Source organism: Ailuropoda melanoleuca, chromosome 4, assembly GCF_002007445.2.
Source record: "Ailuropoda melanoleuca isolate Jingjing chromosome 4, ASM200744v2, whole genome shotgun sequence".
Classification (NCBI taxonomy): domain Eukaryota; kingdom Metazoa; phylum Chordata; class Mammalia; order Carnivora; family Ursidae; genus Ailuropoda; species Ailuropoda melanoleuca.
Genome location: NC_048221.1, coordinates 54,079,952 through 54,215,610, shown reverse-complemented (window position 1 = coordinate 54,215,610; position 135,659 = coordinate 54,079,952). Strand labels below are relative to the sequence as shown.

General features: G+C 54.2%; 1 protein-coding gene across 5 annotated transcripts; it reads left to right on the top strand.

Moving 5' to 3' along the window:
* Positions 1-18,846: 18,846 nt before the first annotated feature.
* FBLN2 (fibulin 2) lies at positions 18,847-79,286 on the top strand. 5 transcript variants are annotated; one of them, XM_034658843.1, is made up of 17 exons: positions 18,847-20,203; positions 48,521-48,632; positions 50,058-50,187; positions 52,358-52,538; positions 55,085-55,294; positions 55,908-56,024; positions 56,654-56,755; positions 58,827-58,967; positions 63,117-63,251; positions 65,342-65,479; positions 67,253-67,396; positions 67,524-67,652; positions 68,515-68,640; positions 70,741-70,857; positions 71,344-71,472; positions 76,091-76,214; positions 78,374-79,286. In XM_034658843.1, exons 1-17 carry the CDS (start codon positions 18,907-18,909, stop codon positions 78,729-78,731), a joined length of 3,690 nt encoding a protein of 1,229 aa, XP_034514734.1. In that variant the 5' UTR covers positions 18,847-18,906; the 3' UTR covers positions 78,732-79,286. The 5 variants fall into 5 exon arrangements, with proteins under 5 accessions (XP_034514734.1, XP_034514731.1, XP_034514735.1 ...); XM_034658840.1 differs by having other exon boundaries at positions 18,848-20,203; positions 55,911-56,024; XM_034658844.1 differs by lacking the exon at positions 55,085-55,294 and having other exon boundaries at positions 18,848-20,203.
* The last annotated feature ends 56,373 nt before the right edge of the window (positions 79,287-135,659 follow it).

Genomic DNA, 135,659 nt, shown 5'->3' with positions numbered 1-135,659 from the left:
TGCCCTAGCGCTCCTACTCCCATCACCCCTTGTTTTCTTGAACCGAATGGCTGACCTTTCACCCTGAAGAGTGAGAGAGACTCGTGTAATGGAGTGCTGGCCACGGAAAGGATGTGGTGACGTCAGTTGCCTGTCCCTGAAATGCCCTGCTGTGACCCCAAGGCAGGACATGCCTGGGCCAGGTACGCCCCCTGGAATGGCTGTGGCTTCCTGTGCGTGGGGTGGGAGCAGTGACCCCCTCCTTGGCTCCAGACCTCAGGGGTCTCACAGGGACGGTAGCGCCTCAGCATAGGGCACGGTAGCCCACCCACGCCCCGGGTTCCGTCCTGCACGATGATTTCCCCTGCGCTGGGCTGCAGATGGGGCCTGTCCGCTGTGGGTGGGTGGTTTCTCCTTCATGTGGGCTTCACTTGAGGCCACTCAGGAGAAGCAGGGGGCTTCACTGCATCGTCGGGGAGACTAGGCCCCGCTGGCCCCAGAGAAAGCTGCAGTGAGGGTCTCTGCTGCCGCCAAGCCTGCCTCACACCCCATCTTTATTTTGTCTCTGCTTTTCTCTGCGAGCTCTGCGATTTTCTCAAAATGACTTCAGTGTGCCTGCCCTAAGCTTGGAGGCCTCCTGGCTCAGAGTCTCTCCCCGCAGAGACGGTCCGTATGTTCTTTTAGGTCCAGTTCAGAATCCTGGGGTAGTGCTCTGATTGGCCCAGCCTGGGGGAAACATCCCCAGTCCAATGGGCTGTGGCAGGGGTGGGGGTTGTGATAGTGGCTTGGGCCCTGGGGGCTGTCTCCAGCCGGTCCCTGAGAATGGGCTCTGCGTGAAGCAGACTGGCAGGCGGTGGCTGCAGCAGGGACAGAGTATACAAACTCCAGACGCCAACATTCTTGGGCACAACATGGCTGCTACTCTCACTTTCATCACAAGCGTCAGGATTATTTTGATCACAGGTGAGAGGAAGTGTAACTTCAGCAAAAAAGGCATGGAACGAAAAAGTACAGGGTGCAGTTTCAGGCTTGGCTGTATCCAGGGGCTCTAGAGATGCCCCTGGGACTGTTCTGGGCTCACTCCTTTGAGCTCAGAAGCTTCAGTGTGGGCCCACGTGGCAGTCACTGTGGATGGGGGATGGCCATCCCGCGGTCCATGGTGCCCGAGAGCGGGTGGCTCCCCAGAGGAAGACTGGGGTTCTTGCGCCAGGAGAAGGAGGAGGAGATCCCCACAGCATCACTGGGTTGCCCTATACCTGCCTGCAGTTTCTTCCCCCGTTCCTGTGTCACATGGTGGACGCATCCCAAAGGGAATGTGAGGATGTTCCGGGATGAGTAACAGCGGCTGTTCACCATCTGGGGTAGTTCATAGTTAGATGGGGAGTTGAGAGAAGGGGTGGGGGTTGTGGGGTCTGGACCTCCGCAACCACACTTACCCCAAGTGGCGAGGATGCGGGCAGTCTCACTCTCTGAGGGTTTGGTCGAACCCTCTAGTTTTTATATCCTTCTTGTCTGTGAGCCCTGTGCGGATTCGAGGACTCCGTGTACAGAGGGCAGTGAGGTCAAGAGAGGCAGCTGTGACCTCTGAGGAAAGGTTTCTCAGAGGAGGGGATATTGTGCTGGGCATTTAGGGATGAATAGGAGTGTGCTAAGGGGAAGAAAGATGTGCCTGGCACAGGGAATCAAAGAATGGGCGGAGTTGAAGAGCTGTGAAAGATTTAGAGTAGCTGGGGACATTAATTTTTTAAAATATTGAACATGTATTGAGTGCCTGTTTTTTGCCAGGCACGATTCTAGGGTCTCTACATTATCTCCTTGAGTCCCCCAGGGTGTTGCTGGGAGGCTGCTTTGATTGGACCCATGTGCAGATGGAACATGCCTTCTCAGAGGGTCACGTGATGGAGTGGCCCAGCAGCCTGGGGAGTTCACAGCTTGGTCCTGCTTGCTGTCTGTCTCTGCTTTGGCGGGGGTGGCTCGTGGCCTGGGGGGGGCCCCCCGACGGTGATGCCACAGCCGGGGCCAGACCCCGCCACTTGCTGTACACTGGCTCCCCCACTGGCAGCCCCAAGAAATTCCTAAATTTCAGGGCCTTGCAAATAAATAGGGGCACTGGCACAGCAAAGGCCCAAGGGAGTGGCCGAGTTTCCCTGGCTGGCACCTCCTTCCATGTGCCTCTGTGGCCAAGGGAGCCCAGGACTGCTGCGGGCCAGCCCTGCCGGCTCGTCTCCTTCATCTCTACCTCCTGTCTGTCCCTGTCTTGTCTGTCTGTCCGCTTGGCTTTTGGCCTCTGCTTCTCCCTATCTGCTTTTCTGCCTCATCTCTTCCTGCCTGTCCCTTTCCACTCCACCCTCGCTGCTTGTGGAGCCGTGAGGCTAAGAGGTGACCCGTGAGAAGAGGCTCCTGGGCACCTGTGGGCGTGGGGCTCCCAGCGTGGGTAGTGACTCAACACCAGGTGACCTCACGCAAGTTTCTGCCGATCTTGGAGGCCCTTCTGGGATGAGTGTTGGTGACACTTACATTTATAACTCATCCCATGTCCTGTATCAGGCCTTGCTGGGGCCACGCACTCTAATTCATTGATCCACCACCCACCCAAAGCATACTGAGCGCCCGCTGTGGCCCGGACCCTGGGTTAAGGCTGAGCAGGAAGGCAGAGTCTCTGCCTTAGAATCACAGTGCATTTGGGGAGACAAGCAGGCAGACCCATCAGTGTAAGATGTCAGCTCCTAAGTGTGGGGAAGGACCCTGCCAGTCCCGGCCCCTGATGGGCAACCTATCTGGCTAGGCAGGGGATGGGATCTCCGAAATGTGGCTGATGGCAGCTTGAGCCTGTCCAGGGCAGAGTGTGGTGATGTCAGCAAGGCTGTCTACACAGGCTGGAGGAGTGGTGCAGGACTGGATGGGCTCTGTTGGAGCTCTGAGCAAGGTGGGGCCAGGGACGTGGCAGGAAGCAGGAAACCCGTCATGGGGGCATTGAGAAAACGTGGTCAGTGCAGAGGGGAAGGGACACAGGTAGAGAGACGGGAATGGTCAGGGGCCTTAGAGAGCAGTGACCCACTGGGGCTGGAGGAGGGGTGGGACCCACCAGGGGAGGGTGGCCCAGCACGTGTATGTGTGGGGGGTTGTGTATTCTTACACACACAGTTACATGCACATTCACACTTCCTCACACGTAATCGTACCCACTTAAATTTGCACACATATCCACTCCACAGCCTCTCACATATACACGAATGTGTTCACTCTCCCTCACATGAGTGTGTACACAGACGCATTCGTACACCCAAACTCCTGTTCCCATGAGCACTCTCTCAACTTGTGTATACACATCTCTCATGGAAGGGACTCTTGGTCTTTAGGCTTCCCTTGAAAGTACCTCTTCTATCAAAAGAAGGAAAAAAGCAAGAGAATGTCTGCTTGAGCCCAGACATGGGGGAGAGCCAGGTCCGGGACCCTCTCAGCGGACTCCCTGCACCTCCCTGGGGCAGCTCAGTCTCTGCTGGGTTTCTCAGCTCAGATGGAACCCCAGACTCAACTCCAGGGCTGGAGAAGGTGTGATTAGGGGTTGCACCAAGGTTTGGGAGGCTCTGGAGGAGGGGTGGACCCCAGAGTTTATCTTCCACTGGCCTGCCGTAGCACCTAACACCCTACCTCCCTGTTCCTTCGGGAGAGGCATTACATTCCCCCGTGGCCAGTTTATTTTCTGGGAGGGGAGATGGGTGAATCCATTTGCATAGGAGCCTGGCAGGTGGTTCTCTTTACCAGGAGATGGCTTTTCTCAGAGCTTTTAATCACAGAATGTCAAATTTTATTGAATGCTTTTTTCCAGCATCTAGTGAGATGACCCCATCAAATTTCTCTTTTGGTGAATTGCATTGATTTTTAAAAAATATTGAACCATCCTTGCATTCCTGAGATAATGCTGTTTGGGCACAATGTATTATTATCTCCCTAATGTGCTGCTGGATTCAAATTTCTGGTATTTTATTTAGGACTTGGCAGCTAGATTCGTAAGTGAAACTGGCCTATACTGCTTTCTGCTTATAGTATCCATGTCTGCTTTTGGTGTCAGGATTTTCCTCATCTTACGGAATGAGAGGAGACTGCCCCTTTTCTTTTTCTAGGCCCTGGAACATTTTTTTTTTTTAGTAGGATGGAAATTATTGTCAGCTCTGACTGTACTGTCTTGGGCTAGTCTCTGCAGATAATTCTTTATGTCATCCCATAGCACCTTGTGAGAACATGATGCTTCTCATTTAACAATGGGGAAAATGAGGCTCAGAGAGCCGGTCTCTGGTCTGTGGTCAAATAGTGGGAGTCAGCTTAGCCAGGCTGTGAATGTAGGCCAGTGTGACTCTAGGGCCATGCTTCCAAACTATTCAGCATGGCCAAGAATTGTTTGAGATGCTAGCCTATAGGAGAGCCTTTGGCTTTATTCTAAGATTTTCCAGGGGATCTGGGAAGAACCCTGATTGAGCATCAAGAGAACTTTCCTAGCTCTACCTGCCCATCACCTACCTATGTACCCACCTACCATGCACGCATCCATTTGTCCACTGACCCATTGCCTGCCTAGTCATTGAGCTGTCCCTCAGCCATTCATTCCTACACTGATATACCCACCCATTAACCACCTTCCCATCCATCCATCTTCCACCTCATCACCCATCTATCCACCCATCTGCCCGTCCATCAGACATTTGTCCACATGTAGGTTACTCATTCATTCACTGACCCACTTTCCCATCCATCTGTCCTCTGTCTGCCATCTATCACCCACCCATTTATCAATGATTTGTTCACCATCTGTGTATTCCCCCATCCATCTCTTCATCAACTCTCCATCTATATACCAGTTCACTTATTCATTCACTAATCTGCCATCTCATCCATCCATCTTCCACTTGCTGTCTGCTCATCAACCACCAGTCCATCCATCCATCCATCCACTTGGCCATCCACCTGCCCTTGGAACTTAGCCTTAAAGTAGGGGCTGGGATTTGGGTCTTCAGAGATTCAGAAGGGAGGGCACTCTGGTTTGGGATTGCAATATGAGCAAAGATGAGGAGTCTTCCAGTGTATCAGGAATCGGGTGAATGGAAGGCAGCAGAGGGAAATGGGTTTGGGAAGATAGGTGGGGGCTAGATGGTGATGGACTTTGAATGCCACTCTTAGGAGTTTTCACTATGTCCCTGGGCCAGGGATCTTCAACCAGGGGTGTGTGAGTGAGCTTCAGGGAGTTGTGGGACCCCTAAAATGATACCCAACAGGTTTTGGTGTATGCCCATATCTCTGTCAAGGCTCTCAATCGCAAGTGACAGAAAATCGGGTCCAATTTAGCTTAACACACCGTAGGTTCGTGTCAGTGCAGAATTCAGTTTTTCAGTTCGGCATGGCTGGCTGCAGGTGCCCAAGCAGCTATCACTGTGTTTCTGTTTTTTCCACCTCTTGGACTTTTCTTGTTTTTGAGTTGGCCCCAGCCTCAGACGGTCTCCACCTGAGAACAAGATGGCTTCAAGCATCCTTGGCACGAAATCATTTCGTGTCTAATACAGTGGGAAAGAGAGAGGCCATTTGCCCCAAGTCTCACCTGAATTGGTTTTCTTGAGTTCACGTTAGCCCGGTGTCCAAGTCTGAATTTGGCATTGTTATGACAGGAATAGGAAACACTGATGGTGGGCGGCAGTGGGGTGGTGTGGACCCCAGAATGAAGCCCCCAGGCTGCTCTTAGAAGGTGGGTATAATGAGATGGTCAGAAACCACCCCTTGTCCACTGCCGGGCTTTACTCGCATTTTCCCTTTTCTGGTGGAGGGGGGTGTCTTACCCATAGCTTTTCTTCCATTCAGGATTTTGAGCAGGGGGAGGGGAGATCAGCCAGAAAGCCTCCTGCGGGTGGGGCCAGGGCAGGCTGGATGGAAGATGCTGGGCTCTCTCACAGATAGAGGGAGAGGTCAAGGGTGTGACGTCGCCCATCCGCCCTTCCATCTGGGGCAGGGTGGAGGGCGCTGGACGCCAGGTGGGGAGAGCAGTGAGCTCAGCGTGGCTGTGGGCAGGCCCATTTCTCATCGCTCCTCCCTGGGAGTGTTTCCTCTTTCCAAAGTTGTGACTTATGGGGAAGGAAAATAGCAGCTCCCTCCCAGTGCCAAAAGCAACATTTTCTTTTCTCAAAGGTTGATTATAAGTCACGGACATTCATCTTTGTAATTTTTCACCTGCTTTTGCTGGTAATGAGATTAGTGATTATATATACAGGGTCAACTCTCGCCCAGGCTTTAAGGAGCTTTTTATTCATTTCATTTTTTTTTTCTTTTTAGGGAGGAGAGGGCAGGGAGGGGAAAATACCATGGCTGTTCAACTTGAAGGATGAATTTTCAGTGTTTTCATGAGCTCACCCCTTTGGCGGTCCCCAGGCGCCAGTGAGCCTGTGAGGACGCAAGGCTCCCAGCCCCTCTCTATGTCCCTCCTGGGTCCCCGATGGTCTTCAGCACTTTGCACCCGGGGTTGGCTCAGAGACCCGGTGTCCCCCTGCACTCTGGACCCAGCCCCTCCCCACTCCCTGGGGGTCGCAGGCCACCCACCTGTGCCTTCAGCCCTGCCTGGCTCTCCCAGCGCAAGGACCCAGCCCCCACCTCCCCAACACGCCCCTGGCCCTGTAACCCTTCTTCTCATGGCCAGCCTTGTCTTCTTGCAAACCATGCCAGTGATTATAAAGACTTTAGCCTATAAGGAAATGAAGGGAAATAAGACTCTAAAGACAGAAGCCAAACGCGGTCACTTTCTTTCGGTAATTTGTGACTATTTTTCACATCCCTCCCCTCCTTCCCATTTCTTCTGCCAACACCCTCTCTCATTCTGGTTTTCTTTTCCTGGGTGACTATAATTGGCTCTTTTTTCTTTTCTTTTAAAAAATCTCTTTTATTGTGAAAAAGCACCCGTAAAAGAAAGTATATAAAAATCAGTGTACCCTCGAGTGACCACTACTTGGGGGAATCAAGAGGACAGCGTCCACAGCCAGGAGCTCCCGTGGTCCTTCCTGTGTCCCTCCCCCCACCAGGTACCCATCACCAGACTTCTAGACTTCTATGGTGGCCATTCCAGCTTGGCTTTTTAGTTCTGTCTTCTACGTTTGTGTTCCCTATAGGATGTTGTTTTGGTTTTACCTGGTTTCGGAGTTTATGGACTGGAATCTTCCTTGGATTCCTTGAAAAGGATGTCTGTAGTTCCTTTCTTTTTTCTCTTCTTTTTCTTTTTGGAGAGGGGGTGGGGGATAGAGTGTGAATGGGGGGAGGGGCAACAGGAGAGGAAGACAGAATCTCAAGCAGGCAACATGGGTCCCGATCCCAAGACCCTGAGATTGTGACCTGAGCCAAAATCAAGAGTCGGATGCTCAACCGACTGAGCCACCCAGATGCCCCGTCTTGAATTCCCAGTGTGCTGGACCTGATCGTGGCCCCCACCATCCTGTTGGAACAATGTCTCCTAAATGTATTGGATGTTTTGCTGAGTTCTCTGGGGCACTGCACATGGGGGACTGATGGACCTCCTCTTTGGAACTTCTTTCTTTCCCTTCCTCCATCTTTTCTCCTCTTGCTGCTTGCCTCACCATATGCTCTCTTTTTTGTTCTCTGCATAGCAGCCACATATGTGTCAAGCTGGTTCCNGGTAGAAATCACTGGTAAAGATATATTTAATAGTTTTCAGAGAACTAATTTCACATTGATAAAATCCAGTTGTATGATTTTTTTTTTAAGATTTTATTTATTTATTTGACAGAGAGAGACACAGCGAGAGAGGGAACACAAGCAAGGGGAGTGTGAGAGGGAGAAGCAAGCTTCCCATGGAGCAGGGAGCCCGATGTGGGGCTCCATCCCAGGACCCTGGGATCATGACCTGAGCTGAAGGCAGACGCTTAACGGCTGAGCCACCCAGGTGCCCCGCACTCCCCAGATCTTTGCATGGCCACCACATTTTTGCCAGGCAAGTCTCAGCTAAAATGTCATCTCTAACATGTGGTTGCTCTGACCACTCCTTTTTTTTTTTTAAAGATTTATTTGCATACAAGCCTATCCCATTCCCCCACCCCCCTCCCCTCTGAAGCCCTCAGTTTGTTTCTCAGAGTCCATAGTCTGTCATGCTTCATTCCCCCTTCTGATTACCCCCCCTTTCTTTATCCCTTTCTTCTCCTACCGATCTTCCTAGTTCATAAGTTCCATAGATGAGAGAAACCATGTGATAATTGTCTTTCTCTGCTTGACTTATTTCACTTAGCATTATCTCCTCCAGTGCCGTCCATGTTGCAGCAAATGTTGAGAATTCGTTCTTTCTGATAGCTGAGTAATATTCCATTGTATATATGGACCACAGCTTCTTAATCCAGTCATCTGTTGAAGGGCATCTCGGCTCCTTCCACGATTTAGCTATTGTGGACAGAGCTGCTATGAACTTTACATCAAGGACTGGGGATGTACTGTATGGTGACTAACATAATATAATAAAAAATATTATTATTAAAAAAAGATTTATTGATTTATTTTATTTTTTTTAAAGATTTTATTTATTTATTTGACAGAGATAGAGACAGCCAGCGAGAGAGGAAACACAAGCAGGGGGAGTGGGAGAGGAAGAAGCAGGCTCCCAGCGGAGGAGCCTGATGTGGGGCTCGATCCCAGAACGCCGGGATCATGCCCTGAGCCGAAGGCAGACGCTTAACGACTAAGCCACCCAGGTGCCCCTATTGATTTATTTTAGAGAAAGAGAGCGAGCAAGAGTAGGGGTGAGGGAAGGAGAGAGAATCTCAAACAGACTTGCACTGATCAGGGAGCCTGATGCAGGGCTAGATCCCAGGACCCCGAGATCATGTCCTGAGCCGAAACCAAGAGTCGGACACTTAACTGACAGCACCACGGAGGTACCCCTGCTCTGACCACTCTTGCCAAAGGAGTGCTCCAGTCCCGTTCTTCACAATGCCCGTATTATCTTCTTATTCATCTGTTCCCTGTCTCTTCCCTCTGCCAGTGTTGGCCCCATTTGGGTGGGACCTTGTTGGTTTTGTTCACTGCCACATCCCAGTACCTATGGTAGGAGGTGGCAGCTAGCAGGTGTGTGGTGAATGTCTACAAGCTAAAGGACTCTGGCTATACTCCCTTAGCTAGACAGACCTGGGTTCAAATCCCCGTGCCACCTTTTACTGATAAGACCTCGGGCATATCATTTACTCTATTTGGGTCTGAGTTTCCCTATCCGTAGAGCATGGTTAATAAAATAAATCTCCTGGAAAGCCTGGGTCTGGTGTTTGGTGTTGTGCTGGCACTGAGGAAGTCATAGTTGAACATGAGCCTAACCAGCAGCTAAACTCCCTGCTGACATTTTGTGCCAAGAACAAGTTTATTTTTCCCAATGAACTAGATGACTTCCTCTGATCAGACAAGGAGCACTGGGTCATCCTCTAATTTCCCTTCTGGCTTTGGCTGCCAGGAAGCTTACTACTAAGGGAGGTGTCCGGGGCAGCCCTTGTTTCCTGTGGGGCCTTCAGTGCAGTTCCTTCTTTCCTCTCCTCTCTCTGCTCTTCCATGATTCACTTCTGGCTCCACAGTGCATGTGTTTCTACTTTTTATTGTAGTAAAATACACATAACAGAAAATTGACCATCTTGGCCATTTTTAAGTGTGCAGTTTGGTGGCATGAGGTCCATTCGTGCTGTTGTGCGACCCTCGCCACCATCCGTCTCCAGGACTTTTTCATCTTCCCAAACTGAAACTCTGTCCTCATCAAACACAAACCTCCCCATTCCCCTCCCCCGGCCCCCCGCAGCCACCATCCTGCTTTCTGTCTCCGTGAACTCAATGACTCCAGGGACCTCACAGAAGTGGGATCTACGATATTTGACCTTTGGTGCCTGCCTCATTTGACTTAGTACAATGTCCGCAGTGTTCCTCCACGCAGGAGCCTGTGTCAGAACTTCCTTCCTTTTTAAGGCTGAATAATAGTCCATTGTAGGTATAGACCACGTTTTGTTTGTCTCTTCATCTGCTGATGGACCCCTGGGTTGCTTCTGCCTTTGGCTCTTGTGAATAATGCTACCATGAGCATGGGTGTGCGAATACCATTTTTAGTACGTACTTTCTCCCTTTTTGAGACCGGGATGATCTCAGACTGAATTAGAAATTAAAGGTAGGTTTGGGGACACTTTCTAGAACTATACTGTTTTATCTGCTTCTGCCTGTGTATGTGTGTGTCGGGTGTGTGTGCATGTGTGTAAGAGATACCGTGGCCACTGCTGGTGCCCCAACTGGTGCCCCTCATCCCCCAGATGCTCCAGGAGTTGACTGCTAATGGTTCCCACTTGCATCCTTCTGCAGATGCTGGCCCTTAGCCAACAGGCATTGCCTCCCACTACATGCCTGGGAAGTAATCCTTCCCTCTTCACCCCACTGTGGTCCTTGGCCAGTGACTGACTGAGGTCCCTAAGTGGGACAAATCCTGGGGTGCCAGTCACATTGCAGGTCTCCCTAGAAATCAGGCTAGTGCTGGGCTCTCGCCAATACCCCATTTTTGCCCAGTTGTGTCCCCCAGTAAGTCACGTGTATGAGAACCCATGTCAGGCTCTGCCTCTGGGGGTCACCGTCTAAGATGGTGTAACTCCCATATTCCCTCCTGTGTTGTGTATCTTGTGTGACTGTGGGATGTGGCTGGAATCCGATAGGATTGATACACTGTGGCCTACTAGGCCACCCGGGTAGTAGCAGGAACCTTGCAAGGGGGCAAAATTTCCACTGTCTGCCACTTAGAGAAGAGATGGGTCCTAACCCAGGAGACCAGGGAGCAGGAACTCCCACCTCCTCTGGGCTTCCCTCCTTTGGACATGGATAAGAGAGACCCAAGGCCCAAGGGGGTCCGAGGGGACAGTGAACCAGGGAAGCCACTGATGCCAGTGGGGAAATGAGCATGGAATTGCTACGGCCCAGAGGAGCCCTGCTGTCAGGCCCTACCTTCTGGTTTTCCTGGAGAAGTTGGGGGTCTAGCTTCAGTGCAGAGTGTTCAGATTTTAAATAACACTAAATCAATCATAAATTAATGACACCGAGATGTTAGAATACAGCAACTAATTTCAAGAGTACACGTGGGCCCCCAGATGTGCCCTGTGAGCAGTCAGCTGGTTTGTGACCACCCTCTGGTGGGACTTGGGGGCAGGGGGCAGCTGTTTGGGGCGGGCTTCTGGGAAGAGCAGGGCCAGGTGGCCCTGATGACTCACGTGTTTGTAACTGGTGTGTCTACAAGTGCCTTGTATGTTTATTTCCCCTCTGTCATCCCCGCTGCTTCAAAGTCCCAGTGTTCTGATATAGCTGCCTCTTGTTTAAAAGAGAGATCCCCTACAAATATTTAAAAGCGTTGGAGCCATACCAGCACCAACCTGAGCTTTTCTTCTTGTCTGGGGTTGCCCAGTAAAAATGTGGGATGCTCAGTTAAATTGGAATTTCAGATACACGATGAATAAGTACGTCCCCAGTATTGTGCAGGACATACTTAGGCTAAACATTTGCACATTGCTTATCTGAAGTCCGCCACAGCTGCATGTCTTGTATTTTTATTTGCTAGCTTTGGCAAGCCTGTTCTGTCAGGGTCGGAAGGATCAGAGGACTGGGGAGGGGAAGCATTTCCTTATCTTGTAATTTGATGTTATGTGAAACGAGACCCCACTTTTGATAACAGCACTGGCAATGAATCAGTGTCTCCCAGGGCCAAGTGGGGCGTGCAGCGGGGCCTTGCCAGCCAGGGAGTTCTCAGATGGCTCTGCTGTGGATGGGAGTTGTGGGGGTGGTGCCAACTTACTGCAGAGATATGTTGTTTGAGTTTTGGGGCAGCAGTCCTGAGGGCAGCAGAGAGAGGAGCTTGCAGCCAGAGTGAGGGAGGGTAGTTGAGGTTCGAGCAGCACCCCAAGGCCCCTCTGATTCTGCTACTCCAGAGACCTCCCTCCCTGACGCTGCCCATGCCCCTGGGGCGGGGGCAGGGAGGACAGTAGGCATGCCTCCACACAGCGCGCTCAGCCACCTGTCTCGGGGGATGCTTCCTGGGAAGAGACCCTTCGTGAGTGCGCACCCACCCACACCCATGAGAACCTGACCCCAGGCTACCACAGAGTCCCCGCTGCCCCCTACCCACAGCAGGTGTCCCAGCAACAAAGACCGAAGCTACTAGCAGCCTGGACCATGACCTCAACCGGCCCGCTGGTCCTGCCTGGAGCCTGCTCCGGGGTCTCCAGTCCTGGGAGTCAAAGACTCAGCCCACCGAGCTGGACACACTCCCAGATGTGAGTGTCGGTGGCTCCCTGGCCTTCAGTCCCACCTCCACACTGATGGTGGCCATTCATTGTGGGGAGTGGCAGACTGAAACCCAGAAGACCAGAAAGGACACCAGACACCCGTCACCTAGATTTCACGGTTGTGAACGTTTGGACATTTTGCTTTGACTGCTATCCGTGCTGAAATATGTTAGAGCATTGTAGAGGCACGATGGCTAAATAAAGGATTAATAACGGATGAGAAAAGTATTCACCTTTGAAACATGCTGGCGTTTGCCAGCCGTCACACCTCACAGAACGATCGGCTGGTCCTCAGTGCGTCCTTGGAACCCCTCTGTGAGCTGAGATGGCTTTCTCATCGGGTTTGTTCACACCTGGGGCCGATCAGGAACCCCCCACGAGTTGGGCTGCTCTCTCTCAGGTCCGTGTGGATCTGGAGCAGTGTCTCCTTGCCTGCTTTTCCCATGTGCTGAAGTGTTGGGGGACGTTTGTCCTGGGGAGTGTCCCGCCTCCGGATGGTCTGTGTTTCACTGCTTAGATCCCTGTGGTTCTGGTTGTCTCTTACTACCTGACCAACCCCCCGGACCCCTGGCAACTGAGAGCAACAACTGATGTACTTTGCTCAGGAATTTAGGCAGGCCTTGGCTCCTTCTTTCAGCCTCAGTTGGGGACATCAGTGGTGTTCATCTGGCCTCCGGGCAGATGGGGGCCTCCAGAATGGACTCACACTCCCAGGGCTGTGACCAGGAGGGACGGATGCTGGGCTCTTGTGGTCTCACCGGCAGGGTGGTCACGCGTCTTCCCTGGTGGCTCTGTGCCTCAGAGACCCAGGTGGAAGTCGCCAGGCCTCATAAAGAGGGATCAGTGTCCCCACTGCCACACTCCCCTGCGGGAGCAGTTGAAGTTCTGAGTCTCACGGGTCACACAGGTCCCCAGGCCCAGCTCTCAACCAATTGCAGCGAAGGGGGGATGAGCTTTGTGGATTGGCTGGGTGTGGTCGTGTGGCCATGCCCCACTGTGGAGCTGGGTGCAGGAAGGACCCCCCCCACCTGAATCCTCCCTCAGGCTGGTGGGGTTCCTGCTTATAGAGGGGCCCAGTTAGGACATGGGATTCTTTCTGTTTTTTCAGCTAGACCTCAGGCACTAAGAGTCAAGTTAATTATACTCCTCAACTAATAACACACTATTATCTTGGTCTCCATAGGGTCCTGCTTTTATTTCATTGGTCGGTTTATTCCCATTATCTTTGCCCCCCACGCCATTCCAGTTTCCCACTGTGGCAGATGTCCAGCTCTGCTCAGTGCATTTCTGTTTGCCCATGTTTTGCAAATGGTGTCTTTTACTTTGGGCGTGGGTATTTTTACTCCATATGAACGGTGTTGGGCTAGCTTGTTCTCTTTCTTACCTGTTCCACTTCGTGTTCTATTTTCAAGGTCCGTCCTTGGTGCTCTGTGTACCCCAAATCATTGACCTAGCTTTCTGTGGGGTGCTCACAGGGATGCGTCTGGCAGGGTCCCAGCAGGAAACGGGGTGGCGGGGCTCTCAGGTTTACCAGAGGAGTGGTTAATGGAGAGTTGTAGAACAGAGGTGTGGGCAGGGTTGAGGGAGCTCTAGGGGCTGGGGCCGTGCTTGGAGTTGTGGCGGTGGGTGGGGAGCCCTTAGTGCCCCCTGAACCCAGCAGGGTCACCCAGCTGGAGTCGTGGCCTTTGGCGGAGGGGGCAGCCACCACCAAACCCTGCCCTGGAGGGAAGGGGGGTGGCAGATGGGGAATAGACACCCCACCCTCTGATCTGTAAGTGGCTGCCATTGAGGGGTGCAGGAGCCTCCGGGATGCGGGCTGGAGAGGTCAGCCTCCAGGTGCAGAGCAGGGTGTGCAGAGCAGGGTGGAGAAGGGCGGGGAGTGGATCTAGGGACAGGGAGCAGCATCGTGGCCTGCACCTGCTGGGTCCCCACCTACCACCACACGAATACCTGGTGACCACCGTGGGCATGTGGACCTCCGCAGATTTCTTTGGATAGCTCAGTGGACAGGAGGACGTGGCCTGTGTGCACTGCACACGCTTGTGGACCTAACTGCATAGATGGCCCTCTCCAGGGTGTCTGCTCCTGTGGTCACTTGGGACAGCTGGCCTTGTCATAATCACAGTTACGTTATTATGAACGTGCATACGTTCACCAGCTTTCCCAGTGGGATGGGTGTAGAGCAGAGGCCAAGCGGGTTCGGCTCTGCCTCTCCCTGGTCCCTGCTAAGTTCCCACCTTGGGAGTGTGTGACCCAGCCTGCAGGCACCGGGCAGCCTGGCTGGAGGCTATTTGTTTGTGACCACAGTCTGGCTGCTGGGGCTCCCCCCTGCAGGGAGGTCAGCCTCCTTTTCTCAGCCCCTCCCCTTGTGGCTCCTCTTTTTAGATTGGAAGGGGGGGGATGTCTGCAGAAGCCAGACATGAAGGGGGCCACATGCTGTCGGGGCCGTGGGAAAACAGCCGCTGGAGTCTCCAGGAGGGACATGTTTGGATCTGAGAAAAGCAATGTAGAGATTGTGCCCTCCTACTTCTCACTTGTGTGTTTCTAGGCCCGCTTGCTTATCTCCAAGGACAGGGAGCTCACCCCTTCCCCCTAGCAGCCTGGTCTAATGCTTGACCTGGAGAAAGCTTTTCCCCTGTGTAGCTGAGCTCTACCCCCCTCCACCCTTCATACACACACAGCTGTGGATCCTGACCTACCCAGAGCAGCTGTGGAGATGTTCTGGAGCTTTCCGTGGCTGCTCTTCTCCAGGTGAGCCACCCTAAAGGAGGCTCAAGACCCTCCCCACTGGGCCACCTCCTCCGAACACGTCTCCGTGGATCCCACCCCTCTCACAGGTGGGCACACAGCCTTCAGACAGCACCAGGAGACTCTGAGCAGCATGTGGGCGCCCTGGGCTTCCATTCTTCCAGCTGGAGACCATAGTGGGAATGAGGATGAGGTTTCCAGTTTAGGGGTGAGCCTGGGGAGACCCTGAATTCAAGGACACCCAAGCATGTGTAAGTCAGTGATGAGGCCACATAGGCTTTGTGGGGAGCAGGAGCCCATACCCCCCGTGACATCTCAGGGTGGCTAGGGCTCAGTGGTTTTTTAAGAGGAGTCAGAAATTTCTTTTCTTTCCTTTTCTTTTTTTTCTTTAGAAACCTAAATTTTCATGTGAACATTTCCAATTTGTAAATGCTGGTTAACTAATTTATTTATTTATTTTAATTTTTTTTAAAGATTTTATTTATTTATTTGACAGAGAGAGAGACAGCCAGCGAGAGAGGGAACACAAGCAGGGGGAGTGGGAGAGGAAGAAGCAGGCTCCCAGCGGAGGAGCCTGATGTGGGGCTCAATCCCAGAAAGCTGGGATCACGCCCTGAGCCGAAGGCAGACGCTTAACGACTGTGCCACCCAGGCGCCCCTGGTTAACTAATTTAAAACTAAAACCCACTGGGAGGGACAAACGAAACGCTGAGTTGGCTGACTAGCACCCCAGAACCTGTGGGCCCCCTGCTGTGACCTGAGGTGTGGTGGAGCCTTGCCATTGCCTACCGATGCAGGCAGGGGAGTTCGCTCAGGATTGCCCTACAAATGAGGAGTACACAAAGCCAGGGCCTGATGTCCTTTACGGTTCCCCCGGGTCTGGGGTGGGGGTGACGGGCAAACCCAAGATCTAGAATCACCTAGGTGTGGGCAGAATGTGACGCTTGGGGTGAGGGTCCAGGGCCAGGGCACCCAGGGGGCCGAGAGGAACGAGGGGACCAACTCGTGGGAGAATGTGAGATGGGGCGGAGTGTGGCAGGGCTGGCTGGGAACAAAGTTCCTCTGGGAGAAGCTCTTGGAGAAGGCTGCCGGCCTGTGGCGAGAATATTTGCCTCTTGGGGATGCATTGTTCCTGTGAGCAACATGGAGGTGGGAGGAGGGTTTGGGTCTTGATTTGTAAAGGTTTCCTTTCTTAAATGACGCTATTGAGAGTGGATTCAGGGGCCACTTTTGGGCCTTTGTGCCCCACCATCTCCAGGTAGAGGGTCATCGACCCGGTCAGGGGAGATCACAGGCCCCAGTTTTCCCTACAGACGATTCCTAGTTGCACTTTATAGAGCCCCCTCCCCCACCCACCCACCTCCTGAGATGGCTTCTCGGCTTGGGGGTGGGGGTGGGTTTTCCTCTGTGTCTTTGCCAAATTCATTTGGACTTTCCTCGGGCTTCTTAAATTTGTCGTGGCCTGAACTGGGCTGTACATCCCCCTGTAGGCCCTCCTTCGGCAGCCTTCCCGGCCTCAGGAAGCCAGAGCTCCATCCTTCCAGGTCCTTGGGCCAAAACCTCGGCTCTACCATACTCCTCTCCTGTCACACCCCATCCAGTCCATCAGCAAATCCTGTCAATTCTACCTTCCAAATAATTTCCCTTTCCATCCCTTGCCACCCTGGCCCTCCCCCTGGTCTCCCTGCTCCTGCCTAGCTCCCCTGTTCTGAACATAGCAGCCAGGTGAATCCCTTTAAGTAGAGAGTTCCATCAGATGGTCCCAGACTCCACAGCTTCCAGCAGCGCTTGCCAGAGCCAGAAGCCCTGCTTGATCTGACTGCTGTTACCACACTTGTCCTTGCTCTTTTGCTCAACTATGGTGGCCCTCTGCTGTTCCTCATCTCCCTTCTGCTGGCCCTGCCTCAGGCCCTTTGCACTTGCTGTTCGGTTGGCTGACATATAGATATGCCTTTACCTCCAGCTATTCACATGGCAGTCTCCTTTGGTTCCCTCAGGTCTCAGATGAAATGGCACTTCCTTCAAGAAGCCTTGTTTGACCACCCTGGCTAAAATAGGCTTTCCCACAGCCCCAGTCACTTCCTGATCCACTTCCTTGCTTTCTGTCATTTATTTCTCCATTGTATTTATTACTGCCGGGCATTCAGTAATCTGCGCTGCTGTGGATTTATTACCTGCCTCCCTACATCAGAGCCTCTGCGTTGGCAGAATGGCCATGGAGCCGTCTTATTTGCTGACAACCCCCCAGTTCTAGAGGAGCCCAGCACATAGGACCTGTTCAGTCAGTTCTGGTTGACTGGCTGGCAGAGGCTGACCTCCTTGTCCCGCTGTGCTGGATGCTGAGTCACTGTCGCTGCCCCCCTCGCTCAGGTCCTTGCACTCCACTCTAGTCCTGTCCGCCCGCCCTGCCCTGGGCATCACTGGGGGTGGGGGGTNGGGTGGATCCACTCCCTGCTCCCTCTCTTCTCTTGTCAGAAACTTCTCAGAAGTTACTGTTATGTTTGTTTGAATGTTGAAATGTTTGAAATTATTATATTTATAGGTTTGAAATGACAAGCACTTAAAATACTAGAAATGCCACTTTATTGTTTTTTCCCCCCTTTTTATAGAAAGCCAGACAATTTTAGCAAAGTGACTGCAAACAATAGCTGAGCCTTGCTGCGGTGTGGGTGGAGAAGGAGCCCATGTCTGGGAGTGAGGGCAGGGTCAGGGCGGTTCCCACTGGGATCGTGGACCTTTCCTTGCTGGAGCAGGGAAGCCACCACAGAGCTTGGGGCCACGGTGTGTGGGGATCAGCTGCTCTCAGGTCACATGGGCTTTGCAGAGGAAGGGCTGAGTGGGGTTGTGGAGGGCAGGGAGGGCATATCCCAGGGCAGATGGGAGGTGAGGCTGGGGCTGGGGTGGGGCCAAGGAAACGAAGAGAAGGGGCAGAGAGTGGAGAGCTGTTCCTGGGGAAGAGTGGCCAGGACTTGGGGGGTGAGGGTGTTAAAGACAGCAGGTATCTAGAATAATTCTGGGAATGGTGGTAACATTTGCAGAGGCAGCCGAGGACATTGGCAGGAGCCTCCCCTGTGGCTAAACTTGTAGTCCAAGGGAGTCTTCGGGGTGGGCGGTGTTCCCGAGCCTTGCAGTCTGGGGGCTAGAGTGGGGGGCTTGGCTGGCTGTGTCACAGCCCGGGAGGGGGCTTGTTCCTGCCCAGCATCTACCTGACCATATCCTCTGACTGGCAGCCGGGCCTCTTGATAGATGGCTGGGGATCGAGTTGGACTTTGGCGGGGAGAGAAGTCATTTGGACGGTCGTGTGTGTGTGTGTGTGTGTGTGTGTGTGTGTGTGACCACCTGTGGTGTCCTGGCACGTGGATGAGGCTGTAGATGAGACAGTGTGTGTAACTGTGTGTGAGCGACCGTGGTGCCTGTCACCAAGGGTGTGAGAGACTAGATGTGTGCCCTGAATGAGAGAGTGCAGGGGTGTGTGTGGGGTGCTGTGGGGCTGTGGACAGGAGGCTCCCACTCAGAGGACATGTGGCAGAAGGCAGGCAAGGGTGGGGGGTGGTCTGTGGCCCTGAGTTGGGGCCCCGTTAACGACTCTGTACGCCGACACCCGTGGCGCATGCATGACGCTGGAGGCTCCCGTCTGTGTGCCGGGGAGCATGCGCGGGTGCTGTAGTCCCGGGTGCGCACGTGGGAGGGAAGGAGGCGCGGTCCAGCCGTGTGCGTGTGCTGGCGGCTGTCCAGGTGTGCGCCCCCCCCCCCCCCCCCCCCCCCGTGGCGCTGACAGGTGTTCTTTCCCATTCCCCCAGGGCCTCGCAGCAGCGGAGGCGGCTCATCTCCAGGCAGCACCTGGGCCGGCTGCGGGACCATGGCGTGGCTCCGGGAGCCTGCGGGAGCCTGGCTGGCCCTGACCCTGACCCTGGCCCTGGGCCCGAGCCCCGGCACGGCCGCCCCGAGGCAGGACTGCACGGGTGTCGAGTGCCCGCCGCTGGAGAACTGCATCGAGGAGGCGCTGGAGCCGGGTGCCTGCTGCGCCACGTGCGTGCAGCAGGGCTGTGCGTGCGAGGGCTACCAGTACTACGACTGCCTGCAAGGCGGCTTTGTGCGCGGCCGCGTGCCCGCCGGCCAGTCCTACTTCGTAGACTTCGGCAGCACCGAGTGCTCCTGCCCGCCGGGCGGCGGCAAGATCAGCTGCCAGTTCATGCTGTGCCCGGAGCTGCCCCCCAACTGCATCGAGGCCGTGATGGCGGCCGACAGCTGCCCGCAGTGTGGCCAGGTGGGCTGCGTCCACACCGGGCGCAAGTACGCCGCCGGCCACACTGTCCACCTGCCGCCCTGCCGGGCCTGCCACTGTCCTGACACTGGGGGCGAGCTCATCTGCTACCAGCTCCCCGGTTGCCGTGGAGATGCCGAAGCCATGCCCGCGGCTGCCACCGGGAACTTCTCGGATGTGGAGGAGGGTGACCCCGAGCGACACTACGAAGACCCCTACAGCTATGACCAGGAGGTGGCTGAGGCAGAAGCTGCAGCGGCCCTGGCGGGGGAGCTCCAGGCGGGCGCTGGGGGCCCGGCTGCTCTGGGAGGCGGCAGTCAGCCTTCCTCCGCCCTCCAGGCCACGCTCTGGCCGGCTGCCCTCCCTAGGCCCACGGCGGCTGCTGCCCTGGGTCCCCCGGCCCCGGTGCAAGCCAAAGCCAGGAGAGTGACAGAGGGCAGCCAGGGTGAAGGGCAGGAGGAGACAGAGGAATTGACCATCAAGGAGCAGCCAGCAGCAGGCGGCCCCAGGGGGCTGGATGGACCACCCACTCCAGGCCCAACGGGGCCTGGTCTCCCTGCCCAAGAGGACAAGGCAGAGGTGAGGGCAGCACCTGAAGAGAACTTAATCCCAGAAGCCCAGCCCACCTCCCACAGTGCTGAACAGGAGGGAGCCGGGACTGTTCTGGGGCCAAGCGCGCACAGTGTCCCCCTGTCACAGACCACACCGAGCTCTCCTAGGGATCCGACAAAACCCAGCACCCACACCATCCTGACCACATCTCCCCAGGAGGCAGCCTGGGTCCCACCCACCCAGGAAGTGCCCAAGCAGCCACCCATTATGCCCCGTTCTCGGCCAGAGGAAGACAGAGACCCCAACTCTGTTCATTCTGTCCCCAGAGGTGACCCCGAAGGTAAGACCCTATTCTAGTTCCTCCAGGGGCACTCAGCCCAGGGAAGGGCAGCCTCAAGGCCCTGTCGGGGCCCCCAGCTCTCTGCACAGGTGCCTAGGGCTGGGGAAGCTAGGTTTGTGGGGCCAGGCTAGGGCTGGTCAGCCCAGCCCCCACACTACAGGGCAGGCAGCTCTGAGATGGCTTTCTCCACCACTGCACTCCTGGGGGCAGAGCGGGTGGGTAGGGGTGAGGTCCCTATTGCGGTAGGTGCTGGGCTACTGGTGGGGCTGTGGTTGAGGGCCTCTTAGGCATACCTTCTCAGGGTTGGGGTTCCCCGAGGAGGGTTCCAGCTCAAGTTCACGTTGGGCCCAGTGGGGTTCACAGGTGCCCTGGCAGGAAGTGGAAGGTTTCGCAGACCTCGTCCAGCTCCCATCCCCCCTGCCAATAGTCTCTGGGTGTGGCTGTGTTCTTGGTCTCTGAGGTCACAGCAGAAGACACATGGTCTCTCATGGGGCCTCCTTGTAAGAGCCCAGGACCAGGGCTGCCTCCCCTGCCAGCCAGGGGTCCTGTTAACACACATGTCATTCTCCTCCCTGTTCTGTGCGGCGGGCGCCCTGCCGGGGCTCCAACCTACTCAGAGTAGAAGTCAAAGCTCTCTCCAGGGCCGCAGGCTCTGCCCCAGTTGGCCCCATGACCTCCCGGACCGGCTCTTCATCACCCTTGTCTTAGTCTGTTCTGGCTGCTGTTACAAAAATGCCATAGACTGGGGGGCTTACACCCCAAGCATTTATTTCTCACAGTTCTGGAGGCTGGGCAGGCCGAGATCAAGGGGCCGGCAGACTTAATGTCTGGTGAGAGCCCTCTTCCTGGTTTGCCGATGGCCATCTGCTCATGGTGTTCTTGCATGACAGATGAGGGTGCATCTCATCTGAGAGACAGAAGGAGCAAGTTTTCTTGCATCTCTTCTTAGAAGGGCACTAATCCCATCATGAGGGATCCATCCTCATGGCCTAATTACATCTCCAAAGGTTCATCTCCACATACCATCCCTATTTAAAGATTTTATTTATTTATTTGAGAGAGAGAGCACGAGTGGGGCGGGGGTGGGGGCAGAGGGAGAAGCAGGCTCCCCATTGAGTAGGGAGCCTGAGGTAGGGCTCCATCCTAGGACCCCAGGATCATGACCTGAGCTGAAGTCAGATGCTTAACTGACCCTCCCCACCATTAGGGTTTTAACATATGAAGTTGGGAGTGGGGCATAAACACTCAGTTCCTGTTAACCTTCTCCCTCACCCACTTGGCTTAGCACAGGCTTCCTAGCCCTTTTCAGGTACCTTCCAGCCCCAGGGCCTTTGCACTTGCCACCCCCTCTTGAAATACTTTCCCAGGTGTCCATGTGCCTCATTCCTTCCCTCTATTAAGCTCTCTTTTCCAGGTCACGTCCCCAGAGAGGCCTTCTCTGACCACCCAGTTAAAAGGACTCCACCTTCCTCTTACCCTGCTTTAATTTGTCCTAGCAATATCTGACATTTTAGCACATAGTTAACTCGTTTAATGTTGTCACCCCTAGTAGAATGTTAGTGCCATGAGTGGAAGGGCCACATCTGTCATTTTCTCTGCTATGCCTAAGGGCCTTCAGCAGGGCCTGGCAACACAATTGGTGTTCTGTGAGTATCGGGTAAACAAATGAGTGAATCAGTGGGGGCTTTCTGGCCACCCTGCACCATCCTTTCTCATCCTGGCTTCCCTTCCATCCTATGAACACCTTACACTGACATAGCCCCTCTCTTCCATCCATTTGCTCACACTGTTCCCTACCAGCTCAGGCAGCACCTCCCCCAGGAAGCCTTCCCTGAAACTTTACGCCTTGTCTGATCCCCTCCCAACACCCCTCCCCGGCTCCCTGCCTCACCTCTGAGGGTACCCTAGGCAGTTGTCTGGCTGTGTAGAGATCCCTCCCCAGAGCTGAGAGTCTGTGTCTTGTTCAATCTCATACATGAACCTTCTCTATAAACCTTTGTTAGGCATTAACTGTGAATAGGCCCTGGTGGGCCCTGGGGAGGCAGAAATGGACCACTATGGCCCACATCCACAGACTGGGGGCTGTGGGGGAGGGATGCCTGGGTGGTGTGTGGGAAGGTTTCTTGGAGGAAGGGGCATGAGGGGGCTCTGGGATTTCTGCAGCATTCCCATATACCCATCCTGCTGCCCACTGCTGTGTGGCCTTGGGCAGGTCTTTTAACTGGCCTGGGCCCTGTTTTCCCATCTGTCAAGTACTGTAGCCCATGTTGGGCACAGACTGTGTGCAAAGCTTGTGCACAAGTAGTGAGGGGGTGAAATTGCAGGCTCCTTCTGCCCTGGTGGGAGGATCAGTGCCCCCCCCCCAGCCCAGATGGCTCTCCTTCCAGCCTCATTATGGTGAGTGGGGCATAGAACTCAGTGAGTGAGTACCTCCTAGGTGCCAGCCCCATTTCCGTGACCTGATCCTTCCATAAGCTGGGGAGGTGGGCTCCTTTAAAACTGGCCACATCAAGGTCAGAGAGATGTGGCTCATGGCTCCAGGACACACAGTGGGAGTCGGTGGCCTGGAACCAGGGCAGTGGGCTTCGTGGGGCTCCTCCTTATCCAGCCCTGAGCCTGCAGGATGTGGGGAGCATGCGTGGGGTGGGATGGGGGCTGTAATGAAGTACATGTGTGCCCAGGGAGCGCTTGCAGGCCTGGCCATGGAGCATGGTGCATGCAGCGTGTTTGGGTTGCAGCCTCCAAGGGTTCCAAAATAGACACAGCTCCCGCCCCCTACCCCCACCCCTCACCCCAGAGGCCTCTCTGTGGTTCTGGGCCTTTGGAATCTTAGAGAATTACTTTGTTCTCAGGAGCCCTAGTTTTTGTTTTTTTTTCCCTCTGTCCTGTGCTTTCTCAAATGGATTTTGGGGTGCGGCCTTTGATGAGGGCTGCTTGGCGGCAGGGGCCGCTGATGAGGTGTCCCCTATCCCATCCAAGGGCTGTCCTGGCAGAGGGCCCAGCGCAGGCAGAGCCCAGAGATAATTACCAGGGCACGGACAGGCAGCTGCATTTTTTGGTGTGCAAGGAAAGGAAGGTGTGGGAAGCTGGGAGCGGGGAGGGGGGGAGCTTGCCCTAGCCAGATAAACAAGGACTAGCCTGCCACTGACTGCCCCCAGCCGTCTTTCCTCCTCTCCTCACCCCATGTCCACCCGTCCCCCATCAGCTCACGAGCTCTGCTCCACTGCCCGCATAACTCAGGCAAGTGGCTCACTGTTTTGGGCCTCCTTTTCTCCGTCCATAAGCTGCAGGGAGGTCCCTGCTTCGTGGGGATGTCTTGAAGTTGAAAGGAGCTGATTCCTGTCCAGGGCTGGGCATGGAGCTTAGCACTTGCTGAGTAATTAAAAATGTTAGCCACTGGTTGTCACCCTCCACTCTTCATTCTGCCTATTTATTTCCTCAACAGATGTTTGTGGCCCACCCTCTCTGTGCTGGGGGCTGTGCCTGTGAACAAGGCCAGCACAGCCATCCCCGTTCAATGGATAAGTGCACACACAGATTTATTCATGGCCATAACTGAGTACACGCAGCTCGGGAAGGGTGGGTGGTGGGACGCCTGATGGGTGGGGGTCAGGGGCCCGATGGAGCATCTTTTGGGAAGTGGGGACCTTGTGGGGGGAGGGCTGGGGCATCCCAAGTGACAGAGGGGCCCTCAGTGTGGAGGAGCTGGGGACGTAGCTTTGCCCTGCTCGCCAGTGGGGCCGGCTGAGAGACGGGCCACAGAGCCGGAAATGACCCCCAGCCATGTTGCCATGGCAGCCCTGGGGCCTGGAGAAGGAGGTTTCCAGCCATTGCCCCAGGCCCGGCTGGGGTGGGGGTCCTGTCTTTGAGCCGGAGCTGTGCCAGGGATCCTGGCTGCCTCTGAGCATGTCCAGATGTGGCCTAATGGAAGCCACATGCCTGGCTCCCTGGGCTGGGGAAAAGGGGTCCGATGTCTGTTGTCACTCAGGGCGCTTTGGAGCATGCCTTCCCCTTCTGCCGCTGGGCTGGTATGATGGAGGGAGCCGGGGGACTTCTGGGCCCCAAGGGAGGGCGTCCTGGGGCAGGGTGGCCCTTAAGATTTCGGAGTTTCTCCCTTCTGGGAAAGGATCCAGCAAGACGTCTGTGGGCCCCCAGACCACGTGGCAGGAAAGGAGCCCCCTTCCTAGGGAGCCTCGTGTAACCAGATTCTGCAGGGCAGGGGTCTTTGGATGCTTTGACATTCTGGTTAACAGAGAAACTCTAAAATTCCAGTAACTATTAATTGCAGATGTTGTCGTGCTTGAGTCTTACGCCGGCACCATTATAAGTACTCTGTGATAATTAACCCCATTAGTCCGCATAGTTTACAGCAGAGGAATCAGGCCCCTGGTCCAAGGACACATGTGTGCAGGGAATGATGGATCCAGATTTCCCTCGTATTTCTTCGTGTCTTCATCCCTGTCATTTCTGAGTGCCTGGTGTGTGCGTGGCTGTGACAGATACTGAACGTGCAGTGTAGAGCAAAGCCCAGCACAGTCCCTGCCCTTGGGGGGCTCACGGTTTAGTGGGGGAGACAGCCCAGTAGTCACATAGGTGTGACGTTCTGAGCCATGACCAGGGCAGAGGAAGGAGGCAGATATGCTCTCTAAGCCTGTCTCGGGGATCTGACTTCTCCTGGGGATTAGGAAGGCTTCCTGGGGGAAGTGATGTTTGAGCATGAGGGCTTGTTGACTGGGTGGTAGGTGGCAAGCAGAGAGGGGACAGTGCTCCAGGCAGAGGACACAGCACATGCAAAGGCCCTGCAGCTGAAAGGAGGGAATTAGATTGCAAGGAGGCTGTGTGGTTGGTATGAGGCTGGGGAAAGTGTGGGGACTACCATGGTGTTGATCCTCAAGGTGAAGATTTGGGTCTTTGTCCCAAAAGCAATGGGGAGCCACTGAAGTTGTAAGGCAAGAGGTGGTATGGTCTAATTTGGGCAGGAGAGCACTACCTCTGGGTGCTGGGAGAAGAGCAGAGGACTAGCAGTGGGTCTTCCCAACATCTGTGGGTTTCCAGCTGCACCCCCAAGGCCCCCCCCCAGGCCACCCAGAATCTCCAGGCCGTGGCTACAGGGGCACAGGAGAGAGGGACTTGCCCAGACTCTCCCTGTTCCCCAGAGGATCCTTGCAGACCCTGCCCTCTCTTCTCCAGTCTTGGCCTGTGGGAGATTGTATGGGGCCTAAGGGAACCAGGCTGGGCTTCTGGACACCTGAGCTCATGTCCCATGCAACAGAATCACCTCCTGCTAGAGCTCCAGGCTCCCGGAGCAGGCAGGGGATGGAGTTGGCCTGTCGAGGCTGTGGCAGGAGAGCTTACAGGAGGGCCCGGCCAGCCTTTTCTCTCCTCATCCCAAACCACAGAGCCTTGAAATAGGGTCTGACTCTGCTTAGGGCTGTGTGGGGCCTGCTGAGAGCAATAGGACAGGCAAACTGGGGGCCTGGGCTCTTCACATCTGCAGTAAGACCCCGGTCTGAAGCCCTCCACTCACTCGTTTGATCTGGGGCCGGCGACATCACCCTTCTGAGCCCCCATTTCCTTGTTGACAAAATGTCATGGTTGCTAGTGCCCAAGGCTGTAGTGAGGACCAACATGTCAGGAGCGAGGACCCAGACCAGTGTTGCTCGCACCTGTGCCTGCTGTCCTGTTAATACGGCACACGCTCCTCTCCTCGGTCCACCTGTTAGCTTCTTTCTGCAAAGCATCTTTGTAAGCAGTAGAATTTTGTTGTGAATATTTTGAAATTAGAAGATTTCACATAAATTTCAGCTCTCAGGCTTTCCTGGAAAATTGGCAGTTGTGGGCACACCTGGCCCGTGTGCCATAGGCTGGCCATTGGGGTCACTGAGAGGAGGCTCCCTGCCCTTCAGACTGGGTTTACATCTGCACTTCACTGAGCCGGCTGTCCTCGGTTTCACCAGTGGCCTGGCCCTGGTTGCCAGCTGGGCTGGGTCCTGTGCTGGGGTATCTGTCAGCGCATGGAGTTTCACCCTGTGGTCTCTGTGGTCATCCTAATTTATGGAAGAGAAACTGGCATCCTGTGAGCAGAGGGGGCTTTTCTGGAGGTCACAGGAGAGCTGGGCAGGGGGCTGCAGGCTCCCAGTGGAGGGGTGGGCTCATGGCGGCTCCCACGAAGGACTTGGAGGCACGAGTGGGTCTGAATGGCCTTAGCTGGGCCTCCCTGTGTTTGCCTGCCCCAGACCATACAGCACTTGGAGGAAATGGGGCAGGGGCCAGGGCTAGGCCTGTGGTGGGTTTCTTTATGTTAATTTTTAAAACTATGTCTTCTTTTCTTTTCTTTTCTTTTCTTTTCTTTTCTTTTCATTTCTTTCAGAATAGCTTCATTGAGATATCGTCATGTACCATAAAGCCCCCCCTTTAAAGTGTATAATTCAGTAGTTTTTATCAGAGTTGTACAGACATCATTGGGTTCCAATTTTAGAAAATTTTCATCTCTTCCAAAAGAAACCCCACGCCCAGTAGCAGCCACAACCCCTTTCCTCTTTCTCCCAGCCCCTAGCAACCATAAAGCTCCTTGCTGTCTCTGTGGATTTGCATATCCTGGACATTCCTGGACGTGGAGTCACCAATATGTGGTCTTCAGGGACTGTCTTCTGTCACTTTGCATAATGCTTTCAAGGTTCAGCCATATTGCAGTGTGCGTCACTACTTTGTTCCTTTTTATGACCAAATAACATTCCATGGTGTGGATGTGCTGGGTTTTTTACCCATTCATCCATGACGGACGTTGTTTTTCCACCTTTTAGCCATTATGAGTACTGCTGGTATTGATATTCGTGTACATACTTTTGTGTGGACAGATGTTTCTGTTTCTCTGGGTAACATACCCAGTGGTCGAATTGCTGGGTCGTATGGTGACTGTATGTTTAATCATCAGAGGAATTGCCAGACTGTTTTCCACAGCAGCTGCACCATTTTGCACTCCCACCAAGAGTGTACGAGGGTTCCGACTTTTCCACGTCCTCACCAACACTTGTTACTGTCTTTTTTTTTTCTTTCCGGGGGTGGGAGGGGCAGACGGAGGGGGATGGAGAAATCGTCAGCAGGCTCCACGCTTCCAGCTCCAGCGCAGAGCACGACGCCGGGCTTGATCTCACGACCCTGAGATCATGACCTGAGCCGAAATCAAGGCAGACGCTTAACAGACTGAGCCACCCAGGCGCCCCTTACTGTCGTGTCTTTTTGAGTATAGCCATCCTAGCGGCTGTGAGGTGGTATCTGACTGCGGCTTTGATTTGCGTTTTTCTGGTGACATGATGTTGATCATCTTTTCATGAGCTTACTTTAGAAAATTCTAGAAAACACAGAACACACAAGCACACATTCCGTTAGCCATTAAAGTGATGACATCATCACAATGTCATGTTGTCTCTGGAAGACTCTGCCATATACTCGTGGGAGGAAAGGCATGAAGAAGGCTACTGACGTCGTCGTGTTGTTATGAAAATAATGCTGATCTCACGGATGCCTGGAAAGTCCTCAGGGACCCCCCGGGGCCTAGGACCACACTTGAGAATCAGTGGTCAACCCACAAATACTAGCATATTATGCACACCGTTCTGCCCTGTGCTTTTTCTCTCTGACAGCATATCTTGGGATTCTTCCCTGTCTTCACACTGAGAGTTCCCTTACCAGCCAGTGTGTCACAGTCCATGTGTTCTGGCCTTACTTTCTGGTCCCTACTGACAGATGTTCAGGTTGTTTCTAGGCTTTTGCAGTTAAAAAGCAGCGCTCTAGTGAGTATCTTCATGCTGTCTCCTGGTGTGGCATGCTGGGTCAATGTGCATGTGCATTTCTCTACATTTTTTGTGAATTTACTATTGAAGCATAATCAATAGAACCTATCAGAAGCATATAACTCAGAAATACCTTTTCACAAATGGAACACGCCATGTGACAGGCACCCAGACCATGAAACGTCAGGAGACAAGCCAGGTCACCCCCTCAGCGCCTGTCCTGGGGAGCCACTGTCCTGACTTCTAACAGCAGACGTTAGTTTTCTGCTCCCAGACTTTTCTAAATGGAACCAAAGAGTCTGTTCTCTTTCGCGTCTGGCTTCTATTGCTCAGCACATAATTTCTGAGGTTGGCCGTGTTACGTGTGCGGTAGTTGGTCCTTTTGACTGCTGAGAGGTGCACCATCATATGCAGGGACCCCAGTTTGGTGGTTCATTCTCCCGTCCAGGGGTGCTGCGGTTGTTTAAGTCTGGGACCATCAGGAAACGTATTTCTGTGCACCTGCTTGAACTAGTCTTCTGAGGATCACTGGCACTCGTTTTTTTGGGGAGGTGCGGGCTCCCGTGTGCTCGAGCATATTTGTCACCTCGGTAGATGTCAGCTGGGCCTCCTTTGAAAGCTGTGCCAGGGTTTTGCTCACACCAGTAATACAGGAGAACGCATTTTCCCCATTTATTTATTCGACAAGTATTTATTGCATTGCTGTAGGTGCTGGGGACACAGCACCGTAATCAGAATGGACAGAATTCGTATCTGTCATGGAGCTTCTGTGCTGGCGGGCTTGGGGAGCGCACGATCAGTCCCATGCATATGCAAAATCTGTGTGAGATGGCACTAGGCGCTAAGAAGAAAACGAATCGGGGTGCTGCCCAATGTTCTCAGTGCGGCCAACCGGGGAGGTGGAAGATGGTGTCTTGGGGTGGTTTTAGTTCACACGTGTGTTTTGCTCTCCCCATCCCCCGCCTCGGCCAGGGGGTCCTCAGAAAGTCTGGCCATGCTCCCACCAACAGCGCATGGGGCTGCCACCTGGTCTTTCTGGAACTCTGGCCAAACCCATGCCAGTCCTTGTGCTGGGGACACACCTTGGTGATGGTACGAATGATCTGTTGCCATGGTAATGTGAGCAGCAAGCCACCCCACAGTGAACTTTTTCATAGCTCCCAAGTCCATGGGGCAGCCGGACTCTGCTGCCCTGGACCAGGAGTGGCTGATGGCAGCTGGGCTCATGCTTGTGAGTGTCTGTGGTGGGCTGGCAGCTCCGCTGGGCCTGGCAGGTGTGGGGCGGTGTCCGCCGCGATGGTTTGTCTCTGCTCTCTGCTCTCTGACCCCTTCAAGCTGGTTAGCCCTGGCTTGTTCTCACCCCAGAAACAGGGCTCTAGGAGAAAGACGAGAAGCACACAGGGTTCTTGGGCATAGGTTCAGAACTAGTAGAACTCTTTCTGTTGCCCCATTTTGTGGCCAGCCGGTCAGGAGACCAGCCCAGTTTCAGGGGCTTCTCTTCCTGGGAGTTGCTGTGAAGTCACATTGCGAAGGGTGTGCATAGAGGAAGGGAGGAGAATTGGGGCTGAGTGTACCCCAGGCCCTGGGCTGGGTGCTCCATGGACCTCATTTCACTTAGGCCCCAAAAGACTTTACAGTGAGTCCCTTCCCACCACGGGGGAAACGCTTGCCTGGCCCGTGGTCTGGCAGCAAATAAGTGGTGGGCCCAGGTCTGAACCCGGGTCCGTTGATGCTTAAGGCATGTCTGGATTTCCTGCTTGCCTCTTTTGGTAGGCCTGGTACAGAGCTCCCAGGTTTGAGCTGGCTGTGCCCGTTGCTAGCTATGTAACCTTAGGCAAATTGCCTTATTTCCTGGGCCTCAGTTTTCTTGTCTATAAAATGGGCTTTCTGAGGGCTCCCTTCTATAGCTATGTTCTCAGTTGGAAGAAGGCTGGTGTTGGGCACCAGAGCTGGGGTCTGTCTCCTAGCAGGACTCTACTCACAGCTGGTGTCCTGGATGCTGATTCCAGGCCTGGGGTCTCTGTTGGGAGGGCAACAGCTTTTCCATTCTGGGCTGCTTCCTATTTATACGCTGAACCCAAGACAACAGATGCAGTTGTCCTGAGGCTGAACCAAGCCCTTTGGCCTCCTGTACCCTGAGCCTTCCAGAATCCTGGGTGCCTCGGTGAACTGGAGCTGAGAGGTCTGAGCTCAGGGCTCTCCTGAGAGTGGTGTCAGCAATCGTCTGCCTGCCAACACCTCCTCCAAGCCCGGCCAGGAGTTTGTGTGGCCTCTGTGTCCTTTGTCCTGCAGCATCTGGGGCCTTGAGGGGGAGGCCTTTGTAGACCGAGGTCAGCATTGTGTGGGCTGGGGTTCTGTGGGGCCCTCCGTGTCCACTCCAGGGTCTCCATACAGGGAAAATAAGCTCGGGGCCGGTCGCACTGGGGATGAGCCAGCTTGGTCCTCAGAGGGTGAATCCTTGGGTGTGAATCCTGCCCCTGCCGCTAAGGATGCATGACCTCAGGCGGTTGACTCACTGAGCCTCAGTGTCTGCATCTGTAAGATGGGAGAGTGATCTTACCACCCCAGGATTACTGAGAGGAGTCGAAGAAGGAGTGTCAGCCAGCGCAGAGCGGCTGCTTGGGACTGAGTTCCTGTCCTTCCCGTGTCAGAGGGCCACTGCACTCTGGGGGCTGGGGCTATGGACTTGGGTTTGTGCTTCAGTGAACAGATGTGTGTCTTTTCTGGTGGCCAGGAGTTGTCCCCGCTGGTGAAAAAGCAGAGGGGCCAGGCCTGTGGGGTTGGGTGGGGGGTATTCACTTCCTGTGCCCCACCCCGGCACTGTCACTCTTGGCTGCCTCCAGAAGTGCAGTGCAGTGGTCCTCCCTGGCTCTTCCCTCCCCACTCTACACTTCTGTTCCAGCACCTGCCAATTGAGTCAGCAGATGCCTGGTCCTGAGGTCTTTTCTTCAGTGGCACCGCCTGACTGGGTGGCTGACCTCCCAGAAATGGGGAGGGGGCACCCTCCCTGGGTCTGCATGGGGTCTCCTCCTTCACCCTCACAGGGCTGGCCTGCTTGGGGGAGAGGTCATTACAGGGCAGATGCTGTGCTGGTCACTGGACGTGTATCGGTATGTTACACCTTGTGACACCCCCATTGCTAGAGGTGAGATAACTGAGGCAGAGGGAGGGTAAGCAGATTGTCCAGGGTCACTGAGGGTGATGAAGCAAACAGACATTTGTCGACCACTGACTCTCGGCCCTTTGTCCTGACCACCTCCCTGGGTTTGCGCAATTGCCTGGCACAAGTATGTAGTTCCCACTGCCAGCAGATGGGGGCTCCAGCCCTGCCCCATGTCACAGACCCACAAGGGGCACCTAGGGCCCAGGGTGGGGTCAGCAGGCCCAAAGCTTTGCATGTGCCCTCAGGCACAGAGTTTGGGGTTCTGGGGTTTTCTGGGATCCATGTGGGGGAGGGTGGAGGTGGCTGAAGAGTAGAATCTGGCTGCGGGAAGCCGCCTGCCTGGGCACAGAGAGCTCCCAGCACCTGAGAGGGGATCGGGATGGGCGGGGAGAGAGTGAGAGGAGCTGGCCTGTTTCGCTTACAGCTCTCACCCTCTCATCTGCTCCACTCACTCACGACATACTTATGCGCCAAACGCACTCCGAACCAGGGAGCCAGCGGGAACCAGAAGGGAGAACACTCCCCCACCCCCAGCCTGCAGTGGGTGTACCTGGTGCAATGAGCAGACCTTTGGAATGCACAGGATGGGGAAGCAAAGCCAGATGCTGGAGGTGGGATCGCTGGAGGATAAGAACCGCCAGTGAGGACCCATGGGGGCTATCTGGGCCTTGGGACTAGGAAGGCACCTGGAATGCTGGGGCAGCTGCTCCCCAGCTCCAGTGGTTGCCCTGGGGCAGGGGAGGCCCAGCGTTGCCTATAACTTCGGGTTTTCTAAAAGAAACCAGGGATCTGGAATTTTCTATGAAAGCTCCCAATTTGTAAATGTTGGCAACTAATTCAAATATATTAAAGCACCAGTAAAGTATGCAGTGAGTGCCAGTTTGTTGCCACTATTTAGTCTCCCTACCCCTTCCCACCCGTAATTACACAGCTAGGACACAGAGGCCCAGAGATGGGTGAGGGGCTGGCCAAGGACTCCATGAGCTCAGAGGATGGGCCCCAGAGTCCTGACTCCCAGCGCAGCATGCTTTCCTCCCAGACCTCCCTGGCCAGTGGAGTCAAAACACAGGGAACAGGTGGTACATGTGAAGGGTGACTGAAGAGAGTGTCGTGAAGAGGCCACATGCACAGGTGAGGGCGGGGTTGGGGACTAGCAGGGGACGCTGCCGCGCCTGGGACGGCAGCCGAGGAAGCTGTCACTCCAGGGCCTGAACGGGAGCCTGGCAAGAGCTGAGGTTCTGAAGGCGCTATGGTCTTCGGTTGAGGTGGCCATGCCTGCTTGGGGATCCGTGCTGCAGCCCCTCCAGGTCAGCCTCTGTCAGTGAAGAGCAGGGTGGGACGCGGCCCTGGGACAGATGGGGACAGGAGCAGGATTCGTGGATGATGGCCACGTCGATGTGGTTGGGGAGGGATCAGGATCTCTCCAGGATGCCACACCTTCCGGGCTTGGTTTGGGGGGTGCACTTCCTGCGATGGGTGACCCCAAGTCTGTGGGCGAGGGCTACTCATAGTCTCTTTCTGGAGGTGTTGGTGCCCGTTGCTGATACGCAGGTAGAGACACAGCCTTGACACTGGGAATGCAAGTCTGGAGTGCTGGGCGGAGGTCTGGGACAGAGGTGGAAACCCCATCAGAGGACAGCTGGGTTTCTGTTTCTTCCCCATCGAGTTTGCCCCACTCAGCAGGTGGGCAGCAGGAGGGTGGGTGGGTAAGTGCCCAAGGAAGGCCTCGTGATTCCTTATCTGTCACCACATGACCCCTGAAGCGTGAATGCAGGACCAGACGAGCCAAGGGACTTGCCTGAGGTTGCTTGGCCGGTGGAAGGACAGCAGGGTTCTGGCCAGTGTGGAGTGGCGGTGTCAGCCCACCTCTCCTGGGCTTCCCGGGGTGGGGCTCATTGCTCCACTGAATATTGGGTCACTCTGCAGGCTGCAGAGGACACAGAATGGAGGTACTTGGGGGTGGGGGAGAGATCTGGTAAAGGCCTAGGTGGGGTCGGGGCCTGGTGGGGCTGTAGTCCCATGTCACTTAAGAGAAATGCAAAGTTGCTGGGTGTAAAGTCACTGGGAATTTGGTTCTGGAGGGGCCCAGCCTGGCCCCGTGGTATCCGCCTTGGGAATGCTGGCTGGGAGCCTCAGGTCATGGACTCGCGGCCCCTCCATCTCATCTGGCGACCCATCCCCAGGCACCCACTGCCTTTTCCCCCAGCTGGACCTCTGTGTCAGCACGGCCACCTGGGGCTTTGCTGGAAACCTTGCTGGTACCCTGCTTCCTGTTTGCCTCGAAGAGGAGGAAAAAAACTCATCCTGTTTTTTATGTGATATTTTAATTTCCGTAATTCTGTAACCAAATCCCTATTTATTAAGGTAAATATAAATGTTTATATTTCTTTTATAGAAAAAACTGGCCTGGGGAGACCAAAGCTGCCTTATAGTTAAACATCTTCTCTTACTAAACTGTACGTACGTACGATAGACTGGTAATTAAATTCAACTATCCAGAATGACCAGTGAAGTAGAATTAAGTCATTGATAAGATTCATGTATAAAACAAAATGCTATCCCGAAAACCGGAATTCCATCGAACTCCTCTTTGAGCAAGAGTACGTTGTCGTAGGGTAGCAGCAAGTTTCCTTAACTCATAATGAAGGAGATACAATTCACAGGATTTTTTTGAGGAGGAACAGAGCACGTCCCAAGTGTCTTGATGAGGTTCTGGAAGTCCGTGCATTTGGTTTGAGGTTTGCAAGATGCTGGAAGGCTGTGCTGGGGTAGGGGCTGGGAGACGCCTCCTTCAGGAGCACAGGGAGGGAGTGTGGGCTCTGGCCCCGGGATCTGGTGCCGCCATGAGCTTCAGCAGGCGGGGGACATGACCGGTAGCCTGGGGTGAGCCTGAGCGGAGGGAGGGACAGCTCTGCTTTTAGATGAAGGCCACCAGTCGGTGAGGGACCCTAATGGGCATGTGCCCTTGGTCACATGCACTGTTTTAGAAAGCTGTTGGCTGTGTTCTAATTCTGGAGCGATCTTCCAGTGATTGGTTCATTCTTAGAATGTGAGCTGCCCACTCTTGTGTCCCAGCTTTTGGATCTTTGTCTTGTCCTTGTTCTGGGAAGCTGATTTTCTCAGAAAATGGGGCTGGTTGCGTTCAGCTTTTCAGAGTTTGCCTTGGGTTCTGAATGTCTGGTGACTCTTTCTAGGGTGGCTTCCTCTAAATGATGCCAGTTCCTCACACTCCCTTCGAACAGAACTAAGCTTGTCAAGAGTTTTTGCCCTGTTCTCGATCAGGGCAGCCTGTTTTGTGCAAACTCCTTTTCTCTTTTTGCATGGAGTCAACTTCTCATCAGCTGGAAAATTCTTAGCAGAAGTGGCCAGTTAAAATGCAGACGACAGGCACAAATCCCACCACTGGCTCCCTGGAAAGCCATGGAGGGTAGGGCCCTCCTATTGCTCAGGTCATCCTACTGCTCGCCTACTACCCCCCAAAGCTCCCGAAAGACCATGCTGCAGCCATGTGCCTGGGGCCTCACAGCCCGTTCATGTCGACAAAGCCCACCACAGAGTCCCCATATCTGTGGCTCCACCAGCCACAACACCCCAACCTCCCAGGATTCTTCTTGGAACCCAGCCCACACCAGGCAGCTGGGATGGACCCTTAGTGGGGCTGCTGAAAGGGGAGGGGGCTCCGGGAAGAAGTCTTAGCCCCATAATTGTTCAGGTCTTGTTCTTTTTTCTCATTTGAGATGCAGTATGTGTGTGCACGCGTGTGTGTGTACGTGAGATGGAACCATTTCAGTCTCAACACTACGTATACAGTGCAACTCTAAACAATAAAGACATTCTCTCGTATTACGATAGACTGTGATCCTACACTTAAAGCAGTTACTAAGTCCCTAATGCCATCCGATTCTCAGATCATATTCTTAATTCTCCTCCTGTCCCCAAAATGCATTGCCGAGCTCGTTTTGTAAAGTCCTATTTAATCAAGACCGATTAGACGTTATTTGGTTTATATGTAGTTGTTATATCTTCTGAGTTTTCTTCTCTCTCATTTGTACTAACATATGCTATAGATAACGTTAAAATCTTGATTAGTATAGCAGTACTCCCTTTACAACTTTTTATTTTTATATATTTATTTATTATACTCTCTATGAAGTATAATTTATATGAAGCACACAGATCTTAACAGAACGGCTCAGTGGATTTTCACGTATGAAGACACTTAGGCAGCTCCACCCCAATCAAGATATAAAACACTTCAAGCATTCCAGAATTTTCCTGGTGCCCCTTTTCAACCATTTCTACTCTCCTTCCCCCATGGAAACCATGGTGCTGACTTTCGTCACCATCTTGCCTATCCTTCAATTTATTTTGTATAATGGGAACAATGTGGTATTTTGCATTTGACTTCTTTAGCTCAAAAAATGTGTTTTGAGATGCTCCCATGTTGTCGCATATAGTTGTTGCAATAGTTCATTTAATCATTCCCATTGTGGGAATAAATCATGGTTTATTTATCTGTTCTAGCATGGGTGGACATTTGGGCTGTTTTCAGTTTTTGGCTGTGATGAATATAGTTGCTGTGAACATTCTCGTCGGGAGTCTTTTGGATGACGTGGGCATTCGTGTTGGATATATACGCAGGCGTGGAATATGACACGGCCGTTTTTCCGAAGTGTGTTACCAGCTTGCATCCCCACCAGCAGTGAGTGAGAGTTCCAGTTGCTCCACATCTTTGCCAACACTGGACATTGTCATTCCTTTTCATCTGAGCCAATCTGGTGGATATGTAGCAGTATCTTGTTCTGGTTTTAATTTGCATTTTCTCATAACTTATGACGTTGAGCACATTTTCATATTACTGTTGGACATTGTGTTGTCATTTGCTCATTTTTAAATTGCCTTTCTTTGTCTAACTGATTCGTAGGGGTTCTTTATGTATTCTGATTGCGTGTCTTTTGTTGGATCACTCATCACCTTGTTTTGTTGCATAACTTTTCTTTCCACTTCAAAAAAATTATTTATTTATTTATTTATTTATTTGAGAGAGAGAGAGAGCAAGTGCAAGTGGGGGGAGGGGCAGGGGAGGGAGGGAGAAAGAGGGGAAAAGAATCTCAAACAGATGGCGCTGAGCACAGAGCCACCCAGGCGCCCCATCTTTACACTTTCTTAGTGATGGTGTGTGATGAGTACATTGCATGCTGTCTTCTGAGGAATACAAATTCCTAATTTTAACGAAATGCAATATATTGATCTTCACTTTTATGTTAGTGTATTTTGTATCCTTTTACAGAAATCTTCATCTACCCCAGAGTCATGAAGATATTTTCCTATGTTATGTTCTAGACATTTTAATTTGTTTCACCTTTCATATTTGATCGTATTTAGATTTGTTTCTTTAGGTGGTATGAGTAGGAATCAGAATTCATTCTTTTTTTCAATGCATGTTCAGCTCACCCAGCACCAGTGTTGAAAAGGCCATCTTTCCCCCCAGTGCCTCGTTGGCTTTGTCAGGAATCAAGGGGCTTCTCTGCCCGTGGGGAGAATGGGAAAGGAGCCTGAAGAGTGGGGTGCCCTCTTCCCCTGGAGTAGCTGCTGCAGAGAGACTTGAACTCTGGCCTGCCTCCCTCCTTCCTCACCCTCTCCTTCGCTTGCTTGGGTGCTCTGCTCAGGAGCCTGCACTCTGGAGTGCGCAGCCGCCGTAGGCTTCTGCGGCTGCCCCGCGTGTGGTCTGGGGCCAGTGCCGCCTCCTCTCCAGGCTGCCACCTTCTCGTCTCTAAAATGGGGATGCGCAGAGGAGCCTCTTTCTGGAGCTGGAGGGGAGATGCTGTGGGTGCAAGCTGGACCCCACAGGTGGCTCGGCCAGGGCAGAGAGCCAGCCTCCAGCCTGTCAGCAAGAGCAGCTCCGCGCCTCTGACTTGGGCAGGGGCGGGCAGGCAGTAAACACCATCACACAAGGTGATGGGAGGTGCTGGAAAGGGCAACAGAGGCTGTTTGTCACCACTGTGTCTGTGATCCTGGTGCAGGAAGATAGAGCTCAGGAGCCCGTCTTGTTTGTCTGCTTTACGGTCCCTGTAAGAGGACTCCAGGCGCTCCCGGGGCCTGCAGGTCCCTCCTCCCCGCCCCCAAGAACACCAGGCTGCCAGGCGCAGAGAGCAGCGGGCGCTGGGCTGTTTGCTCAGGCCTCTCAAACATCCTGTCCAAACAGGGTGCCGGTGGAGAAGGCCAGCTCATCACCGTCCTGCCAGGTGCACGTGCTTTTTCTGCAGCATTTCCAAAGCCACCATTCTTTAGGACTTTAATGTCTGGGAGAGGGGACTGTCCAGAGGGGTCGTGACCTCTGAGCACCCATTGTTCTGTGATCAAAGGTGGTCATAATCTCCAGAATCTAAGAATCTTTTTATGGCGGAATGTCTCTTGAACGGGCAATACCTGCATGAGATAAGAAACCATAAAAATACAAAAGGGGCAAACAGGGAGATGTCCATGTGCTTCCTCCTTCCCACGGTCAGGTCCTGCCCTGAGCCTCCTGGCTGTCCTTCTAGAAATAATCCATCTATGTCCATATAGCCCTTTAAAATGATAAAGGGTGACTTATTGTATATACTTTCCAGCATTGACCCTTACGTTCTTAGTTTTCTCTCTCCTTTTTTTTTAAGTAGGCTCCATGCCCAGTGTGGGGCATGAACTCGCGACCCTGGGATCAAGAGTCAGTCTCATGCTCTACCGATTGAGCCAGCCAGGCACCCCATCCTTAATTCTTCATAGTACGTTCAGAAATCATGCCTTATAAGTGCACAAACACCTACCTAATTCTTTTTAAAATCTGCATAAGAGTGGACAGATATGACCTCAGTTATTTAATCACTGTCCTATTGGTGAGATTTTGGTTGTGTCTGACCTTTGCTCTCACAAATTCAGCTGTAGCAAGCATCCCTGCCGTGCATGTTTGTGTCCATGGGGGAGGGGAATCTGTCAGCAGGTTAGATTTCTGGATGGAGGAAGTGCTGTGTCACATTTTTTTTTTTTTTTTACTGTGCAACGCATCATTTTCTTTTTATTGCAGTAAGATACACATAACATAACGTTGGCCACTTTAACTAGTTTTAGGTCCGTGAGATGTAGTATATTCACATTGTACGAGTACGTCACCCATCTCCAGAAAATTTTTTTTTAAATATTTTATTCATTGATTTGTGGGAGAGAGTGAGAGAGCACAAGCAGGGGGAGCAGCAGAGGGAGAGGGAGAAGCAGACTCCCCACTGAGCAGGGAGAAAGATGCCATGCAGGGCTGGATCCTAAGACTCTGGGATCATGACCTGAGCTGAAGGTAGATGCTTAACCGACTGAGCCCCCCAGGCGCCCCATCTCCAGAACTTTTTCATCTTCCTAAACTGAAATCCTGTGCCCATCCAATACTGACTCTCCATCCCCCTCCCCCAGCCTCTGGTAACCTCTAGGCTACTTTCTGTCTCTCTGAATTTGCCTCTTCTGGGTACCCTATATAAGGAGAATCATGTCTTTGTCCTTTTGTGCCTGGTATAAAGTCACTCTCTGGGTCACAGTTGAAAATACTCTTAGTCTTTAGTCTGAGTCTTAGAATTTTCTAATCATAATAACTTTTGCAGTAATGTTACTGTTATGAAGTGTTTGTGACTATCAGCACAAATGAGACTTACATGGCAATTAAAGGAGTGTTTAAAGGGGGCACCCATTGGAGGTACCGGCAGTGGAGACAGAGGCTGTGGCCGCCTGCCCTGACCCCCACAGTTCCCACCATCCTGACTTCTGTGCACGGGAGTTCCTTCCTTTTCTTTAGAGCTGTACGGTCGTGTTGCCTTTTTCCCTGTCTTGGAACTTCTTATGAAAGGCAGTCTGCAGCATTCCTCTGTGACTTGCTTCTTCCCCCCAAGATCCTGTCTGATTCATCCGTGTTGTTGTGTGTGGTTGAAATGAATCTGTGCACATCGTGTGGTCCTGCCATGGCTTATTCACCCTTTCTTTTGTCGAGGGGTGCTTGGGTTGCTTGCAGTGTGGGGCTTCTGTTTGTGGGTCTCCGGGTGGAGACCACAGGCACCTGTTTCTCCTGGGCGACTACCTGAAAATGAGATCACTGCATCACCGGCTCTGGGTATCTTCCACTCCATAGACGAAGTTAACGGTTTCCCAAAGTGCGTCTGTTCTCCCTTTGCTACTCAGGGATGTTGGAGGCGAGTTTCCTGCCAGAGTCTGTGAAGCAGATGGTTGGCAGTGCGTTCAGAAACCAGGATGATGTGGTGCTGGCCCATGTCTCTGGAGGTCAGGGAGAGGGCCACGGCTGCCGCTGTCACAGGAGATGCCCCTCCCCTTCTGTCCACAGGGCTTGCAAATCACCAGCAGATGACGGACACCACACACCCTCTTGGCCAGAGCTCAGGCAGTGTGACAGCGTGGCCAGAAATGGGGGAGTCCGCGAAAGCCCAGAGGAAAGCAGAAAAGGCAGGGGAGGGATTGCTGAAAGCCCTTCCAGCTTCCTCTGCGAAAGGGGTTATTGTTCTATCCATCCGTTTATTGGGCTGTTCCTTTGTTCTTTAATTAATTGATTGGTGAGTAGTCGTCAGACACCTGTGTGCCAGGGCCAGGGAGGTACTGGTTACTGAGCGCCTGTTGTTTGCAAGGCACTGAATCTTCTCAGCTCCCCGGAACTTTGTGAAGTGTGGCAGGGAAAGGTTATTTGCCCATTTAACAGGCAAGGAAGTGGAGGCTCAGAGGATGAGTGACTTGCCCATGTCCCCTAGCCCGCGCTTCCAGCAGTGGTACAGATGTGCCTGGCTCACCCCCGCCCCCTGCTAGAGCCCTTAGCAGAGAGGCAGCCTGGGCCAGGTGGACGGGCCGTGCTTGTGTTCTTCTCCCTCATTTTCCTAAGCTTGTGCGCTGGGCTGTGTATCTGAAGCTCTATTTACACATCTGGAAAATCGAGATAATCATCCAACTTCGTGTTGTTGATGTAAGCTTTCCAGAAGATGGTAGACACTGAGGGCCTGGGATACTTGATTCAGCCCTGGGCCCTGGGAGCCCTGAGAGGACTCAGACCATTTCTTGGCTCCTGAGACCCTCTCAGTCTGGTGGTTGAGACAAGCATGTCACCTGACAGTGACATTACAGTGAAAGTATGTACCAAGTGCTGATGTGAATGAAGCCAGAGGAGGGGGCCACCGGTCCCCCCGGGTTGGAGGTGGGTACCAGTGGGAGCTCAGCAGATGGAGAGGCTGAGTCACATGTGGATTGGCTGGTTAGGGATGGTTAGTTGCACAAGCAGAGAAGGGCGTTCCCAACATGGACCAGCATGTGCAAAGACAGAGTGGCAAGGAGAAGCATGTGGGGCCAGGGTAGAGCATAGGAGCTGGACGTGACTCTGGGCTGTGATTGCCCCACCAGGGAGGGGTGCGTCATCCTGTAGGACAGTGGCCTTCCAGTAGGGGTCTGTGGACCACAGGTTTCCTGAGCTGATTGGGACTGGGGAAGGCCAGGGAAGTAGGGTGGTGTGATGAGGGTTGGCATAGAGGTTAGTTTAGATATAGCAGTCAGGGAGCTTCTCTCTGAGGAGGTGAGAGCCCTGAAGGAGAAGGGACAGCCATGTAGACAGTGGGCATGGGGCAGGGCACAGGAAAAAGGCAGAGGATTCCAGGCAGAAGGTAGAGTACGTGCAAAGGACCTGGGGCAGGGGTGAGCCTAGGGGGTTCAAGGAGTGGAGAGAATGAGTGAGAAAGAGGGTCAGAGAACAGAGGTGAGGGTGAGGCAGTCAACAGGTCTTTGTAAAGAAAGGGGGGCTGTTGGGGCCTGTAGGCCAAGGAGAGACACAGTCTGATTTATATTTGGGACTCATTCTGACACCCTCTGGAAGATGACTTGGAGGAGGACCCCTGTGGGAACAGGGATCATGTCGGACCAAGAGGTGGTGGTGGAGTGAGGGGCCAGGTGGGTAGACTGGGATGCACTTTGGAGGTGGCCCGCTGGGTGATGGACAGAGGTGGGGAAGGAGGAATTGGCGTAGCAGGGTCCTGAGGTTGCTGGCGGCCCTTCAGTGACGCAGTGGAGACCTGGGGAGAGGTGGTGTGAGGTGGTTCAGTTGCTGAACAGCTTCTGGTGGTGGGAGCACCAGGGAGCAGCGGCGGTGGTTCCTTCGCCGGCTGTGCGCGTGGGCACGGGGCTATGGCTGGACACAGGTGTGTGGGAGGGGTCAAGGAGAAGCAGGCGCTTGACGCTCAGAGCTGGGTGAGATCAGCCAGGGCCTGTGTGGAGGTGGAGAAGGGAAGAATCCTAGGACTGGACATCTGAATGGTGGTGCCTGGAACTTACAGAGAACCAGAGAGAAAGAGGCTGGGGACCTCAGAGGGGGCAGTCAAGGAAGGAGACCTGGAGGAGAGGGCCTCTGGGCTGAGCCTTGAAGCACTGGCGTGGAGAAGGAGGGTGTGTCTTCTGGTCTAGGACATGGGGGTACATGTCTTGTGGGGTTTGGCCTGGCCCTGCCTCCCATGTCTTGGACAGTACCAAGCAGTGCCAGGCTTGGCCCCTGTACTAATTCCCCCTCCTGCTCCAAGTGGGTGGCCCTCCCAGCATATGGGTTCACAGCCTCTGAGTTCCTTTGTCTGAAACAGAGGGAAGCCAGGGTGGGAAAGGCCAGGGGAGAATGGTGGGAAGTCTGCCAAACACAGGCTGAAACCTGGCTTCTGATCAAGGAGGGGGCAGGAGGAGAACACCATTCAGTCCATAGGGAAGCAGAACCCCTCTCAGGCTGGTGATGGTTAGATTCTCAGACAGGGCCTTCAGGATCAGCTATATCAAGTCACCCATGCCACGGATGTGGGGAAGTTGAGGCCTGGAGGGGGGAAGAGAAGAGGGGAAACTGAGGCTTGGGACTTCTAACTCACCACCTGATCTGTAAAGTAGGGAGACAAGGGTACTCACTCATCATAACTTTAAGGATGAAAGTGCTTGGAGCCGAGCCTGGCACTAGCCCACACTTCATTCCAGCTGTTACAGTTATTTTGACAGGGCACCCATCTCAAGTCACCTGGCTAAGACCCAGGGATCCACTGCAATCTCCTGATCTCAGTAAGGCAATCTTGGAGAAGTCTTAGTAAGAGTTCAGTCCAGTAAAAGAAAGATGTGAACTTGAGCTATGCACAGAAGGGACAAGCTGCCTGGGTGGAGTGAGTTCCCCATCACCAGAAGTATTCAAGTGAGGCATGACTCCCATGTGCCCAGAGAGTAATGAGAAAGGATTAAGCATGGAATGGTGGCATCACTTTCAGTGGCCACAGAGACTCCAGTGCCTTTGTAGAGAAAGAAACAGACAAGTGACGAAGTAAGCTCATAAATAAACAAGATTTCACACAGTGATAAATGCTAAGAGGAGCCTTAAAAATGAGTGATGTGATGAGAGTAACTGGGGCTGGTTGGATATGCTGTCTTTTGCCATACAGGGATTTTATATTTTTATTGTATTAAGGTTTTCCTTTTTAGTTGTGGATTTTGTTTCTGTTTTCCTCCAGCTTTATTGAGATATAAGCGACATATAACATTGTATAAATATAAGTATACAGAGTGATGATTTGATCTACATATGTATGGTGAGGCGATGACTACAGTGGTGTTAGATAATACGTCACCACACAAAGTTGCCATTTTTTGTTGTTGTTTGTGGTGAGAACATGTGACGATCTGTTCTCATAGCAACATTCAAGTACACAGTACAGTAACTAGTCGCCGTCCTGTGCAGTAGATCACCAGAAATTATTCACCTTATAACTGCATGGAAGCTTGTACCCTTTGCCCAGCAACTCCACATCTCCCCAGAGGCTCCCCCCAACTGATTCCCTGGCAGCCCCCAAATGACTCTGTTTCTTTGAGTTTGACTTTTTTTTTTATTCCATGTATAAGTGAGATCATACAGTATTTGTCTTTCTCTGGCTGACTTAGTTCACTTAGTATAATATCCGCAAGTTTTATCCATGTTCCTGAAAATGGCAAGATCTCCTTTTTTATGGCTGAATAATATTCCACACATATATACATACATGTACATATAGACCTATATGTACATATACACACATACCTGTACATACATATACATACACACACATGTATCTGCACGTGTATACCACGTTTTCTTTACCCTCTCATCCATCAGTGGACACTTAGGACTTAGGTTGCTTCCATTTCTTGGCTATTGCAAACAATGCTGCAGCAAACATGGGAGTGCAGATATCTTTTTGAGCTGTGCTTTAATATCCTTCGGATGTATACCCAGAAGTGGAATTGCTGGACCATATGGTAGTTCTGTTTTTAAATTTTCGAGGATCTTCCATACTGTTTTCCAGAGTGGCTGCACCAATTTACATCTCCACCAACAGTGGACAGGGTTCCATTTCTCCACATCCTCACCAATACTTGTTATCTCTTGTCTTTTGAGTATCAGCCTCCCTAACAGGTGTGAGGTGACATCTCACTGAAGTTTTACTTTGCATATCTCTGGTGATGAGTGATGTTGAACATCTTTTCACATACCTGTTGGCTATTTATATGTCCTTGAAAAAATGTCTATTTTGGTCCTTTGCCCATTTTTATTTTATTTTTTTAAAGATTTTATTTATTTATTTGAGAGAGAGAGACAGCCAGCGAGAGAGGGAACACAAGCAGGGGGAGTGGGAGAGGAAGAAGCAGGCTCCTAGCGGAGAAGTCTGATGTGGGGCTCAATCCCAGAACGCTGGGATCACGCCCTAAGCCGAAGGCAGACGCTTAATGACTGTGCCACCCAGGTGCCCCCCTTTGCCCATTTTTAAATAAAATTAATTTTTTTTTTTTTGCTATTGAGTTGTATGAGTTCCTTATATATTTTGGGTATTAACCCCTTATCAGATACATGGTTTGCTGATATTTTCTCCCATTCTGCAGGTTCCCTTTTCATTTTGTTGATGGTTTCTTCTGCTGTACAGAAGCTTTTTGGTTTGATGTAGTTCCACTTGTTGATTTTTGCTTTTGTTGCTTGTGTTTTAGTGTCTACCAAAAACTCACTGCCGAGACTGATGTTGAGGATCTTTTCCCCTGGGTTTTCTTTCTAGGAGTTGTACAGTTTCAGGCCTTACATCCAAGTTTTTAGTCCATTTTGAGTTGTTTTTGTATGTGTTCTGAGGTAAGGGCCCAATTTCATTCTTTTGTGGATTTTACTTTTGAAAACAGCTCTCTTTATCCTAAAATTATTTTCTTAGGTTTTCTTCTAATACTGCCTTTAGATTTGGAATTTACTTTTGTGTGCGGTGTGAGGTAGGTCCCAACGTCATATATTCAATCCTTTCCACACTGAGTTTGAATGTTGCCTTTATCATATACATATCACATATCAATGTTGCCCATATGCACATAGTTCTCTCTCTGAATTTTATTGTTTCATTGATCTCCTTGTCTCTTTAGTTATTAGAACTTTAAACTATGCACTTTTTCCTTTCAGAATTTTTCTTCAGTATTCTTAGACATTTTCAATTTTGGATGAATTTTAGAATCAGCTTGACAAATTTCATGACAAATTACGTTGGGACTTTATATTGCATTGAAGTTGTAGATTAAATGGAGGAGAATTGATGTCTTCAAGGAATCTTCCCATCCAGATACATGGGATATATTTCTAATAAAATATACTGTTATATCTATTAGACAATTATTTTTTTCCTTCATGTGGATTTAGCATGTTTATGATAAATTTATTTCTAGGTTTGTTTCTGTTTTGAATGACATTTTTTTCCTCTTACTCTTTCTATTTAATTGTTACTCTTGTATAGGAAAGCACTAAATTGAGTAACTTGATTTTGGTTTTGACCACTTATTTTGGCCTATTATTATTATTATTATTCCTTAGTATTCACTTTAATACTGTGTTAGTTTTTGTTCCTTTGGATTTTCTAGAAAGATGAAACCACAATATCTGCAAAGAATGACCATCATCTCTTTGTTTCTAATATTTCTGCCTCTTTTTTTCTTGCCTTATTGCATCTGCTAGTATCTCTAGGACAACACTAAACAGAGTGTCAGTAGGCATTTTTGTCACATTTCTGACTTCAGTGAGACAGGTGTCTAGTGTTTCACCACTGAGTGTGATATTTGCTACTTGCTTCTGGTAGATAATTCTTTTCATTCCTCCTGGTACAGACCTCAGGTTGTTAGTGAAACTTATTTTCCCTCTTTTACAGAAGGGGACTTGAAACTTAGAAAAGTTCAATAACTTGAAATGTCCACTCAGCAGATGAAGCTGATGATTCTTAGTGCACTCCTTTCCTGGAAACTTGCAGGCTGCTGACATCCATTGGTGCATTTGTTCCTCAGCTCTGCTAGGTTATGTGAACTGCTGAAGGATATTTAGAGGTCTTTGTAGGTTTCAGCAGTTATGCAGCTTAAGGTCCTCATAGTAGATAAGGACACTGATTCCTTAGAGAGAAAAAATGGCTATACAGGGTAGCACTAAGATGTGGACCCAGGCTCAAAGTTATTCCATTACACCCTGCTGTCCCCCCAAAGTGGATATAGGTATTCTAGATGAACTTTACCTTTGTTTTGGTTTAAAATTTTTTATTGAAGGATAATAGCATACAATGTTATATTAGTTTCAGGTATACAGGATATCAATTCAACAATACTATACATCGTTCTGTGCTCACCACAATAAATGTAACCACCATATAATGTTATTACAACATTATTGACTTATTCCCTAAGCTGTAGTTTTCATCTGTATTTATTTCATAACTAGAAGTTTGTATCTTGTAATCCTCTTTATTATTTCACCCATCCCCCCACCATTTCCCTTCTGGCAACCTTCAGCTTTTCTCTGTGTTTAAGAATCTGTTTTCTTTGGGGTTTTGTATTTGCTTATTTATTTTTTACATTCCACACGTAAATGAAATCATATGGTATTTGTTTTTCTCTGTCTGACTTATTCCATTTAGCATAATACCCTCTAGCTCCATCCATGTTGTTGCAGATGGCAAGATCTCATTCTTTTTTAGGGCTGAGTAATATTCCATAGTATATATGTGCCACATCTTCTTCATCCATTCATCTATGGATGGACATTTCGGTTTCTTCCATATCTCAGCTGTTATAAATAATGCTGCAATCAACAGAGGGGTGCAGTTATCTTTTCAAATTAGTGTTTTGTTTTCTTTGGGTAAATACCCAGTAGTGAAATTACTGGATCATGGTGTATTTCTATTTTCAATTTTTTGAGGAATCTCCATACTGTTTTCCACAGTGGCTGCACCAGTTTGCATTCCCACCAGCATACACAAGGGTTCCCTTTTCTCCACATCCTCACCAATGTTCGTTTTTCCTTGTGTTTTTTGTAGTAGCCATTCTGACAGGTGTGAGGTGATATCTCATTGTGGATTTGATTTGCATTTGCCTGATAATGAATGCTTTTGAGGACCTTTTTATGTGTCTGTCGGTCTAGACGTGTTTTATCTTTGCATGTCATTTATTTTTAGACCCAGAAGCAAATGTTTGGGTTAATTATACTCATCTTCTGGCACCTTACACATTATCGTCTCTGTAAGACTCTGTCTTATTTTATTTATGTATTTATTCCCTTATATGCCTTTTCCCCATTGCCAATCTCTGCCCCACCAGAGGCAACTGCTCTCTTCTGTTTAATTTGCATGTGTGTGTGTTTTTAATTTATGTGCAAAATGTGCATTGTAATTTTGTATGAAGTGTTTTTAATTTGTGTAACAGGTCTCACCTGGTTTCTTCCTTTCCCCCCCAGTGCTTTGTTGTGCCACTCCGTGTTGCTGTGTGTATGTGTGCCTAGCTACATGTTGTTGTGTGTGCCTCTAGTCTATTATTTCTGACAGCTGTGGAGTCCTCCATGGAGGACAGCCCCACATTCTATTCAGCCACTCCTCCACTGGTGAACATTCACTTCCATAATGACGCCAAAGTGTCACGTCCTTGTAGTGGTTGCATTACAGGTCTGGGTGAGGACTTCCTGGAATGCACAGCCAGGAGGAGAACAACTGGGTCCGGGACAATGTGTATACTTAATTGTGTCAGTGGTACCTTACCTCCTTCCAGACTGGCTGTGCTGCTGACTGCTTCTACCCCCAGGGCATGAGGGCTCCAACCTGTGCTTGGCATGTATCACTGTTTCTGATTTTTCCAGTTTAATAGCTATTTTACTTTGGGGTTGTTTTTTTACGTTAGTTTTCAGGAGATTATGACATTTTCTCAACGGCAATTCTTTGCTGGTTCTAGGGATTCCAAAAATGTCTCCGAACCTGTCAGCAGTCTTCTATTTGTCCATGGGGTTCTTAGTTATAGAGAATTTTAATTTTGAGGTGGGCAGATTGATCTGCTTTTTAAGCTCAGGTCTGGGCCTTTCAGTTTTAAGACATTCCCCTACCCCTGCCTCCTTCTGCTCTCCCAGCCACGAATATTTTCTCCACTAACTTTCCTAGATGAGATTTTTTTTAGAGAGAGAGAGGGAGAGAGTGTGCGGTGCACGCGTGCACCAGTGAGGGGGGGGGCAAAAGGAGAGGATGAGAGAGAATCTCGAGCAGACTCCCTGCTGAGCTGGATCTTGTGAGCCTGAGATCATGACCTGAGTCAAAATTAAGAGTTGGGCTCAGCCCACTGAGCCAACCAGGCGCCCCTCCTCGATGAGTTTTAAACTTTCCTCACCGCTGCTATTGCTTCTTATGCCTCGTCCTGTCTTGGTGTCTTAGGTCCGGTTCCTTAGGGGCAGAGCCTGAGGGGCGCCTGGGTGGCTCAGTCAGTTAGGCGGCTGCCTTGGGCTAAAGGTCATGATCTTGGGGTCCTGGGATCGAGCTCTGTGTTGGGCTCCCTGTTCAGGGGGGAGTCTGTTTCTCCTTCTCCCCCCTCAAAAAGTAAACAAATAAAATCTCAAAAAAAAAAAAGCAGAGCCTGACTTGAGGGTTTTGTGCATGTGGTGGTTCATTTGGAGAACTGCCTGGGGTGGGGGCAGGGAAGGAGTTAGCCAATGCCCTGGATCCCACTGGGAGTTCTGGAATGTATGTGGCCCCACACACTGTCCCCTCTGAGGCAGGGCTGGGTTTTTGTGCCCCCACTAGTCACTGGTTGGCCATAGTTCTGCCGGCCTGCTCCCCCATGGGTGGACTTAACCTTGCAGGCAGCTTGCCGTCGTACTTGGGTCACCCTGCACAGCAGCGGGGGAGGGGTGGGTGGTGAGTGAGTCCCCTGCCTGAGAATGGGGGTCTGAACAGCACCAGCCACATTTACTAAACTGGCTGCCTCTGCACACCTTAGAGCCAGGTGCCCCCGCTAGTGCAGTGACTCTGCCTGTGTTGCTGCCCACAGTGTCCACGAAGGATCTGATCGAGACGTGCTGTGCGGCCGGACAGCAGTGGGCCATCGACAATGACGAGTGCCTGGAAATCCCCGAGAGTGGCACTGAGGGTGACACCTGCAGGTAGGGTGTGCACCCTGGAGCGGGCACAGCTGCCCGTTCGCCTTTTCCGGATCCCTGCTTGCTTTGGCCCCGGGGGCCCCGGCTGTGCAAGCGGGGCGCACGCGCCCCCTGTGTCCACAGGCACGTTGTGGCTGCTGTGAGCGCGCCGGCCAGGCTCCCTCCAGGTGCGGCGAGCCCAAGATTGGCTGCAGGAACAAAGTAACCACATACATTTGTAGCTGGGCTGAGGAGCAGAGTTCAGAGAGGGTACGGTTTGGAGCCAGGGTTAGAGGACCGCTGTCACCTGGGAACAAGGAGGTGCCGCACTCACTGTGAACCGTGGCTGGGGCTAGGCAGTGCGCAGCCCATGCGAGATTTTCCTCCCTGGCTTTGAACTGGGAGTCTTCAGCCCTCTTTTCTTACCCGACTCTGCTACCCGGGGGGTCTCCAGAAGCCTGGCCTCCCGCTGTCCTCTACTGTGTTGATTGTTTTTTCCGACTCTAGCGTTCTCTGCAAAGGACTCATTTGTGCCTTTGCCCCAACTGTGCTGGGCCCAGAAGACGTCTTGGTCAGCCATTCCCCTCTTTTTCCCAGGGATGTCTTCTTTTCCAGCCTACTTATTTTTCTAGATAAAGAGGACAAGGTTCAGAGAGGTGATATGATTCACCCAAAGCCGCACTGCTCCCTGGGAGCATGGCCAGAATTAGAGTCCCCGTTTCCTAAAGTCTAGCCCCCCCGTGCATTTTTAGAGACATTTAAATTCTAACCTTGTCCCTTTCCCTTCCCTTTTATCATCGTACCAGTTTGGGGGCTGCTTAAGAGTTAGAACATACATCGTTCAGGGGTTTTGAGCTTAGTGGCCCTGAGGTATGCTTGTATCCCTCTTGTGACGGGAAACTCACTACTTCATAGATAGGCAGTTCCATCACTGAATAGCCCCCGCTGGGACATGCCCTTTCTCAAGTGAGACTGAACCCAGCTTCCCGGTGACCCCCCTCTTTGTGTGCTGGCGGCCCAGGGCAGCCTTACAGATATTGGGTGGCTCAGCCCAGGAGCCTGGAGGCTGCTCTCTTCCAGGCCACGCTGCCCTGCGCTTCCTGGGGTTGAGTCTCCCTATCCTTCTCAGCCCCGTGGGGACCACGGAATGCTGACCCCCTCCTACACTGGTCAGGGATAGACAACGTGGAGTCCAGTGGGCCCCAGGCCTGAGTGGTCTTGGTCAAGCTCAGACACCGGACCCACGTTCTTTTGTGGGGGATGCGCTGGCTTTGCCGAGGCCCCCACCACCAGCACGGTCCTTGCTTGCAGTGGGCCTCTGGCAGGGGCTTCCCTCTCTGAGCCTCCGTTTCCTCGTCTGGGCAATGGGTCTGGCCGTCCCTCCCGGAGGGGTCACGGAGAGGATGGGGGCCGGTGCTCGGGTGGGGCTGAGGCACACCTGTGTTGCAGGACAGCCCAGAAGCACTGCTGTGTGTCCTACTTGAAGGAGAAGAGCTGCATGGCTGGCGTCCTGGGGGCCAAGGAGGGCGAGGCCTGTGGGGCTGAGGACAACGACACCTGTGGCGTCTCCTTGTACAAGGCAAGCCCGACCTGTGGCATCCATAGGCTGGCCCAAGGTCTTCATGGGCTGGGGGGTTAGGCTCCCCGCGGGACTCCTCCATAGATTTGGCGGGCTCTTCATCTGCAGAGAAACCACCACCAGCTCTTCCAGTGGCCAGTTCATCCAGAACTGTTTGTTGAACACCAGCCTGTCCTGGGCCGCGTTAGGCACTAAGGATGCAAAGGTGAACAGCACATGTAAAGGCCTGCCCTCACAGGGCTTTCTGTTTCTGCTTTTTCTTTTTGTATCCAGCTTATGTCCCTTCACATCACGTCCTCAAGGTCACCCACGTTGTAGCGTGGCTAAAGAACCATCCATCGTGTAGCTATAACACGTTTCACTGATGGCTCTTGGGTCACTTCTGCCTCCTGCCTCCTGTGAATAATGCTGCTGTGAACGTGGGGCTAAGAAGAGCCTCTCTCGAGGACAGACAGTATTTCACTTCCACTGTATTGGCTTGAACTTTGTCCAGTGGCCAGACCAAGCTTCTAGGGGGCTGGAGAATGCAGCCTTTCTTCTGGAGAGGCCATGTGCCTGCTGAAAATCGGGAGGAAGTGAAAACAGGTCTTGCAGATGGACAGCTGGCTGTGTGCAGCAGAGGACAAGGGCGAGTTAAGAGAGTAGAACAGCTTCAGGAGAAACTATGGGGGATGTTTGGGGGAGATTAGGAGAGAGAAGAGGAAGCAGTTGAGGAAGCCAGTGTCACAGGCCTGGGTGCCTGTGACAGGGACCGCTGGAGAAGGGTGCCATTTGGGAGAAGATTTGGACTTTGATTTTTGTCATGTTGGGGTCAGTGTTTCCTAAAAACTGGTGTTAGGGAGAGGACTTTGGTGACAGGCAAGTTTAGCGTTCCACGTGTGTCTGTATGTTTGACCATGGACCAGCCCTCTTTTCTGAGCCTCAGCTTCTCTGTCTATAAAATGGGGATAATAACGCATGCCTCGTGGGATGGCTGTGAGAATCAGAGATGATGGAAACTCAGTATTTATTAAGTACATGGTGGGTCTTCACTAAGTGGCAGTGCCCACCATTGGGAAGTGCAGGTCCGGGGTGTCTGCGAGCTATTGCCATGGGACACGCCAGCCCAAAGCCTCGTGGCTTCCGACTCACTTAACTCATGAGTTAGGGTGGTTTTGCTGACCTAGGCTGTGCTCGGCTGGCGCTAGGTAGTCTAGGATGGTCACAGCAATGCCGACTTTTCTCTGCTCCGTGTGGTCCCTCAACCTCCAGCAGCCTAGGCCTGGGCTTATTTGGCGGGCGGCTGGGTTCCAACACAGAGAGTAGAAGTGTGCCAGGCCTTTGAGGCCTCCACTCAAAACTAGCACACTCTCACTTCTCTCTCATCCTCCTGGCCAAAGCCAGGCATGAGGCCCAATCCAGAAGCTGGGAAGGAGGAACTGAGCAAAATGGTAGAACAGCGAAGAGTGAAAAATAGGGGCTGTTGTAGCAATCAATTTACCACGGTAGTTGAAACAAATGAAATATTTTGGTTTTAGAGGTAGGCAGTCTGAAACGGGGCGGATCTATGTGATATGTTCAGGTACCCAGGCTTCTGTTTCTCTGCTCAGTCGTTGTTAGCTTGTATCTTCCATCTTCATGGTTACCTCATGACCCTGGATAGCTGCTAGGGTTCCAGCTATCACATTGCTTCCGAAAAGGAGGAAGGAGAAGAGCAAAAGGGATACACTTCCAAGTTGAGTCAGCCCCAGTTTAAAAGCTCTCCTGAAAACATCACCCATTGATGTCACTCCTGTCTCTAATTTCTGTCTTTTAGGTGGCCTGAGTAGAATTGGGTTCTGCTAGTAAATATTGATGTGGGGGTGCTGGTTAATGGATGTGTCTGGGGTTAGTTTATAGTTCTTTTCACGGTGGCCATTTATTAATCATTGCGAAAAAACTTGCATCAGCCCTACTTTGAGCCAGACTTGGGAAGTGGAGGCCGATGATGCCTCTGCCCTGGGATAGCACATACAAGGTGGGAGAAACGAGACAAAGATGAATTCATTCCCAGTTACCAGCCCCTCCCTGAGCCTGGCCCCAGGCTGCATCCTGGGGGTCCTGAGTGAGTCCCTCAGGCTCATAGTCCATGGGGAAGGCAGATGGGCTCGGAGGGCCGGGCCGTGAGCAGTGATGGTGTGTTTCTCTCCAGCAATGCTGTGACTGCTGTGGCCTGGGACTCCGTGTGCAGGCTGAGGGCCACTCGTGCGAGTCCAACCCCAACCTGGGCTACCCCTGCAACCACGTCATGCTCTCCTGCTGTGAGGGCGAAGACCCCCTCATTGTGCCCGAGGTCCGCCGGCCTCCGGAGCCCGAAGCCATACCACGGAGAGGTGAGTGGGGAGCAGAGACTGCTGTTGGGGCTTCCAACCAAGGCTGGGTGCCCTCTTGCTTTTTGTGGGAACCCAGGGTCCACTGTCACCTGTGGCGGAGGTACGAGCTCTGCTCTGGGTAGAGTTCTGTGGCCTCCAACGGTGACCTCTGCCCTATTGTTTCTGAGATGGTGATCCCATCTGGCTATGTATGTACCATCCACTCTCCCCACCGAGCCACCAACTCCCTGCTGCCTTTCCACTCTCCACTCACCCACCCTCCCATGTCCACCTGCACCTCCACACATCTTCCTCCCCATTCACTCTTCTACCGTCCACCCATCCATCCATCTCATCACCCCTGGCACATCCTCCTGACCCTGGTCCATTTCTCCACCCAGTCATCCTACTACACTGTCCATTCCCCTGTCCCCTCATCTGGCCACTCACACATCTGCCCTCCATCCATGTATCTACCCAGCCACCCACTCACCCACCCATCCACTTACCCAGCCACTTACGCTTCTGCCCGCCCATCCATCCATCCATCCTTCCATCCTTTATCTGTCCATCTGCTGATGTATTCACCCACCCACCCAGCATTTATCCATTCATTCATTTACCTTCCTTCATTCATCTGCCCTCCATCCCTGTCAGCTCTGCTGTTCCGTGTCTTCAGGGTACAGGATAGAACTAGCATAAAGTATGCATTCAGCCTCTTTAGGACAGCACCGTCTTTCTCCCTGAATTCTCAGTGTTTGGCCCCGAAGAGTCACTAGCAAACAACTGAATGAACAACGCGTTTGTCCGGCCGTCTCCCCTCCATCACCTGAGCCCTCTGAGGGCTAATCAGGCCTGTGCCCTCTTCCTCTGTGCCCACGCCCAGAGCCTGCCCCCAGGCAGCCGCTGGCTATGTGCATGGGAGCTCTGGTGCCAGGGCGAGCCTGGAGCCTGAGTAGTCTTAGAGCTTCTGGCCCTCAGTGTCCCTGGGGTCTCCTCCTTCCTCTGACTTCCATGTGCTGTGGTCACTGTTCCAGCTGCCGTGTCCAGCCTCTGTCATCCTAGCCAAGGATGTCTCCTGGACTCATGACCGTTAGCCTTCTTTGTGCCTGTGGGCCAGCAGGAGCCTGATGAGGGTGTCCCAGGTGAGCCCACAGCGACTCCGCTAAGAGGGACTGGCTGGCCTTACCAGACTAACGTGGACACAGATCCATGTCCAGTCCAAGGAACTACCACTTGCTGGGGTTGGCTGTAGGGCCCTGGTGGAGCAGTGCTGTGAAGGTCCGGTTAGTACCAGAAGGGTTTGCTTCAAGGTGAAATTTGGGAGGAAGTTTGGCTTAAGGAGTCACAGGGTGGGGACAGGGCCGGGAGGGGCCAGAGCCAGAGGCGCACGTTCCTTTCCTCCAGCAGGGAACTGCTGGATACCCTGGGGCTCGGGAGCCACAGATGGTAGGGTCAAACTGACCTGGGTTCCCGTCCTGCTCAGGTGACCCTTGGACAAATCACTTTGCTCCTCTGAGCCTCAGTTTCCCCTCTGCCAGGAGCATCGTATGAAGAGCATGCTGGTGAGGGTGGGTTGAGCATGAACCCTAGAAATGCTGCCCGGCCTGCAGCACGCTCGGCAGAGCCCTGGGCGCAGGCCTGTCTGCTGCCTACCTGCAGTAAAGGTCTCCGGGCTGGACCCCCAGCTGCCACGGCCCCGCCTGCACGCACCAGGCCAGGGCTGACTGGGCTGGAGCACAGAGTAAACACCGTCAATGTGAAACGTGTTTCTCAGATGTGACCTCATGCAGTTGCTCTCTTGGGACGCTCGGCTGCCTGGGGCCAGTGAGCAAGGCTGAAGTCCCATGCTGACTAGAAACATTGAGGGCTGCGGTCCCCCCCTTCCCCATTCCATTACTGGTCTATAAAGAGCTCCAAGGCAGCTCAGCCCCAGGAGTCTTCTCTACCACTCCCACCTGCTCCCCACTGCAGCCCCGGGGGGCTGGAGAGACCCAGTGCTGCCGAAGGGGACATGGCTGTGGAAGGCCCAAGTGAGAGTTCAGATCCCCATCTGACAGAACATATGTTTGGGGTCCTTTCTGTTGCTAGGGGTGGTCCTCCCAGATGTCGCCGAGATCAGGGGTCTGGATCCAGTTCAACACTTTGGCCAAAGCTTCCTGGAGACTGTTATGGGCCTGGTCCTGTCATATTGCAGGGCAAAGACTTGGACCTAGCTCTGATGGGTTCATTCTTATTGCTGGAGGTCTGTTTATTCATCTGTCCATCCATCTGTCCATCCGCCTATTCATCCATCCATCCACCCGCTCACATACCCACCTTCCTATCTATCCATCCATCATTCATCCACCCCTCCATTCACCATCTATCATCCACCCCTCCATTCACCATCTATCAATCATCCATCCATCCATCTATGCATCCATGCTTTGTCCGTTTGAGCTATCTTAGCTGGGCACACAGGAGAGTCTCAGGTGGACCTGCACTGATTTCCCAGGGGTCTATAGCATCAGCCGCCTGCTGGGGCCAACCTGTGTCCCATCACGAGCACTGACCGCCCCCCCCAGTTGCAGAGGCAGAGTTGGCGAGCCGGGAGGCCCTGTCCCTGGGCACGGAGACTGAGCTGCCCAACAGCCTGCCCGGCGACGACCAGGATGAGTGCCTGCTCCTCCCAGGGGAGCTGTGCCAGCATCTCTGCATCAACACGGTGGGGTCCTACCACTGTGCCTGCTTTCCTGGCTTCTCACTGCAGGACGACGGCCGCACCTGCCGCCCAGGTGAGGGCCCAGACGGCTGGGGCACGGGCTGATCTTGCCTGTGGAGCGTGGTGTTCCCGTGATGGGCACAGTGGGCTCCTGCCCCTCCTGTCACCCTGCACGTTGGAACCCGTGGGAACTGGTGGCCCCTAGCAGTGGGATTTGTAAGGCCCGGCGGACAGGCTGAAACCATCTGCTCCAACTGAAGGTCCATTTGCGTCGGCAGCCCCAGCGCCCCACTCTAGATCCCAGTGCAGGGCCAGGACCCAGGCTACAGACACTCCCACCGACCCAGCTCAAGCTGTGTCCCCAGCACTGGGCCTGAGGTGGTCAGGCTGCCTCAGTCCCTGGTCTGGGGGCCTTTCTGCCTGTCGGCTGTCCCAGGATAGATAGTTTTAGTCTAGAAACTCACTCCCCTCCTTCCTATCCTCCTCTGCCCCAGATAGCTGTGAGATCGATCTTGCCTGGGGTACGTTGCTTTCTGAGCCTCAGTTTCCTCTCCTGTGAAATGGGTAGGAGAGGATTAAATGAGGCAGTCTCTGTCAAATGCCTGGCATGGTGCCCAGGGTGTGAGAAGAGCGTGAGGCCTGGCTGAAGGCATGAGCTGTTCCCTTTCTGTCTGCTCTGCCCACAGCAGACGGTGACCCCCCACAGCCAGAGGCTGCAGAGGATTCTGCACTGAAACCAGATTCCTCTCAAGTGGCCTCCAACACCATCATGCTGCCAGTGCCACAGCCCAACACCTGCAAAGGTAACCTGGGCCGTGGAGTGGGTCTGGGCCTCCTGCAGGAGGGAGCTCCCCGGTGCTGGGCATGCACAAGATAGCCTCCTTCCAAAGGGGTGCTTCTGCTTTGGGGATTTGGCTGGTCTTGCCTGCCTGAGGTCAGGAGTTGACAGTGTAGCTGAGGATGTGAGGCTGTGTGTGGGGGGAGCCTAGGGCCGGGGGTGACCCCCAGCAAGTCTATTAACGACTTTTCCTCTCAGGTCCTATAATATGGAAAGAATAGAATCCTTGCTTGAGAAACTGTCCTGGAGACTGTTTGCAGTCCTCTGTGGAAAGTTCTCTGTGTTCTTCCTCTCTCCCCCTCTTTCTTGTTCCTTCTTTCTCCGTATCCTTTCTCTCCCTCCTTCCCTGTCTTCTCTGTCCCCTCCTCTCTGCCAGCACTGTGACTCCTGGGAGGGGTTTGGTATCTGAGCAGTGGTGGCGATGGGAGGTCCCGAACATCGTCCCCGACACCAACCGGTGTCTGAGCTGATTTACCAGGGGACCTTGTGGAAAGGACTGGGGCTGGGGTTCCTTGGCTCCCAGGCCCTCTGCCTGTAGGCTGGAGCTGGGGGCGACAAGCCTGCTGGTCTCTAATCTCGGTGGTTTTTCCCCAGACAACGGGCCCTGTAAGCAGGTGTGCAGCGTCATTGGGGACACAGCCATGTGCTCCTGCTTTCCTGGCTATGCCATCATGGCGGATGGTGTGTCCTGTGAAGGTGAGTACCCGGGGGCTGGTCTCCTACTTGTGCAAACCTGAGCTGGCCTGTGGCGGGGCCCCAGAGTGGAGATGGGGCGCACAGAATGGGGTGGAGGTGTTCTGGATGTGAAACGCACTGTGTTAGTAAGGGAGTGGGTCTGCCTGCTCTGACCGGAGCCCCAGATGGAGGAGCTGAAACAGCTCTTCCCTCACCTGTCACCATGCACAGGTATGTGCGTGCTGTCCAGGTGTGCCCACAGGTGTGTGCGTGCCATCCAAGTGTGCCCACAGGTGTGTGCATGCCATCCAGGTGTGCCCACAGGTGTGTGCGTGCCATCCAGGTGTGCCCACAGGTGTGTGCATGCCGTCCAGGTGTGCCCACAGGCTGGCCAGCACTTCAGGCCACTTCCACCTTGTTGTTCTACCATTCTCTAGAGCAGCACTTCTCAAACTTCAGCATGCCGCAGTCACCTAGAGGCCTGGTGACAGCACGGATCCTGAGATCTTGACCCTGTAGGGCTGGGGTGGGGCCCGAGAATTTGTGTTTCTTTCAAGGTCCTTGGACCACACTCCGACTAGCCCTGTCTGCTTGGCTGAGATTAGTTTGTGACCCTTGTCCTTGTTCCAGCCAGGTGCCGAGAAAGAGAGAGAGGGGAGTACATGCCCTGTTGTGGTAAGGCAGGACGTGGGAGTGACGCTTTCCCCCCCCCGTCTCTGAGGGGAGCAGGGCTGGGGGCTAGAGGCCCCAGGTGGGTGGTATGTGCTTGGTTCTGTTACTGAAACCAAAGAAGGGGCAGTGGATGTTGGTAACTCTGCCATTCATGAAGGGGCCAAAAGGGTCAAAGAGGGACCCAAAGTGAGTCCCGCTAGGATTGGTCTTGTCTTGGTGGGACTTCAGGGGACCAGGACCTCCCACTGTGAAATGGGGGCATTGGGTCCAGCACCTGCTGGGGTGCCGCCCACAGTGAATGACACCTCGAGAGCAACCCGAGAGACCTCGAGACGACACCGCCTCATGTCTGGAGGCAGGACAAGCATGGAGTGTGGAGAAGGCTAGGCAGTGCTTTAGTTCAGGGTCAGGGTCAGGTTCAGGAGATGTGACTTCAGTGGGTGTCTATCGGTAAAAGGGTTAAGTCTATCTGAGAAAAACCTGACATCCAGCCACTTGGCTGAGACTGTGTTCTGATGTGGATGAAAACCATTCACATGCCCAGAGAGGGCAGGAGGCTGGCCCAGGGCACACAGCATGGCAGTGACTGGCAGACCTTTCTCCCAGGTGGTGGGAACAGATCTCAGGGACCGTCTGGGTTTCCCTCCCCATCCCTCAGTGTCCTAAAAACATGAGGAATGCACCTCTCCTCGGTTGGGACTCCTTTGGTCCCCGTCAGGTGTCTCTCCAGGCCTCTGCGGGACCCCTGCCAGGAAAGGCTGTGGGGTCCAGGCCAGAGGTTGCTGATGGCGTTCTGAGGGGGTAGCCTGCCATGCAGGGAGATCTGGCTGGGCTCCACCCTGTTTAAAATAATCAAGTGAGCGTTACCAACCATGAAAACGCAATATTTTTTTAAAAAATGACCAGATTTCAGGTTTCTCTTCAAACTTCTGCCCACAGGGGGTTCACAGTCCTGGTCTCCCCATAGAGCACAGGGCCCAGAGTGCCCCAACGAGTCCCCCTGTCCCCTGACCCCTTTTCCTATATATGTTGCCAGTTTGGTCTGCTAGGCACTTAAGTGCCAAACCCCTGCTGTTGTGTGGCTCCTTGGCTGCCCGTGGAGGTGGAATGTCTCCAGAGCTGGGGGTTGGGGAGACAGCCTCTGGTCCCACCCTGCTGTGTGCCTGGGGGCAGGCCGCCTATCCTCTTTGAGCCTCACCTTGCAGTCTGTCCTCACTGGGGTTCTGGCTCTGACAGCTTTTTGATCATACAAACTCAGACTTGGGCCCCAAGCCCAGAGGTACAACTGATGTGCTAGGAGGCCTTGGGTGGGTCCCTGCCCCTCTCTAGGTCTCAGTTTCCCTCTCTGTCACGAAACGCTCCACGACAGGCCACACCCCTCTAATGGCCCTTCTGTTTTTCCTCCTGCGGCCGTCACTAGACCAAGACGAGTGCCTGCTGGGCACTCATGATTGTACCCTGCGACAGTTCTGTGTGAACACCTTGGGATCCTTCTACTGTGTCAGCCACACGGTGCTCTGTGCCGAGGGCTTTATTCTCAACATGCACAGGAAGTGCGTGGGTAAGCGAGAGCCCCTGCCTGCGCCACCGTCAACGGCTCTCTGCTCTGCTCCATGCCACGCCGCCACGCCGTGGCCACATGCTAAAGGGCCTGCCCTTTGCATATGAGCTCTCAGCACCCCTGCTCCGTGTCATGCCCTACGTGTCCTGGTGTCCTGTCCTGCTGCTTCACCGACGTCACCGGGAGGCTGCTTTCCCCAGGGACCTGTGTGCCCGAAGAGTTAGAAAACAGATTGGTGTGTGACATGGCTGGGTGGTTGAAATGAGGAGGCCCCATGTGCAGGCAACAGGATAGAGTCCGTGGGGTCTGGAGGCGGGGAGGACTGGGTTTGAAGAGGGACCCCCTAGGAGCTCTGTGGCCTTGGACAAATGTCTTCCCTGCTTCAAGCCTCGGTTTCATGACCTGTAAAAAAGGAGGCATTGACCCTCCCGTGGACATTATATGACGTGTATGGCATAGCGCAGAACCTGGGGCACAGCGAGCCTGTGATGTCAGCTGCTCACATGACCTTTAGGTGCCGACAGAATCTCTTCCAGAGGTGAATGGATGGAATTGGGCTTGGGCACACCCAGCATTGCGCCCCGACTCAGCGTTCATTTGCTGTGTGACACTGAGCAGTGGAGCTCCCTCTCTGAGCCTGTTTCCTTGCCTCTAATCTTGGGGCCAGAGGACTGGGCAAGGGCTGCTACCCAGCGGTACCCAGCTCCTGGCCTGAGTGTGGATGGGGCTGGTGATGATGGTCCTTCCTGCCTGCCTCTTGGTGCACCTGTGGGCCAGGAGCTGGGACTTCAGGTGTGCCCCGGGGGCAGTGAGGAGGGCAGAGCTGAGGCTCTTCCATGGCTCAGGGGTCTGATGTTTTCATGGAGGAAACATGATGGTCCTCAACAGAGGAAGAGACCCAAAGTAGCAGGGACTCAGGGCACACGGCTGGAAATGCTCCAGCAGAGACATAAACAAGGGGGGGAGGTCATTCCCACTGGTGGCATCTGGACACACTCCCCGTAGAAGGTGGCATTTGCACTGGTCTTTGAGGGTGGATGGGACTTGGAATTCGGGAAAGGCATGCAAGGCGGAAGGAACAGCTTGAACAAAAGCACAGAGGTAGGAACAGTGCAGAGTGCATCCAGGGCATGTGATCAGAGCCCCGTCTGTCTTCTTTGTGCTTGCGGACCATGTCCAGCCCGGACATGTTCTCTTCCTCACCCTCTGCCGCTGGGCACATGGGCCCACGGCGCTGGGCTGAGGGGCGGCTACAGACATGTTTGCCCCTGGCCTCCAGCTGTTGGCACAACATGCGCCCTCCTGAACCCGCTTGTCAGTGGCTGGGTAGCTCTTCTTGTCTGGGTTGTGTCTGCGTGTGGATGTCTGGGAAGGCAGATCCTGCCCGGGCCTGCAAGCATCCCTCCCAGGATGCCCTGGCTGTGGCTGGGGTGCGGGCTCCCCCGGTGGCCTGGACAGAAGATCTCGTACTAGAAGGGGTCACCAGGCAGCCAGAAAACAGGTTCTGGGATTAAATCAGCAAAGGTATATTTCATTCAGCAAAATTTATGAGCTCCCATTCTCTTTCTTTTATGTCTCCCTCCTTGTTCATTCTGCACTGACGCCCCGGTGTCCCGCCTCCTTCCTCCTGCTCCACTGACATGCTCATTTTATCATCTGTTAGTTCATGTTCTCCCCATCACTTCTTCATGCACAGACGAGTACTGACGTCTTCTGTGGTTCATCTCCTAGCTCCAGGCACAACTGCAAACCCTGGCTGGTGCAACGGGCGACTTGCACTTGGGTGAAGAGTGTGCCCTCTGTGGCCAGACTGCCTAGGTTCAAATCCTGGCTCTGCTGCTTTCTAGTTGCAAGACCTTAGATGAGTCCTTTAGCTTCTCAGCCTCAGTTTCCCCATCTGTGAAATGACATAGTAGTCTCGCCCGCCTTAGTCACCGTGGAGATTGAGTTAGTCCTTGTAAAGAATAGTATTTGATGACATTGTTATGATTCAACAAATGGGTTACACTGAGGCAGCCTGCATCGGTAGTGAGTTTCCTGTCACTGAAGGCATGTAAGCTGAAGTGGGATAGGGTGGAGCCAAGTCCAGAAGACTTCTAATGGACCTGTGACTTCTGCAGTTTGTCTTTTGTGCCCTGCCCTTTGAGGACCATCTTGGCCCCTGGGGAAAGTGTTCCAGGTGAGCTATTCTGCTAGATGATGGGAAGGAAGCAGCCCCGGGTTCTGCGGCCCATCCCGCAGCAGGGTGGAAAGGGCACCACTCTGGGCTGGGTGCTCTGGGTTCCCTTGCTGCTGCCATGTGCAGGCTGTGTGACTCGGGGGCGGCCATGTCACTTCATCCTTGAAACAGCGTTGGTAAACCACCAGGCCCCTAGCAAACCTCGGGTAGTGTCGGCTGCTGTTATTTATGACCGTGGTTCCTACCAGGCTGTTGGGGCTGTGGAGCTGGGGCCTCTTCCTGGGGTCATGGGAACATCTCTCCCTGTCATTCCATGCTGGGAATCAGAAGTCTGACCTTGCGCAGCCAAGCCTTCCCAGGAAACTGCTGGTCCGAAACTCTCCGTTTCTCAGCGCCCCATTCCACCCCCACCCCGAGTCAGGGTCAGCCTGGCCTGCATGCCGTTTGGTCACCTGTGAGTTTGGGAGGGTGTCTTTCCCCACAGCCCTGCACCCCACCTCTCCACCTGGTCTGCATCATCCTCATAGACGGAGCTCCCAGGTCACCACCCCGAGAAGCGACTCCGACAGTCTGGGGCTCCGAGACTGCAGCTTTTCTCCCCAGCATCTCTACCTTCCCTGTCCTGTCCCCACGCCAGGTGGCCAGTTCTTTGAGGGTGGGCGCTGTGGCCAACACCCCACTTGGCCAGTTGGCCTGGCACAGAATAGCGCTGGTTAATGTGTGTGCAAGGGATGAAACGCATCAGTGAAGGATTGCGGCGGCTCCTGCCAGGTGGAGCGTGGAGGCAGCTGGCATGGGCGGTCATCCGCTCATCCTTAGTCCCATGCCTGGGGCAGGTTCTGGGGAATTCTCAGGTTCTCCCACCCTGGCTTCTCTCACCTTTGCGGGTTTCTCCCTTCCCAGGTGCTCATCCCAAGTCGGTTCTTGGCCTCTTTACTCTGTGCCCTGTCCCCAAGGGGACCTCAGCCCGTGACCACTCCAGTTAGTGTCTCCATTCAGACCCATTCCATGAACTCACATGCGTGTCCGGCTGTCTCTTGACACTCAAACTCACCATGTCCATGGGGTTCCCAGCCTTCTCTGCCAGCCTGGTCCTCACCGCCGTCCCCACCCCAGGCTGGGAACCCCGCTTGTCCAACTGCTCAGCCAGGAAGCTCTGCACGCTTCTTGGCTCCTCTTTCTCGCTCACCTCCGGCTCACCCATCAGGGGATCCTGTTGGCTCTACCGTCACAGCATTTCCAGAACTGGCTTGCTTCTCCTCGCCTCCACGGGTGGTGGTCCCAGCTCCGTCATCCATCTCCTGTTCTAACAGCCTCCATGCTCACCCCTAGAGTATTCACACCCAGCCAGGGGACCCTGTTACAGATGAGTCAGACCCTTCTGTCCTCTGCCGGAACCCTCTGTGGCTCCCACCTCCCTCTGCATCTGCACTCTCTTTGCTACTCTCCCCTGCAGCCACAGCCCCTCCTGGCTGGTTCTGAGTCTGCCTGGCTGGCTCCCTCCTGAGGGCCCTGGCATCCACTGTCCCCTCTGCCTGGGATATCTGCTTGCCTCATTCTGTCAGCCTTTCATATGCTTGCTCAAATGTCCTCCTGTCTGAGGATCCCCCCGGACCTCCCTGCTGACCTCTGGATTCCGCATTCCCTTCACCGTGCTCTGGCTTTTCCACGGCACTCATGACCACCACCCTTCCTACTTGATGCTTGTTTATTTATCTGTTGGGCCTCCGGCAGGGATTTGTCTGTCTTGTTCACTGTCGGATGTACTCTGGTTCCAAGAACAATGCTTGTTGGCACAGCAGATGCTTGATAAATCTTTGTTGAATGAATGGCTGCATAGACAGGTGGACATCAACTGCGTGTGGCTCTCTGGGTGGTGAGCACCTTGAGTCCTTGAGGGCAGGGCTGGCTCTGCCAGCTGAGGTCCTGGCACGACCCGGCAGCCCTTGACGGTTCCGCTCTCCCTGCAGACATCAACGAGTGTGTGACGGACCTGCACTCGTGCAGCCGGGGCGAGCACTGCGTGAACACAGTGGGTTCCTTCCGCTGCTACAAGGCTCTCACCTGTGAGCCGGGCTACGCCCTCAAGGATGGCGAGTGCGAAGGTGAGGAGGGCTGGCTTGAGGCCCCGCCCCTGATGTGCCCCGCCTCTTGTCCCGCCCCCTGCCCTGCCCTCCCTACCTCCTATCCCACCCTGACCTATCAGGTCTGGCCCCCACCCCGCCCCTTGGCCCTCCCCTTGGCCCGCCCCTGGCCTGACCAGAGCCTTCCCCCTCTGGCAAGCTCCAAGCCCTTGGGTTTCTTGTCTGTGGAAAGAGCCCACAGATGATGGTGTTTGGGGCAGAGCGGAGCCTCTGAGGCTGGTGGGGGGAGGCCGGAGTGTGCTTCTGGCTTTGCTACCTTTGCTGGCATCTGGGTGTCAAGTTATGCCCTCACCATGCCTCAGTTCCCCGCTTGTACACTGGGGTGGATCTCCACAGAAGAATCACTTGTGTGCCTTTCGCTGGAAAATTCTAGCCTCTTGAGAAGAGGGAGAATTTCATGGAACCATTTCAACAGATACTTCCTGGCTGCTTTTATGTGGCCGGCAGGGTTCTGGATGGCAGGGTGTGGGCTGGGTGCGGGGGCCCTTGTCCCCAACCTCCTGATGAGGGAGACAGGGGCCACCCAAGCAAACGGGAAGGGCAGGAGTGGCTGTGAGCTGGGTGTTACTTTAGGTGGGGCTCCAAAGAGGCCCCCTGTGGAGGTGACGTCCCAGGAATCTAGACCTGCAGGATGGGAAGCTCTGGGAGAGGGTCTCCAGGCAGAGGGAACTGCAAGTGTGAGGGCTTGAAGGAGGGGAGAGACCTTGGTGGGGTCAGAGAACAGAGAGTGTCAGGGGTATGCACAGGCTGGGAGTGCAAGGAGGGGGCCGGGGTTGGTAGGCCCCTTCAGGGAGGAGGTTTGGGGTCTTCACATTTTTAACTAAAAACGTCCAGAAGAATGTCACCGAAGAGGTAAGACCTACAGAAGTGCTGGACTGTTGCGAAACTGGAGGAGAAGTGGCCCGGAGGTTGGGTGTGAGCTCAGGGAGGGGGATTAGCAAGCCCCACACTGGGCCCTGAGCCAGGGGTGGAGTGAGCTGGGAGGAGAGGTGAGCCCCGTTCCCCTGGCACACCCGTGTGCACACACAGATCCAGGGCCAGCCCCCCTCTGAGGACCCTGACACCTGGGGAGGGGCACCACCTTCCTGGATGTGTCCCATGCCCCCTGCCCCTCTGTCATCTTGGGGTGCTGGCCACCGCCTCCTTAGACCAGAGCGGCTGCAGAGGGGCTGCCTCCTCAGGCATGGTCTCTGGACGGGGCCCACACCTGGTCCACATTTGGGTGCCTGTAACCCAGCACCGGGCCTCCCAGACACCGGGCTGCTATGGAACAGTGGTGGAAGCCTTGGCAGTCAGACAGGGGCGGGATGGAGGGAAGGACAGGTGGAAGGATTGCAGACAGACAGACACATACGCCTCGGTCGGGCAGTCAGCGACACTGAGTGAGTCTCTGCCATGCCGCTGACTCTCTGTGCATCGCCTGTCTGCGTCCTGTCTCGGTTTCCTCGTCTGTCAGAAAGGCCGGGTGTGCCTGCTGCAGGAAGCCTGAGAGAGGGCTCAGTGCCAGCACTTTGTAAACTGTGGGTGCTGCACAGAGGTCAGGGGCCCTCAGGGACTTGCTCCGTGCCACAGAGCAGGTGGGGGACAACGGTGCCATCCGGGTCTGGCAGCTCCACCCTCAGTGACACCTCCCGAGAAGGTTGGACGCATGCCCCTGGGGATTTGGGCCCTCGTCCTTATTTCTGCCTTCTCTGGGAGCACAGACCTTGGAGCGGATCCCAGCTCAGTGTGCCCGAGCCGTCAGCCATGTTCGTGCCTCCGTTCCCCCTGTTGAAGATGGTGTTTGTCGTGGCCCCTACTTCCTGGGGTTACTGGGAGCCTTAGGTAAAGAGATCCATGTCAGGGTGCCGGGGACAGTGCCTGGTACCACAGAGGGGCTCAGGCACTGTGGTGACAGCATCATTACTCCTGGCCTGGGTCACAGCAGCGATGTTGCTCTGCTGCCCTCCCGTGATGGAGAAGACCTTTGCAAACATCAAGGTCACGATGGGGGCGTGTGGGCAGGGGCCTGCCAGCCCACCAGCCCCTGACACCCTGTCTCTGTGTGGCAGACGTGGACGAGTGTGAGCTGGGCACGCACAACTGCCAGGCGAGCTCCACGTGCCAGAACACCAAGGGCTCCTTCTACTGCCAGGCACGCCAGCGCTGCATGGAGGGCTTCCTGCAGGACCCCGAGGGCAACTGCGTGGGTGAGCAGGGTCTGCGGGGGCTTTGGCCATAGGCAGGGGGGCTTGCGGAGTGCTCACTGGGGCCTGGCCCCAGGAGGCTCTTGCAAAACAGAACTCTTGAAATCCTGAGGTACTTGACTGTGGCTGAGTTCCTGCTCTTACGGCCTCAGTTTACCCATCTGTGGGATGGAACTGCATGGATATGTTTCAGACTTTTTTAACTGAGCTAGCAGTAAGGAATATTTTTATATCTTGACCTGGTACGTACACACACACACACACACACACACACACACACACAGAGCTGGAACAGAGATTCCACAGAACATTACCATACTACAAGTGGTACTCACCAAAATTTCTATTTGCAAAGAATGTTAGTGAGACATATGGGGTTGATCTCATGACGCACTCATGGGTCAAGACCTACAGTTTGGCAGATGGTGGCCTAGTTGTCTGAGATCTCACACTCTCCCCAGCCCTCTTCACCTCCTTCTGCAACGCAGCTGGCCTGCAGCCTCACCTTCCCCAGGTGTGCTGGCCCAGAGGTGGGGCGCCAGAGACCCTGCGGGACTGACGGCGTCTGCAGCAGGCATGGTCAAGGCTGCGCTCAACCCTGTGTGTGGGGAGCAGGGGGGTAAAAGATGCACAAGGAGAGGTGGAAAGGCAGGCAGGTGTGCAAGGCCAGCCGCTGGGTGTGGACAGAAACCGGGGCTATGTTAGAGTGCAGCTTTTGTCACACACCGTTCCCGCACAAGGACAGCTAGTGCGACAGGCATCTCCATCTTTCAGGGAAGACACTTAGGGACAAGAGGGGTGTTGGCTTTGTCTGAGGCCTTTCTCAAGGCTCTGTGGGGTCCCTCCAGCCATACTCCGGGAGCTGGAGCTGTTTCTGGGGCACCCTCTTAACAGCTCGTCACTGTGTGATCTTGGCACTGTCCCAGAGACCCCACAGGGCTGTGGGCACGAGAGGGTCCCTGTAATCTGCCCTGGGATACCCAGCCAGGGTCAGGGCACTGTGAGGAGGGTCTGCCCGACTGCCCACAATTCCTCAGTGATTCATTCATTGACAGCGTTTTCAGAGCACCTACTAGGTGCCTGGTTCTAGATGTCAGGGAGTTATAGCACTTTAATGAGACGTTTTGGAGAAGGAGGGACTAAATGAGCAAACATATTTATAGAAGTGGTGGTTATTCAAGTGTGCTTTGATAAATAATAAAACAAGTAGGGGGTAAAATCTTAAAGGGGGGGTTCATCTACCTAGAATGTTTGGGGGCCTCCCTGAGGAGGTGATATTGGGGCAGGGACCTGAGCAAGAGAGGGAGCCAGCCATGCAAATATCAGAGGGCAGTGTGTGTGGGAGAAGGGGGGGCAGCATGTGCCAAGGCCCTGTGGTGGGCTGGGGGCATCTTGAGATGATGTGAGGCTGGGGCAAAGTGTGAGGGAGAGATGGAGGCCAAGATTGGCAGGTTGGCGGGAAGAGCCAGAGCAGGGGCGTGACCTGGTGTACTTAGCCTAGAGCTCAGCTTTGAGTTCTAGGGGAGCCACCGCCTTCAGCCGCCTCATCATGGCAGCTGTGAGAGGAGTGTGGCAAGAGCTCAGCGGTGCTTAGGTTCTTGGAGGAGAAGGCCCCAGGGTCTTAGGACACAGAAGCGGGACAATCTGATCGCACAGCCCTGTCCAAGGCTGGTCTGGATCCCCAGACTGCCACCTTCCAGTGCGACCCCGGACTCAGAAGCCAGGATGTGGGGAGGGGCCGTTCCAGGCTCCCCATCACCTGTGTCCCTTCTCCAGACATCAATGAGTGCACGTCGCTGGCCGAGCCGTGTCAGGCAGGCTTTACCTGCATCAACACCGTGGGCTCCTACACGTGCCAGAGGAACCCACTGCTCTGTGGGCGCGGCTACCACGCCAACCAGGATGGGACCAAGTGTGTGGGTAAGGCCAACCACCTCCCTGCCCACCTTCCACCCAGCCTGGGGCTTCCCGGGGTCCTCGGCCCGTGGGAGGCCCTGGCCGAGGGAGAGCCTGAGCCTCAGGGTGCCCTGCTCGCCTCCCCTGGCAGATGTGAATGAGTGTGAGACGGGTGTGCACCAGTGCGGCGAGGGACAGGTGTGCCACAACCTCCCCGGCTCCTACCGCTGTGACTGCAAAGCTGGCTTCCAGCGGGACGCCTTCGGCCGGGCCTGTGTCGGTAGGTGGGCGCTGCTGGCCGGGAACCCCTCTGTGGTGTCCACCTGCCCCTGGCCCTGCCCCAGGCCAGCCCTCAAGCCGCCTCGTCCCTCCTTCTGGCCTTGAGCTCCGCCTTGCTCTGCCGGCATCAGTCTCGCTGCCAGCTGCCGTCCTGTCCGGCTGTGCCTCTTTGCTCTGGTCTCCTCAGCTTCTCTCGGCATGCTCCTGTCACCCTTCTTTCTTGCCTCTTGCTGTGTCTGTCCATCCCTCTGTCTCTGCTTCCAGCCTCCTTCCAACATTCTTTTTTTTCTTTTTTGATTTTTTTTTTTATTATATTATGTTAGTCACCATACAGTAACATCCCCGGATTCCGATGTAAAGTTTGATGCTTCATTAGTTGCGTATAACACCCAGTGCACCATGCAATATGTGCCCTCCTTTACCCATCACCAGTCTATCCCATTCCCCCACCCCCTCCCCTCTGAAGTCTTCAGTTTGTTTCTCATAGTCCATAGTCTCTCATGTTTCATTCCCCCTTCTGATTACCCCCCTTTTCTTTATCCCTTTCTTCCCCTACCGATCATCCTAGTTCTTATGTTCCATAGATGAGAGAAATCATATGATAATTGTCTTTCTCTGCTTGACTTATTTCACTTAGCATTATCTCCTCCTTCCAACATTCTTGCTGCCTTTCTCCTTGGCCCCTGGTCTTGTTGCCTCTCCCGTTCCCTGTCCAGGTTCCTCCCTGTCTCTCCTTCTGGGTCTCTGTGTCCCTGTCCTCACCCAGCCCCTTCTTCTACCTGTGGGTGGAGGGGGAGCTGGCTCCCAGGCGCCTTCTGCCCTCCCTACGGGCCACCCACCCTCTGCCTGCCACCCGCCCGCAGACGTGAATGAGTGCTGGACCTCACCGGGCCGTCTGTGCCAGCACACGTGTGAGAACACGCTGGGCTCCTACCGCTGCTCCTGTGCCACCGGCTTCCTGCTGGCTGCGGATGGCAAGCGCTGTGAAGGTACCGCTGACCCCGACCTCTGACCCCACACAGATGTAACCCCCATGTAAAAAGCCCAAAGCCCTGTCAGACCCTAGCTTCATACCTTCACCGGCCCCATCCCTACCTCACACCAATTCTCGACCTCTCCATCTGTGCAAACCCTCCCTGGCCTCAGCTGCTCCGGCTGTTTCCTGCCAGGAGCCCTCCCAGAGAGCCCAGGGTCCAGCCACCATACCAGAGGGGCTGGGTTTCTGCATTGTCTGCACCCGCAGGCAGGAGCTCCTTTCAGGCAGGGATGGCAGCCCAGCCTCGGCCCCTTAGTAGGTTCTGATCCTGGTCGTGATTGCTCAGCCTGGGGGTCTGGGCAAGGAACAGAAGTGAGTGAAACCTGAGATCAGGCTCATGGCCAGCTGGAGAGCCCAGTGGCCATCAAGAGGGGGGTGGCAGCCACACAGCACCTGGAGATGGTGCCGTCTAGCAGTGCCGGTCCAGGGTGACCCGATCTTCTTGGTTTTCTAGGTGCTAGAAATGCAGCTATCTATGTAAAATCTGCTGTGTTTTACATGATACAATAGATTTAAACTTCTAAAAAACACACTGTGGGTTAACCCAAGCATATGAATGGGCTAAACCCTGTCCAAGGGTCAGGGGGTTGATGAGGGAAGGGGATGTGGGTCTCCAGCCCCTCCCAGCCTGGAGGTGCTTTCCTTCCTTCCCTCTTGGGGAGGGGAGTCTGCGGAGACCCCTGAGCGGGCCCTCCCATGGGACAGCACCCGCCCAGGGGCAAGGCAGTGTGAGCAGGCCTGGCTGCCTCGGAGGGCAATTTGGATGGCACCCCAGAGCAGACCTCGTCACATTCATTCCCTCATCTGAGCCCTCCTCCAGGCCAGGCTGGGTGCAGTGAGCTGCGGCTCAGGCCTGGCATCCCAGGCATCACTGTGCGGCATAGCTCATTCACTCGCTTCTGGGCCGTTCCGCCTTCGCCGCCACCATCCCTGCTTCAGGCGGCTGCTCTACGCCATCTGTGGCTGGATGTCAGAGACCCAGAGATGAAACCAGTGTGGCTAGTAGAGGAGGGGGTGGCTCATTTTGTGTGAACGCTGTGTGTGTTGAGAGGTTCTGAGGACCTGCACGTGGGTCAGACAGACGGTGGCCCGCCCGGCCCTGCGTGGCTGACTTCCTCTGTTCCTCTCCCCTGGCCCCCTCTGCTCTGACCACACCGGCCTCCCTGCTGTCCCTCGAGGGAGCGAGGCACACTCTCACCACAGGGCCTTTGCTCTTGCTGTGCCTTCTGCCTGGAACACTTCCCCCGGATGCCCACATGATGCCAGAGCCGCAGCCTCCCAGACACATTCCCCGTCCCTTTCTCTGCTCTTTTCTCACAGCACTTGCACCTGGGACGTACTAGTTATCTGACTCATTCAGTTAGCCCCTCCCCCTACTTTCCCAACACACACGAGAATGGCAGCTCCACGAAGTGGAGATTTTGTCTGTCTTGTTCATGACCAAGTCCCCAAATTCAGCACAGGCTCGGCACATTGTAACAGCTTGGCATTTCTTGGTTGGATGAGGGAAAGCCAAGTCCCTGCCCTCAAGGAGCTCAGAGTCCAGTGGACGTGCCATCTGAGCCATGAGTTGACCTTTCACTCACTCACTCCCACACCGTTTGGCTCATGCCCACACGTGTAGCTCTTGCCCCTCTCCCCCAGCCCCATGCAGAGCCAGGCCTGGGGATCAGGGCAGGCAGGTGAGGCCCCAGAGCTTGAGGGGGTCCTTGTTAGCACCTGGATGATGCCTCCCAGAGCCATCTCTCCCAGCTCTTACAGACTCTCAATAGAGCAGCGTCTAGCTCCCCACGGGGGAGATCTGAGCCGGATCTGTGGCTGCCTCCTCCGGGCAGTAGGCCGAGAGCCCACCAGCGAGCTCCAGCCCTGCGCCTGCCCCAGCTGCATGCCCCAGGTGGGCTCCTTGCCCTTTTCCGGGCCTCTCATTTCCCACTGGCCCTTAAGAGAGGCTGGAATGAGTGGTTTCCCAAGATAAGGCTCTAGGTAAGCTGGGACCTCGGCCCTCGCCGGGCTGGGAGGACTTCGCCCTGACCGCAGGCCGGTCTCGCTGCAGATGTGAACGAGTGTGAGGCCCAGCGCTGCAGCCAGGAGTGCACCAACATCTACGGCTCCTACCAGTGCTACTGTCGCCAAGGCTACCAGCTGGCCGAGGACGGGCACACCTGCACAGGTACCTCTCCTCTGCCCAGGGGCCCCCTTCCCGAAAGGCACCTCTTCCCCGTGTGCCAGGCTCCCAGAGACTCCCTGCTGGGCTGGGGACGCAAAGCCTTCAGCGTCAAATTAGAGCTGGATTCCCAGCCCTGCAGTCTCCTTGGCCATGTGACCTTAGGCTCCTCCTCTGTAAAGTGGAGGTGATGGTCCTGGCCTCAGTGGGGTGAAGGATGAGGTTACATACCTTGTTCAGCTCGTGTCTGTTATCTCATTGGCCCTGCACTGAGAGTACTAATGATGGAGCAGCCCCAGAGAATGAGCACTGGAATGGGAGTCCTATTTTGCAGTGCGGCCATTGGCAACTCTCTTCCCCTCTCTGAACCCTGTTGTCTTCCTCGGCAAAATGGGCCCCTAGCCTCCAGGGCTGTGGCAGGGCAGGATGACTGTCCACGCTGGGCCCTGCAGGTATAAGGGGTTCACAAGGGGCCGAACCTCTCTCTGACAGACATTGACGAGTGCGCTCAGGGTGCCGGCATCCTCTGTACCTTCCGCTGCGTCAACGTGCCAGGGAGCTACCAGTGTGCTTGCCCGGAGCGGGGCTACACTGTGACGGCCAATGGGAGGTCCTGCAAGGGTAAGCAACGGGGTCCCTGCCCCGCCGGAGTCTTGGGCAGGCTCTGAGCAGCTTGCTGTGTGGTTGGAGCTCTGACACGTAGTACATAAGCATGGAATGGCCGATGCCACTGGTGGCCGTATTAACCGAGGTCTATGCCTGGGTTGAGGAAGGAGACAGTCTTTCTGCTGTTTGACTCAGCTTGAGCTAATCTTCCAGGCTTAGGCTCAGCTATGAACGCTCTCCCAGGAGGGGGACAGGGATCCTGAGGGGTGGTCCTAAAAGACAGGAGACCTGTCCAGTGGGGAACCTGAGGAGCAGCCTTGGGTCCCGGCGTCTGTCCCGAAGCATCTGCACCTGCCAGCCTTGTGTGCAGTAATTGTCCCAGATGGAGCTGTGTAGAGCTGGGTAGGGCTGCACGGGGTTCCCCTCACTAAGGATGTACAAACCCGCTGGGCAGTCACCTGATTTTGCAGTTTGCAACTACTTCCCTGGATGGGGACCAGGTTCTATGACATCTAATTTTCCTTTTATGTTGGGGGAGTCACGATCCTAAGTTCAGTTCCATTGGGACTTACTAAGGCCACCAAATTCTAGCCCTGGCAAGCCACCCGAGCAAGGTGGAGAGACCTGGAATCCACTTGGGTGGGACACAGGAACATTCCCCCCACCCCGCCCGAGAAGTGACCACTCAGGGCTTCACAGCCCAGCCCGCCTGCCCTCCTCCTGGCCTGTGTGGCCGACTCTTCCCCAGATGGTGGGGCTAAGAGTCCAGAGATCCCTGGGTTGCAGCTTTGGTCCACCAAGGCAGGCCCTGGTATTCCCACAGTCCCAGGGGTCAGAGTCGGTGCCGAGCAGGGTGCAGAGTTAGACCAGCGTCGTTCAGCCTAGTGGTTGCTACCTGTAAGTGGGTCCTGAGATCATTTTGGTAGATCCCAGCTGGCTGGGTTTTGGGTTTTTGTTTTTTGTGTTTTACTTAGTGAAGAACAAAATATAGGATCAGGTGGGGTGCAGGGGACACAGAGTGGATCAGGGTGTGCCGTGCCTATCCAGATTGTTCCCGTCAGTATGTGTATACTTAATCCAGTGCAAAAGCATTCCTTACCACAGGTTGATGCAAAGAAAAAATAAATGAAAAGACTCCGAGTGAGAGCAGGTAAATCACGGTCTTGGAGGCCCGGTAGGCTTACAGAAGCTGACCCAGGCCTCACTGGCCACAAAGCCCTCTCTATGCTTTTTAGTTTAAAAAAGAGTAAGTATGGGCTCCATCAAAGGTAAGGATTTTTCCCGCCATCAACTGGGCTGTGTGGGACACATGCTTTATGTTCCTAGAATAGGATTTCATTTTGGAGAACAAGGCTCTGTTCCACCTGATGGAAGAACACAAGTGGGGTCCCTTCTCTGAGGCCCAGTCAGACCCTGCAGTGACTTTGCACTTGACGATGCTTCAGGTTGAAAATGTGTTTGAGTCTGGGATGGTCTCTCCCTGGCTCACATCCGCTGGGGTCTGTGGGCTGCCGGGCCAGCTGACAGTGTCTCTGCTGCTACCAGAGAGGGCTCCCTGGGCCCAGGGGCCATGGCTGCTCTGCACCGGCCGCTGGTGCCTCTGGCCCCCAGCACCGATCTCTGGCTCTGGGCCCCTGCAGCAGCTTCTGCTTGCCCCCATCTCTGGTCACTACATCCTCCTCCCAGGGGTGGCTGCCCTTCTGCCCCCTCACCACCCCCCGACAAGGCCCAGGTCCCCTCTCTCCAGTTCCTGCTGCAGCCCCCACCAGGAGGTCAGGCGAGAGGGAGGCCCCACTGTACATGTGATGCCTTTGCTTCCCCTCCACACTCTCTTGCTGGAAAAGTCTCTGTGCTGGCACAGAGTGGACAAGGACAGAGCACAGGAGGAAAGTTCTGCCTGGTCGTGTCCACTTCCTGGGTCACCCGAGGTACCCAGGTTTGCAGCCGCTGACCTTCAGAGCTAAGCGGCGGCCCTTTTTATACTCTGTGGTCCTGTTCTGACTCAGGCCAACCACAGAGGTCTCATGGCTCCAATGGGAGGATGGGAGGACAGCCGTGGGAGAACAGAGTGTGCTGATTAATATGTCATAGTAAATCCTTCTTCAGTGGTTTAAAAAAAAAATGGGACAGAAAAATGTGAAGGAGCTGAGACTCGGTAGCGTTTCCTAGCATACACACGCCATGCAGGCAGGGCCATGACCCTCGTTCACCAGCACGCAGGGCAGCACCCAGCACGTCGAAAGGGCTTATTGAACGTTCAACCCCTCACCTGAACTGAGCAGCAAGTTCTGCTGATACTTGATGCATCTTTTTCCAGTCTCTCGTTATGCCAATATAAATACACATATGTATATATACAATATAATGTGAGTTAAGATCACGCTGAAAATAACCTTGAGTTTGCCTTTGTTTTGTTTTGTATGTATGTAAAGCCCTTATCAGCAGTCCACGCACAAAGGGATAGCTTTTAGCAATGCTGTTAGTCTTAGCGCTGACTTTGTCACCCATTCCCGCCCATCTGAGTTGTGGCTGGCGCTTGGCTGTCTCAGCCGAGGCTGCAGTGACACCCCTGAGGATATGGCCTTGTCCAGCTCTCCCTTTGGCTTGATCTAAGAGAGGCTCCAGGGTTGAGGACCCCGCAGACATGAGGGGCGAGGAACCTGGGGCCATAGGGACGTCCTGTGACAGCTTCCCGTGAGCATGGTGAGGCCAGGCTGCAGGGGTGCTGACCCTTGGACCTCCTCCCTCCTACTTCTGGGCATCTCCATCAGCACTGGGCCAGCAGACAGCAAGAAGCAGCTCCCTCCCTGTTCCCGCCACACCCCTGCCCAGGGTCAGGGGCAGGACTTCCTGCTCACCAGTGTGGGCAGCCCGAGTGTCGAGCGTCGCTGGGGCCAGAGGGGGAAGAGCGGGAGGCCCTCCCTTCTGTGGATTCAGTTAACGAACCATTGCGCCAACAACCACGCCCATCCTGGCCCCACTGGCTCCTGCCCTGTTTTCTCCCACTCGCCTCTGTGCCACCCTGGGAAATCGGGGTCATGACCCAGTTTGCAGAGGAGGAAAGGGAGGGAGGCTCGGAGAGGTGAATGAATGTCAGCTGTCGCCACAGAGGGTGGTGGCCAACAGCCTGGAGTCGGCGTGTGAGGATGGGAAGTGACATCGTTCCTGCCTCATGGGGTTGTGAGGACAAATGAGTTAATGAGTGCAGAGGGCCCCGAGCATCGGACGGACATCAGGCGGTGGACTCGGGATGCAGTTGGCTGCCGTTACAACTGGCCTGTCATTCCTGTCACGCTGCTATTGTAAGGAGTCCGTGTGGCATCACGACTGGATCCCTGGCTCCCAGCCCCAGCTGCCTGCTGACTGCTGTGTGACCTTGAGCGAGCCCGTGCACCTCTCTGAGCCTCAGTTCCCTGCTGTGTCCGGGGAGGCCCCTGACCCTCACCTTACAGGCCTGGCATGAGGATTGAGTGAGGAGAGAAATCCCTTACCTGGGTCAGTGTAGAGGACTGGAGCGAGAAACGAGAAGCCTCCCAGGGAGGCTCCTGCTAGGCTCTGCCCCCCTCACCCCAGCGACAGCCTCCAGGGCCTCTGGAGGCTGCCCTCCCTCAGCTGAGCAGCTAGTCTTCACGGAAGGGGTCTCTGGAACCCATTTATTTGATCTTGTCTTGCAGGTTGCCTGAGCACGCACATGCACACGTTTGCTGCTCTGAGCTCTTGTCAGATATTTATCTATATGTCTGTGTGTATGTGTGTGTGTCTGTGAGTCTGTGTGAGTATGCTTGAGCATACGGGCATGCTTAACCACAGGCCTGTCTGTGCGAGTGTGCACAGGAAGCGTGAGCATGTCCGTGCAGCTTGGGGGGGGCATCCGTAGCAGTGCATCTTAGAGTCTGTATTTACGAGTGACGGGTCTGACACGTCCATCCAGCAGTATGTGTGAAGCACCTGTTCTGTGCCAGGCACTCTGCTAGGTGCTGGGGACACCATGGGACCCCCGCCCTTCTGGAGCTCACACCAAGGAAGGGGAGGTTGGACGCAGAACAGACGTACAAAGTAGCGTGTGCTTCCAAGCGGGACAGGCAGTAGAAGGAGAATAAAATGGGAGGGACCACTGTAGGGCGGTCAGGGAGGGTGTCTTGCAGGGGGTGACCCTGAGCCGAGACCCAGAAGGTGAGAGGGAGCCAGCCATGGGAAGCTGTGGGGAAAGCGTTTCAGTAGCAGAAACAGCATGTGCAAAGTCCCTGAGGTGGGATAGGCATCAAGGCATTGGAGCAGCCCAGAGATATCCAATAGGCTGCAGCCCAAGTGGAAGGAGAGAAGCTCAGAGAAGGGCCAGAGGGGCACTGCGGTGTGCATGATGGGGCTCGGTTTTTATTCTGGGAGCATGGGAAGCCCTCAGGGGAGACAGATGATTTATTTTAAAGCAAGGTCCCTGGCTGCTAGATGTGGACGGACACGGTGGGTGAGTGTGGCGTGTAGGGTGGTGCGGGAGCTATGTGCTTGCAGTTGAGATGAGCTGCCCTGAGACCCAGGCCTCCAGCATGGGCTGCGGTGGTTTGGATGAATGCCCCTGCGGGGTCCCTGTCATCACCCTGGGGGTGATGTCATCACCCTCTTCTCCTCCTCCTAGACCTGGATGAGTGTGCACTGGGCACCCACAACTGCTCTGAGACCGAGACCTGCCATAACATCCGGGGCGGCTTCCGCTGCCTGCGCTTCGACTGTCCTCCAAACTACGTCCGGGTCTCCGAAACGTGAGTGCCCCTGCCTGGCCTTGGGCCAGGGACCTCTGCACCCTTCTCGGGCTGCCCGCCTTCACCTCTCCTGCTCCTCACAGGTCCTGACAGCTGGGTCTGTGGTCGAACCCACCACACAGGGTAGAAATAAAAACACCTTGCAGAAAGCTCAGAGCAGAGAACAAAGGGAAGACAAGTCAGAGAAAATCTTAATCCCCCTCTCACCCCCCCCACACAATATCCTTGTTAGCGGTTGTTGTGTAACACATTACCCCAACACGTAGCACCTTTCCATGACAAACAGTTATTATCTCATGTGGTTTGGAGGGTCAGGAAGCCAGGAGCAGCTTGGCTGGGTTGTTCTGGCTCCTCTAAGTCTCCTGAAGCCGTGTCATCTGAAGGCTCAAGTGGGGCTGCACGACCCTGCCTCCCACTCACGTAGCTCTGGGCAGCAGCTCTTGCCATGGGGGCCTCTCTGTGAGGCTGCTTATGATGTGGCTTCCCTCGGCACGGGTCATCAGGAGAGCAGGTGACAGTCCTTTGTAACCTAACCTAATGTTAAAAGTGACATACTGCACTACTGGCCACACAGTCCAGCATTGCAAGAGGTGAGGGGTACCCCGAGGATACTTTGACTGCACAAAGTGGGGCCACCAGGAGGTGGGACACCCGACCCCATCTTACAGGCCAGTGACCACACTTCTTACTGATAACCTCTTGGCATTTTGCCACATGTCCTGTCCTTTCTTTACTAAACATACATGTTCATAAAGCACTCTTGTGTTTCCTATAAGTCAGTTGTCTCCCACTTTATTTTACTGTGTAAGGTATTTTCCAGACTCACGTTTTTATAATTGCAAATGCAACACGTGCTTACAAAAATATTTCGACAACAGAAGTGGGTCAAGTGAGAGCTCTTGTCCGTGCCCCCAGCCGGCTCTGAGGGCTGTGGAGGGCGCCCACCTTCCCTCTTCTGACGCTAGCACGGAGTGCCCGTGACGCTGCTGTCACACACACGTGCTCGGCTGGGCCCGGCTTGCTGCTGCTATCTCATGGCTGCCCCGCGGCCCTTTGCCGTGTTTCACCGGCACATACACCCTAACATCCATGTGCATGCATGTCGGGACATTTAGGGAAGTGTGTCTGGGTGACCTGGACAGGGAACCTCCCCTCTCTGGGTCTTAGCTGCCTGGTCTGGAACCTGGGGGCGAGAGCAGCAGGTGTGAGTACGAGAGGAGTAAAGGGGTGCACGGGCTTGGCACGGTGCATGGCGTGGGGTAAGTGCCGCGTCATTGCCACTTGTTGCTGGTGGCATGGCTGCCGGCGTGGCATCTGTGTGACTGTGTGCTGTGGTCCACCAGGGGGGAACTCTGCTCAGAGGGTCCTCTGGAGCTGCTGAGCCCTGGCGCCTGAGCAGCGTGCATTCACAAGCGGTGAGCTTGTGGAGAGTGATTTAATGACGGACGGGTGACGGGGGCTCCACAAGCCAAGAAGAGACAGGTTGGTGCTGTGCTCAGAAATCAAGGCCTTAGGCCCCCTGTGGGGTTTGGTGGAGCTTCCCTCCTCATGGTCATTGTCATGTGGCATGGCCGAGTCTCGAGGCTTCCTAGAGAGTGGTGACTTGGAGCTCCAGGTGGGCCAACAGCCCTGGTACTAGGAGAGGCTTCCCCAGGGAAAGGGCAGGCCAGCCTGAGTCCGAAGAGGAGACCGCTCCAAAGAGAGTCAGTTACGGAAGAAAAGGAATTTGGAAAATGATGAAAACAATCAAAACACCGTGCCCAGGGCATCTGCGCAAATGGGGAGTGTGCAAGTAAAAACAAAGCGGAGGAAGGCAGGTCAGAATGAAGGGAGGAAGGAAGAAGAGTGGGAGCAACGTATGGCTAAGGGCCGCTAATGCACCGAGCCAGGCCCCGTGTGAAGCCCTGCGTGTTCATTAGCCCACCCCACCCAACCAGCCAGACCACAGGCTATTATCCCACCGTAGAGGTGAGGAAACAGACCCAGAGAGGTAAGGCGACTTAGCAGAAGCTGCTAAGGGTGGAGCTGGCAACGGAACTGGGCCAGCCGGCTCTGAGCCTGCCACTGAGGCCTGCGCCACGTCCAGGATGGGGGGGACATCACGGGTGGGAGTGCCCCGGGCCCGCTGACCGCTTCCCCCTCCCCCCGTCATCCCACAGGAAGTGTGAGCGCACCACGTGCCACGACTTCATGGAGTGCCAGAACTCGCCGGCGCGCATCACATACTACCAGCTCAACTTCCAGACGGGCCTCCTGGTGCCGGCGCACATCTTCCGCATCAGCCCGGTGCCCGTGTTCGCGGGCGACACCATCTCCCTGACCATCACCAAGGGCAACGAGGAGGGCTACTTCGGCACGCGGCCGCTCAATGCCTACACGGGCGTGGTCTACCTGCAGCGCTTGGTGCGCGAACCCCGGGACTTCGCCCTGGACGTGGAGATGAAGCTCTGGCGACAGGGCTCCGTCACCACCTTCCTGGCCAAGATGCACATCTTCTTTACCACCTTCGCGCTGTGAGGCGCACGCGCCCGTCCGAGCACCCTGTGGGGGTCGCGGAACCCCGGGATCCTTCCGCGGTGTCCCCGCGCCAACCTGTGCCACCTGCCAGCGCACGCCTTTCTGCGTGTGGGGAGAACGCTGCATGTGTGGGGCCGGGTGATGGTGGCGGTTTTTACTCTAACTCTGTAAATTAACTTAATTTTGCTGACCCGATTCCTCCTGGATTCCTGGGCCTCTCCTGTGCCCTGCCCCACGGGAGGGAGCCCGGCAACCGGAAGTGTGCCTAAACTTTGAGGGCAGTTCAAGGTCAGGGTAGGTGCTCCGTGGGTGGAGTCAGAGGGCCGAAGACTGCAAACACAGCGACCATGTTGGGGTGTTTGGACCTAACTAGTGACCTGTCCCCAAAGCTGATAGTCCATTTCATATTCCACTGTGATTAGTTCTTTTCTTTTTTTTTTAAATCATTTTAAGTGTTTTTATTTCATTATAAAAGTAGTATGCACACATTGCAAAAATATATATTCAAATAGTACCAAAGGGTTATAAAGTAAAAAAACGAGACAAGAAAACAGCCCTTACTTTGTAAAGTGTTTGTGTTTGACGAGGGTATCTGCATGTCTCAGGCAGGGCTCCTTGGCCTGAACAACATCCGTTTGCTGATCAAGACCGTCCTTGATGTCCTAGTCAAGGAATTAGCTCTGACCCAAGGCTCTCCCCTTGGGGGTGAAGGCATCGCGGTGCAAACATGTGCTAACTCTGAGCGCCTTTCCTCATATTTTATCACCACACTCCCCGAAGGTGGACCCGGCTGGTTTGTCACTCTGGGTTTCATCCAGAGACTCCAGTACTGGTCCTGGTCACTGGGGCCCGAAAACAGGCCAGACAGAGGACTCAGGACCCCGACGGATGAGAGAATTTATCTTCCCTTCCCCCATGTAGGTTTCTGGGGCTTTGAGGCTGCAGCAGACGAGGAGGGCTGAGAAGGGAAGGGACAGGCCCAAGGGCGCACGGGCGCCCGGGCCCCAGGCTGAGTCCCCCCCACGTGCATGCTGCCACTCCCCTTGGCTCTTTTTCTGAGCCGGTGGGTTTCCGATGCAGGCAGCGTGTGACCCTGGGAGTCCTGAACTGAACATGGTGGGCGGCAGCCGCCACTGAGAAGCCAGACTGGACAGTCTCACAGCGCTGCACACCTGGAGGGGGGAGGACCTGTGTCAGGACACAGCAGTGTGTGTGTACGTGCACGTGTGCCACCAGCTCTGGCGGGTGGTGGTCGGTCATGGAGAGTGGCGGCCCGCGGGGGACGGTGGTGAACCGGGAGCCCGTGCCCTGGGAAGAGGAGGAGGCAGGACCCAGCCACAGCCATGCCGCCTCCTGGGAACCTGCGCCCGCAGGGCGGGAGGTTCTCATTCTTCCAGACAAGCTCCCAGACTACATTTTGATGTAAAATCTTCCAATTTAAGATGTGGCGATTATTTAGGACTTTTTAGCAGCGGGAACGAGCCAGGCCCGGAACTTGCTGCTGTAAGCCTGGCAGCCCTACTGTCTCGTGGCCTTTTCTCCCCACCCCGCTCCTCCCTGGCACTGTCCCCAAGGCCCTGTAGCAGGAGCCAGGATTTCCTTCCCGCTGCCTTGGGTATCTCTCTTCCTTCTAGTTCTCTGGTTGTCAGGAAAACCGGAGCTAGCAACGATGTCAGGCATCGGCGCTTACCAGGCAGGGACCAGTGGGGACCGGGCCTCCATGCAACAGGCAGGTTAGGGAACCGGGCTGCACCTGGCTGGTGGCGGTTGGCTCTGGCCTACACAGGCATGGCTTCTTCCTCCAGCTCAAGGGTTACTCCTTGTGGGACCTCCAGTGAGTGACATCACCTCCCTGGGTTTCATTTGCCTCATCAGTGGACAGAGGTGCCCACGATTTTTCCCTCATGGGGCTGCTGTGCCACTGGAACGAGCGACACATCCAGCACCCAGCTTGGTGCCTGCAGGTTCTTGGAAAGTGAGTTTTTCTCACACTTCAAATGTTTTAAGGTTCCATGATTGTAGAGTTCCATGTCTACAAGTTTGGCAAGCCACAGTTTGTGGGAATAGTTCCTATAAGACTGCCCTCACTCCAGACGCTAGACACAAACTTGGGGGTCCCCTTGAACCCCTTCAGGTTCGTTAACTCACCTGAACAACTCAGGGAAGTGCCAAACTTAGGATGACAGTTTTGTTAGGATGAAAGCATACAAACTAAAATCCTATGCATAGGGCGGAAAGGAGGGGTGCACGTCCCCAGGATGTGCCCCTTTCCTGGTGTGACGGGTGTGTCTGTTCACGCAGAGTGTGGCCAACGAGGAAGCCTTCGGTGTCCAGCACTTTGATTCAAGCTTGCTCATACTGCCGGCACGGCTGACCCATGGTGTCCGGTCCCTCCTGCAGCTCCGTGTGGGTACGACATGTCCCAAAGCCCCCAGCCTCAGTCACGTTGTCAGACTGTCCAGCGCCCCACTCCCCATGCATAGCCAGTCTTGTCAGGACCTTCCAGGGGCCTAGAGCTCACCTCCCAGGAGCCGAGGGCAAAGGGCAGCTCTGCCTTCAGGTGAGGTGGACTCAGGCCCCCTGGCCCCAGCCGAGGCTTTCTGACGGTGGAAAGCCTCATGTGCGGGCCTCTGTGTTCAGCCTAACTTCTCCGGATCTGCTGCTGTGCGTACCTTACGATGAACTCGTGCAGAGCTCTTTAGCAGAGACGTGAGCTAATGGTTAGCTGAATCCATCCTTTTTCAGGCCGGCAGTATTGCGTCCTGAGGAGGCTGGACTCAGTGTTGCAGCTTACTCAAGGCCATGGCCATCGGTGTCAGCATGGAGACCTACCCACAATGCCACAGCAGGCAGGTGTCACCTGGAGAGTGAGACTGGGTCCCATGCCATCATTAGCACCTCGTCCAGCCCATTGTCTCTTGTATGACTAAATGTCTCCTGGGGCCGCTCAGGTTTGTACCTTCCATTCAACCATGTCAGTTCCAAAGGCAGGGGAGGACCTGGCTTCCCCCATCTGGTATCATCGAGCTAAGAGACCATATCATTTCTTCCTCCAAGCCTCTCCCGCGATGTTAATGTGAGGCCAGATAAATAGAATAGCGGGTTTCTTTCATTGCATAACCCATTCATTTCTTCACCCTCAGCTACAACTCCTTTTTCTCAATCTGTACTCCATTCTTCCACCTTTGGAAGGGATGTCAGCTTCGGCCACTGTGCCCGTCTACACTGTAGGCACACGTCAGATCAGCTGGCTCCCAACTCCAAGGTCCCGTGACCACCCTCAGGTTCGGTAATTCTCTAGAATGACTCACAGACCTGAAGAAGGTGTCTTACTTATTTTTTAAGGTTTTTTTTTTTTAAAGATTTTATAAATTTGACAGAGAGAGAGGCAGCCAGCGAGAGAGGGAACACAAGCAGGGGGAGTGGGAGAGGAAGAAGCAGGCTCCCAGTGGAGCAGGGAGCCCGATGCAGGGCTCGATCCCAGAACCCTGGGATCACGCCCTGAGCCCAAGGCAGACGCTTAACGACTGCACCACCCAGGCTCCTCTTTACAGTTTTATCATAGCAAAGGATACAAATCAAAATCAGCCAAGGGAGGAGACACGTAGGGCAGAATCCAGGAGAATCTAAATGCGGTTTCCGGTTATGCTCTCACTGTGGAGTCCCGGAGGTTCCTACCTCCTCCCACGCTCGATGTGTGATAATCCCCAGGGAGGCTCACCCAACAGGGAGGCTCACCTGTGCCCCTGGAGTCCAGAGTCTGTATTGGAGCTGGTCGGTGGTTGGGGCGCGCACGGCGCCTGGCCCGAGGTGGCAGCACGATGGCCAACGATTTCACCCGAGCGGCTTGTCCCGGTAGAGGGGTTGCTACAGCAGAGGCAGGGATGCCCACATTTGAAGACTGCGAGGGACCAACGCTTACAAAGACATAGAAGTGCATGGTCACCGTTGAGCTGCGCTGGCTTGCGGAGGGACGGGGAGAACTCTGGGGTAGTGGCTGGGTGAGGCAGAGCCCTTCAGTGGCAGCTTACAGAGGCCCCTGTCTCCGCAGGGGGAGGGCAGGCGCGCCTGGGGGGCAGGCGGGAGTTTGATTGTGGGAGTCACGGAGCTCCAGGGACATTTGCTGCTCAGCCAGGATCAGTCATGGGAAATTAGGGGCCCCAGGGTGAGACACCTGAGACCTCGAAAATAGAGGGGAACATCTGGAGACGCAGAGGAGCCTTGCCACTACCCTGCAGGGCCCTAGGTGCCCCTTGGGAGCTGCTCGCGCCTCCTCCTGGCTGCCAGGCTGATAACTAGGGTTAAAGCATCAATACCTGGCAAGAGGGGTGCTGGGCTTGATAAGGAAGGAAAGAGACTCTCCACCCAAGAACTGCAAAACTGATGTGGCAGGTGATGACGAGAGCCAGGGAACCTCCCCTGAGATGGATTTTGAGGGTGCTGGGCCAACAGAGCCAGAATGAGAGGCCGGATGAGCATGACTTCACTGACTCAGGGGCACTTTTTTGGGGACACAGGGTATAACACCCAGGCAAGGAACCCAGGGGATAGGGCCTACTCACTGCCAAAGTGGCTCGCTGTGGCCTGGACAGAAATACTGGTTGATTCTGAGTCGTCACAGAAGCTGCCAGCTTGGAGTGGGACTGGAGCGGGAAAGCGATCGCAGCAGGTGTAGGTAGTGATGCGGGCAGCCTTGCTGCTTGGGCTCATGGCAAACCCCGGGGAGGGCGGATTCACAGTGCAGGCCCCTAGGATTGTAGAGCAAGGCCATGCCATCCACCGCTTGAGAAATGGCATGTGGCGTGTTCCGAGGCCCTCGCGGGGACCACGCTCCTGACCACGGGCACCATGTGGCCTTGCATCTGCAGCGACCCACTACGAGCTGCGTCCGTCAGACCCGCCCAGTCATCAAGTTGGACGAGTCCATCACAGTCCATAGTGAGATGGAAACAGGTCCAGGATTGAGTCTGGGCAGGACCAGAGGCATGAGTGGGCTTCATGGGCAGGTGGCACACAATCCCGTGTCACCCAGAGCTGTTGTACCAAGCCTGTCCCCTTTGGCCAGGGGGAGGTTTCTCTAGAACCCGCTGGAAGAGGAAGACGGTGCCAGAGCTTGGTTAATGAAGAGTCAGCTCAGGACAGGTGCAGGTTGGAAACAAACGGCACCTGCGTGACAGCCACATCCAGAAGTGACCCTAAAAGGCAGAGGAGACAGAACATCTTCCCCATGGGTGATATGGGCAGTGACCCCATCATCCACTTTGTGTGGAAGGGGAAGTGGCTTGAGGTGGGACTGGGGGGGGTGGTCATTGACGGGCCATCGGCCAGAGGCCAAGAAAAAAAAGAATGGCTGGCTAGAGACAAGGGTTCTGGGTAGAGGCCTGTGGACGGTGAGGTGGAAGGAGTGGGCACGAGTGTGGAGATTCTCGTGGGATGAATTAAGGCCAACGAGCGAGCCTGTACCAGGGAAGGGAAGCAGTACGACTGACCAAGAGGACAAAATGGCTCAAGCGGTGATGTTAGCCAGTCTTCATGACTGGCCACCCCAGATGAGCACTCGAATAGAGGTCACGGTGCCTCTGAACACAATGCGGATGAACACAGAACCCCCACACATCTCTCTTCTTGGGGAGACCAGGGACCACCTGGTAGCAAGGCGACTCCATGGCCCCCTTCCATTCTGGGTAGATGCCTACTGTCTGGAGACTCACAGGGTGTCTGGCCCTCCGCGCACCGTGGGATCTGACCACGGTCCCATTGCACCGAGGAGGAGCCGAGACACTGGGCCATGACCACGGGACCGGTCATGCACATACCACATGACCCAGAGGCAGCCAGCCTCACAGACATGGAAATGGCTTCCTAAAGGCGCAATTGGAGTGCCAGCTGGAGGGAAACATGCTGAAACAACGGGGAGCCCCCATTAGGATGCGGGATGTTAAATCCGAGACCCCATACGAAGCTGTGTCCCAAAGGAAGGATAAGCTGGCCACAGAAGTGGCCTCGCTTGCTATCCCTCCAGTAGCCACTGAGTGGTTTTGTCTTCCTGTCCTGGCAATTCTTGCAAGCTCAGGGTTGGAGGTCCTGGTCCCTAAAGGGAAGCACACTTCTCCCAGGGGAACAGCAAAGGTCCCATTGACCTATATGTGACAGCCGTTGCCCAGGCTCTTTGGTCTCCGCGTGCCTAGGACTCGTAGGTAAGGAGTGGAGCCCCCATACTAAGGGGGTCATTGACCTGGTCAGCAGAGGGGGCAGGGATCTGACACTCTGGGGCAGGGGGGACATGTGAGGAGGCCCGACAACCTCAGGAGTTCTTGCAGGATTGTGCCTGTAACAGCCTCACGCAGCAACCCCAGACTGTGACAGGCATGGCGGGCAAGTGGTCAGGTATCAGGCTAACAGAGATCCGTCAGGATGAAGGTCCGGGTCACACCACCAGGTGAGCCCCCACCACCAGATGAGCACCTGGAAAAAGTGATAGCTAAGGGTGAGGGGACTTTTTTGATGGCAGAGGAGGGAGAGAATGCATGTCAGTGGTCACCTCTGGGTCAACAGCAGTGACAGGAGCTGGTCGTCCTACTCACCTCTGTTGCCTGAGTTTTCCTAACCCACAGACGGGCCCACGAGACCCTCTGGAGAGTCAGGGCGCCTTGAGGATACACCTCACAGACCTCCACTGACCCAGGATCCCAGCTGCCAGGCTTTGATAGCCGTTGCCATGTTGCGAGAGCACACGCTTTCCATGGGCTGCTCCCAGCGAGGGACTGGGCTTAACAGGGATACTGAGGCAGGCCCGTTCCTGGCAGGCACAGTACTCCCCTGACAGCCAGCGACTGTGGACAGAGGACTTCCAAGCGTCCTGCTGAGCTTCCTTAGAGCGATGGCAGCAGGGATGCTTCCACTCCGCGTGCCCTCTCCCCTCCCCCTCGGAATCTTGCCCAGACCCCTCCCCATTTTCTCTCCCAGGCATTTCCCCCAACATAGTCCTGGCACATTTAATCCTGTCTTGGCATCTGCTTTTTTGAAAGAGCTGAATTCACACACACACACACACACACACACACACACACACATACAGATAATGCTGAAGAGGTGATATTTACTCTGGGACCTCATCTCTGTTGCAAACTGATTTGAGCAAATAAGTTCAAGCAACCAGGAGAGAGAGACTAGGTTTACACTGGGGCTTTTGGATTATGTGAGCCTGTGAACTCCTTTCTGTGTAAGCCGGTTCAGGTTGGGGTTTCTCTCACTAGCCACTCCACAGCCAATGTGGAAATTGGGAACGGGAGTGGGGTGTTAGAAAGGGGAACCCCTAAATGTGGCTGGGTGGTGGAGAGAAGGGGCGTCCCCACCATGGCCCAGAATTTGGTACTTCTCATTACCTGGTGGTGACGAAGGCGCTGGTCAGTCCACCTGCCGTACGTACCATCCGAGGTCTTGGGAGCAAAAATAAGGAGGTTGGATAATGCCTCTTTCTGCTGGCCTTGAGATCCCACGACAAAGGAGACAAGCTGAAGTTGATCTTGATCTCATCAGAAAGCATCCAGAGGTACTAATGCGATGGCGTTTATTGTGGCTTCTCTCTGCCCTCTTTCTGCCCTGGACATGGGCAGTGTGGGGTGACTTACCCGTGGGAGCTATACCCACATTTCACGGCCACCGGAGAGCCGACGCTTAGGCTGGGCAACGCTTGGCCCTGCGTGCTTTTGACCAATGTGTGAGCGTGTTTTGGAGTTCGTGATGGGAGGAAGAGGCATACAGAAGCTAGGAGGCCAGACGGGTGGGCTTTGTGGGACGTCTGTGTCTGCCAGCGCAGCACCGACCACTCTGCTTTGAGCGCAGTGCCTTACTTTTTGTTTGGGGCTCCCCGCTGCCACCTTGGAGTCCATCTGTTCTGGGCCTCTGCCCATTAGCGCCCAGGGCAGAGGACGTGTTCCTATTCCTGGGCCTGGCTCCGGGGTGGGTCTCGGGTGCAGTCAGAGGCAATGAGGTACTGTGAGAACTCTGCTGGGAATACTGGGCTCACGTTGAACCTGAGGGACCATCAGGCCTAGAGCCGCTGCCCCCGTGTTGCTGCAGGTGAGAGCTGAGGTGGAAGCCAGCACGGCTAAAGGTGACCAACGTCCCCACGACAGTGCTTGAGCCCCGAGCCCCGCCAAGCCTGTGGTCACAGCGGCCTTTGAATTTTCTGTCGTTACTTTATTTTCTGTGTAAACTAGTTTGGTTGAGTTTTCTGTCAAATGCAACACGACAACCCAACAGTAAATGTGGGGAAGGGTGTGCCAGGGGGAGGGAACAGCACATGCAAAGCTCCCGGGATGGAGATGAAGGCTGATGTGCCTGGAGACTTGGTGAGGAGTGTGGCGTGTGACCAGAGGGTGGACAGGGAAGCCTCGGATAGGACGCTGATCTAATGCTTGCGGCAGTGGGGAGATGCTGGGGCCATGGGGGGCAGTCCCCATGTCCCCATGCCGGGACGGGGACAGGGGCAGTGTTGCACTTTACAAACGTCCCTCTGGCTGCAGTCTGGAGAACGGATTACAGGGGTGAAGGCAGGTCCCTAGAGGGGTTGACACCCTGGGCGTATCAGCACTGTGTTGGATTAGGGCCCTGGATCGGTTTTATCACTCCAGCCACGCGTGCATACACAGTTAGTTCCAAATCTTGCTGCACGCCCCAGCCTGCCCGCTGGTCTGCCTGCTGAGGCTTCCTGATGCCTCTGGGGCCCGGCTTGGTTGACCTCCCTTCTCCAGGCAAAGTCAACTAGAGGCAGGGCCCCCTGCAGTGGCAGGGTCGGGGGTGTCTGTGCCAATGTGCACCATCACAGCACCTGGGCCTCCCTCCTGGGACCCGCGCGGGATGGCCAATGTGTCCATGCACAGAGGGTTGTGCAGGGAGCGCGTGGGGCCGCTGGCCTTTCTGTTGCATTGGTTTTCAGACCTTGGGGCACAGCACTGGCACTCACCCCCACAACTGTCCCTGGGGTCTGGGTCAGCAGCCCCGTCCTGCTCCCCCAGGCCTCTATCCGGACACCTTGTTGTGTATTTCTGTGTTGGGAGGAGCTTGAGAAAATGAGTACCATGACTGGGTGTGTACGTAGGTTTTTTTTTTTTTTAAGATTTTATCTATTTATTTGACGGAGAGAAAGAGAGACCACAAGTAGGCAGAGCAGTAGACAGAGGGAGAGGGAGAAGCAGGCTCCCCACTGAGCAGAGAGCCTGATGTGGGGCTCGATCCCAGGACCCTGGGATCATGACCTGAGCCAAAGACAGATGCTTAACAGACTGGGCCACCCAGGTGCCCTGTACGTAGTTTTTAAATAAGTGTTCTGTTTTAGAATAGTTTTAGATTTGTAGAAAAAGTGCAAAGATAGTGCAGAGAGTCCCTGCACACGCCCACCCACCCAGTTTTCTCTCTCGTTAGCACCTTACACCATTCTACACATTCACCACCGTGACCGAGCCAATACTGATACCCTATTATCCACCAAGGTCCACCGCTCATTCAGATTTCCTTGGTTTTTAATCCGTGTCCTCCTTTGTCCACGGATGCCACCCAGGAAATCCATGACCATTAACCACGGCTCCTCTTGGCCTTGATAGCTTGTCAGACTCTGCTTGTCTGTGGCAACGCTGGCAGTTTGAGGAGTGTCGGTCTCGTGCGTCGTAAGCTGCCTCCACCCCGGGGCTCGTCTGGTGTTTTCCTCATGGTTAGGCTGGGATTGTGGTCTGGGCGGAGGAAGACCCCCGAGATGTCACACCATATCAGGGCTGCATGCTGTCCCTGTGACAAATCACTGTTGGCGTTGACCTTGACCACCTGGCTGAGGTCGTGCCTGTCAGGTTTCTCTGATTGTAAAGTTCCTCCTTTCCGCTCTTCCCGAGTGCCTTCCTTTGCGCTCCTAGTTTTAATTCTTTGACGGTCCCGTGTTCCAGCTGTCATTCAGTTGCTTCATTGCTTTGCACTCGGCACTGTTTTAAACTGTTACCATTGCTGCTAGTGGGTCTGGTCTGTTGCTGCAGAACACTCCGGGCCCCCCCCCAGCATTTACCCCGTGATGATACCCAGGCTGCCCCCGGGTACCAACCCCCAGCCCCTGCCACGGGGCACGTCCACGTCCTCATGCCTTTGGGGCCTGTTTTAGGACTTCTCTGGATATGAAACCAGGAGCACATGGCAGGTTGCGCAGCTTCTGTACCCCTACGTTGGCGACATTTTGTTAGGCTGCCCTCCAAAAAGGCAGCATGTCAGCCTCCTGTAACCTCTGTCCCCATAGATGACCTCACTCTCTGACACAAGCCACTCTGGGGGGTGAGCAGTGCCATTGCCCATGTGCAGGCAGGGGTGTGTGAGCACCCCACTGGGCACCCGAGGCTTGCTTTGTCCGAGTCGCTGAGCTATACCACAAACCAGGGCCCCACCCAGCGAGCGGAGGACCCCTGTGCTCCATCCCTTGGCTGGCACAATATTTGGATAAGTTTTGAGCCAACACTTGACATCAACTTAACGTTTCCCAAGGTAAAGCTGTTCTCCTAAAATATTTTGATTTGGTAGCCCCTGTGGTCCCTTAAAACCTCATGGCTTCTGAAAAACAGACCCTGCCGGGCACTTTTCTCACAGGAAGAGCCGTCCTGCGATGGGCCAGGCAGCCCGGCTGGAGGTAGTAAGTGCCCCATCACAGGAGGTATGCAAGGTGGGCCAGGAAGGCCAGGACATGGGATGGAGGCCTCGAAGTTCTGTCTTGTCCAGATTCCATGGTTTTGTTAGGCGCCTGTTCTCCCCTTCCACAGCTCTGCGGCCTGTGGGAGGGAGGCAGCTCCTTCCTTATTTTTTGGCGGAGTTCTGGCAGATCTGTGGGGCAATGGTGCCCCCTTGTGGCTGCAGCTGCAGCCCCAGCCCAAACTCTGCCCACCACCAATGGAGAGGGATGCATTTGGACAGGTCAGTATGGGGGAAAGGTGTTGTTTTAATTTCAAGTTATTTAAATTCTAGTTAAGGGACTCCTGGGTTAAGCGTGTGCCTTCGGCTCAGGTCATGATCCCAGGGTGCTGGGACCCAGTCCTGCGTCGGGCTCCCTGCTCAGCGGGGAGCCTGCTTCTCCCTCTCCCACTCCGCCGCCACTCCCCCTACTTGTGCTCTCTCTCTGACAAATAAATAAATAAGTAAAAATAAATTCTAGTTAGTTAACATATAGTGTGATATTAGTTTCAGGAGAAGAATTTAGTGAGTCATCACTTAGAACACAGAACATATAACACCCAGTGCGCATCACGACAAGTGGCCTCCTTAATCCCCAGCACCCATTTAGCCCAGCCCCACCCACCTGCCCTCCATCTGCCTTCAGTTTGTTCTCTGTCATCAAGAGTCTCTTATGGTTTGCTTCCCTTTCTCTCTCTCTTTTCCCTTCCCCAATGTTCATCTGCTTTGTTTTTTAAATTACACATTTGAGAGAAGTCATATGGTATTTGTCTTTCTCTGACTTATTTCACTTAGCATAATACACCCTAGCTCCATCCATGTCATTGCCAATGGCAAGATTTCATTCTTTTTCATGGCTGAGTGATTATATATATATATTATAATATATATTTATATATATTACAAAATATATATATATTATTTATAATATAAATGCCACATCTTCTTTATCCATTCATCAGTTGATGGACATCTGGGCTCTTTCCATAGTTTGACTATTGTTGAGAATGCTGCTATGAACACTGGGGAGCATGTATCCCTTTGAATCAATATTCTTGTTTCCTTCGGGTAAATACCTAGTAGTGCAGTTGCTGGGTCATAGGGTTCTATTTTTAACTTTTTGAGGAAATTCCGTACTGTTTTCCACAGTGGCTGCACTAATTTGCATTCCCACCAACAGTGTAAGAGGGTTCCCTTTTCTCCTTGCTAACATCCATTAGCAACAACATCCATTGTTAATTTTAGCCATTCTGACAGGTGTGAGGTGGTATCTTATCGTGGTTTGATTTGTATTTGGGGGAAAGGTGTTTTTAATGGCAAGGAGGACCATGGTACGTCATGGAGCTCACTGGAGGCCCTGCTCATGGCCCGTTGTGGCTGGAGAGAAGCGGGTACCAGGAGCAGAGGCTGGAGGTCTGGGGGAGGTCAGATGGGAAGAGCATTGGATGCTGAGTGAAGAATGGTCCTCAAGGGGATGTCACCTGGGTGGTGCCCTGACTTTGCAGAGTGGCCAGTCCTCCCTTGAACAACAGGTGTGTCCCTTGCCCCAAGGCTGTGGTCTCCCTGGGATCTGCTCCGATGCCCCACCTGTGGGACCAAGAATTCCTACCCATAAGAATCTTCCTGGCAAATGGACTTACTGACCTGGCCTGACCTGTGCTGCCACGTGACCACCATTGATGGCCAAGTGTTTTAATGGTGGTGGAACTGCGGGCCACATGCACTACCCAGAGAACCGACATGCCTTGGTTCCCCCAGGATCTTCCTGGTAGCACCCACCAGGTTTCAGCCTCTGTGCTCGGGGGCTCTGCCCTGCTAAGATTTCACTCCACCCCGCTCCAGCGAGAAGGGCGGGCTTCTGTTCCTATTTTACAGAAGGGAAACTGAGGCTTAGAGCATATGACTCACCTAAGGTCACATAGAGATTCACGCCCAGGTGTGCCCGACTGCAGAAGCTCAGTGCTCGGGAGAATGAGACAAGCGGGCTGGGAGAAAGTATTTGCTATGGACATCGCTGATAAAGGACTGTTATCTGGAAAATACTCTTTAAAACGCAATGAGAAATGAATAATCTGATTTAAAAATGGGCAAAGGACCTCAGCAGACACCTCACCAAAGAGGATATACAGATGACAAGTATGTGGAGAGACATTCAACATCAGCCATTATTAGGGAATTGTACACTAGAATGGGATACCTACTGCACACCTGGTAGGATGGCCAAGATCTAGAACACGGACAATACCAAACGCCACCGAGGATGTGGAGTAGTGGGAATGCCCACTCGTGGCTGGAGGGAGGGCAAAATTGTATGGCAACTCTGGAAGACAGCGTGGCAATTTCTTACAATACCATACACACTCGTACCGTACAATCCAGCAGTCACACTCCTTGGTGTTTACCCCAAGGAACTGAAAACTTATATCCACACAGAAACCTGCACGGGAATGTTTCTAGCAGCTTTATTCACAATTGCCCAAACTTGGAAGCAACCAAGATGTCTTTTGGTAGGTGAATGGGGACATAAACTGTGGTCCATCCAGACGATGGAACTGTTTAGTGCTAACAGGAAATGAGCAACCAAGCCATCAAAGACACGGAGGAACCTAAAATGCATATTATTAAGTGAAAGGAACCAGTCCAAATAGGCTGCATAGTGTATGATTCCAACTATATGACATCTTGAAAAAGGCAAAACTATGGAGACGTAAAAGATCCGTGGTTGCCAGGGGTTGGAGGGAGGGAGGGATGAGTAGGTCAGAGGATTTTTAGGGCTGTGAAACTACTCTTATAATGGTGACACGTGTCATTATGCATTTTTCAAAATGTACAGCACCAAGGGTGGACTGCCACGTGAATGTGGACTTTGACAGTCCGGGAGACAGTGATGTGTGGGGGTAGGCAGTGTATGGGAACTCTGCACTTTCCACCTAATATTGCTGTGAGTCCGACACTGGTGTGCGGGGCGCCTGGGTGGCGCAGTTGGTTAAATTTCGGACTCTAGATTTCCGCTCAGGTCATGAGGTCAGGTTTCTGAGATGGAGGCCGGTGTGAGGCTCCACGCCCAGTGTGGAGCCTGCTTAAGGGTCTCTCTCTCCCTCTCCCTCTGCCCCTCCCCGCAAAAAAAAACCCCATTCTGAAATACAGGCTATTAACAACAAATAAAGCAAAAAAAACCTCTTTGCATTGCCCTACCCAGATGCCAGAAGCTCACAGGCTGGTGGGGAGTTGGACAGAGAAACAGGTACAACTGTTTGGACAGTCACTGCAATGGTGAGAAACCCACAGGGGCTGTGGACTCCTAGAAGGGCGCTTATGCTGGCATCCGAGAAGGCTTCCTGGAGGATGTGTTGCCTCCAGTGGGTTTTGCACCTCCAGTTACCCAGGTGGAGAAGCAGGGCAGGCACTCGAGGGAGGGAACCAGCTTGCACCGAAGTGCACGCTGTTGGAGGAGCAGCGGAAGTTCTCAGGTGCAGAGTGGGGATGCGTGCCGAGCAGAGATAAGTCGCAGGAGGCAGGCCAGTGGACACAGTCCACCGCTTGCTAGAGCCTCGCGGATCCTGCCCAGATCGAAGCGAGGCCTGGGCTCCCGGACGCTGCCGCCGCCGGCTAAGGGTGTTTGCGGCGACGCCTGGCGGTAGTTAGGGGTACTGCAGGCGGCCGCGCTGGCGCCGACCAGGGAGAGCCAGTGCTGGCCTGGGCCGGGGTAGTGGGGGGGGGGGTGTCTCTGCATCCCAGGGCAGAAATCAGGGGGTCTGTGACTACGGATGCACAAAAACGACGTCTTTTGCTCGTCACTAACCTCTAGTGGAACTGTAGTGTTTCCTTTCATTATTTACACAGACAACAAACCACGGGAGCATTAGCTGTGTTCACACTACATTTCAGGCATCTCAAAATACCATTTCTACTCATCGGTACTTTGAAATTACCGTGGGCGTCAGACCTGCCGCCAGACCCTGTTACTCACTGTGTTAAGAGAGAAGCCCACACAGGCCATCACACAGATTTCTTTTTAGTATTTGGATAACTATAATTTCATGTCATTTGCATTTAAAAACTCCCCCAGACTGCCAAAGGCGTTTCTGGCATGCGCGAGCACACACACACACACAAATGTGTGCATGCACATACGTAAACGTGCACGTCGGTACACACAAACACACGTGCGCATGACTGCATCTGTACACACACTTGGTGGAGAAACCCTCTGAAGAAGAAAGATGAGGACAGTGAGTGCCCAGCGTGATGTGGCTGTCCCTGTAACTTATCATCTGGATCTGCACCCTTGAGTGGGAAAGAGGCACCACTAATAGTTAGGCTGGGACGGCAGGTGTCCATGGACTCTTGCAAGCACCCCAGCTCAAGGGCTTCCCTACATCCGGGCCACAGGGCATCCGTGGTTGTGTCTGTGCTTGTGTGTCTGTGGGCCGGGGAACGTGAGTGTGTGGAAACCTGGCGGGGTGTGTCGGATTGGGGGGGGGGCGGGGAGCACTGCTGTGCTGGTGACGGAGGTGGGAGTGTGTGAATGGGGGATTCTGATCTCTGGTGCCTGCCAGACCTGCAGGCTGGCCTACAGCCCCTGGTTCAGCCTGGTCGTTCTGGCGTCCAAGGAGAGCTTGCCCAGGTGTTCCCAGGGTTAGCCAGTGGTCTGGGGGGCGGGCCTGCCCTGCCTCCTCGGAGAGAGATAGGGTGGGCTACAAGTGGAGCCTTCTTGCCTCACCAGACTCATCCTCCTTTCTGTGACCACTTCCATTTTACAGATGTGGAAACTCAGGCCCAGAGAGGTCGAGTTTTTTGCCTAGGGCCACGTAGGCTGTCCAGCCATAGTTGATGGAGGGGTAGGGTGCCTGGGTCTTTCTGAGCCCTCAGTAGTTTCACCTGTCATGTCGGGAGGTGACAAGAAGCTATCGGAGGCTGCCCTAGCAGAGGAGACCCTCAACTTGGGTCTCTCCTGTGTAACTCCCACCATGACACCCCATTCCCCACAGCATGTATCAGGTCCAAGTTCCCCAGTCCTGCATTGTGGACCCTGGCCTCTCCAGCTTCATCACCCATCACTCCCTGTCTGTTCCCTGTGCTCCAGCCACCCCAGCTGCTAGCCCTTCCGAACCCCCTCCAAGTGCCTTCACACCCCCATGCCTCTGCTATTGTGTTTCCTATGCTTGGAGTGCCTGGCGAACTCCTACTCATCCTGTAGAGCCCCACTCTGATTGCCCACACAGAGCTGGCACCTCCTTGCTCTGGCCCCCACTGCCTTCACACATCCTCATAGGGTAGCCCGTAAATCTCAGGATTTACACAGATAAACATCACCTCTCTGTCTCCAGAGGCAGCATAAAGTAGGCATGAATAAATATTTGTTGAGTGAATAAACAAACATGTTTGTGCACTGCCCCCTGCCTGCCGCCACCACCATGAGCTGCTTGAGAAAAAGGCTGGGGCCTTTCCAGCTATTCAGGTGGTAACCCGAGTTTGTCCAACTGTCCAGGCTGAAGGGAGGAGCAGGTGGTGACAGCAGCAGTCAGGGTGGGGAGTGTTAGGCTGGGGCTTGTCTGTGAGCTGCACTGCCCCCCGCCCCAGCACCTGAAGCATCGGCCCTAAGTTCCTCTCTGTATGCATCTTGGGAAGGGGGTGCTCTGCTGTTTCTTCCACATAGGGCCCTGAGGGTCCCCAGTGGCTCAGCCCTTGGTGGCTCTCTCTCTCTGCCCTCAAAGGTCAGTGTGGGCTAGGCCTCATCCTCTCCTCTGTCCGTGTATCAGGTCGGAAGCTCAAGGCTGGTCCAGCCTGACTGGGGCCAAGGTTTATGAGCTTGTCCTCCCCACCCCAGTCACTCTGACCCTGTGAAACACGCCAGGAAGGGTGGGGACAGGAAGGGGACAGTGGGTCTCCGAGCCTGCCCCGGGGCGCTGTCAGCCGTGTCAGGATTTATGCCTTGATGTTCCCACCCCAAGAGCTGGTCGCAGGCCGACGCCTTTGGGTCGGTTTGAGCCATCCCTGCAGGGGACCTGGCAGGGCCCGAGGACCAGGAGCTGGCCAAGAGGGGACAGGAGGAGCTGAGGCATCCTGAGACAACAGCCCCCTGCAGATTGGTCCTGAAGTGAACACAAGTCACCCTGTCACTCCTGTGGGATGACTCTCTGTGGTGAAGGGGAAGTACCCGATGGGTGGGGCCCGAGGCCAGCCCAGCCTTGGTCCAGCTGAGGGACATTGGCTGGGACATCTTGCCTCCACGGGCCTCAGCTTCCTCAAGTGTGACTGGCGTAATGGAGCAGTCATTGGGCTGCTCCTTGGGCCCCTCAGGCAGTGCGTGTTGGCGCAACCGCAGGGGACGTCACTTGTCTGTGTCTGCCTAGCGGGCCCTTCCCTTCTTGTTGCACCAGCCACGCCCACACTCTGTGTACTTTGGGGGAACTCCCCTCCCCCATCACCTGGCCTTAGCTGGACCGTCTCCCCGCACACCTTCCTACTGTCCCTCCAGGCACTGGGAGTCGAGGACGAAGCCTCCTCAGCAGGGCTTCTCAGGAGTGAGTGGCAGCTCAGATGGGCAAGGAGTAAGGGGAGAGGTGGCTTTAGGGGTTTTGCTGGTCTCAAACTGAGCTCCAGAACTCACAGGGTGAAGGTTGGGGTGGGGGAGGGGCAGAAAACCTGAGTTGGATTGGGGATGCAGGGGAGGTGGCACCGTGGGTCACCTAGTTGCTCATTTAGAAGCCTGCAGTAGCTGGACTCCTTCCTCTCTCTCACCCCCACATCCAAACCATCAGTGAGTCTGGCTTGCCAGACCCTCAGTACATTCTAGAACCCAACCTCTTCTCTAGCCTCTCCTTCTCACTAACTCCCCACCCCCCATCCAACCATAGGCAATTCCTTCATAATTAGCCCTCAGAACACTTCAGAACCCAACTACCTCCGTGCCTCTGCTGCCACCAGCCTGGCTCCAGCTGCCATGTCTCACCTGGAGCATGGTGGCCACCTCCTCCCTTACCCACAGCCCATCTGTCCTCACAACCCTTTCTCCTCAAAGCTGCCTGAACATTTATTGTAAATAACTTGCCTGTTCTCAATTCCTCCCACCCTCCATGGTTTCCCACCACACCCCGGATAAATTTAAATTCCTTACTGTGGTCTGTAAGACCTCTGTGTTCTGGCCCCTGCTGACCTCTTCGACCTCCTCTCCTTCCCTCTTTCCACATCCACTGTGGTGCTCCTCACTGTTCGTGAGCTTACCTGGAACCTTCCCACCTCAGGGCCTTTGCACTTATGGTTCCCTCTGCCTGGAGCATTGTTTCCCGGGTGTTCATACGGACTCCTTCCCTCCCTTTATCAGGTCTTTTCTCAGCTGTCACCTCCTCGTGGAGGTCCTTCCTGACCTCATATCTACAATAAGTGCTTGCTCCCCCACCACCTATCATTCCCCATCTCCTTACCCTTTTATAATGTCTTCAAAGCATGTTCACTGATGTTATTTTATATATTTAGTTGTATGATTATTGTCTGAAGGTCACTGGTAGACAGACCAGTGTGTGATGAGTCCTGGGATGGAGAAGACACAGTAGTCTGCTGGGGACTCAGAGCAAGTCCCTGCCTCAGTGTCCCCCGGAGGCCTGGGCTCTCCCTCCTCAGCAGCCTGCTAACGTGATGTGGGTAATTCTGAGTCCTCGCTTTGTCCTGGAAGAGAGGTTGCCATGGAAACAGAGGCGCTAGGCTCCAGCAGAGGGAGCATTCATCTCCCTTTGTTAGATGGGGAGGATTGCCTTCTGGGGGCCACCCCACCTGCTGCTGGGCTTGGGGAAAGAACACTGCTTGCGGTCTGTGATTTTTGAGGGGCCAGTGACCAAGATTGGGGACCTCCCGTCTGGCCATCCTTCTTACCCTTGAGCCTACTTTTTGTCTCGTTGGTGAGGCAGATGCTGAAAGAGCCCAGTTAAAGGACGGAGTTCACTGCGGAGGGACGGGTGCACGGTGACCCAGGGCGTCTGGACCACCAGCATGTCTGCAACCCACTGTGTTTCAATGTTCCATGGCCCTGTCCTTCTCTAGGCCCCCAGCCCTGGCATTTCCATCTGCACACAACTCTGCTTTAAGAAGATCAATGCTGAGCCCACCTCCCTGCTCCTGTGCCCACTGGGACATAATGTGGACTCCGCTGGGGTGGGCCACTGGCCACAGTGACAACCATCAGCGTGGGTGCAACTGAGGACATCCCCTGGGCTCCAGTTATCCCCTCGGGCGTTGCAGGAAGGGAGGGCCCGCCTGTTGGGCACAACTGGGTGGTGGGGAGGTTGAACCCCTGCCTGTGCCTCCCCAGGACAGAGCTGCAGCCGGAAGGTCCGTGACCTCCGGGCTCAGGGGTGTGGTTGCTCTCTTCCGGTCCGCCTGGCTGCTGCCCAGGCCCGGAGGGGGGTGGGGGTGGGGAAAGGGGAGAGGGCAGGAAGCCCAGGCCTCTCTTGGAGGGTCAGTCCCCCTCCAGCAGGTGGTGAGGCCCGGCCCTCCAGGGAGCCGCTCCCTCCCGCCTGCTGCCCCGGCCCTGAGCGGCTCCCAGCCGGGCCTTGGGCGCCTCTTCCCTTCCCGGGGCGTGCCCCTGCCCCGCCACCGCCCAGGGCATCCCTGCTCCCGGCTCCATGCTCCGCAGGAAGCGCCCGGGGCGCCCAAGGCCAGAGCCGGGCGCCGCGGGAGCCGGGCGCCGCCAGGGGGCGCTGCGGCGCCGTGGACCACGCTTGCTTGGGCGGCCCGCCTGGCCCTGAGGGTCTCCCAGCAGGTCCCCAACGCCTGGGTCACGTGGGGCCCCACCCTCCCCTCGGTCTGGCCACTCACCACTGCCCCTGGGGAGGCCGATGGGGCCGGCTCACACTTCCCCCAGTAATGGCCCTGTGAGCGGCCTGGGGCTGGAGGCAGCCCGGGCAGGGGCCCCAAGGCAGCCCTGGGTGCCCCTTCTCAAGGAAGCTGCTGCCCAGACGTAGAGACTTTGAGGCATCTTGGGCCACTTCTCTGAACGGCATGCACCCGGAGATTTCTGGGCACCCCCGCTTTCCCAGAGATCATGGGACGCTGGCTTAAGGAGGTTACACTCTCTCGCGTCTGATACCGCACTTTTCAAATTTCAGCCTCCGCATTCTGGCCTCAGTGTGCTCCGAATCTTAGTACGGCGCAGAGGGGTGAGGAGAGCAGACCTGGCACTGGATCCTGGGTTCCAGGACACCGCCGGTCACCAGCTTTGCGGGCAATCCCCTGAACTTCTCTGTGCCTTGGTTTCCTGGCCTGTGAGACGGTTAATGAGAGTCCCGGCCTCTCGGGCTTGCGTGAGGACTGAGGGAGGCAGCGTCCGTTCCACCTCTCTGAAGTGGCCGTTATTATCACTCCTCATTGCCTCACAGGCTCGATAGCCAGACACTCACAAGTGGCGGGACGGAGCATCGGCAAGGGCAGAGAGGTAGAGGGAGGAACCCGCATGGCTGGCAGCGTCCAGGAGACGTTTGGCCCAGACTTTCCCTTTCTGGGAAGAAAAGGAAAACGAGAGGCCCCCACAGGTTGAGCTGCAGAAGGTGGCGTCCGTGCCAGGCCATGACCGTGACCGTGGGTGGTATGGGCCAACTGCTGAACACTCCAAGCCCCAGTCTACCCACCTGTAAAATGGGACGCCTCCCCTAGCTTCATCACATGAGAGAGGCTTGTATAGGGAGGCCTGAAGACAGGGTATCCCCCACCACCCAGGAGGGGACAATGAAAGCCGCCATCAGGCCATCTTGGAAGGGTGTCTCGTGGGTGGCCAGTAGCTCTCAATGCCACTGGCTGACTGTCTAGGCCTGGGCACAGCCTATCTCCGAGCCATATATCCCTCTTCCCTGCTGAGGCTGTCACCCCCGAGCAGCAGGGGAGGACGGGAAGTAGCTACAGCAGCAGGGAGGCCACTAGAGAAGTTTGAGGTACAGAGGGGTGACAGACTTGCAGAATGGCATGGGGGCTCCCAGAGTGCCAGGGAACTTCGTGGCCATTCTCACTGGCCCCTCACTGTACCTAGGAAAAACTGAAGTCAGAGAGGCTAAGGCAAGCCCCAGGTCACATGGCTGGACAGAAGTGGGTGGGACAAAGTTGGCTGAGCCCATGTCTCTTCCATGATCAATATCCAGGCCAGATTCATTTCTAAAGACCTCTCCGTACCAGCACGGAACAGCATGAAGATGTGTGTGTGGAGTGAATGACTGGGTCTGTCAGGCCACATTACCAAAGATCTATGCTTGCAGTGAGGGAGGGGATGTTCTGCTCAACTTTGCTCTTCTCTGAGCTCCCTGGTTCCTGTGCTCATGTCCAGACCCTTCAGTGGACTCTGAGATGTATAGTGACCCCTGGAGACTCCTTCCTTTGAGGAGTGGCTCAGCCTGGACAAGTGCGGCCTCGGGTTCCAGCTACTGTTCCTAATTTTCTGCACGATTGTCCTGGGGCAGGAGGGACAGGAGGGGCCGGTAGGTCTGTGAGCAGGGCTGGGACCCTTAGGAAGACAGGACCTAAGCTTGTGAATAAGTGCCTCCATTTTAGTCACAGCTGCCCCATACTGGGGATGAGCAAGTTGGAATGGCCAGTGGATGGAAATGTTCATGCAGTCATTAGTTCAAGTCATTACTGAGCACCTACTGTGTGCTAGACACTGGAGCTGACATTATTTTGCTGGAGAAACGGACAGTCAACAAAAAATTTAGAATGTGAGGACAGAGGGTGACAAGTGGGAAGACGGACAGTAGAGCAGAATGGGGGTAGAGCAATGGTGGGAGCCTGGGTTAAATAGAGGCAGCACCGCAGGGCCAGCAACCTGGACGACGAGGAGGTGGCTGTCCCGTGAAAGGCAGGGGAAGAGTGTCCCCGGCAGAGGGGTCTGTGGGGCAAAGGCCAGGAAGCAATAATGTGCTGGAGTGGCTGAAATGGGGCGAGAGACTCAAGAGGCCTGTGCCCCACGCCCTAGGTCCCCCTTGCCTTCTTCCCAGTCCCGCCGCCCCTTCTTCACGCAAGCCCGCGGCCTCGCTGGGAAAGGCTGCGTCAGCTCTATTCGCCACACGGGGGCAGCAGAGGACACACCTGGGAAGGAGTGGGGAGGCTGAGGGCTGACCCTGAGTGTTGGGGGGCTCTCCTGGCAGCTGCAGCTGGGCACCAGGCCCTCCCACTCTGCTCCTCCGTACCCGTCCTTACAACTGCCTTCTCAGCTCCTCCCTCCTCAGCAGTCAGAACAGTGTCTGCTAAAATCCTGACGCTTGGGTCTGTGGTCTGGGGACACTCACAGTTCCATCTCTCTGGGGCCCATCATAGGTCTCAGTAACGTTTGCAGTCACGTGTGCCTCAGCTGATTAACTTGCTTTGGGCAACTTGCTTACACTCTGAGCGTCAGTTTCCCCATATGTAAGATGGGGATGATGGTAGGGCTATGGCGTGGGGGTCCCATGCAAGGAAATTGATATAATACATAAGGCATGCCAGGTACCCAGCACAGCGCCTGGCACACAGTGACTGCTCAGTGATGATCATTTGTAATGACAATGATTAATGACTTGGGGCGTAGAGGCGAGAGAGAGAGACACGGGCTGTTCAGATGGGAACTTGAAGGGGAGAGATTCACCTAACTTGTACCCACCGGGAACTAGCCCAGGATGCCCCCTCACAAGATTCCCTGTCCATTTTCCAGATGGGGGACCCCAAAAGGGTTGTCAGCCTGCCCAAGGCCCCCCTGTGGCAGACACAGGACTAGAATCTGAGATGCCAGCCTCCTGGCCACAGCTTACCCTGCCCCGCTATAGCACCTGCCCCTTCACGGCCCCTGTCCCCAGCCTCTCACCCAGCACTGGATGTTCCTGGACCATGTGGGCCCTGCTTGCACAGCACCCCTGCCCAGGAGGTGACCCTCTTTCCGTGACAAGCCAGCTTTGACAGAGGGAGGAAGAAGCTTGCTAGGGTGGGAACTTCCCAGGCTGTGGCTCCCAATGTCCCTTTTCTTCCCCAACTCTCCCTGTGCCCAAGTGTGCGAGAGGGGAGAGCTGCCAATGTTAGAATGCTACATGCTTGGAAACCTGGTCCTTTAGTCTTTGAATTCTTAGATTTTCTATCAGATGGGGGTCCCCTCATTTCTGACAGAGGTTGGAAGGGAGCCCCTTGATTTTGATGTCCTTCAGGGTGCAGGAGATGTCTCTGGAAGGTGGGCAGCTGAGGGCAGGCAGCTGGAAGTGGCGGTGGGGGGGTGGGAGCTGCGGGGGCGGAGAGGAGGAGGGGGTGTTGGGGAATACGGTGTGAACCCCCTCCTGTCAGTGGTGTTCTTGTTCCCTTGGTGTGGAGGGGAAGCCACACTTCTGCACCCCTCTCTCTCCACGTCCTTGTGAAACACCCACAGCCCTCTTGGAATAACTCCTCCGAAACCCCGAATACCTCCAGCGTCTCCCAGGGTATTTTTCTTGTGGTTAAGGTGGTATTTACAGTGAAAACAGCTATTGAAGCAAATCGCAAAAATAATGTCAGTGTTTCCACTTTTGACAAAAATGGGAAGGCAGGTGGTTTCTTGTCTGCGATAAGCGCATCTGCTTCTGCAATAATTACTATTTGAGATAATTATGAAAAAGAATTTAAATACTTAAGGCATGCACAGAGGCCAGGACAACTTTCTTTCGCCTTATTCATAATTTCTCCTGCAAGTTGGAGTCTTGTCTTGACGTGGGCCGAGGGAGGGCCCGGGAGGGGCGCTGGAGGCGGTGGGCCAGGGCTCAGACCCCGGGGCTGGGGCCTGCTCCAGGGGTGAGGGGCGGGCGGGGTCCCAGAGGGAGCACAGCTCTCGGAGGCGGGCACACATGGGTTGAATCTGGACTTGTTAGGGGTGCGCCTGTGGACAACCTGCTCTGCACCTCAGTTTCCTCATCTGTGAAATGGGGTTCATGATTGGGTACACCTTAGGGAATTGTTATGAAAACCAAAGCAGATCGGGCACAGGAAGCACTCAGTGGTCTGCAGGACGAACAGCCCGGGCTCAGCATGCGGGGCCTGGGGCGGCTTCTGCAGCCCCGTATCTGTGGAAATAAGCCCCGGTGGGCACTCTTGGTGAGTTTGCATTCCCTCCTCTCCACTCTCGTGTCCGAACTTCTGGAGAGGTAGGATGCAGCGGGCAGCGGGGCGGCAAATGCTGGTGAACGTGGAGAGGCGCGGCTGCAGGTCCCAGCCCCTGGCCCCAGGTCAGCTCAGGGGGTAGGGTCAGGACTGAGGGCTGGGGGCCCAGGTGGCCCAGTCAGAGCTCAGCAGGGTGGGGGTGGCCTGTCGGGGAGAAAGTGTTCTCTCTGGCTCCTGAGGGGTCCAAGCAGCACCTGGGTGACCATCTACCAGGGATGCCGGAAAAGGGACAGGGGTTGGGCTGGGAAAGCCCTGAAGACCTCTGTCTGGTCTTGAGATTGAAGGGCAAATCCAAACCCAAGGATCCTGGGTCACGGGGGTGACTGGGGCTGATGAAGCACACACGAGGCCCAGAGAGGGAGGAGGGCCTTGCCCAGGCTCACAGAGGTTCCTGTGATAGAGCCCAGCCCTCAGGCTGCCTCTACCCAGGGCTGCCTCTGGGGACCTAAGGACCTGCATGAGCAGAAATGAGGCAGGTGGCTGGCCTGCATGACCTTGAGGGAAGAGGGTTCTGCCACCCATTCAAGCAGAAATGAGGAACCCACCCAGGGGATCACAAGAACACAAGGCAGGTGCCTCAGTTCTGTGCTGGTCCTGCTCTGACTCATTGTCTGGTGTTGCATAGGTCTGTCTGCCTCATCTCTGCAACAAGAGGGTTGGACTGTAAATGAAAACCCCAAAGAATAATGACTTAAATGAGGAAGAAATTTCTATCTCTTTTATATTTAAGCCTAGAGGTAGTTGATACAATGGTGACAGGGGAACCAGCCTACCAACCAACCAAGGAGATCTGGTTCTCCTGGTCCAAGATGGCTGCTGGAGTTCCAGCCATCACGTTTGAGTTCTAAGCAGAAAGAGGAAGGATGGAAGAAGAAAAAGGGACGAAGTGTGGGTGTTAGATTTCTCTTAAGACAGGCTCCTGGAAGTTGGTTCTGGGCACTATTTCCTACATCCCAATGGCGAGAGCTTCGTCACGTGATCACTTCTAAATGGGAGAGATGCTGGGAATGAGGTCTTTATTCTGGGAACCCAGCTGAAAATCAGAGAAAGAAGGGGAGGATGGTGCTAGGGTCTACCAGCTGACTCTGCCTCAGAACGATCCTGTGGGTCTTTCTGCTTTGACTCCTGAGGGGTCTGAGGGTCTGGATATGCACAATTTGCCTTGTCCCAGACTTTAAAGACTAGAATACAGGCTAAATTGGAATAAGCAAGCTTTCAAAATCCTAAGATTGTGAGATTGTAGAATTTCTAAATGTAGTGTTTTTGCGGGTGCGTGCTGCCTGTGTGCCAAGAAGCAGGGCCCCCGCTCAGGTAGCAGATTTGGGGCTCTCGGGGGGCAGGGGCAGGTGGTGCCCCACGGTGGACAGCCTCTCTGGGCCCGGCGGGCTGCTCCCTCGGCTCCTGGAATCCACTCGCGCGGCCTGTCTGCACACGTGCCTGCGTGCGCGGGAGGCCTGGGGCCAGGGGCGGCGGGAGGGGGGCGCCCAGGAATGCCTGCTCTTTTTAAGTCAGGGTTGTCTGTGCCGTCGGCAGAGGTCTGGCGCCAAGGGCCGGCTCGGGCAGTGGGGGGCGCCCGAGAGCAAGCTCCGGGCGCCGGGTGGGGCTGGGAGGGCGGGGTCAGAGCGCAGGAGCTCGCAGCCCGCGGCCTCCAGGTTGGGATTCCGGCGTGCGTTTTACAGCCCCACGGTGTAAGACAGTGCTCCAGGCCCTGGGCGTGCGGCGGAGAAAGTCCCTGCCCTGGGGGAGCCACAGCCAACGAACGAGAGATACTAGCGAATAAATTCTCTAGGGAGCCAAGTCAGCAGGAGCTGGGGCGGCAAATGTTAGAGGGGCTGCTGTTCTAGATGCCTGGTGGTCAAGGAAGGACTTGCCTGGAGGGTGACACTTGAAAGAGACTTGAAAGAGAGGGAGGAGTGAGCCCAGTGAGCATCTGAGAGAGGGCGAGCCCGGCAAAGGGCACAGTCTGAGCAAAGGCCCTGAGGCAGGCCTGGGCTGGTGTGGCAGAGTTCCAGAGCTGGGCCAGGGTGGAACCAGCTGCATGAAGGGGGAGGAGGCAGGGGTGAGGTCAGGGAGGTCACGGGACGGATGGGGCAGAGTCTTGTAGCCCTAGGAAGGACTTGGCCCTGCTCTGGGTGGGGTGGGAGCCCCGGGAGGTGTGAGCAGAAGAGGGTTGTGATCTGATCCAGGTTTTCATGGGATGCCTCTGGCCACCCCGGGGAGAATGTAGGTAAGATGCTGGTGGCTCAGTGTCCCCACAGGCTGTCCTCCCTTTCTCAGCGACACAGAGCTTCCGTCTTCCCCGTTCTGGCCCTCTGCCTTCTCCACAGTCATTGTTTGGGCTCAAGCCTCAGCTCTCACTGGTCATTCTCTTGCTTCTTGTCTCCTCTGGGCTTTAGGTCCTTCAAGGTAGCAAAGGGGCTGCCATGGTTCCAGACCTCACTTGCAGCATTTCTAGCAGAGCCAGGGGAGGTTCTGGCCTTTGTAGGGACTGGGCCATTTCTGTGCCACTTCTGGGGGAGGAGGACGCCATGCTCCCATTGGCCTTGCGCTGAGTTACCAGAATCAGCAGTTAATGCCAGATCGGTGGGGTGCTATAGACCAGCTTAGCCTGGGTGAGGCAAGGCCCCCCCTCTCTCCACGACTGCACCCAAGATAGGCGTGTGGCCTTCCTGGGAGATCGGGCGCTGTCCCGGGGGATGCATGGCCGGGGCTTGGGCTGCAAACGCTGTCCCACTCCCCCCACTAGCGGACATGGCATCCGTATCATTTGCTCCTGTTGCTGTGACAGATTACTACAAACACCGAGGCTTAACATGCTTACTCTCCTAACAGTTCTGCAGGTCAAATATCCCAGATGGGTCTGATGGGGATAAACTCCAGTGTCAGCAGGGCTATGTTCCTTCTGGACAACCAGGGAGAAGCATTTCCTTGTCTTTTCTGGCTTCGGTTAGCCGCCTGCCCCCCTTGGCTTGTGGCCTCATCTCATCTTCAGAGCCGGCAGTCTCAGGTTTTTCTGTGACTCTGACCTGCCTCCCCTCTTCCACCTTTTAAGGACCCTTAGGATGATGTGGGCCCAACCTGGAGAAGCAGGACAATCTCCCACCTAACATCCTTCGTGACCACATCTGCGGAGTCTCTTTGCCGTGGGACGTAACACATTCAGAGGCTCCGGGGATTCAGATGTAGACATTTGGGGGCATATTATTTGCCTATCACGTGGCCAAATTGGCAGTCCCCGCTCACTGTGGTCCTCGGCGGGGNCCCCGGGGGGGGGGGGGGGTCTGGAGCCGTGTGTGTGAGCTGCTTGGGGTGGGCTGTGCCCCGAATCCAAGGGGTGGGAGGGTTTGCTCTCACTGCCCCCCAGGGCAGAGCACATTCCAGGCTATCCCGGTTCTCACCCCTCTGCAGACCGTCTCCGCTTTCTGGGTCGGGAGAGCCAGGACACCAGGAATTATCCCAGACCGACGGCCACCACTACACCTGCAGCACGGCTCACTGGGGGCTCATGAACCCCAGGGGGCCGGGGAGGGTCCCCGTCCCACAGTGCCGCCTCCTGTCCCTAACACCATCCTGCAGAGAGCAGGCTGGGCCTCTCGGGGATGGACTGCGCCCCTCCAGCAGCTGGAGGAAGGCAGGGGGAAATGGGCCGTGTGGAGCTCTGGAGAGCCCAGGGAAGTTGGGACTGGGGCCCCACGGGGAAGCCTAAAGAGGCCTCCGGGTTCCCTGCTGGCCTCCCCCGACTGGGTCGTCCACTTGGCCGCTCCCCAGGTGCCTTCGTGCGTATTGTGCTTAACCCTGTGTACCCCCCCCCCGCCCACCCCGCAGGGGTCTCCCTCAGCCCGCACATGTGTCCGGTCTGAGACCGTGTTTTTGGTAATTTAGTGAGACCTTCAATTAAAATCTGTATTTATTGCTTTTCTTGACAACACTTTGACAGCCGGCTAGAAGTCCCTACGACCCACATTCCCGCTTGGCAACAACTGGCTGGCACTGGGTCCGCCTCCCTCTGGATGGGGCCCGCGCTGCCTTTCTCACCTCAGTCCCCACCACTCCCTGCAGTCTGCCCGGCCAGAACCGCTTCTCCCATCTCTGCTGTTGGCCTGGGCCTTGATTTTGCATCCACACCTTGTCAGGTCCTCACTAGTCCCTGCCCCTCCCACCCTGTCCTGATGCCCCGAAGGTGGTGGGGCCTGGGCAGCAGGAACCCGCCCTGGAGAAGCCACCGTTTCCTGGTAAAGCATGAGCCAGGGAGGTGGGTTCCCCACGGGCCCAGTTAGCGCGGGGCACCGGCTGAAGCTCACATGTGACCATGGTGGAGGGCCCGTCCTGTCATGGTACCCTCCCTGGGCCCCAAAGACAGCTCATCCCCACTGGCCCGGAAGGGTGGCCACCGAGCCCCTGTCTGCCTCTGTCTTTGACTTGCTCTGCGAACTTCAGCACTGCCTTCTCCTTTCTGGGCCGTGGTGGGTTTTCCCACCTGTGAACAGAGAGCAGGCTGGGTGACGCGTTCTCTGAGAGGCCTTCCAGCCCAGGCCCTGAGCTGCAGCCTCGAGCTGTGTTTTGATGTCATACGGTGCTGGGTTCTAAACCTGTTTCCGCATGACCCTCCCCGGACTTGCACTTTGCAGGCGGGAAGGTCCCTACCCAGCCTGTTAGTCCCTACCCGCCTCCCGAAAGCCCTTGCTCTTAAGCATGACAATGGCCCTGAACCGGCCTTTGTAAGCATCCAGACTAACAGAGGAGGGACTTAACATTTATTTTATTTTTTAAAATATTTATTTATTTTTTGAGAGAGAAAGAGAGAGAGAGAGTGCGTGCACAATAGGGGGAGGTGCAGAGGGAGGAGGAGAGAGAATCTCAGGCAGGCTCCCTGAGGACCGCTGAGCCCGAACAGGGCTCGATCTCGGGACCCTGAAATCACAGCCCTGAGATTATGACCTGAGCTGAAACTAAAAGTCAGATGCTCAACTGACTGAGCCACCCAGGAACCCCGGGACTTAGCATTTATTAAGCAACTACTGCTTGCCAGGCACTGTGTTTGACGGTGGATCCTGAAGGCCTCTCTGTAAGCTGGGTTCATCACTCTTTCATCACAATAAGACGCTGAGGCTGAAGGAGGCCATGGGAGCTGTCCTGATGGGGCGGGAAGTCGGGGGAGGCATGTGGATTTGAATGCAGGCTGCTTTTCCCACCTGCGGTGACACAGCCCAAGTGAGCCAGGAGGAGAATCAGTCTGAGCTCCTTGAGGATTCCGGGGCTCACGTCCAGCCTGTGGTGAGTGGTGACAGGCAGTTCCAACCGGACTTTGTCTGGGAGTGGGAGGCAGGCAGTGGGTCGATGTGCTGCTGGGCAGGGCCGCCTGGGAGGGGCGGGCAGGAAGACAAGGGGGCCTTGGGCCCTGCCAAGAGGTATTGATTCCAGGCACCAGGCGCTGCGCTGGGGCCCAGCCAAGAGATGAGGTCATGAAGGACGGGGACGGTGACTCCGGGGGCCGCGGCGTCCCGGCCGATGACGTGATCGCCAGACGTGAGGAATCTCTCTCTGCCTGGAAGATGCAGGCTCTCTCCTTCCTTCTCCTTGACAACCCCCTTACTCCAGCCCGGAGTACCAGGAGAGGGGAAGTCTGTGGGCCCTGCCTCGCTGTTGTGCTGTGTGACCTTGGGCAAGTCACCACCCCTCTCTGGGCTTCCTTGTGGGACTCCATGGCTCTGGGGGCACTTCCAGTGGATACTTTGGTCAGTCTCCACCGGAAATTCTCAGTTTCTGGAGGGTCAGGCAGGAAGACGGGGTGCCTGGGAAAGAGGTCATCAGCAGCTCCCGGCAATCACCCACGACTGCCTTAGTTTCCCTACCTAGTCCTTACGGACAGGAGGAGGCTTTCTTCCCCGCTCTCTCTGGAACGGTCCCTTGTGGAAGCTGGAGTGCACAGTGGGGAGTTGGAGCCCCAGGCTCTGCCGCCTGCAGGCTATGTGGCAAGCTGCTTACCCTCTCTGAGCCTAGTTGCCCGTATGAGGTTGTGACGAGGGCCTGTGCTGAGCTGTCCTGGGCAGGGCCTGGCGTGTGGTAGTTGCTGAGGGATGCTGAGTGTCCAAGTGGACTCCTGGCCATAACCTGTCCCCTGGGGTCCTCCTGGCCTGAGTTTGGGTCCTGGCTTTAGTGCTGCTTAGCTGTGAGATCTTGGGTGGGTTGGCCCCCTTTGCTGAGCCTCAGTTTCCCCATCTGTAAAGCCAGGACAGCGGTATCTCCCAGAGTGGGTTGCTGGAGACAGGAAAGAAGGCTGTGTGGGGCAATCCCCTGATGGTACGGCCCTGTGCATGCTGGCCGTTGATGTCCTGTCTGCCTAGTTGGCCTTTCCCTGCCCTGCACCTCCCCTCCCCTCCCCTTGGCTCAGCCCAGGGCAACGTGGGCTCCCCCAGGCCCTGGAGAGTGGCCTGTTAGAACACTCAGCTGTGGGTAGCACGTCACCGGAGGGCTGTGGGTGGTGGTGGTGACCACCAGGGCCACAGCCCAGCACCCACCAGCCGGGGATGCCATCTGGCTACACGACCACAGAGCCACAAGTCTCTTTAAAGTTTCCATTTTAACTCAGGGAACTTGAAGTAACCTTAGGGGCAACCCCCCCCCCGCCCTGCCCGACAAACAAAAGAAAGACAAGCAAACTTGCCAACAATTTCTTCCTACAGAGCTGGCCCTTGAGTATTGAGATGATCCAGGAGACGGTCATTTGCATTTCTAGCCTCTCTCCCTGTGGCCGTGCATGCAGATTTGTACTTAGAGAGAAGGGACCGAGCCATTTTTCATTTTAATGATACAGAGCGCGCATTGTCCCGTGTTGGTGACTGTTCTCTACAGCATTGTCGCACGCAGCCACATCGTACCTTGAGGCCTTGACATGATATAGCAACACACACAGCCCAACCCTCCACCGACACCGCGGTGTTGTCTGGGTTTCCCGGCTGCAGTGAACCTGCCCCATCACTCTTGCAGCTGAAACTGCTGCTCGGAGAATGTGCATTTTTAACGTTTGATTCTTGATATCAGCTCGTATTCCCAGCAGCGATGTGTTTGTTTGCATGCAAAATGTTCTGGGCTTGCAAATGATCTGTACTATGTTTGTTTCCTTTTTCCAGCATGGTTTCCTGTGCTTCAGAAGAACTGATACCACCCAGAGAGACTGCTTTACCTGGGTATCCTTAACATCAGCCTCTTCTCCTCCCACTCTGTGCCTCTTTCAGTGATTTCTAGCCATGCTGGCCACCTCACTGTTCCTCAGACATGTCAGACATCTCTGCCTCAGGGCCTTTGCACCTGCTATTTCCTCTCTCTGAATCTCTTCCTTTAGATAGCCATGATCCATCTTTTTCTCAAGAACCCATATTCTATTCCTGAGAGGTCTCCCCGGCCATCCTTGTTCATATCTACCTGTCTGCCCCCATCTCTTTATTATCCTGTTTGTCTTTACCATAGATCTCTCACTTTTGCAATTTGTCTTTTCTGTACCTTTGTTTACTTGGTTAAGGTCCAGCTCTTTCGGGGGGATGGTGGGGCACCGAGTGAAAGGAGCAATGACACGGGCTGAAGGTCAGCCCCAGTCTCTTTCGATGGGAAAAAGCGAGCCTCCTCCGTGCCATTCTCTGCAGTCTCCCTCAAGCCCAGGCTGGCACCTGGAAATGAGAATTAGAATAACCATGAACTTGGAAGCAAGAGCGCAGTGACCCAAGAGTAGATACTCTTGGCCTCCTGTTTACCATAACACCCAGTGGGAGGTCTGAGGGGCGAGCAGAGAAGCAGACTTGCCTTCATTCTCCAAGTCTCAGTTTTTCCAGCTGTAAAATGGGAGTAGTGCTTTCTTTCTTTCTTTTTTTTAAGATTTTATTTATTTATTTGACAGAGAGAGACACAACCAGCGAGAGAGAGAATACAAGCAAGGGGAGTGGGAGAGGAAGAAGCAGGCTCCTAACAGAGGAGCCTGATGTGGGGCTCGATCCCAGGACTCCGTGATCATGCCCTGAGTCAAAGGCAGACACGTAACGCTGGAGCCACCCGGGCGCCCTGGGAATAGTGCTTTCTCACCAGCATGTGCTGTGAGGGAAAGGGCGACGATGTATGTATAGTGCCCGGCACTGCATCTGGCTCATGATGGTGAAGACACGCTGAGTTCTTGCCCATTTCTGTGCCCACAGCACTGTTTGTGCCCTGGACATGGACTCTCTCATTTACTCCACATTAACACCCGTGTGGTGTTAAGGCCTGCACGATCCCCACTTTACAACCAGGCAAACTGAGCCCAGAGAGGTCATTGCCCAAGCTCGCCTGGCTCGTGGAGGATGGAGCTGGAATTCCACCCCGGAAACTTGGCCCCCTTGCTTACCACTGTGCAGCCCTGCATATTAAGTGGTGGCAATAAGTCAACAGAGGTGGAATCCAATATGGCTCCTGATGCCCTGGGAGACCTTGAGCAAGGCACTTCTTTTCTAAAGACCTCCATTTCCCCATCCGTAAAGTAAAAATCACACTTGTGTTTCATGTATTTGTCAGTGATTCTTGGGGGGAAAGCGGGATTAAGTCTTTGGGAAGCTTCTGGCAGGAGGGGGACTGCAGTACTGAGCACAGGATAAGGGGGAAAGCAAAGGATGGAAAAGAAAATGCTTGCAGCAGGGTCAAAGGTCAGAGGGGCACTCACTGCAAGGACACCGCACTGCTCTCCTCCCTCTAACCCCCCCTCCTCTGCCATGGCCTCTCCAGGGGAAATGCCACCATGTCCTGCCCATGGCTGCTCAAAGAATGGAGGCTGGGCCAAGGTGGAGATGGCCCAAAGCTGTGGACAGACCACAGACTGACTCAGGAATCAGAATGGCCTTGTCACACTGTCAGGACTCATGCAAAGTAAATCTGACTAGAAATTAATGTGAATCCCAGGACTTGGGTCCAAAAAAAAGCTGTGTGTGGCCAGGACCAGAAGGTATGACTTAGCACTGTCCATGGTGGCCAGGAGCTCAGTCCCTGTGGTACAAACAAGCAAATGTGCCCTAGGCCATATTACTTAAGGCATAGAGCCTAGAAGGAGGAAGGTGATTGCTGCCTCCATCCTTCAGAATTCCCTAAGTGCTATAGCTGAGATCCTTGAGAAAAGGACAGGAATAGGCTAAGGTGTGCCTTGAGGGGGCAGCCCAGACAGTAGAGAATTCACTTCATGGGGAACAATTAGAGAGGCTGGGCCACTCAACTTAGAGAGGCAGCCCCGGGAGTCCCGGTCACTACCTCCCCCAGTCTCTGCAGGGCTGTCCTGAAATGATGAGGGGGTGGGGCAGTTCAGTCAAGTCTGTGGATCAGAGGGCAGGGGACAGGGCCCTCTCTATATATGTGCATGACACTGCGAGAAGCTGGTAGCTCTGTTGGAGTAAGTGCTTTTCTCTAGTCCTAGTTTCTCGGAAAGAGATGGGTTATCTTGGGATGTATGTATTCCATCCATCCATCCATCCATCCATCCATCCATCCATCCATCAGTTCATGTATCCATCCACCTACCCATCTATCCATCCAACTACCCACACACCCACCCATCCACTGACTCATCTACTTATCCACCCACCCACTTGTCTGCCCACCCATCCATCCCCACCATCCACCCACTCATCCGTCCATCCGCCTACCCGTCTATCCATCCATCCACATATCCACCCATCCATCCATCCACTCATTCACCCACCCACTCACCATCTATCCATCCATCCATCCATCCATCCATCCATCCATCCATCCATCCACCTGTCCATCTATCCATTCACCCATCTCTCTATCCATCTATTCATTCACCCACATACCTAACCATTCAATATTTACCAAGCCTTCTTGCACCAGGCTGGGGCCACAACATTGAAAACAGACACCACTTCTGCCCTTGCAAAGCTCATAGGCTGGAGTAAAGGCAAAACAGAAAATAGCACCTAGTGGGGTAAGTGCCAGGTGAGGGAGGGCCCTGACCAGGGAGGCGTGATGGAGGGTGGAGAGACCGCTCTTTGAAGAGGGATTTGGGTGTCAGATGGGAGGTTAGGCAAAATGGCCTCAGGGTCTGTCAACAGGAAGGGGCAGTTTGGCAGTTCAGACCATCATTTCTAGCCTCCAGAGGCCATCAGAACATTTCCTCGAGGGCACTGGACGGGTCCTCCAACATCCCAGCTGGGATCCACAGAGAAAGGAAAGGCAGTTGTGGGAATGGGATTCTGGATGACCCGATTCCTTCAACAGAACAACGTGAACTTTCCTCTGCATCCGGTATTGGATGTCGCAATAGATACAATCTGAGCTGGGGACCCTCGTTCTCTCCAGTGGTCCTCTGTGGATTTGGCCTTCCCACACTCAGTTGGCCTTCCCCCTCAGTGGGGATTTATTATTATCTTTTGGGAGAATAGGGTTGGAAGGGAGTGGATTATCACTCTAGGTTCCAGACGGGAACGTATGACCCAGGCATGGCCAATCAGACAAAAGTATACCCTCACCACAGTGATTGTGAAGTCACATGACCTAAGACAGGCCAACTAGCTTCAGTCCTGAGATTCTGCTTGGTGCCGTCAGGGGAGTGCCTTCTTGCTAGAGGCTTGGAGCCCCATGGCTGCAATCTGGGAGCTCTGGCACTTTTAATTTAATTGTTAAGCATATTTAATTATTTTTTCCAGCTTTATTGAGATGTAATTGACACAATTGCAATGTACTTAAAGCCTGCGATGTGATGATTCAATATGCCTATACATTGTGAAAGCGTTCCTCCCACCTAGTTAATTAACATATCCCTCACCTCACATATTTCTTTTGTGTGTGTGGTGAGAACATTTTAATATCACCATGTGGTACCCTAGGTCTTCAGACCTTACTCACCTTGTGCCCTCTTACTAACCTCTCCCTATTTCCTCCAGCCCAGCCCCTGGCAACCACTTGTCTACTCTCTATGAGCTTAACTTCTTTTTTTTCAGAGTCCACAAAAAGTGATCCCATCAAGTATTTGTCTTCCTCTGTCTGGTTTATTCGGGTCACACCCTCAAGATCCATCCATGTTGTTGCAAACGGCAGATCGTCCTTCTTTTTTATGGCCAAATAGTATTCCATTGTGTACACACCCCACCTCTTCATCCAGTCATCCGTTGTTGAACACTTAGGGTGCTCCCCTATCTTGGCTCTTGTGAATGATGCTGCAGTGAACATGGGAGTGCGGGTATCTCTTCAATACCTTGTTTTCATTTCCTTTGGATATGTCCCCAGAAGTGGGATGGGTGGATCCTATGGTAGTTCTATTTTTAATTTTTTTCAGTAAACTCCATACTGTTTGCCGTAACAACTGCACCAATTTGCACTCCCACCAACAGTGCACACAAGTTCCCACTTTTCCAGTTTTGGAAGCCAGTTTGAGTTGGCTGTCCTTTGCACTGAAAATAATCCTGACCGATATATTCTTTGGCGTTGCACCTGTAGGGAAAACTGAGACTCAGAGATGGAAATGACTTGCCCACAGTCACCCAGTGAGCTGGTAACAGACGTAGGACCTAATCTAAGGCCCCCTGGCCGTCAGCCAGCATTCTGCTTCTCACAGCTTCCCATGCTTTACCCTGGTTAGAATGGCCCCTGGGGAAGGGTAAACTGGGAGGGGGCTCAAAGCCCTAGCACCAGGCAAGGTAGGCTCGATTCGTCACCTCACAGCAAGGTCCTTTCAGCCAGCAAGGGCCCATCTTGCACTGGGAAGCCCTGCGTGCAGTGAATGGAGCTGGAAGGAGGTGGGGGGGTCCTGCTGCTGCTGAGGATGAACGTAGTCAGAATTCAGTTTGGGGGTGAAAGAATAGCTTCTCTCACTTGCAGAACCCAGAATTCCATGTTGGAAATGTCTCAAACGCTCAGCTCATGCCTGAAGTTCAAACAATCTTTCTTGGAACCACAGACTTCCTGGGGTCCTTTGACATCTAGGTTTTCCAGGAGGAAAACAACTGCATTTTTCATTAAAAAAAAATGTTTTGAGGATTCCTTGAATGGTTTTGCTTGAAAAATAAATAGAGGTTCAACTACTTAAAAAAAAAAGTTGAAATACACTGGGCTCATATCCATAGCCACTTTACAGATAAGAAAACTGAGGCTCCAAGCAGTGTTGGGACTTCGCCAAGGACCTTCGGGAGGGCAGCACTGGCCCTGGAACTCTGGTTTCCTGCCATCTCTCACGGCGCTGCCACTCAGTCTTGCTGTGTGACAACAGCCAGGACTTGTGCCCCATCGGAGCCTCCATGGGACAAGGGGGGTCACTAGGAGCTCTCCAGCTTCCTACTGTGGCCCCCCAGCCACCTCCTGTGTTCTCCTGTCCTCACGGCCACCTTCAATTAAGTGAGAAGTCATTTCCGTCTTTACAGAAAGGACAGATGAATCAGAGGTTTGATCAGCGAAGGGACTCAGGCAGTTCCCCAACCAGCTCCGTCATTCCTTTGTGCCTTGAATGAAATTCTTCTTCAGTACGTGCCTTTCAGGAAAAAGAACGGAAAAAAAAAAAAAAAGAAGAACATGGGGTAAAGAATCCAGAGAGATGGATTGACCCTGATAATATCAAAGAGTTAATTTCTGAGCTCATTCCTGAGCTGTCAGGGCTCTGGAAGACTTTCTGTAAGCCATAAATAACGCATTTTAATAATGGGGACTTTGATTCCTCTCTGGGGGCTGAAACGGTATGGTGATCGGGTGGCAGCTTGTCAGGGCGCCAATGTAGGGTTTCTCCGGCACCTATTAAGGGATTACATATTTTGGGTATGTTCAGGTCTTCATGGTCTGCTGCAAAACCATCCTGCCGAAAATGCTTTTGACCCAAGGAAATGGACTTTTAGTTGAAAACAATTTTTTTTCCACCACTCAAGTTCATTGTTTACCGGTTTCACCCTGAATTGGGTTGAAAGTTATTATTAATTATTTTCTTCATTCCCCTGACCTGACAGCAGCTGCATGACTCACAGAGTCCCAGTTCGCCAGGACCCATGTCTAACCCAACTGTAGGTCGTGCAATTTCAGTATCTCGGGGGAATGCAGAAACTTTGTCTCAGACAACCTTCAGGGCTGAGTTCTGTCCAGACCAGGTTCAATGTGAACTCTATGTCCAAAGACCTGGGCTATAGGCTTTGCCGTGACTTTGCCGTAGGATCCTGGGCAAGTCACTTAACATCTCCGACCGTATCTCATCCTCCTCAAAATACTAACGTGAAGCCCAGTGACTGGGTGGTTTGATGTCCATTGAGGTCTGAAGAGGAGCTATGTCCTCTCCTATAAAATGGAATAATGACATCTCCATGCAAGAGGTGTCTTGGTCACTCGGTTCTTTTTCAAGGAACTGAAGACACAACCAAGGATGAGACAGACACAGGGTTTATGGCTACCCGGAAAAACGGTAGGGCTTTTACGCTTCACAATATTTGTATGTTTCTTTCTTCTACAAAGGATGAAAGAGAAAAGTTTAGGTAACCATGGTGGATACTGCCATCTACCTAACCTATGTCCAGCCCCCCTTTTTCTCAGTAATAGAACCCCGGTTTTGTTCAGAGCTGCACTGTGTCCAGGTAAAGAACTACATTTCTCAGCTTCCCTTGAGGTGCAAGTGGACATGGGAACCAGTCCTAGCCTATGAGTTCTAAGCAGAACGTCCTTGGAGGGGCTTTTATGCAACGCATTTTACTGTTTATCCTCTGGCCGTTCTTTTCTTTTCTGCCTGGGATTTGGATCTGCTGCTGGAACTCTGCAGCCACCTTGTAAGCATGAGGCCAAGGAGCACACCTGAAGGAATGTGGAGTGGAGTGAGGTGGAGCCCAGGGCCCTGAGGGTGGTGTGGAGTGTGGCTCTGGGCCAGATCCATATACTTCCTGGCTTCCAGTTATGAGAGAGGAAAACAAGCCACCATCATGTTTTAATCCACTATTAGTGAGATTTCCTATAAACTGCACCCCCACAAACACGCATTGACAAGCGAAAACTTCCAGGCAAGACAAGGTAAAAATCTAACTAGCCATCAAGCCAGAGAAGGAAGTTGGAAGGCAGCTACATGGCCCACAGAATTCTCTACCCAGTTTTAAAAGCTGTCCTTCAAGTTTCGCTTTGAGCTTCCTAGTGGCCAAGGAGGAAACACCAACATTGCCAGGATTCTCATTATCACTGAAAAGGGGGTGTTGCAGAGAGAGACTCCGTTTCTCCTGGCGTTTAGTTGTAGCTCCCTGGCAGAGTTTCCCCAGGGCCACGAGTAGGCACCTGATAAACGCCACATGTTATTAGGAACTCCCCTGTTTATTCCTGTTACGGGGACCACTTTCAGAGGGACGGGAACAAAACAGACCTCCTACACTCCGCCCCAGCTCCCCCTCCTGCCGGCACAGCCGTCCAAGGCTCTGGGGCCCTCTCCGTCCCGCCTCCCCTGGCCAGCCTCTATGGCTCACCCCCTCCTCTGTGTCTTGAGTTCCCCCTTCTCTCCTGGCTCCTTCCATCAGCATTTAAACCTGCATCAGCTCCCTGTACCTGGAAAAGAAAGGCCTCCCTCGCTTCCTTTCCCATGCTACCCTCGTCCTGTTTCTTTTCTCCCTTTACCGCCAAACTTCCTACATGATTCGTCCCCACCTGCTGCCTCCACTTCCTCACCTTCCACTTTCTGGAGTCATTGCCAAACTCAGGACTGTTCTGGAGTCTTTATTGTCCTGGTCCTCTTGCATTCATTGGCTCTACAAGTTTTCCTCCACCGCTCCTCTAGGCCAGGCCTTCTTCTGAGCCCTGGGGGTACAGCAGCCCACAGAACAGACCCAAAGCCCTGCCCCCGGGGAGCTGATTTGAGCTGATAAATAGGAAAGCATGGATAGCACAGTGAACCCCCTGAACAAAACCACGGGTTTGAACTGCGCAGGTCCGCTTATATGTGGATTTTTTTGATAAAAACAGGATAGTACAAAGATGTATTTTCTCTTCTTCGTGATTTTCTTAGTAACATTGTCTTTTCTCTAGCTTATTGTATCGTAAGATTACAGCATATAATACACAGAACATACGGAAAATGTGTTAACGGGCTGCTTACGTTATCAGTAAGGCTTCTGGTCAACAGTAGACTCTTAGGAGTTAAGGGCCCAGGGCAGTCAGAACTTATGCACGGATTTTTGACTGCATGGGGGTCGGTGCCCATAATCGCAGTGTTGTTCCAGGGCCAACTGTGTGCACAAAGTGTAGTATGCACAGGTACGGGCTCTGGGGCAGGGTGCCTCAGGGTAAGGGCGGGAGAGCGCTGTGAGAGGGGGCTGTATGATATCAGGTAGTCAGGGAGGACCTCCCAAAGGAGGTGAGGGAACGAGCCTTGTGAAGATTCAGAGGAAGCGTGTTCTTGGCAGTGGGCACAGCAAGCGCCAAGTCCTGGAGGTGGGAATACGCTTGGCTTGTTCCCTGAACAGCAAGGAGACCAGTGTGGCTGAGACGGTAAGGAGACAGTGGTGGAAGATGAGGTTTTAGAGGTGGGGTAGGGGGTGGGGGTCTTGGGGCATCAAAGGAGGCTGCGAGGATGTTGGTTCTTTCTTCGCTTGGGGAGATGGGAGCCATGGGAGGGTGTGGAGCAGGGGAGGAGTACGGTCCAGCTTAGGGTTTGTCAGGCTCCCTCCTGCTGTGGAACGAGGGAGGCTGCATGTGCCCACCCCCCCTGCTGGAAACCCTTTCTGCATTTATCTCTGGTCTTTTCTCAGAGCATCCCGTCTCTTTCTTCCCTCTCTCAGGTGTCCTCGTCCCCAGGGCCCTGTCCTCAGTTCTCTCCCTCCTGAGGCATCTTCAGCTCCTCTTCTGTACCTCACCTCAGTCCTTCAGCCACCAACACCGGCTCGCTGCCCCCACCAAACCTCTTACCTCCTCCCCATCCTCCCACCCACCTCCTCCCTGGCCTCCTCCCCACGGCTCCCCCATCCTCCTGCCTCTCCCCATAACTTACCCTGTAACTCAGTCACTGGTCCTTAAAATGCCCCACTATCCCCCTGCCCCACCAACCGGCAACCACGTGGACTTGCCCAGCTCCCCAGGCAGCTACAGCCCTTGCCTACAGGTGGTTCTCCCACTCCTGGGGTTGTGGCACCCCTCCCGTACCTCTGCACCCTCGCACATACTGTTCTTTCTGCTGGGAATGGACCTATACATCTTGCCAGCCTGACTCATCCCTGCATGAGAATTGCTCAGGATGCCTTTGGCTACAAGAAACCTATCCCTCAAGGACGTTTATTTTTGCCTCACTCGAAGTCTGGAGGTGAGGCAGGCAGTGTGGGTCCAGGGGCTCAACAAATACATCAGGGACCCAGTTCTCCCATGCGGCCCCCTCAGCGTATTCACTTTTCTTCAGGGTTGTGCTTCATGGTTCCAAAATGGCTGCCAAAGCACCAGGCACTGCGGAGTCACAGCGGGAGCGAGAGCCGGGTACAATGGGACTTTCTTCTCTTGTGCATGTCTCTTATCAGAGAGGAGACATTTCCCCAGAAGCCTCCAGCAGACGTCCCCTGATGTCACATGGTCACCCCTTGACCATTCACGGGCAAAGGATCACGAGGGTGGTCAGATTAGCTGGACCAATCATCGTTCATTCTCCCAGACTATGCATTTTAGCCCCAGTGAAAAATGAGGGTCCTCTAAGTAAGCAGAAAGAATGGATGATTATTGTGTGAAGACCCAGCCAAATCTGCTGTGTCATGTCTGCTCAAATGCCCCTTCCCCTGTCATGTTGACTCAGCCACACACCCGGAGTGGCAAGAGCCTGAGCTCCAGACCATGTTCAGTAGCCACAAGCCCTTGGCGCAGCATTCCCCAGCTCTTATCTCATGAATTTATCCCTCTAAGGCTAGCCTCAGCACCCCCATTTGACAGAGGAGGAAACCGAGGCTCGGAGCTGGAAAGGACAGGTAGACACTGAGAGGGACTGGCCTGAGGTCTCCCACTGAATTTCTCCTGGAGGCTGGCTGGCCAGTAGAACTTTCTGTGGTGATGGAAAGCTTGTATGTCTGCACTGTCCAATGGTACCTACGAGCCATATGGACACTGAGTGCTGGAAATGTGGCTCGTGTGACTGAGGACTGATTTTAACTGAAGTAGCCACATGTGGCTAGTGCCTACGTGGCAGGAGATGGTAGGGTGCTAGGTACAGGATTGGCACTTCCGGCTCTTCTGCTGCAGATGGGAGGTGGCCGAGCAGCAGATGGATGACCTCAGAAATGTGTGAACTGGAGTTGGCCACAACCTGGCCCTTGCTGGGGCGGGGGGAGGCCTCCAGTCAAGAATTTGTCACTAGAAACGCAATCATAGTCTTGGAGAGGGCTTGGCGGGCCAAGGAAATCATTCACCTACCCCAATAAGCTCCTGGAAATCATTCACCTGGTGACAGAGAAACAATGTTCTAGCAATTTGTCCTGCTCAGGAGCATTTGCCCGTGGAGCCCACTCCACCCTATGAATGGCAGGTGGTGGGCTCTAGCCTCCCGCCTAAGACTCAGACTGGTCTATCGAAGCCTGGGCTCTGCAAGTTGCTGGGGTGCGGGGGCGGTGGAGGTCTATAGGCATCGTGCAGGTAGCCCCTTGAATTACTACAAGGGAAACTGAAGCCCAGACAGGGACATGCTAGTGATCATTGAGGTGGCATCTTATGCAATGTGTCTGTCATAGCACTGGGCACTTGCCAGGGTCCTTGTTATGGCAACCCCAACATTCATTCCTCCTCCTTCCCCACTAAGCAGGGGTCATGCGGTTTTGGAGGTGACTGTCTCCACTTTAGCTCTAGCATGGACATGGATTGGTCCGAGCCTGTTGGCACAATCCCAGCCCTTTTATCATAGCGATGGATCCGTGAGTGCCTAAGCCAACCAGCGCGTGGGGACAGACCACCCTGAGGGCAGACCCAACATCCAAAGGACTGTAGAGAAGAAGAGTCGCAAAGAAACAAAGCTGGAGTCTTGATCGAACATGCTTAATGTCATCTCCCTTGGAACTTTCTTTTATGTGACTTAATACATCTAATCAATCCCCCTTCTAGTTTAAACTGGTTAAAATTCTGTTTTCTCTTACTTGCCACCCAAAAAATTCTTCCTGATGCAGAGATCTGACGTCCATTCTGCCATTTACTCTACAAATCTGAAGCAGTGATGATTACTCCGGAACTACAGGTGAAGAGATCCAGAAAGGGCCAGGGGCTGGCTTTGAGCCACTCAACCCACCAGGGGCAGAAGAGCTGAAATCCAACTGCTGCCTGATCCCATTCTTTCACTTACTCCTCACCACATGCCTGGGAATGAGGGGTTGGTACCCTATTTTATGGACAGGAATATTGAGACTCAGAGACGGAAAGGGTCCTGCCCTACGTCTCATGATAATCCAAGAGGGGGGCTGGGACCATGTGCCAGTTATCCGGAGCCCCAGCTTAGTGATGTTATTTGAAGGGCTCTGCGGGCCATGTTTTTTGCATGAGAATGCTCTAACTAACCTGTCCTGGTGTGGTTCTTTGTTATTCCATGTTCCCTCTGTCATCTTGAAGGGCTAGTAACTAAAGAGATGGATGGATGCTTTCCGCCGGTGGCTACATTGAGATGCTGTCTGTGTCAGTGATTGCCATGTAACAAGCCACCCCCAAGTGAAACCATATCCACTTATTATCACTTACAAGTCTGTGGTCAGCGGATGGTTCTCATCCAGGCCAGGCTCAATTCTGCGTCACTTGAGTAAAAGGGCATTTATTGAAGAAACTGTGGGAATTCACGGAACCATTGGAGTCAGGAGGACCTAGTCTGGAAAGTGGGCCAGGATGTCCAGGCAAGCTGATGATGCATAAATTCTACTCCACGGTGACACCACCTCTGAGGGAAATTCTCATAATTGCATATATTCATGGGCACCAAGAGACACACAGCATGGGTTTCTGCTACACCACCCATAGCAGCAAAATCCTGAAGACACCTGCACCCAAGTTAGCTAGCAGTCGCTGCGTAACAAAGCCACCCAAAACTCAGTCACTTCGAGCATAGCTTGTTTTTGTTCTTGAATCTATGGCTCAACTGGGAAGTTGTGAAGTCTTCACATTGGAACAATCATACAGCTGTGGAAATGAATGAACTTGAACCACAACCGTCAACATGGATAAATCTCAAAAAATAGAATGTTGAGCTGGAGAGCAAGGTACAGAAAGGATACTTAGAGTTGGTACATATGTGTAAAATGCAAAAACAGTCAAAACAATACTGTTCATAGTCATAGATATATGTCTAGAGATTATAGGACAAAAAACATGAGTGGGCTTGACAAGCACCAAATCTTGCACTGTGTTTATTAAAAGGGGGGAGGGGTGAGCTGGAGGTTCTCTGGAGACTCATCAGAGACCATGTGCTCTCCTGCCTGGCTACTTGCCACCCGGCTACTCTTTCTGTACCCTTCCCCAGCCCGTAGGTGCCTCTGAAGACCCCAAATCTTGGGCTGGAGCATCTGACTAGCCCAGCTCAGATCTATGCCTGTCTGGGGTGCCCTAGGGCAGGGAGAGGGGAAGCTGCTGTCTTAGACTTCTGTGGTTGGAGATGGGCACCTCCTTCTGCCAAGAGAACCCTAGGAGTGGGAAAGGAGAGGTTCGGAAGGACATCCAGGGGCATTAGGAGAGAGTCTGGATACTGCCAGCCAAAAATGACAGCCTTCCCCTCACCCATACCCAGATCCCCTTCCACCTGTGGACACAGCTTTGTGATCCCCTTCCTGAAGACTTCTCAGACTTGCAGTCTGACTCAATACCTCCCTCTTCTGGGCTTTTCCAGAGCTCTTTGCCTTCTATTCCTCTCTTAGAGCTCCAAGAATGTCTAGTTGTTCTGTTAAATCTACTGCACACAGGATCCAGAAGGATGTGGAGGCTGAGAGGTGATCTGGAAAGAAAGGACAGACAGAGGAAAGAGGGAGGGAAGGAAGGGAAACAAGGCAGGCAGGCGGGGCCGAAGGACTTGGGCCTTGACCAGTCTGTGTATGTTCCTTGCGGCACCCCACACCCAGAGGAGTGGACCCATGATTCTTTTTGTTGACTGGCTGGCTCTGCACTTTCTTAGGGGGAGATGGTAATGATGACTGCCCCCCAATTTTTCTCCAGGTTGACATTGAATGTCATTTGGTGCCTTCTGACACTTACTACGAGGAGTGAAGGGCATAGCTCCATGGGGGAGCCTTCTCCCCAGCAGCTCCCTTCTCTGCACACCACAGTCTCTTTCCTCTTGCTTTCAGATGTGCTCACACCTCTGTTGTCCTCTGGGTCCCTGTGCCTTGTCTCCACCCAGCCTTCCTGCCGCCACCCTCACTTCTTAGGCTGCTTCCTAGGAAGAGGCAGAGCCTGAAGCAAGGATTCAGAGCCTGTGATTTACAGAGGGAACTTCCAGGGGAACTCTGGAAGGGAGGGAAGGAAGCAGTATCAGACAGGGGAAGAAACCAAGCAAAGGTGCCATTTTAGGAGAAGTCTGGTCTCAGCCTGAATCCCACGGGGAGCCCTGGAGAGAAAAGGACACTACAGAGCTACCTTCCTTGGGATAAGGGGATTGGACTTTGGAATGGCCAATCACTGGTCAATGACTACTCTTGGGATGCATTTGGGATGGAGCATAAACCTTCCTGACATTTATTTCCAGATGCTGAGGGCACCTCTTCAGGAAAGGCATGGCTGTGAGCTACTAGTAGGTACCCTCACAGTAGCTAGGGGGATGGGTGCCCCACCCAGTGGGGTTGGGGGGAGCAGTTTGAACTTGGTGCCAGCGGCATCACCACTCTCACCAACCTGGCTACACCTGTGCTCCCTGGGACCTGGGCTGTGTGGGCAAGCGGAGAGCTCCCTGGATTTCTGCCCTAGTGTTGTGTATAGCTGGACACTGTGTTTTCTGGAGTCCCCAATTTGTTTTCAGTAGAGAGAGTGCCTTGCACTAAATGGGAAGCTATTGATGTGAGCCCACTGAACACATTTTAAAAAACTGGGAAATGTCAAATACTGCTCTGGATTTCTTTTCTGGCCTCTTTTGACAACAGGAAGATCTGGCACCTTGGGCCCATACTCCTGCAGAGTCATAGGTCCCCTGGCACTGGGCAGTGAGGCCCCTGCATCTGGGGCTTGGGCTCCGGGCTTGGGCTCTCCAGCTCCACAACCACCCCCCACCCTGGGGCCTATTTCCCTAATTTACGGCTGCTCCTGGGTCCGTGTGGGCATCTGAGTCTTGCACTCCTGGCCTAAGTGACCCCCCACTGGCCTTTGAACTCGGACATTGTGTGTCTCTATGTTTTAAGTGATGTTCTCCTTACTGAATACCTACTGTGTGCACCACTGCAACCAGCGACTTTATATCCAAAAGTGACAAGTAACTCAGCATCTTACACACACACACACACACACACACACACACACACACACACACACACACAAGTTTTCACTCTCCCGGGAGCCTTACAGTGAGAGGGACACACCAATTTGGATAGCCACATCAAGGAGCTCTTTCTAGGATATCCCCTACCCTGGAGACCCTTGGAGCTCTGCCCATCACTCAGACCTCTCTAGTGAGCTCTGGACACCCCCATCCTCAGGTCCTCTCTCAGCCTCACTGGGATGTGTCATCAGTGCCCCAGACCGAGCACACCCAGGCTGAACCCACATAGCAGGGAGGAAGGACAGGGGCTGTATGGGCCTTCGGCAAGTGCTATCCCTGCTGTTGGCTCTTGGGCTTCTGGGATGCTGACCCCCCCTGCTCCAGGGGCTGGGCCGGTGCCAGCTGGGGCCAAATAGCGTAGTCTTCCATTGCCCACCCTGGCTTGGGGTTGGTTGGGGGTGGACGCAGAAACCTGGCCTGAGCAAGGCCAGAGGGGAGCTGGTTTGGGAAGGGACGTGTGTGAGTGTGACTTGTGGAAGGCCCGGAGGGCGTGCACACGCATGGGGCCTATTGGAGTGTGTCAGTGAGGCAAGACAGCAGCAGGAGGCCAGGAAGGAGGCTGCCATGTTGGTCCAGGCAGGAGATAATGGCGGCTTGAACCCAGGTGGTTGCCATGACGACTGAGAGCCAGGGACAGATTGCAGAGAGGTGGAGGAGAGAGACCCAAGAGGGCTTGCTGGTGGTTGCATGTGGGGCCGGAGAAGGCGGGCAGGTCAGTGTGGCTTCCAGGTGTCTGCCGGGTCCCTAGCTGATTTCCCGCTGAGCCGGCGAGGGTCCCGGAGAGAGAAGGCCTCACGCCCACTGCGCCCTGGACAGGCTGGCCGTGGTCAGCCCCTGCAGGGACAGAGCGCTTGCTGAGCCAGGCTGGAGCTGCAGGGCCCCAGCCCCCCTGCAGCCTTGGAGGAGGGCGCGGGTCCCCCACTTCCCTGGTGGGCACAGGTGCCGTGGGCCCCTCCAGGTCATGCAGTTGCCCTGAGTCGGAGCCGTGACCGCCACCCTCTGTGCTGCCCCCCCCATCCAAGAGCCCCGCGACCCTGGGGTGTCAGGAGTCAGGCCCCTTCCCTCTGCCCCCCAGGCCCTGGTGGTCTCTGGGCAGAGGCATGCTCTGAAGAGACCGTGTCCTCCCCGCAGCCCAGACTTGGCTTCTCCTGAGCGACCTTCTCCGATCCACATCCAGGAGATGAGCTCAAATACTATTCCTGCCCAGTGACGTCACCCTGCCCAGGGCTGTCCCCTGGGGCTGGGGATGCAGCCCACCCGCCCCCTCGGTCACCCCCAAGCTCTCTCTACGACACACACACACTTCCCCACACACTGGTGACCCCCCGCCTCACAGATACACTCTCCCACACACATTCTCACACTGACACACGCACATTCTCTCACACGTACCCTGGAGGCCCGCAACCTTCCACACCCGTGCTTCATCCCCCTGATACACCCATTACTTAAGCTACCCCCAATGCACCCCTACCCAGTCACACGCTCGCACCCACCCACCCTCTGACCACATTCACGTGCGTACACACACTGCTGGACAGGCACTCTCTCACATCCGTGTTCTCAGCTACTAATGGCTGCCCTGGGCTCTCACACGCGGCACACTCCCCTGTCCCGGACCCACCCACCTTACACAAGTCCACAGCCCTGAGTACAAATCACCCCCATGGACCCTCGTCCCTGAGTTCACACCTGTAAGCCCAGAAGTCCCTTGTGAACAACCCAGGGAGCTCTGAGAAACTGAGTGCCACCTGAGGAGGCTGGGTCGCCTCTCCATTTCAGCAGGGCTGTCTTGGGGTTAGGGAGGAGGAGGCCTGTGACCCAGAGTGAAGGTAGGAGAGGCACTAGGAGCCGACCCTAAATCCTGTGGGAGGGAGAGCTTTGCCTAGGTCAGAGTTGGCTGGGCACGGTAGTGAGCTCCCCATCACAGGAGGTGTGCAAGCACGAGCTAAGCCACCCCTTAAAGGAGAAGATGTAGAAGGACCTCAGTTCAGAGACTAATTGCTGGGGGATCGGGAATGGAGGAGCTGGGCTGGGTGACAAGCTTGGGGGCGATGAAGGGGCTGGTTGGGCAGGTAAGGGGCAGGAGGGAGGCCAGAGAGGCAGGTAAGGCTGGGGCCCATGGTCCCAGAAGGTGAGGGTTGTCTCGCCGTGGCCACCATAATTCAGCCCAGGTGGACAGTTTCCTTTCTCTTGCCTGATTTACTGCCTGCTTCCAAGGGGCGAGGCCCATTCTTTGAACTTCAAAGGGAGCAGTGAGTGAAGCCGGGGCAGTAGTGACAGCCCGCTGAGCCCGGGGGCCTATCCCAGAGGCTCCCGGTCCTGGGTCTGCCAGCCACTCACCAAAGCTTGCCAAGCCACGGCCTTCTGATCTGTAACATGCGGTCCCGGCCACCGGGCCGCTGAGACGAGGTCGAAAGTTGGAGTCCTGCGCTTGTTTTAAAGGCCGGAGCCGGTGACTCCCAGGCTCCGTTGCAGCTTCTCAGCCCTGTAAGCTCTGTTCAGGACAGAGAGGGAACCTGTCACTTCTTCATATTTTTAACCCATCGCTCCTTTTACCATCTTCACAAAGACAGAAGCAAGAGGAGGCGTTCTTATTTTATCCCCATTTTGCAGGTGGATAAATTGAGGCCCAGAGACATTAGGTCTGCCTCCTAAACAGACAGGCCTCGCCCCAGTCCCTGGTCTGTCCCCAGGCCTGCCCCGCGGCTTGTGTACCTGCAGTTGAGTCAGACAACGTTTGTCTGTTGAGTTTTTAATTTCTTTTGCTGAGGGACTGGCCGGCCCGGGCTCTGCCATGGCAACATGTGTCTCTGGACCTCAGTTTCCCCATCTGTAGAAAGGGCTGTACTCTGGCACTTTGATGTGAAAAGAATCTCAAGCTTCACAACAGTGGCCTTTGTGCTTGGGGCAGACCTGGGACGCGTTTTCTTTCTTGTGCCCTGAGTTACGTAAACCATTCAGGGCCGGTGTCAGTCAATGTTCAAAACAACGTTTACCATAAAAAAATCTTGATTTCCACCTTCTCGTAGAGAATGAGAAACTTTTCTTCTAGCAGTGTTCCTAGCTGCTAACGACCACCAGCAGCTGGAGCTGGGAGTGTCCCCCATGAGGTGGAGGACACGTTCTCCAGCCCCCACACCCCCCTCCCACCAGTGCCCTTATCGATGTGCTCTGCCTGGCCCCCAGAAGCACCTGAGTCTGAGGCCCTTCGCTTGCCTGAACTGATCTGCTTTGGAATTCCTGCCCCTTTTCAACCCTACTGTGTGACCTTGGGCAAGTCACTTAACCTCTCTGAGGCTCAGAGTGGACTAAAGCTCAGCACAGACCTTCTCAGCATTTCATCTGTGCTTAGGGGGCCTCATAGCTGATGGCCCCTGAGCTTGGTGGGGACAGTCAGAGAGCTCAGGGCCTCACCCTCAAAGTACACGCAGGAGATGAGCGAAAACACAGGAAAAAATGTGAGAGGGAGGCAGTGGGCCCTTGGGAACAGCTTGAGTGTCGAGCTGTGAAGCCAGAAGGACCTGGGGTTGAGCCTGTGTTCTAGCACTTTCCAAACTGTGTGAGCTTGGGAAAGCACTTAACCTCTCAGGTCAGCCCTTCTGTGAGCAACTCATCCCTCGAAGCCTCCAAACAGGGTGGCAGTGAGGATATGAGGGGTCCACGTGGGGAAGCACCTGGCAAGCGGCTGGTGCTCGGTGAGTACCAGGGAAGTTAGGGGCCCGGAAGAGGGAGGCCCAGGCCCCTAGAGGGCCTCCTTGGAGGTCAGGAGGTTGAAGGGTATCTGGACAGGAGTTTCTAAAAGATGAGGGGAAGGGGGGCGGGAATATGTGAACAAGAAAAAGGTGCCTGGTTGGACCATAGCTCATCAGGGACGGCCTCCGGCTGTGATGGGGGAGGGGCTGGCAGGGCCAAGGACATGGCCTGAGGCATCCAGACCAAGCCTTGGCAATGGAGAGCCATGGATGTTCTTGAGCAAGGGGATACCTGTTTTTCTTTGAAGTCAATCGTGATGCAAGAGCACGCACTTTCCCTAATGCCCCAAATTGGGGGGGGGGGGAGGGTTGATAGCAACGTTCTTCTCTAAGACACTCTCAGAGTCCATGGACAGAGCCATGCATTGCAAGCTGGGTCTGGGTCTTCTAAACTCAGATCCCCATTTGCCAACCTGCCCCACCCTGGATGTCAAGTTCTTCCTACAGTCTGCTAGGGAGAAAGGAGCCAGGCCTTTGGGCTGAAAGAGACTAGGAGTCAGATCTCAGCTCCACCCCTGCGTGGCCCACTTCTTTGAGCCCTGGATTCCTCATCCATAAACCTCACGGGGGACCCATTATCTAGAAGTTTCGTTTCAGAGCCCGCCTGTCCTAGTTTCAAGGGCGAAAGCATTTTGTAGAGGAGAGGTGTGGGGGCACCTTCCTCACCCCTCCTGGGTGAGCGTGTGTCTTGCACTGTGATTCTGATTGTGGGGCTGGCTGGGGGAGCGGGAGAAGGGGACCCTCCCGAGCTGTCTGGTGGTGCTGCCGTGAGGCAGAAATGCCCAGACAGGATGTGTGCTGCGTGTGTAGTGTGCGCTGGGCCTCCCCTGGGCCCCCCAGAGCAGACACTTGAGGCACAAGCGTGCTCTGCACGCAGCCGCGTGGAGCGGGGAGCCGACTGTACCAGAGGGAAACGCTCACTTGGGAATGTGCGCTGTCTTTTAGGAATGATTTGGGGGCCATAAATTTTCGGTAGCAAAGCAATCCTCAGAGTTTTCATAATGCTGAAAAGTTTGGACTTGTCTTGAGGGGTAACAATTTCACCCGGTGAAGCCCCAGCTCCACTATTTGTTATTGCAAAGGTGGAGTTTTTTTCCCCTTAAGGTGGAATCCTCCTCGAATTTCATGCTCTGCTTTAACTTGTTTTATTTCACCCGGAACACGAATAAAAATAGCCCACGAGATGTACAGATGGTGGAGGAAGGAAGGAAGGAGGACAGAATGTTGGCTGAGCGTTTTCTCTGTGCCAGGCCTGGCTCTGGGCCCACAGAGCTGACACCCCCGGCCGGGTCCCTGGCCTCGGCAGCTGCTGTCCAGCGCCCAGAGAGGGGGTACAGACCCCTCTGGCTCTGAACCCGGCGGGCAGCGCCCCCTGCGTGCAGCCGTTTCACGGATGAGGAAAAAAAGTCTGCGGGGCATTTGGGAGCCTGTCCAAAGCCTCACAGGTGGGCATTTGGGAGTCAAGATTCGAACTCAGGGCTGTGTAACTTGAAAGTTCATTTTGGGGGAGGAGAAATCCATTCGGGGCAAATCTCTTGAATCCCCGCTGGGAGTCACAATCCGAAGCTTATCTCCAGCAGCCCAGATACTGCTCTCTCCAGTGAAGTGCCAACTTCGAGTGTGAACAAGACTGCACGGAGGGGATGTTTGACATAGTTGATTCCAGGGCTGGTCTGACGTCTCCTCGAGCACCCTAGAAGCCCTGTTGCCATGCCAACCGTTGCTGTGCCCCTCAGGGGCGTTTTTATGGACTCACTAAAGCAGGCCCTGAAAGGATGCCAAAGGGAACGCTTTCTGCTTTGAAGCAGGTCATTTGCATTCCATTTGCATATTCACTCATTTTTCTGGGTTCTCCCCAAGCAGGGGCTGACACAGTGAATGTGTTGTCTCCAGAACTCGCCTTGACAGAATCAAAGGGCGTCAAAATCCGTGCTGTGTGTTGACAGAGGGGCTAAGGCAGCCGAGCCCGGGAAAGGCAGGCTCTGGGCCCCGTGGTGGAGTGTGTGTCCTGGTCAGGCTTTCCCAGGGCAGGGGCAGCGGGCGCATGTGAGGCCCAGACACAGGGCTGGTTTCAATGGGGAGGGGGCGAGCCCAGGGAACGAAGAGTCATGCTCACAGTCACCTAGAAGGTTCGGTGAGCAGAGCTGTTGAGACAGCCTTTGGTGCTGAAAACACTGCCTGTATTAGAGCCACTAGGGGCTTTATAGACGTTATCTCACGTTCTCCAGCGTGGTTCTGCGACCTTACCGATGCAGAGAGGGGAAGTCACTTGCTCCTCACCAGGAAAGACGTCCAACTAGAGGTGGTGGCATGTGGATGCCAGGAGAAGGGTAGGATCCAGGGAGCTCAGGAGGCATGCAGAGGGCATTCCCGATGGGGACAGAGCTGTGGAGACGGGTGTGCGAGCTAGGGCCGCCACGGCAAAGTGCTGCGGGCCGAGCCACTCAATGACAGAGATTTATTGTCTCCAGCTGCCAGAGGCCGGAAGTGTGAGATCAAGGTGTCGGCAGGGTTGGTTTCCTCTGAGGGCTCTCGCCTTGGCATGTAGGCAACCATCTTTTCCCAGTGTCTTCACCTGGTCTGTGTCTAGGTCCTAATCTCCTCTCCTGATAAGGACACTGTCAGGATGGATTAGGACCTGCCTATATGACCTCATTTTAATTTCATTATCTCTTTCAAAACTATCTCTAAGGGTAGTCACGTTCTGAGGAACCGGGAGTTAGGACACCAACATATGAATTTTGGAGGAACACAACTCACCCCAAACAGTGGAGATTGTCATGTGGATGTCAGTGGGGATGATGAGGAGGGAAAGAGGAAGTAAGAGAGGAGGTGGGGGAAAGTCTGATTCTAGAAGCTTTGAATGTCAAGCTGCGGGTCTTGTCCACTACCATGTGATGGACACATGCCTCAATCCCTGAAGCAGGGAGACTAGCATGCAAAAGACATTTGGAGCCAACTAGGCTGGTGCCAGCTGGATTGGACTGGTTTGAGGGTGCCTGGGGGAATGACTCTCCCTTCCATTAGCAGCACGTGATGCAAGTGTGGGGTCCTCCCTGTGCTGGCCAGTTATCTAGGGGCTGATGGGCCTTCTAGTGCAGGGAAAGTCACTTAATCTCTTAGCCTGGGCTCTCCCCAAAAGCAGAGCCTGAGGCAAGGGTTTAGGACCTGGTGATTTATTTTGGGGTGTGATCCCAGGGACTAGGAATGGAAGACTGGGGTGAGTGAGGCAGAGAAGGGAGAAAGGCAGTCCAAGGGGGTGTTACTGAGCCAATCACTGCTGTAGGCAACTGGGGCCCGATTCTGCAGGTGGGGGACAAGGGGTGTCCAGTACACCTTCCAAGCTGGCAAACAGTATAACCAAAGGAACCACCTGCTTCAGGGAGCCAGAGTCCCTGCTGACATTCATTGTTTTGACAGATGTTGACTAGTGCATCTCCCACACCAGGCTCTGTGCTATACCTTGCTGGGCACATGGAGACGATGGAGTCTGGGAGACAATTCTGAGAACAATTGGCATCCTTAGTAAGGAACGTCAGGAAGAGGCCTATATAGACTACAGGGTGGACACAGCACAGGGACTTGTCGTATCTGCCTGGGGGAGGGAAGTGTCACAAAGGGGGCATGGATCAGAACCTTAGAGGAGCTGTAAGTGTGTTCCGGGAAGAATACAGGTATCCAGGCTAAGGGAGTATGGATGGAGGTGACTGTGGGCATCCTCTACCCTCCAAATTTGAACTCCAGCATGCTCCCTTTCTTCTTGGGCATGCTAACAGACCCATCTCTTACGTCAACTTGAAGTTAGCCACTGTGCTCCATCCACTGGGCAGTGGGCAGAAGTGACACATACCACTTCCAGACTTGTCCTCCTCCTTCACACGGTTTGCCTCTGCTCACTGGCTCGACGATGCCTGGGAAGCCTCCAGGTCACACAGATGCTGGTGCCCAAGATGGAAGGAACATGGGCGCCTGAATGGCTATGTGGAGCCTAGGTCCTTGGCCAAACCTTCTTGAGCTATGACCAGAGTGAGAAATAGACCTTTACGGCAATGAGCCGCGGAGACTTTGGGGCTGTTTGTTACAGCTCTCTGTCTTCCCTTACTGATACAGAAATTGGCCATTTGAAGTGCAGTGTTAGCACAAGAACCCAATCTATGGCATTGGCTTTGCTATTGAGCGACTGGTGGAAACTGATCATAAGAGTCTTTGCAATCTCTTGGTCCATGTTATAAAGTGGCAAAATCCTTGGGAGGGCTGCTGGCTGGGCTAGCTTGGGAGGCAGTGCACAGGGCTGCTGAGCCTAAAGCCCTAGGGGTAGTGGCTGCAAAGAAGCAACAGATCCGTGCCTCTTGGCCGCTGCTGGGTGCATTTGCAAGGTACTACAGAAAGACAGGAGCCCAGGAGAGTAGCAGCTGGTTTGAAGCAGAAACAATAGAAATAGAGATTTATTTTCAGGGTTGGAAAAGCCAACCACGTCTGGATCTGCAACTGTAAGAGATTAAGATTGAGAAACACCTTAGGCTGCCGTGAAGCCCAGGTGAAGGATGTGACATTGTCACTCAATTACAATAGCCTCGAGGCTGTCATGATTGTGGGGAGGAAGAGGCAAGAAGAGGGAGAAAAATAAATGTGGCTCGACCATGAAGTCGTAAGAAAGAGCTCTGGGCATGATTCTTGGCTCTTAGAATGGACTAGAAGCTGTAGATTAGAAATTTAGGATTGGAGGGAATTGCATTGCCAAAGAAACAATGATCCTGGATGAAAAAGAGTCTTTGGAGTTTAATATATCCTTTGGGTCCCCAGCTCTCCACGAACAAGAGGCAGTGCTCTGGAAACTCTACAGTGGGCAGCCGGGCTCTCTACCTTACCCCCTACAGGGTGGAGCTAGGGGACATGGAGAAAGATGGACAAGGAGTTCTTTAAGAAATCATAACCAGTGTCAAGTTAGGGGACATCCTCTGCAATCCCTGCCTTACGGTCGGCAGTGCACCACTTGCTTCTGGGATCTTCCATTCTTCTCTCTTCTGAATGGGAGTTTTCACTGGGGTTATCTCGCCTCTGCTCCATCATCACACACTGCGCACGTGTGTGTGTGTGTGTTTGTGTGTGTGTCAGGGGGCAACAAATACGTTTTCTCTCTAGTTCATGGGTCATCAGACCATGTAGTGACCGGATGGGACCTTGGGCTGTCTCCTTGAGAAGAGGGTGAGTTTTTTCTACATGTAGAAGGAGGGACACTCATGGATATGTGTTGGCCAAAGAGGCAGACTATGGCAGTGACTACTACGTGTACAAAGTCACGCGTGCCCCTTCCTGTCTTCCTGGGCACTCCATGAGGCCACATTCCCTTGCAGTCAGCTGGCCAAGTAACTGAGTTATGGCCAAAAGAATGTGGGCAGAGGGATGCACACCCTTGACGCCTGGGCCCCCAAACCCTGCATTATCTTCCACGCATCCTCTGTTTTCATGGGTGATGCTAAGGTGACTTTGGTGGCCATGTGTTGGAAGTGGAGAGGTGCATGGATGGCCGCAGGGAGCTGAACATCTAGCGCCATGCACGGGAGGTGGCACGAGTGAGAAATAAAGTTCAGTTGTTGAATCCACTGTGCCTCGGGGGCTCTTTGTTACAGGATTAACTTCTCCTGACTAGCACACACACCTATGTTGGCCCCCTCCCAAACGGCCGATCTGTCAAAGTCATGTTACTCTCCTGCAGAAAATTCTGGGATGGAGCCATTGCTCACTGGGCAGCCACAGACTCATACACAGCCCATGGGGTCTGCATGCTGGCCTCTCCTGTCCTCCTGACCCTTCCACCCCTCCCCTCCCCTTGCTCTCTGTTCTTGAGTCACACTTTTCTTTTCCTCAAATATCCCATTCTGTTTTCTCCCTCCGGACCTTCATCCAAGCCTGGAAATCTCCTGCTCAGTTTTGTTGTGCTTACCCATTATCCTTCAGGCCTTATCTCAAACATCACTTCCTCAGGGAAGGATTCCTGGCATCCTTCAGACTGGATTCAGTCCCGCCATACACCAATTTGTGGACCTTCGTTACAGTTACAATCGTTACAATCGCCCAAGAGCCGGCCTGGCATGGCCAGAAGAGAAATGTTTTGCAAGTTGTGTTAATTAGACGCTGTTAACTGCCCCTTATCTTTCCCCTCCTCCACCCCTGCTAACAGAGCCCCAGTTTGGTTCAGAGGCACCTCATGCCCCTGGGGCTCTTTCCCCAGACCCCCTTCCTGCAGCCGGTGGCTGTGGGACCCAGTGCTGCTTGATGGGATCTAAATGGGAGTCCCCTTAGCGGGTTCTTAAAAGGCTATTGTTTTCCTAAAACTGCCAGCACAGGCCTTTCCCCTTCACCCTCCCATCTTCTTCCTTCCTGCCTAAGGTTGAGCCACATGCTAAGGACGGTGGGCCAGGGGCCGGAAGGAGCCTGTGTCCTTGATGACTCCCTTTAGCAGCTGCCCAGCCCTCCCGAGAAACGCAAAACCCTATTTGGTCAAGCTTGGAAATGGGGTTTGTTACATGCAGGTGAACACGATCCTGACTGATGCAGAAGGCTTTTAAGGGCTTCACGGAGTGGACAGGAAGCCTGGAGAGCCGTGCTGGGACAGAGAACACAGCCCCGTCAGGACCACAGGGACCGTGTTGGGACACTGCTCCTCAGGTTCCCGGAATGAGTCCATACACCCCTGCCTCTCAAGACGAGCTTCAGATCCAACGTCCCGGGCAGGGCAACCTGGTCCCCTGCCTGGATGGTCAGAGTAAGGCAAGGGAACACCCGTGTCCCAGGAATCCTGCAGTGAGAGGCCACATCCTGACCATCGCCTGCTACAGACTCACAACTCCCTGTGCTTTCGTTATGGTGATTCTAAGCCAAAGGCCCTCCGTAATCTTGAGGCTGGGGGGTGGTGCACAGAGCCCGAGGGAGGGCGGGGAAAGGGGACTGGGCTGGGGAAGGCTCCCAGGAGGAGGGAGTCCTAGGTGCCACACCTCTTTTCTTGAGATATAATTGATCCGTAACATTACATTAGGCTCATTGGTACAACATAATGCTTCGATATTTGTATAAATATGATATGGTCACCACAAACAAATCTAGTTAACGTCCATCGCCACGCAATTTTTTTACAATTTTTGTCTTGTGGTGACAACTTTTAAGATTTACTCTCTTAGCAACTTTCAAATGTGCAACACAGAATTATTAACTGCAATCGTCATGCTCTACATGACATCTCCATGACTTATGTATTTGATACCTGGAGGTTAGCATCTTCTGACCCCTTCACTCATTTTGCTCACCCCTACCTTCCCACCTCTGGCAACCAGCACTCTGTTCTCTGTATTTCTGAGTTCAGTTCTTTGGATTTTTTTCAGATTCCATAAATAAGAGAGATTGTATATTTATCTTTCTCTGCCCTATTTCACTTAGCACACTGCCCTCAGGGTCCGTCCATGTCGTGGCAAATGACAGGATTTCCTTCTTTTCTGGGGCTGAGTAATATTCCGTTGTACATATATCCACACCCCGTGCTGTTCATCCGTTCATCCATCGATGCAACGTAGGTTATTTCTATGTCTCAGCTATTGCAAATAATGCTGCGGTGAGCACGGGGGCGCAGATATCTTTGTGAATTCACCTTCTCGTTTCCTTTGGATAAGTATCCGGAAGTGGAATTGCTGGATCATTTAGTAGTTTTATTTTTTAGTTTTTCCACTGTTTTCCACAGCGGCTGCACCAATTTACATTCCTACCCACAGCGCACGAGGGTTCCCCTTTCTCCGCATCCTCGCCGACACTTGTTATTTCTTGTCTTTCTGATACTAGCCGCCCAAACAGGTGTGAGGTGGTGTCTCATTGTGGGTTTGGTTTGCATGTCCCTGATGATGAGGGATGCAGAGCGTCTTT

What these genes read in the sequence shown, in the direction of transcription:
- FBLN2 (XM_034658843.1), top strand. Translation starts at nt 18,907, where the DNA reads ATGGCGTGGCTCCGGGAGCCTGCGGGAGCCTGGCTGGCCCTGACCCTG. An exon ending in GTGGCGTCTCCTTGTACAAG is followed by an intron (nt 50,188 to 52,357) that starts GCAAGCCCGACC and finishes GTTTCTCTCCAG; the next exon opens with CAATGCTGTGACTGCTGTGG. An exon ending in ACAGCCCAACACCTGCAAAG is followed by an intron (nt 56,025 to 56,653) that starts GTAACCTGGGCC and finishes GTTTTTCCCCAG; the next exon opens with ACAACGGGCCCTGTAAGCAG.